The 122,740-nt window shown below is 37.2% G+C and overlaps 4 protein-coding genes and 1 long non-coding RNA gene across 8 annotated transcripts; 2 read left to right on the top strand and 3 right to left on the bottom strand.

Moving 5' to 3' along the window:
- Nucleotides 1-11,418: 11,418 nt before the first annotated feature.
- LOC115921850 lies at nucleotides 11,419-15,699 on the bottom strand. Its single transcript, XM_030980107.1, has 5 exons — nucleotides 15,484-15,699; nucleotides 14,538-14,658; nucleotides 13,565-13,725; nucleotides 12,118-12,328; nucleotides 11,419-11,756 (listed from the first exon to the last, which is right to left on the bottom strand). The coding sequence occupies exons 2-5, from the start codon at nucleotides 14,647-14,649 to the stop codon at nucleotides 11,419-11,421; spliced, it is 822 nt and encodes a 273-aa protein (XP_030835967.1). The 5' UTR covers nucleotides 14,650-14,658; nucleotides 15,484-15,699.
- Nucleotides 15,700-18,546: 2,847 nt separating this feature from the next.
- Nucleotides 18,547-23,024, top strand: LOC100893570 (cytochrome c oxidase assembly protein COX18, mitochondrial-like). The gene is made up of 5 exons (XM_030979529.1): nucleotides 18,547-19,154; nucleotides 20,323-20,473; nucleotides 21,201-21,322; nucleotides 21,730-21,837; nucleotides 22,673-23,024. Exons 1-5 carry the CDS (start codon nucleotides 18,627-18,629, stop codon nucleotides 22,847-22,849), a joined length of 1,086 nt encoding a protein of 361 aa, XP_030835389.1. The 5' UTR covers nucleotides 18,547-18,626; the 3' UTR covers nucleotides 22,850-23,024.
- A 5,904-nt stretch (nucleotides 23,025-28,928) lies between these two features.
- LOC105439192 lies at nucleotides 28,929-40,313 on the bottom strand. The gene is made up of 5 exons (XM_030979530.1): nucleotides 40,234-40,313; nucleotides 35,807-35,916; nucleotides 34,924-35,217; nucleotides 31,428-34,404; nucleotides 28,929-30,962 (listed from the first exon to the last, which is right to left on the bottom strand). Exons 2-5 carry the CDS (start codon nucleotides 35,823-35,825, stop codon nucleotides 30,875-30,877), a joined length of 3,378 nt encoding a protein of 1,125 aa, XP_030835390.1. The 5' UTR covers nucleotides 35,826-35,916; nucleotides 40,234-40,313; the 3' UTR covers nucleotides 28,929-30,874.
- Nucleotides 40,314-44,553: 4,240 nt separating this feature from the next.
- Nucleotides 44,554-121,504, bottom strand: LOC586629 (PH and SEC7 domain-containing protein 1). Of its 4 annotated transcripts, none has more exons than XM_030979532.1 (13): nucleotides 121,333-121,504; nucleotides 118,393-118,459; nucleotides 102,085-102,138; nucleotides 91,056-92,376; nucleotides 89,087-89,339; nucleotides 70,203-70,433; nucleotides 63,231-63,312; nucleotides 61,854-61,924; nucleotides 59,745-59,896; nucleotides 58,177-58,321; nucleotides 56,992-57,135; nucleotides 54,502-54,906; nucleotides 44,554-45,147 (listed from the first exon to the last, which is right to left on the bottom strand). In XM_030979532.1, exons 1-13 carry the CDS (start codon nucleotides 121,501-121,503, stop codon nucleotides 45,079-45,081), a joined length of 3,165 nt encoding a protein of 1,054 aa, XP_030835392.1. In that variant the 5' UTR covers nucleotide 121,504; the 3' UTR covers nucleotides 44,554-45,078. The 4 variants fall into 4 exon arrangements, with proteins under 4 accessions (XP_030835392.1, XP_030835393.1, XP_030835391.1 ...); XM_030979533.1 differs by lacking the exon at nucleotides 44,554-45,147 and adding an exon at nucleotides 51,637-52,644; XM_030979531.1 differs by lacking the exon at nucleotides 44,554-45,147 and having other exon boundaries at nucleotides 54,033-54,906.
- LOC115921678 lies at nucleotides 87,357-88,369 on the top strand. Its single transcript, XR_004063034.1, has 2 exons — nucleotides 87,357-87,578; nucleotides 88,319-88,369. It is a non-coding gene; the product is annotated as an uncharacterized LOC115921678 (long non-coding RNA).
- Nucleotides 121,505-122,740: the final 1,236 nt, after the last annotated feature.

Genomic DNA, 122,740 nt, shown 5'->3' on the forward strand with positions numbered 1-122,740 from the left:
CCTAGCGTGAAGATGTGTCAGTTGCATTATAGACAATAAAACCCGCGAGCCAACAGTTCGTATCTCCCTTCAGTGTACGCATATCCACTCACCTCAAGAAATTTGCGAACTCCCCCAACATACATCCATTCATTATGCATGGGACTTGAAAGCGACGCGCGTCAGCTAGAAGCCCGCCCCCATGAACAGGGCGTGTTCGTAACATTTTGGCGCACTTTTATTCTATCTATCTAGATTGTCTTGTCCCCCTCGCAGCTTAAAAGGCAGAAACTTAATCAGGAAGAGGGGTGATAACGTGCGACAATCGAATCAATTCGCTCAATTGGCTGCTTTTGCATCAAGTTGAGGAGGGATAGTTTGCATAAAACTTAACTTACCTCGTTGATTCTGGGGGATGATAAGCACACGGTAGGGACTCGGGGCTGGGTTGTCATACTTGTTTCGTCAAGTTAGAATCAAATTATCGACCCATAATTGGTTCCCCTAAGTACGCCTGACGCAACCCTTTAAAGGGAAAGTCCCGGATTGTCATTGATCTGACTGTCTCAACAACAACATGTAGGCAGCTTTATCATATCACTATAATTCGATTCTCAGAAGTTAAGTCGAATCATAAAACGTTTAAAAAGTTGACGATGCAGGGCGTCTTCACGTTGTCATTAACTTTAAATTAAGAAATTGTAGACAAGTATTACCATCTTTCGTAAAGGGTTGAAGCTCATTATTGTTATGACTTATACTCTTTTGTTATTATCTCTTGCATTTTCTCTTGCATCAATTATTTTTAGTCAAAAGCTTAGAACTTTTTGTTGTCCTTTTAATATTTAATCATGAACCCTTATAACATTATTTGTTTTATTTGAACTGGTCAGTCATTGTAGAATGACTGAGCTGGACTGAAATTTGTATTTGAGAATCCGATAGAAACTCGTCAGAATCGGTAATAATATGATTTAAAGCGATATGTCGAACAAACTCACGCTTCTGGTTTTGATGATGTTGTTCATTGCGCAAGCGCCTCACAAGCAGGCCACAACATAGATTATCATAATATGATGAATATTATTGTCATTTCATTTAATTTCATTTTATTGGAGGGGGGGGGGGCGGTCGATTGTGAAGAAACACTTGTTTTTGGAAAAAGATCAAAGCTCAAAGATAAACCTTGTTCATAATTATTTTTTAATTCTATAATTGTTCATTTTGATTTCCATAAACGAAAATTAAAAAATTGATTTACAAAATAAGCTGCTGTTTACGATTGATCCAAGGAAGAGACGGAAAATAAAAAAGTAACAAACAATTTGTATGTGACGTAACTAGATTATTACAGGAGTTCAAGCAGAATGGAGCATGGTTTAATGTGTATGACGTAGGTTTTATGGCTGTTTTAAAACAAGTTAATCAAACAGTCTTTGAAAGAATTATGATTTGTTGGTTGATCTCTATATCATCACCCTTTAATGCTTGCTCTCACCCCCTCTCCACACACACATAAACACTCCCTCTCTCTTTTTTTTTCTCTCTCTGTCTCTTTCTCTCTCTCTCTCTCTCTCTCTCTCTCTCATAATTATTTCAAAAATGCCTTCGTGTATTTTCAACAGGTTTTTTTAAAGGATTTTGTATAAACATCATGCACAGTCCACAGATAAATTGTTGGCAAAGTTAACACTTCTCCTCATCTCTTTAATTCTCCCCGGCAGTCGTTCCACTTTGCCGATATCCTTCATTCCAAACTTAATTCTTTTAAATGACATAACAACCTTTATTCAAAACGTCTCGAAACACTCACCCGTAATGAAATTACCAATGCGCTTGATGGGAGGCTAATGAGTCGGCTATAAAACGTAATAGCGTGTATGAATGTGATTAGCAAATCACTTTAGTCCAAAGTGACGCTGGAACGCCCGCGAAATGCGTCTAAATAATCAACTTACGCGGGCTCCATTACGGAATACTGCTTTCATTAACAATCATTGACAAGACGAGGACCAAAGTGACTAACTAGCTAGACTTGTAGCCTTCAAGTTTTTATATATTCTGCCAGCGGAATTAAGTGATTTAAAGTCATTAAAGGTATTTTCTCTTTCCCAGGGATTGCGATGGGGCGTGGACCCTGAATGCCGACGAATATTGAAGATAACTTGTTTTTATAGTTTCTTTCCTTTTTTTCTCTCCATGTAATCTCATTTAGTATATAGGAAACCAAATGTTGTCCAATTATGACAAACAACTCGCGTTAAAAAAAAGAAGAAACTTCGCTTGTACATTATATAAAATAAAAAGTAACAGTTAATGCTTGAGACTAATTTCCCCTTCAATATAATTATGCCTCCTTTAACTTATTCTGGCGTCATTCTCCATTTCATGTAAATAAAATTAAAAACATAGAGCACACACAATGTCGCAAAAGGATGGATATAGAAGGCTATTAAATACTCAGATAATACAGCGCGATCTCTGAGTTCAAACAACTTCTAAAAACTTTTAGCTTGAAATGTTGTTTACTGTGTGCGGAACAAATGAAAACGTAATAGTGTGATCGAACTATCGTCACTTAAAGCCTTCACTAAAGCGTAGGATTTTTACAAAATAACATATTTATATGATTGAAATTGGTGGGGGGGGGGGGGGGTTCATATACAAATCCCCCATTTTTTGTCTGATTATTTGGTATGCGGTGTATACTTCCATTCAATGTGCATGGTCTGTATTTGACACCCCTCCCCCGTCCTCAAAATAATAAATCGACGCCCGTCAAGCAGTTCAAAACGTTACCACCCCCCCCCCATTTCTCAAATCCAACAGGAGCCCTCTTAAATGCAGGTAGTAGTAGTAGTAGCTCTATACAGAGCGAATTTATTTTTCATTTCTTTTCACATAATATAAACAATAACAGACAATAATAAACGTAATGATATAACAGGAATGAGCATTGAAATATCTTTGACATTGTTTTTGGGTCATTGTAATACAAAATGATTTAATTACAGGAAATGAAAAAAACGAACCTACTTGAAAGCAAAGCTTGTTAGATGTAGGTTCGCACAATAATAATTACACTTTATACATTTATAACTTAATTTTGAAAAAAAAATTACGGAATAAAAAAGACATGACAAAGAATTAAACGAGACAAATACAAATCAGAAACATTAGCAGAATGACAAGATAATGATGATAAATGAAGAAAATGAGAGAGTAAAATCAGAAAAAAGGAGAAACATGCAGAAAGAGAAAAAGAAGACATAATTATAGAAGGTATAAACGTGGTTAATGAGAACATGTAATGCAGCTATTGATCAATTCCAAAATGGTTAGTACAATCTAATCATTGATGAATCATTCTCATTCGACAGATAAAATTAAGTGTTATGAGATCCGTTCATCCTGATGAATAACCTCGCTACCTAAGAGAGAGAGAGAGACAGAGAGAGAGAGAAGAGAAAAGAGAGGGAGAGACAGAGAGAAGAGAAAGAGAAGAGAGAAAGAGAAGGAGAAAGAGAAAGAGAGAGAGAGAGAGAGTGAGTGAGAGAGTGAGAGAGATGGGGAGAGGATGAATTTGATAGAAAAAGAGGAATATGAATGGAAAGAGAGAGAGAGAGAGAGAGACAGAGAGACAGAGAGAGAAAGAGAGACAGAGAAAGAAAGAGAAGGAGAGAGACAGAGAGAACAGAGAAAGAGAAGGAGAAATAGAGACAGAGACAGAGAGAGAGAGAGATGGAGGAGAGGATGAATTTGATAGAAAAAGAGGAATATGAATGGAAAGGGAGGAGAGAGAGAGAGGGGGGGGGGGGGCAAATATGCGTGTATTATGGGTGTGATAAAGAGGGAGAGAGATGGGGAAGTGACGAGAGAGAGAAAGAAAGATCGAGAGAGCGGTTTCGAGAAGAGAGAGAAAATAGGGGGGGGGGGGGGCTCCTTATCATCGCTTGGAGACGTTATAAACGTAAATAATACACAAAGATGTTTTCTTTAAACACCGGTATTGAGATCCAACAGAGCAATTTGAGGCGCGAAATAAACTTTAGCACTGTGTCTCGGGGTCGGTCCGATGAAATAACCTAGACACGAACACATGCAGTCATCTAATCTCTCGCCGAAATTGTTTTTTTAAAAGGTGATCTTATTTGTCCGCTCTTACTTATCACGTACCATCAGTGCATAGTCAATCGATTTCACCATGCCCGTAAATGCTTAAAGACAAATACACGTATAGTTATCCATTTTTTTTTGAGCGGAACCCTTTTCCTCCCTCTCGTCCTTTCGGTTCAGGTGAACATCATTCACGCGAAGAAGGAGTTGGGATGACAAATCTTGTCAGTCTCGAGTTCGTAATCCGTCTTAACACGCACAAAACAAGATCTGAAGTGATACCAAAACCGCGTCAAAATGAACCCCCGTTCACATCCGAAACGTAACTCGATCCAAACCCTCATCTCAAGGGCTTGGAGAAGGATGAAGGGAATTATTCAGGGCGACTGAGTCTTTAATCTTTACACGATGTTAGAATCTGCGCATCACTTTAATTAATGAGCTACTGATGTTTTTATTCTAGAAGAATACTGTAAGTTTGCTGGTATTATCATTTCTGAAAAAGCAATCGTTAAATCATAAATCAAAGTATTTTCACGATGCTATTAATTTGTTTGGGCCTCCTAACCATTAGGAGCCATAGCAAATAACACTGAGTTCCTATAGGAAATATATTTATTCAGATGGTCATATCTCTGCCAATACTTAACATAGGCTACTCAATTGGTTGGACATTTGGACATGATTTTTGATGCTTTTTCGGAAAATGAAGAAAAAATTGAGAAATTCTAAAAATACATTTTTTATGACGTCACACTTCACCACTCTATACCTGAAAGGAGAGTCAAAAAAATTAAAAGAAAGACAGACTGATTGTAAGAACAATTCGTTATTATCTAATCACGTGCTTAGAAGGCAAGTAATTGGGAAAGCGCGAAGAATTCTTGGTTGTATATCATTTACTTATTTATTTATTCATTCATTCATTTCTGTATGGTTTATCAAATCACAACAACCAATAGCAGTACATTTTAAAAAGGCAGTTACAGTTATAATACATTTATCGCATGGAGAAAATTTGGCAATGTAAGCCGGAGGATTGAAAAGTTGCCAAACCTATACCATTCAGTTTAACATATTTTTGTTCAAGTGATACATTAATCAAGTCAGTGCCATGAATGAAAGTCTCATTCAAGACATGTTATCACTAAGGCTGCGCTAGACCCCAGGCACGATTCTAATCACTATAGAACTATAGATTTGCATTTACCATTATCATTTATATAAAGAACACAACTAATAACAGAACTAAACAGTCTCCTCGTTTATTCAGAGGCGGGTAATTTGCATAATTTGCAACCTTCTTTATTAATCTACTTAGATAAAGAACTCGTTTCAAGATCAGGGTCATGAAAAAGAATATCTTCAACAATAGCCAAGGAAGGGTTAGTCTCATAATGACCCGATATCTTGCTTTGCTCAAAAGTACACATGCTAAACCTATAGCGATCCGGCAATTCGAATTTGAATTGGATATGTACTTTGATTTTCTCCGTGGGTGTTTGTAGTGTACACATATTTGTCAGGTTTTTATAAGCATGGTTAAGATGTGAAAGGGGCATAAGTAGCTTTCAGTGAAGCTAATCTAATTTGGTACTAAACCACTTAATGCCTCGCATAATTCAATATAGTGTACACATTTTCGCTTCGCCAACAAAAGAGGATTAAAAAGGCAAGGCCCCTTGAGGGGAACCGAGAAGAAGAAAAAAGTCCGACTCTTTTAGTTGTTATTGTTTTTGTTGATTTCTTTGGGTTTATTTTCTTCTATTGAGAAAGGGCATGAGATGAAAGTACAGGTAAGATAGAATATAAACAAATTGAGAAAGTAAAACAAGTGTTTATTTTCGGGAAAAGAAATTCTGGATTATTATAATTCTGCTGGGAAAATTAATCTTCAATAAATAAAACATATGAAAAGATCTAGGGTGATATTAACGTGAGTGATTAAAGGAAGTGAAAATTTGTGAAAAGTTATTTTGATGCGTTGATGGATAACATTTTTTGAACAGGATTACAACAAAAAATAAGACAAATAGAAAAAGGAAAGATTAGGAGAGGATGAAAGAGAGAAGGGCGAGGAAAATGTAAAAGTTATCACAAATCAAACGAAAATTTAAGGAAAAGGAAAAATGAAAACTAGAAGAAAGGGAATAGGAGGAAAACAACAAGAAGAAGGAAAAAGTAGAAGGAAAAAACGAGAAAAAGGAAGCAGAGAAAGAAGAAGGCGAAGAAGTAAAAGAAGTAGAAGAAGAAGAACAGGAAGAGGAAGAAGAAAAGAAGAAGGATGAGGGGAAGGAAAAAAGAAGGAGAAAAAAGAAAAAGGGGAAAAGAAGGAGAAGAAGGAGAAATGAGGGGAAGAAGGAGAAGAAGATAAAACAAATGAAATAATAACAAACAAAAGAATGGAGAGCTATGTGCATGTATGGAAGCTACAAATATGTTTTCGGCTTCGAGGACAGTCGATTCATAAATGGAATATTATTATTCTTGATGACAATAAGTTTGATGGCGATAAAATATATGTCTTTATAGTAATGATTATCAACTCACTCATCATTATCATTATCATCATCACCATCACCACCACCATCATTAACATCATCATTATAATCATCATCATCATCCGCATCATCATCATTAATAACTTGAATTTAATAGAGATGAATATGGCAACATATGTTTATTATCATGAAGTATTCATGAACAACAATTATTGCCAAGTAAAGTTTGTTTCAGGTAAGCAAACATTTTTCTAGTAGAAGAGAAATCAGCAACCTAAATCCCATTTATATAATCCAGTGTATTCTAAAATCCAATATATAGTTTATGTATATATTTAGAGAGAGAGAGAGAGAGAGAGAGAGAGAGAGAGAGAGAGAGAGAGAGAGAGAGAGAGAGAGAGAGAGAGTTATGTATGGTTACGATAACTATTGCAATATAACGTTTTTCGTAACGCGAAAGAGAACAAAACAAGGGAAGGAGAGAGAGAGAGAGATGGGAGGGAGGGAGAGAAAGAAAGACAAACAAATTGGCAGCAGAAAAAGAGAGAGAAACAGAGACAGAGAGAGAGAGAGAGAGAGAGAGAGAGAGAGAGAGAGAAGGCGAAAAGGAAAGAGAAATACGGACGGGACTGAGACTCACATATTCTGACAAAGAATGGCTGTGATCGATAACCCAAAAGAAAATGGGAGGTTTGAGAAATCAAATAAATCAATACCAAAAGAAAAACAAAAAAAGCAAACATTCCCAGCAAACATCGCTTTGTTTTAAAGCTTATCTGCCATAGTTTACAGGAGGGATTAGACCGCCCTACAAGGTCACTGGACATGTGGTTATCTCATCAACTCAGCTCTCAGTAAACATAAGAAAAAGAGGATCATGGGGGACCAATGGTCACCGATTAAGCATTGTTTGTTATATAGAGGGCGCAAGTAGCTACAAGTAGTGCAGTGGGCCTTTAAGTCCAGATATGGTGAAATCTCTCTCCAAGAATAAAAACAGGTAAGCAATGGTCAATTTCTATGAAGAAATTACAAATGCATAAAGCGGAAGACAGACATTATTTAGTAATTCTTTTATTAAATGTCATATAAAGCGGGGAATTTGGAAATTATGTAGGTTGGTATGGTATCCTTGAATGGAAATCTATTTTGGGGGGCTCAGTGGAAAATAAGTGAAACCGGGGTCGACCTGGAAAATGTATTTAATCTGACTTTGGTTCGCCCACTTAATGGCGTTATCATAAGCGCGTGCATTTAAACTCATTACCCACTCAGCAGCAATGCACGTCGAGTATTCGTTAATTGGTAGGCACCACAATGTTTCTTCCCCTATTTTCAGCATTTAGAAAGTCAATTATGAACAATGCAGTGATTCGATTTGCAGGTCCTCAAACCAGCTCGCGCTGATAATGGAATCTGTTCGTACAGTGCACGCGTTGCCTTTGCTTTTCCCTTCAATTCTTTTGCGCGGGGGAAAAAAATCTTCAAAAAAAAAAAGGGCGAACTGAATGCAACGACTCATCCGATAATAATGCTTTTATTCCCGACGTACATTTGAGGCTAAATTCAATTATTATTTCTCGTTCGAGTCGATGAGTAGATATAAAACCCGGATGAATGGAGAGTAATGGCGTTTTGTTCCTTTTCCTTTTTCCATTCCGCTTACTGGAATAATAATTAAAATCTCTACGCGTCACGCATTATTCCCAATTAGATCATCTGAGCGGAAAATTAGTCAGGGCGAGCCCATTATCTAATAAAAACAAGATTCTCGAGAATGGGAAAATGTAGGAGAGATACTAATTTGATTCTAACTGCTTTCAGCCATTCAATAAACACAGCATGTATGCCTATGATATCATTTAGGCGACGCTTGTGAACACCAGATCTGACAAAAATATATTAGCGATATACCAGTTGGGTTCTTAGAAAGATATTCGTTTTAAAATAAACCAGTAATTGGAGAGGTTGGACGTTATCATATTTGAGAAATTATGATTTGATACATGAGAATGATGACAGCGTACAGATTTGATAAAATTAGTACGCATTGTCATGGACATGGTATCAATTTCGGGCCTGAATTTTGTGGCTAACTATGCTTCTGTTGCTTCACTTTTAAAACTCATTTTCGGCTTTTTCACAAGGTGGTTTGTTCATAAGATTTTAGAAAGACACTGAACTACACTTCCAACGACCGATGGGGCCCATGAGAATTGGCTTTTGTTGCTTCATGTGTTTATCATGTAAATCTTCAATAGTACTATGATTTATTGTTGTATATTGCACAAAAATGCATAGTTATAATGACAAGAGTGTCAATAATTATGCTCACTATTTAAGGACAAACAAAATGTAAAAGCGTGGTTTTCTGATTTAAAACTGATCAATATGGACCTCGGTTAATACGGAAAATGTTAAAAAGATCATTTGTACCTGTCATAGGCCTACATGTTTCAACATGAATGGATGGGGGAGGGGGGAGGGGGGGGGGGTAGCTGAATTAGCATACAAGACAGTAGAAATATAAAAAAAACATATCTGGACGAATCAGTTTAATATACATGTATCATTACATCAAGTGATCAAACAATCTAACAAATTTCCTAAACACATATTCCGTCAGAAGTGAATGTTATTGAGAAATATTCAGTGTAATTCGTTGTAAAGGTCAAGATTTACCCTTGGTTTATTTTTCTCAGTACATTGAACATAAGACACTTTGCAGACGTGAAGGAAGCAATTAACTGTAAAAGGCTGGTATAATTAGAAGTCTAGGGCACCTACAATTATTATGCTGGAAGCACGATCTTTAAAAAACTAAAAAAACTAATCGTACTGTATAATGATAGTACATTGCTAAGTAAACGCATAATATTGACATGGTCTATAATTATGCCTGTTAGAACACAACTGTAATAATGGCACACACAAAGTTTTCTTCTTTGTCATTCTCCCTATTTATCTTTATCCATTCTAATATACACATTTATTTTATCATGGCAGTGCATAGTTAGATATCATTGATATTTTTAAAAGTAGCACACAAGTATGGATTTAGTTTAAGAATACATTTATACGATTCTCCTTTGCCTGTGTATTAGATGAGCAAATGGCGTATTTTGTTAATACGCCTGAAATGGGCTATCTCATTTATGTATGTAATTGTATGTTGTGATGATTTTATACGGAAATAAAAACAAACAAAACAAACATGGTTGGCGCTGTCTGCGATTATGGATGGTGGAGAAGGAAAGGGGGGAAAATCAGAGACAGAAAATAAAGAGAAAGAGGGGATGGATTAGAAGGGGAAGGAAAATAAAAGTTAGTGATAAAGAGAGAGAGAGAGAGAGAGAGAGAGAGAGAGAGAGAGAGAGAGAGAGAGAGAAGGCGTTGGGAGTGATGATGAGAGAGAAATAAGGGGTGGGGTGGGAGGAAGAGAGAGAGAGAGAGAGAGAGGGGAAGGTAGAGAGGAGAGAGTGGTGAGAGGATAGGGGAGGAGGGAGGGAGAGAGAGAGAGAGAGAGAGAGAGAGAGAGAGAGAGAGAGAGAGAGAGGATAGAGAGGAGAGAGTGGTGAGAGGAGGGGGAGGAGAAAGGGAGGGACAGATCTAGCGCGCGCGCGGAGGAAACGGTTTATCATTTATCTTTATCGGTGATTCTGGCTTCTGATGCATCTTGTATGGGGGCGCCCTTCCCGCCGAATGCCGAATGTTGTTTCTGAGTAGAATCTGTCGTTTTTACGCAGTGTGCCATGAAGCCTGTCAAATATCATCGTATTCACTCCAAAATTACAATGGAAGTACCTGCAAAGAAACAAAATATATAGATTCAGTTCAATGACCTAGCCTTGGAAAGAATCAATATCTTATTAAACGTATGTCAGCTACGCTACCTGGTAGATAAGGATTTTGAAAAATGGCTGAAAATATTACATAATAAAGAAAAAAAAAGAATCAATACCTATGGTGGTCGTCATGGAAGATGACACTTGGTTGCCATGGTAACATAGAGTGTATATCGATGCCAGAATGAGACAGGATGCCGTGATATACTCCATACACCAACCAGCAGAGATAAACACCTAGAAAAATAAAATAATGATAATGTAAATGATTATTTGAATAGTAACATTTATATGGCTTTAAAAATGTTTCTCAGCGCTGTACTATTATTACCCCGGCATTAGCCGAGCTACCCTAATAAGACACACTGGCATTCGATGAAATACTTCTTAGCGGGTACCCATTCACATCACCTGGGTGGAGAGTGGCCAATCTAGATTAATGCCTTCGTAAAGGACATTAATGTCGTGGCGGGACTCGAACCGTGAACCATGTGATCCACAGTCCGCTGACGTATCCACTAAACAACGACACCTCTATCAATTAATGAATAAACTATTATTATGTATTATTATACAACAAGATATACAACGAGAAATAAAACCAAAAAATAGAGCCTCTACAGCGACAGCAGTAGTCTATTTCCTGACAGTGGTGCAGCGCCAGTCTTCCCACTGAAGAGGCACCGTGGGTGGTCTTAGTCGCAAAAAAATGCAACTTCTTTTTTGTCCTTTACTCCTTCTCTATTTCCCCCCCCCCCTTTTTTCTTTCTTCCTTCACAGACCCCAAGAAAATAAGAAACATTCGATAGAAGGCATCGCAATTTGCAATACAATTAACTTTTTCTAAAGGAAGCCCCAACATAATTATAGCACACAGTTAGGACCAATCAAAAAGCTACACTGAATGGCACTCTCAAGAATTAGCCAATCAGATCAAGCTATCAATACTTGATCGCAAAATGGTGCATTCTGATTGGCTAATTCTGGAACGTCACGATCACGCAATAGAGTTGATTACCTGTGTGCAACGGGACCAGGAAGATGGGTATCTCGAGGAGAAACTGAAAGATCACAAATTCATACGGATGCATGGCAGCAGCTGACCACGGGGTTGGAGCCTTGAAGCGATGATGAAGCTTGTGATACCGACGATAAAAAATAGGATGGTGCATCATTCGATGTGTGTAATACGTCGAAGCTTCGTTGTACACATAAAAGCCAGGGACGGAGAGAAGAAAGTAAACCCACCCGTAGTCTTTGATGTTGTAATAAAGTTTGGTCTCCCCTCCGTTCATGATGTAGGTTACTAAAATTCCTGTTGAGAAAGAAGCATCAATTAATTTTTTTTTTTAAATCTGAATTTGGACAGAAAATTCCGTCTGCTTGATCAATGTCGGAGGAGTTTTTTTGGTGGTCAAACCCTTGTTTGTCTTTTGACATTTTCCTCCAAGAGAGGAGGAGAGTGGTTCGGGGAAGCCAGACGTAGTTTCAGCCATTTATAATTATCCCTGAACAAAATATACTGATTGTTTCACGGTCTACTCTGAAATCAGATATATGGATTCTTTTTTCATTGTCTTTTACAAAGTAAGAATATGCTAATTCAACTTATTTTCATAGAATTTTGTTATTCTTTCAGATTTTCTTGTTTTAAATGAAATGACTATCACCCTTACCCGATGAAAGTGCACCAATTGCCATGTTAAACGATCCCAACCAGAATTCTAGTCTATCATCAACAGGTCGTAAGAACCGATCCGGTTGGCATTTCCAGTCTGCTGCCCTCTCTCGACGTTGGATGTAGTAGTACCATTTCAAGTAGCCACCGACCCCGTAGAAGATGAGAAAAGCTCCAGCGAAAGATAGGGGAAGATAAGATTCTACATCCTGATTAAAAAAAAGACAAATAAAATATTAATGATATGAAGTATTACTGGGTTGCCTGCATTTCATAGTTCAAAATTAAGTGTAAGAGGAATATTAGAAACGTTTCTATTTGTAGCTTGAAAATTCAATTTCCCTTTCGGGAATATAGGCCCAATTAAACTTTATGAACGTGGAATAAAGATAATCGAATGAAAACAATTTTTCTTAAATTCGAAAAGTGCGTAGATTTAGTTAGCTCATCGTCAAATGCAAACAAAATGGATCGAACCATCATGACTAAGGGTACGTTTAATGCTCAGATTTTTCTGGCCAGAATGAGGCATTTGTTACGCGTTTAGTTCAAAGCACGGTTGCGTCCTCACTCATTTTTGTAGAATCACAGAAAAACGGCGATCATAAACTCACTAAAAGGTGCGTTTTGGATCGGCGATTCTGCAAATCAGCGATTCTGGGAAGCATAAACGCACAGTCATTATTTTGTAAACGCGTTTAAATGGGGTCAACGTAGCATGCGCAGTGCAGACTCTGCACTGCACTTCTCTGGCTCCTCCAGGCATGAGCCAGAGAAGTGAGCATAAACAGTACACCGTGGAGCTGCGATTACGATGAGCGTTTACGATGAGCGTTTACGATGAGCGTTTCAAATAGCTCATTCTGCCTTCAAAATTGAGCATAAACGTACCCTTAGAATACAAAGCTGTTCTGAGCCAAAAGGGCATTAACTCTGTGTTAAAGTATTTTAGTTAACGTTCTTCTAGCTCCAAAACAGACGCATTATTCAAGGAAATAAAGAAGACGAAGCCGAATAATTTACCATTCAGGGGCTCGTTACACAAAGGTTTGCAATCCATTGCCAAATGGTAATGGCCAATCAAGATCCCCGTTGCATGTTCATTATTCTTAACAAGGCTGAGTATTAACCAATCAGGATTGTTATTTCAAATTTGCAATTGATCGCAAACCATTGCGTTACGGGGCCTAAGCTGATTAGATAAACACCTGACAGTGACTAGATCACCCTGCGTGGTCACTGTCAGGTGTTTATCTAATCAAATCAGCTCTCAGTTAAAATAAGAAAAAGGGGATTATGGGGGACCAGTGGTCACCGATTAGGCACGGTGTGCTATATAGAGGGCGCAAGTAGCTACAAGTAGTGCAGTCCCGCGCTTAAGACTTGTAAATGACAAACAGACGAAAAAAGTGGAAGAAGTGCTAAACTAATGCTTGATTACATACTTTCATGTAATAACCAACGGATCTCACGGCAGAGCCATCATCCGTCAAATTAGTTTGATCGTCAAATACTCCGCTAGACGGGTTGTCCGTTTCGGGCGATTTCCATGTTGCATCTCCGTGCCATAGTCTCTTAACTTGGATGTAAATGAATAGCCAATCCCCTGAAAATAAATGGTCAGAATGTGTGTTATCCAACGAAGACAAGCATATTTTGAGTATCATTTACTAAGTAAAGGAAATGGTCATCACCAGGCCCGTACGCAGGAATTGTTTAAGGGGGGGGGGGGGGTTAACATTTTAAAATCGGGCCGAAAATTTCGCAACGACTCGGCCAGCCGCTGAATAAAAAAAAAAAAAAAAAAAAAAAAAAGAATTACCAAAGGGGGGGGGGGGGTGGGTTTTCCTCCAAAATACACACATAACAAATATCAAAGGGGGGGGGGGGGGGGTTCAACCCCCCCTCCCCTGCTGTGTCCAGGGCCGCCTGATCCACCGTTCAATATTACTTTGACAAATCTTTGATAAATCATCTTTACGCTCTCAAACCTCCGGATCTATTGTTCTTCCTATAAGGCGCAATACTATAAGTGGAAACGAAGAACCTATAAAGGGCCTTGGCTGTGGAATGCTCTCCCTCGAGAAATTTGTAATAGCAGATCAGTTGAAGTGCTTGAAATGAATTTCAAAACGTATCGGTTTAATTCGGTATACAATTAATTGTTCTGTCATTGTACGTTCTATCTTACTTCTGTTCCTTTGTTTATAATGCAGATGCTTTTATGTGATTTATATTTCTTTTGTTTTTGTTTAACAATTGCACCTTTACTGATGTTTTCAAATGAAGTCATACGCCTTACAAATCATATGATATTTTCAAACGAAATTTCTTGCATCACAAAGATTAATTGAACAGCTTAAGTGGTATTGAATTCATTACCCCCAAAATAACTGTTAGAAAATAATGAAATTTTACCTCTTAATCCAGTAGCTAGTATTGCTGTAAAGAGAGTACCCAGTCCTACGAGTATAGCTGTTCTGAGTCGGATCAACAACGGGACTAACTGAAATCTGGCGGATCCAGCCATCCCGTTTTCCTTTACCCCCCAAAAAAGAAGAAAAAAAGATGTTTATAACTAATTTAATAATAATAATAATAACAATAATAATAGTAGTAATAATAATCATAATAATAATAATAATAATAATAATAATAATAATAATAATAATAATAATGATAATTAGTATAATAATAATAATGATAATAATAGTAATAATAATAATAATAATAATAATGATAATTAGTATAATAATAATGATGAAAATTATAATAATATCAATAATAATAATGCTAATAACACCGATGATAATAATAATATTAATAATGACAATAATAATAAATTCATATTGCATTATTCCTAGACAAATATAATTAACTGCGAATAACAATAATATAACAAGAATAAAAGCTGAAACAATAGCAAAAATGACATTAAGTACATAAATACCACACAATTATGAAATAGGTTCAATTTGTATCAATCAAGCACTACATTCAGATCGGTCTAAAGGAGTAATGGGTGGCAACTAATAAGAACAAGTGTATGGAAAGGTTTTTTGAAACAGTTGATGAGTTTTCGAAGATTATTGCAGATGTATAGTGACGATGCATATTGAGGGAGGAAGGTTGTTCCAAAGTTTGGGCGCAGCATTTACAAAAGCACGATCTCCAAGAGTATTGTTTATACATGCATCAACAATATTGAAATTCGTACAGGTAGCCTATGCAAATACATTTCGATAATATAAAACAAGATTAACTTGAATGTGAAATTTACGCCGTATTTACGTGAATATCACCAATAACATCGTGATATTAATTATACGCAAACCACACGGAGGATTAGACTTTACATACGTACAGACCGTTTTTGTATTGTCTCTACTTCTCAACAGCAAAACCATCAATAAAGAGCATACATTCCGACACTCTGCTTGTTCCGTTGAATAATGAAACAGTTGTTTAAACCTGGACAATCCCTATAAAATCGAACCGAAAAGCCACTTCCAACTTCCAAAGATTTGGACAACGATCAATGGATCAATGAATATTGATTCTCCATTCTCGTCAATCGAGACTAAAACGAAAGAAACAAATAGCCTAGCTATGGCAGACAGCTACGTACTAATCCAGCCAACAAAAATATATGAAATACATGTAGATATATACAAGTATAGGCATACTCTTAAAATATAATGCCAAAGCTCTGTCATTCAAAGTGAATTGACTGTTTGAATATTACCATAACTTAATCATAAAATGCTGATACTAAATGATCGCAACCATTCACTGCAGTCACTGCAGTTACTGCCCCAACAGTTGCTGCTTTCCAGATGACCGCCCTCCTTGTCATCAGAGGGTTGAAACCTCCTGTAGGTTCTAGAATGCTGTAACCATATAGCAGCATGATTTTTTTTTTTACTTGCACGTCACTATTTTACTGTATAAAGCAATTGTACACCCTTTTGTTGTCTGCACCTTCACCTGCTGTCACAACACATCCCATCCCAGTATAGCTTGGAAAAGCTGCTTCAGGGATTACCTCATCAAGTATCAAGCAACATTCCAACAATTTGAAACGAGATAGTGATTTAAACAATGAAAGTGATTTTGATGATCATATTAACTAGCACCTGTATAATGTATTCACCAAATGTCTTGTTGAAATTGCTGCTATTGTTGTTTTGAACTTGTTGTTGTTGCAGTTCCTTTTTGGAAGGGTATTATTTTCCCTGTTGGTAGTAATCTGCCTAACAAATGAAAACAGTTGATATCTTCCCCGATACCTGCAGCTTACGATGTAAACACTAATAACATGCCAGCGCCAGTTAAAAATGTTACATGGACAATGTAGACATGCGCGCACCACAACATTTTACATGCGTGGGACTACCGTTGCCAGTGCTCGCCCAGAACTCATTATTTCGCTAAGTGATTTGCACAACTCATGATCAAGTGAGCACGGAAACTCGTGATATAGTTTTGAAAGCTTGCAGAAGGTGAGAAAATTAAAAACTATGTAGAATATAGTCCCCTAGGTGTCTTATACCCCATCGAGTGTGTCACTGTTTTAATTCACTGTTCAATCAAGCAGTTTTCTTACTTCAGTCCCGTGTGTAGGTTTTTATGTGGGATTATGAAGGCTCTCATGTAAATTGCACTCGAGCTCGTAGTAGTCGTAGACTCGTAGATGTACAAGATTATTATATTAGATTAGACGTCTATAGTTGTATACTTGAAGAAGAAGAAGGAGGAGGAGAAGAAGAAGAAGAAATATTCAAGGCTAGATATAAGAAAATACTTTTTTTAGCAATAGGTCTAGAGTGGTGGAACTGTGGAATGGTCTCCCAGAAAACGTTGTGGCAGTGCGCTGGGTCGGTAAACTCGTTTAAGAATAGACTTGATAGTCACATTCAAAGAATGTAAGCCTTTTGTATGAGCCGGTCTAGGTGTTGTCTATTGTCTCATGTTAATTACACAACCTCCTCCCTCCACAAATATCAGTGATCATGGATGAATCCTGGATCGATGAACGGGCTTAGACCTACAACGTCGTATATTAAAGTAAAGTAAGTAAGTAAAGAAGAAGAAGAAGAAGAAGAAGAAGAAGAAGAAGAAGAAGAAGAAGAAGAAGAAGAAGAAGAAGAAGAAGAAGAAGAAGAAGAAGAAGAAGAAGAAGAAGAAGAAGAAGAAGAAGAAGAAGAAGAAGAAGAAGAAGAAGAAGAAGAAGAAGAAGAAGAAGAAGAAGAAGAAGAAGAAGAAGAAGAAGAAGAAGAAGAAGAAGAAGAAGAAGGAGGAGGAGGAGGAGGAGGAGGAGGAGGAGGAGGAGGAGAAGGGAAATTCCCCTTCTTCTGGGGAATAAGAGAAGAGGAAGAAGAAGGTATAAGAAAGAGGGAATGAAGAAAGATGATCATGATTAGATGAATTGATGAAGGAGAAGGAGTAGGATGAAGTGGAGGAGGGTGATGGGGTGGAGAAAAAGTGGAGAAGATGAAAGAGAGTCTAAGCTAAGGAAGAGGAGAAAGGAGCTAGAGGAAAAAGGAGGAAGAGGAGGAGAAGAAGATTGATGGGTTTATTATTCTGCATAAGCTTGCCCATTTGTGTACAGTTGTGAGTGGAAGTAGAATGAAGATTCCTTAATCTTCAAGAATACATATATATATATATATATGTGACAAAATTTTATCTTGGTAATGTATAGAGTGAATAGGTGCTTTCCTTTTTCTTCATGATCATTAAACGAAAAAATTCCATGGTTTCTTATTGACACCTTTTTTCATGTTTAAATTACTCTTGTTTCAGAGCCCATCCTATGATTCATGAAGAAGACTTGAAATCATTTGACCATGTACCTAATATCACATCTAGGAATGAGATTACCTATGATCTCGGCCCAGGTAAGTCAATCAAATAGATACAAGTTAATATTAATTTCTTCATGGAGAATGAAATTAAGGAACAAGTCACTCGGTGTTAACAGGACCATATTTTTCATGGTAACTTGCTTTAAAACACCATAAATAAAGTCATACATGGGGAGATGTGAATTCATGGAATCTAAAACAAATTATCTGAAGCCTGAAGTAAGTACAAACTACTTATATTAACTTGAGTAGTCTCTTTGTAATATTAGCTTTCTTTGATCATGATAGACAACACAAAACACCAGATTGTCTGTATAATGTAATTTGATGAATTCAAGAGGGCGAGAACACTGGCTGATATTTATAGGGGATGGGCAAAGGAATTTGTTATAGGTAACCATCCATTCCATCTCCAGCCTGGCAATCAAATATTTGAAAAAGACTTTGGACAAAATTGACTAATGTCTTACTCTTATCATTACGGTAGGTGTATTTTCAACTCTGTTAACGTTGTATGTGAAAGTACTTAACAATTTTATGTTATTCCTCCATCTAGGCATCTCATTCAACACCTTTGGGTGGTGTTCTGTATGCGAGGTTAGTTCATCCATGTAGTCAATGTCATGTGAGAAGAAAGGAGATGTCTTTGAAGATTCCTAACAGGACAATGAGCCAATGCAGGGTAACAAGCAGAACTGTTCTGTCACCTACCCTACAAACTCACAGCGTAAACCTTCATCACGGACACGCCCCATTCTTTCGGGTGAATGCCAATCAAAGACTCGGAGGCATCGGGTCGCAGTCGCCCATGAACTTCTTTCCAACGCGAACATCGACCCGCTCGTTTGGTGGAATCTCAGTGTCGGGAACAGAGAACGACGCAGGCATCTTTATCCCCACCCCTACAGAAAAATGCTATGAGCTGCTGGAGTACATTCATGACAATGCAGGGCTGCCCTGGTGGTTGACTATACTGGCCACAACCATTCTCCTCAGAGGGGTGGTCGTCTTTCCGTTTGCCGTGTGGCAGCAGAAGATACTCGCAAGGATTGAGAATGCTCAACCGATGATCAATGCGTACGTGGAGCAGATCAAACAGAAGCTAGCTTTACATGCCAAGGAGGAAGGATGGTCACAGAGACACATGGCAAAGGTCTTCAGTAATGAGGTAAGTACGTTATATTCTCTGTCTCCTTTTGAAGCCCGTCTGCACTAGTTTGGCCAGGAGGGCTTAGACCACCCAGCGTGGTCACTGACAGGTGGCTATCTCATCAACTCAGCTCTCAATTAACATAAGAAAAAGAGGATCATGGGGGACCAACGTGCATTGCTTAGGCATTGTTTTCTACATTGAGGGAGCAGGTAGCTACAAGTAGTGCAGTGGGGCTTTAATTCTTTCTTTTATTCCAGGGGGGAGAGCATTTCAGAGGTAAAAATTCTCCATAGTTTTGATGCCTTGTAAGAATCTTTAGATGGGTCAATCAAAGCGTTGTGCTCATCAATGTGATGTGCCCTGTTGCCCTCCATATGCAAATTTGGGGCTTCATAGTCACAATGAATTAAGCAGTGAGCTACTTGTACGTTTTCTCTTTCTATAATATGGAAGAACACACAATGACTCTATGGATGGATGTGTGGCATTCAGAAATGTGATAAGGACTTAATCCTCAATAATCATCTCCATCATCCATATTGAGTGAAAGACCATCAACACTACTGGGCCAGAAGGGATTAGACCACACAGCGAGGTCACTGACAGGTGGCTATCTCATTAACTCAGCTCTCAACTAACATAAGAAAAAGAGGATCATGGGAGACCTACAGGCACCGATTGGGGAAGTTTTCTATATAGAGGGAGCAAGTAGCTACAAGTAGGACAGTGTGGCTTTAATGGTGCGTTTAAAAAAAGGTACAGTACACATTTATACATTAATAATAATAATAATAATATTCCGCTTTTATATAGCGCCCAATACATTGATACAACAATGTGCCTAAGCGCTTTACAGATATATCATCACCCCTGTCATCGGATTCAGGCTTACCCGCACATAATGTATGCACATTCTCTACTCTCTGGGGAGCATTCCGGCCAGTCGCCATTTTACAATCGCACACTTGCTCATCCAACACCACATTAACTTTCGCATCCTACCAGGTACCCATTTAACACCTGGGTGGAGAGTGGCATATGAAGATTAACGTCTTGCCAAAGGACATTGGTTCCGCGGCGGGACTCGAAGCCCTTACCTTGCGATCTGCAGTCGGGTGACTTATCCACTAGACCACAACACCTCTACAGGTTTTTTTTCCTTCATATCTTCTTCTGAACCCAGGTCCGGATGCTGGTCAGTAACGTCCACTTTCGCGAACACTGTAGTTCACACAAGCTATCTTACCTACCCTTCTGGCAGGCTGGTGTGTGGACGTGTATGACGACATCTATTGGTCAGATGACTGGGAAATATCCAGAACTCTTCTCAACGGGTAATCTAATAAATCTAATGAAATTTGCAACTGATATTTACAATCAATTGCAACTCAACTTTCTTGCCCCACTAGTCTCCTAAATTTCCTAGGATTTTGTTAGGATTAAGTTTTAACAATTAATTTGAGTGAAATAGATCTAGCTTTCATTCTCCCCCTCTCTCTCCCTCTTACTAATGGGGGGTTGTAAGAAAGTTGAGTTGCGATCAATTGCAAATTTGCAATTAATCACAAGACTTACGCTTGATTTTGGGGATTTGCAATTGATTGCAACTTTCTTGCAACGTCCCATTAGTTATGTTCTATTTTGTCATCTAGCAATATCGATGTTTAACAGTTGTACTTCATATGTCTGATAAAAGCCTGGAATGAGCTTCATATTTGATTCAATAGGTGAGAACCAGATCTCCCTTATTCAGTGCTCTTCCTTTTGCAGAAATCACATATGTTGTCTAATTCCATGTTGTTTTATACCCTTTACCAACCAAAGCAATACTTTGTTTTTCTGAATCGTTACAATTGGGTTTTATTGATTTATGACTTAGAGAACCATTTTAATCGACGAATCTGACTTCAGTGCTGCCTTTGCTGGCCTAATTTTACAGATTTTAATTTTGTTCTTTTATAAATTTTATTTATTCACTTGAATGGAAAATGAGATTGAATTCCACTTTAAAATTCTAATTCGTAATACATTTATTATGATTTTTAATATTTCAATTTCTAGAGCTGGACATTGATGTTCTACCAGCTTTAGCCAGTGAGGGTTTCCTGTGGTTCTCTGACCTAATGCAGACTGATCTAACTCTAGCAGTTCTTCTTGGAGTCATTAATGTCACATTAGTTGAGGTACCTGTTACACTGTGTTTCATACCATGAAATAATTCAGTTTTAAGCCTGCTGCACATTATACGATCTTACTACCATCTCATTGGGGGAGAATTTTCAATAGCATTTAATACAACGTTTTGTGCCAGTTTTAAATTGATTTTCAGATGCGATATCGTGACCTTAAAAAACATTACATTATTTGTTAGGTATTTCTTCTGCTTTTAATTTTCAAATTTCACCTACATTAGATATGTGGCATTTCACTTCCATAGCAGTAGATTTAAAACGTCCTCCTAGTGAAATTTTGTGTATAGAAATCCTTGGCACTCAATGATATGTTTTTTGGAAAAGATACCTACTGAATAGTATATGTCTTCTTCTTTTTATTTATTTGTTGTTGTTCTGGTTGTCTTGTAACCTGATAGCTTTGGTCTTTGAGGAGAGGCCCCTTAACGAGAACACAGCACTATCTTCAGAACACCTTCAGGATTGTAGCCATCTGTTCTGTACCCGCTGCTGCTATGCTGCCATCGGTAAGAACCTTCTATTCAATCTTAAAGCCCCACTGCATTACTTCATAGCTACTTGCGCCCTCTATAACAAACAATGCCTAATCGGTGCCTGTTGGTCCAACATGATCCTCTTTTTCTTATGTCAATTTAGAGCTGATTTGATGAGATAACCACCTGTCAGTTACCTTGCAGGGAGGTCTAATCCCTCCTGACCAAAATAGTGCAGATATGCTTCAAAAGGAATTGTCATATAAAACAAGTTTGGGTCATGTTGTGTATCTAAAGAAATATTTATTAAAGTATGTGGGCCTTATGGATCAAAGAAGGTCACTTGCTTGGTGGCCTTTATTGAAATAAGTATTTATTCGAGATGCATGGCCCTACGTGTTATCAGTGTCTGTGATATGGTGTAATATCGAAGCCCTAAAAACATTGCGCTTCAAAATAATCAAGTGCTTCAAAAAAGTAAAAATCTTGGAGTGACCGTACTCATTTCCCAATGGACTGTAGTGCTTAATATAAGAAAACAGTAGGAAAACGTTTTTGAAGATTTGAATTCCAATCATAAATATCTTGACAATACAATATGCGATTGGCTTGTAAAAGTCATGGGATTCATTTCTGACCTAAAGGTTTATAATTATGATTGCAGCATGAGCTAAATCCAGGATTTTGTTTAGAATCAGAAACAAAGTTACCCAATACCTTTTAAGCATGTGGGCATGATGAATCAAAGAAGGTCACTTGCTTGTGGCCCTTTATTGAAATATGTAACAATAATCATTATTTGTACATGCTAAAAATTATGTAAAATGTAATTATGATCATCCATAAATTGTCTTGTTTCTCTTTTTAGGCGGTGAGTTTCTATTGGTTAATGTCAAGTCTATGTGGTCTAGGTCAGCTAGCGCTCTTGAGAAGTCCTTCCGTCAGACGGATGTTGGGAATTCCTCACGCTCCTAGCGAGATGAAAAGACCAATGGAAGAAATGAAAACAGCTCTCCAAGCTAGATATGCCAAGAGAACCTTCTAAAAGCACTAAGGGTATCTTATTCTGGGTTTGAACCATCTGCTGCCGGGGGTTACTCGAGTGTGGGTAAAAAAAAAATCCGATACAATTCACAGAGTATTTGGTATACATGTAGCGCCTGTTTTGCTTGCAGACTTAAAGAGAAGGTTGAGTTCTGGGAAGAGGTGAAAAATAATTTGTGAGCGTTATCATTCTTATTATGCAAGTGTGGAAGAACATCAAATAAGACATGTTCCCTGAAAAGCATGGCTCTTCAAATGCCTTTATATTCTTAATATGTCATGTAACATCGTAAAAATCCAGGGTAGTCCCATATACATCTTTCTGTGTAGAGTGTTTGTAACTTTACCAACACTTGGCCAAATTTCTTATCATTTTGATGATTCCAGAACCTTGCAATACACGCAAATTCTTATATGCTAGATGATCAACCTTTTCTGATTGATTCCACACCGTTTCTTTCACAATGCAATCGCATGACCAGAACTCAACTTCATCTTTAACTCTGATTCATTGACGATCAGCCATGCAATGAATATGATCAAACATCAGTAATTCTCAAGTTCGTTTTTTTCGGGACGCACTGTATAAAAAATACCAGTATGTTGTATTTTTGTTTCCATCTTGGCTTGTGAATGATGAACGGTAGGTGAGGGGAACATCAGTGGCGGATCCAGGGGGGGGGGGCCCGGGGGCCCTGGCCCCCCCCCCCCCCCTTGAGAAAAAAATCATGTAAAATCACGTGATTTTGACCTTTTTGGGGGGTTGGCCCCCCCCCCCCCCCTGGCGCTCAAGGGGGGGGGGGGGTGCAAATTGAAATTTTTTTGAGGATCAAAAAAAAAAAAATGTGCTCACATGCATTTGTATCTCTCAACAGGCGAGAGATACACTAATTTACCAAATATATCAATTAGTAGGCGGTTTCCCATCAACATTTTTATCATCATGTATTATTCAAAACATATTCTTTCACATGATTGGTAATAAGTGCTTCCATTTCATTTTTTGAAATTGGGGCATTTCCAATACTGGTCTTTACCTTTAAACGAGATGTAAACTGGAGAGCATCAACACATATTAGTTGCTAGAGTTACAGATCAAATCAAAGAAAAAGTAGATGGAAAAACTTCTTTGTGGAAAGTCATGTGTTATAGTTCGCAGGCAATATGTTATATTTCTTTTTCATAGAAGTATTACGCTTTGGGTTTCAAGAGGTAAATAGTGGCCACACTGATTTTGCTTGATTTCATGTTTAAAGCCCCAAATAAGGTAAATAGGATTTTTCTTAAAGAGAGAGTCTACATTGTACAATATACATACACGTTTACGATGAGGGAGTGAAAATCTTTCGACTTTCAAAGCCAAGCAATATGTTGATTATTTTCATCAGAATTATGGTATATGTTTTTTTATGAGCTGCGAAATAGGATATATGACCATGCTTATAAATGAAGGCTACCAAGCCATTATCAGATACTGTTCTTATTGTATGATAAAATTAAAGAAATATAATGAATACATTGAAATGTGCAGAGTTATAATTGCTCTTTGTGTTTTATAGTTGCGGTTTCTTTTAAAGGGATCGTTTAACAATGTTAAATCTGAGATGCATGGCCCTACGTGCTATAAGTGTCTGTGATATGGTGTAATAGTGAAGCCCTACAAAATTGCGATTCAAAATAATCAAGAAGTGCCTCAAAAAAGTAAAAATCTTTGAGTGATCGGTTTTACCATACTCGCTTCCCCCAATAGACTGTAGTGTTATGAAAACCGTTTGGCAAACGCAAAATTTGATTTCAATTTCAATTTTCAATCATGAATATCTTGATAATCAGACAGGCGATCGGCTTGTAAAAGTCATGGGGTTCCTGACTTACCTAAAGGTTTATAATTACGATTGCAGCACGAGCTAAATCCAGGATTTTGTTTCAGAATCTGAGACAAAGTTACCGGATTACTTTAATGGCTCCATGTGATATTGAGTGTTACATAATACAAACGAATGTAAATTTGATATTGGTTAAATGATGACGGTAAAGGTTCGTTTAGATATGACCAGCAAAACCGTTGTGTTAAAAAAAAAGATGACGACGTAAAGTGTAGTATGCACCTTAGTATGTATCTTTTAACACAGGGCTCAGTGAATACGTGCAGGACCTGTGTTACATGCAGTTGCCATTCAATAACACATAAAAAAACAGCAGCTTTTTTGTGGCGGTTCAATCTCGTCATATCTGAACGGGCCTTAAAAATCATGATGGAGATGGAGAGAAACCATTGAATAGAGAAAGAGGGGTGGGGGGGGGGGGTAGAGAGAAAAGAGAAGAGTAGGGAGTGAGAGAGAGAGAGAGAGAGAGAGAGAGAGGGAGGGAGGGGGGGGGGGGTTGGAGAGAAAAAGAGATGAGTACATAGAGAGAGAAGGGAGAAAAGAGAAGAGTAGTGAGAGAGGGGGTGGGGGGGGGGGGGCGTTAGACAGACAATAGATGAGTACAGAGAGAGAGAGAGAGAGAGAGAGAGAAGGGTAGAGAGAAAAGAGAAGAGTAGTGAGAGAGAGAGAGAGGGGTAGAGAGAAAAGAGAAGAATAGAGAAAGAGAGAGAGAGAGAGAGAGAGGAAAGAGATGAGTAGAGAGAGAGAGAGAGAGAAAAGAGATGAGTAGAGAGAGAGAGAGAGAGAGAGAGAGAGAGAGGAGTCTAAGGAGAATGAGGGAAGAGAGAGGAATAACCCTAGGGATAGGAGGAGATTGGGAGGTTGAGAGTGGATTAAGAATAGAGGAGGACGTATGTCCCATTTGCAGGCCAAAAAAAAAAGAAAAGGTTAAATTCTGGTTAAATTCCGCCAACTGCATTTGAAAGAGTACTAATTTAGAACTTCCCTCAAAACGAAAGGGCTTTAAAAGGGATTTTAGTGGGAAGATAAAGACCATTAGTTGTCAAATCGATTGCAATCACACAAGTAATAACCTGATTTTCAGACCCTTTTACCGTACACGTTGTGCTGCACAAAGGTTCAATCAGTTTAATTTTGGCCAATACAAGTAGTGGGTTTATAGATGTAGACATATCCTCATGTATCTGTTACAGCTCATTTTATGTATATTATTACCAAAGTAAAGAGAGAGAGAGAGAATATATAAATATATATATATATATATTATATATATATATATATATATATATATATATCTTCTCTGTCTGTCTCTCTCTCTCTATATTCTCTCTCTTCCTCTCTCTATCTTCTCTTTCTTCCTCTCTCTCTCTCTCTCTCTCTCTATCCCCCTCTCTCTATCTCTCTTCCCCTCTCCCCTCCCCTTCTCCCCTCTCCTTATCCCCTCCTCTCTCTCTCTCTCTAATTTTTTTTCTCTCCATGCCTTCCCTTTCCTCTCCTATTCCCCTTTTCTTTATTACTCTATTAGGCTTATCACCCCTCTCACTACCACCAGCTTCTCCATGTATCCCTTTATTTTGTACAAAACTGTGGAACGACTTGCACTCCTATTTTATGGTTGACAAAATATTCTTTCTCTAAGAAAGGCTAAGAAGCCCCCCCCCCCCCAGGCTATGTAGTTTCAAAATAGCCCAGGCTATAACGTAAAAGCCAAAGAATACATGAAATATTGTAATATGGACAAACTAGATATTGCTCATTGTTAATTTACCCATTGTATACTGGAACCTGGTGGTCCCTGTGCATAGCCTATGGGAATGAGAGAATTCAGTAGTCAAAGGGTTAAGGTAGTATTCCAAGATTATTATTGTTGTTTATTTTTTGGTTCTCACTCGTGGGAAAAGAGTGTAACTAACCTTTTGTTAACTTATAAAGGCCTATATCATGTAAGGGTCTTACATTGCAGATTTATGATAGAGAGTAATTTCGGGGATTTCCAAATGCAATTGTAAAAGGTTAAAACCAAAAATTAAATGTGTCAAATGAACGCTGATGATTTTTAGGTAGATCTACAATCACAGTGGGTTTTTTAAATGTCCATGATTAAATACTTGCATTAAAAAATGAAAACAACATCGGTTACTCTTTAAATTGTTCTTCAATACAAAGCCGTGAACGTAGACATGCTGTGCTTTATCATATGTAGCATTCCGTGAATCTGTCAAATATAAACTAACTTCGATAAACCACATCATCATTTACAATGTTGCGTATATACATGTAATTGTAAAACAAAATGCATGATTCTGGAAAGCATTCAGGAAAGCCGTGTACTTGTAATTAATGTTGTTTTCAGACATGACATATTGAATTAGTCACAAGCTAAATAATTGATATAAAGTCAGTAATTCAATTATAAAGACCCACTTAAATAAAAATCACCTCTTTCACCACTTGCAATGACAGTGACAAATAAAATATATACATATTTCAGTTATTGAGAAAAAAAAACTTGATTAATATAGACACAATGTAAGAAATAAATGATCATTTTAGTATATTATTCAAATGCTTGTAAACTATTCATAGACATGCTATTTCCATATTTTTCAATAATTACGATAAAATTATATGCTGTTGAGGAAATGACTACATCTGCGCCAAACATTCTCAACTATGAAAGAATATGGCCCCCTCCAAAATAATGTGAATGTTCAGATTATGATTTAAAACACAGTCGTTTACAGTAGTCACTAGGTTATTTATTTCCTAATGATCAATTTGAAAGCAAGGCACAATAAATAAATTACCAAGAGATTGGGGGGGGGGGGCGTCTTTTGAAAAGATCTAGGGGTTATTCACGGGTTGTCTATGATATAGATATTTATAATCGCTTGCGCAAATTCGTAGCATTTACGGCCTCCCAGTATATATCGGTACCATATATAGTGCGGTATGGTATGTAATCCCGTAGGATTTTTGTGCCAAAGTTGACTTGTTTGCTGTTTTGGCTTCAAAAGGGTCCCAATTGGCCAAAAATGATGGGGTTCAAATTTCCAGACCCCTCCTTCATTTCCTGGGGGTCCTAGACCGGGAGCCAGTGGGGGTGAACCTAGCTGGGAAGGAAACCAATTTTAATGTGCACAGGTGTAAAGATCGCATAGCTCCACATAAAAAATGACCGTCTGGCATGTTCTAAGTGGTGGGTGTGGCCATGGGGCGCCCCCACCAAAAAAGTGTCCCTTTTGACGACAAAATAGTATTATGTAAATTATATTTTAAGGAAACCTTGAACCACCATGAGTTTGGTGTCATATGAAAGAGAGTTAAATTATCTACATTTTGATACCGATTTCGAAGAATTTGGGATTAATAAACATCGCAAATTTAAGTAAAAAACATGATTTTTGTGATTTTTTTCGAAAAATTTAATTTTTATCAAAAAACATCATTTTCCATATATCAAAATTGGAGAATTGCAATTTTTCATAACTTTCCAGGAATTCGCTTATGTACAACGACAATATCCTGTGCGAGGGAGAGGTTTATATATCGTTTCAATAAAAAGTTATAGCAATCCAAAGTTATTGATTTGATTTCCACAAAAACAACATTTTTGCCCACATGAGTAATAACTGTATGCATGCATATACGTGCATTAGTGTATTAAGGACCTATTTGGTGTGTTTACATCAAGTTTTAAAGATAACTTTGAACTAAAACCTCTAATTACCATGTATTTGGTGTCAAAAGATGGATAATTAAAATACCTTCATTCTGATATCAATTGCAATGAGTGATGTAGTGTGTGAAATAGAAATTTTGAGCCAAAAAGGTGCTTTATTGTAGATATTCCTCTGATTTTTTGCGAATTTGTGAATGGCCCAGCCGAAGATACACTACGTGCATGTTTTGTTATATTAACATGATTTATTCACGTAATAGCGACTGAATCAATATTTTCATATTGGCATTACAGTTGAACTAGGTTAATGATATATGTTTGTTTTGCAAACGAGTATTCGTTTGTGCCACGTTTCTAAATGTACTATGGAATTTTATTTAAACTGTTCTGTATAAACGTTATGCTTTTTTAATGTAAATATGTTCATGTTTATTCAGAGCCCCATGGAAGACCACTACTTATTGGTGAATGGGCTACCCTGACAAAAGATTAGAAATAAATAAATATATAAATAAATAAATCATGTGCCATTTAAATAATGATGATGTCCACCGGTGTCCGCCTATAGAGGGCGCTCATTGTGTTTGCTCTACAATGTCTCACAAATTCAACGTTCTTGCTCAGTGTTTGAAATTGAGATTATTTTCCGTCTTTGTCGTCATAATTATTTCTTTAAAATGATGTCGTAGCTGGGAGCAGGAAAGGCTTGAGGGATGATATGAATGTTGACAAAGATTCAGAGCTCCTGATATATAGATTGTGGAAGGCTATTCCACAGCTTAGGTCCAGCGAAGAAGTAGGCTCTGGAGCTCTGGGGTGTATGGGTCTTCACTATCAGTTCGTCGACCTGACAGCTGCCTACGACACTGCTGTGAATCACTGTATACGTCTCGACAAGCTCTATACCATGTCAAAGGACTCCCATCTGACTAAGCTTATCCAAATGCTCCTGAAAAATAGACGCTTTTATGTTGAGCTCAACGGGAAGCGCAGCAGATGGAGGAGACAAAGGAATGGTCTACCTCAGGGCTGGTTCTTGCTCCTGTACTCTTTAATGTCTACACCAACGACCAAGCCAGTGTACCCAGGGACAAGAAGCTTTATCTGCTAATGACCTTGGCATAGCAGCCCAGAGTTCCCACATAGACAAGATAGAAGCCACTCCTTCATCAGCCCTAGGCAACCTGGCAGTCTACTACAACAACAACCATCTGAAGGCTCACACTGTCAAGACCCAGGTTAGCTTGTTCCATCTCCACAACCACAATGCTGGGAGGCAGCTGTCCCTGAAATAGAACGGTGTCTCATTGAAACACTGCGATAACCCTGTATACCTTGGAATCACTGTTAACCGAACCCTTTCATACAAACAGCATGTTCAAAAGGTGAAGGGTAAAGTCGGGACAAGGAACAACCTCCTACGCAAACTGGCAAACTGGTCTTGGGGTGCAAATTCCTTCACGCTGAGGTCAACTGCTCTTGCGTTGTGCTACTCTACAGCAGAATATGCCTGCCCTGTATGAGAAAGATCATCCAATGCAAAGAAAGTTGATGCCTCAAGCCCACGAATGTGTAAAACAGCTTGCACATCCTGGCCGCCATTGCTCCGTCTGATGTCCGCAGAACAGTTGCAAGTAGGACTGAACGCAGCAGACAAGTTGAGGACACCCGCCATCCCCTTTACTCCCATCAACCTGCCCCTATACCCGCCTGAAGTCAAGGGAGAGCTTCCTTCATACAGTCCAGCCACTGTCCCTTCATACAGTCCAGCCACTGTCACCACATCCTCATTCAACCAGAGTGATATTGTGGGAAGAGAAACACTGTGAAAACCATCACCATGAAAAGCTACCAATCCCGACCAAGGAACAGCTGCCACCTATAGCCACATAATGTGACTGGAAGACGTGGAAGTCCCTTAATAGGATTCGCACAGGGGTAAGGCGATGCAAATACAACATGCATACATAGGGGATACACTGATGACACAGACACAGACACCAACATCGAGTGTGGAACATCCGTGCAATCTATATCACACGTATTAAGATGCCCACTCCTAGATGACCAATGCTGTGGCCTGGAAGATCTAGTGGCAGCAAATGAGAAGGCTTCTCCAGTGTGCAAAAGCCTGGCAGAACATTTGAGATCAGATGATGGACTCGAAAGAAGAAGAATCAAGTGTTTTGAACATTAAAACTTCAAGTTTGAAGAAGATCCTCTGAATTGACAGACAGCCAGTAAAGATCTGATAAAACTGCATTGATGTGCACTCTCTTCTTTTTTAAACACACGAGCCTTGCAGTCATAAATACATTGACTCTGCCGTGAAAGTGCCGTGATTGTGAAAACAAAAATTTGAAGCAAGTCATAGATTATTAAAAGGGGAAAAGGTGAAACATCCGCAATGAAATTTTACAAATTATCATTGACCATATCAAATGCTCTCAAAGATCACTCAAACCCAGATACGGAGAAATGTCTCCTCAGCCTTCCGTACGTGGCGACGAACTTCTTCTTCTTCTGGAATGCATGCCTTGGAAAACCTAGCGGTTGATGAGAAAGGGAGGTCGAGAAGAAAAAAAAAGAAACAAATGTTAAAGAAACGGGATTGAAGCTGGGAGTATAAACACTTAAAGTATGACAAATTTAAGAAAAAAGCCATCTGGTCTGACTACATGATAGTCTACTATTTTGAAAGTTGTCTTGAAGATTTACACAGGATAAAGGTCACTAGATGATGAACAAAGCAAATTAAAGTGTTGCTCGTATAAACACAAAAGGAAAAGGTTAAATCAGAACTTTGTACTTATAAACTTATGAGATCTTTCAAAAATTTGAAAGGGCCGAGATCGGTATACCACATTTATTTTAGAAGTTAAATGGCATCATTTGTTTCAATATTGGTTGCACGAATCTTAAGTAATGCATCAAGGTGTTACATTTTTGGTGCCAGTGGCTATAATAACGTATTCAAAATTAAGAAACTTTTGCATGTCTGTAACAATTACCTTAGCGTTTGCAGTCCTGCTTTGGTTGCTTCTGAACTCTTTTCCAACAGGTTGACAAAGCTGTCTGGTCCATAGGTGGTGTAGAGGATGCTCAGAAACCTCAAAGAAGGAGTCGCTAGGATAGCTGTCGAGAAGAGATCAGCAACTTCACACGAGACCCTTGCTGTGCCCTTGTTATGTGGCTTGGTCTTGTCTGGGGGTGTGCTTGATATCCTCAAATCTGCTAGATTGGGCATGACTGGAATGATTCCTGTAGCACACGCGATGACCTTCTCTGGGACTGGTGAATGGATGAGGTGAAGTTCCTTCAAACGAGCAAGGGTATCAACCTTCGTCTGGAGATGATTGAGGGCTTTCTCTGTGACGTGATGCAGAGATATCATAAGTCTAGTCAGTTGTGGACAATGCTGTACTCCGTCTAGTATGCTGATTATGGAGGTGTCATCAGAGCAGGGGCTGCACCCAATGTCCAGGGTAGAAAGTGAAGGGAAGTGCTTGAGAATGTATCCAAGTTGTTCAATGTTCTCTGAATCCATACCAGTCTCCTGTAGAGCAAGGAACTCAAGGTTCTCCATCATTGGACACTCTTCCAAGGCGTCTAGGAAGTCAGGTCCTACTTCATTTCCTGACAACTTCAGGTAAGTCAGGTTAGATTGACAGGAAAGACCAGGTATGAGCTTGGCAAAGCACTTATCGCTTATGCCATTCATGCAGAGAGTCAATCTTTTCAGGCACGTAAAAGATGGATTTTTGAACATCTTGAACAACCTTTCCCAGTCTGCAGGATTGGCTTTGACCCCATTCAGAATGAGCTCTTCGACAAGACAGCGCTCCAAACCGTCAATGACAGGTCCTAACTTCCATTCGCTCATCTGCATCTGATTGACCTGTTCCCAAAGGGGCAACACCGCAAGGAAAGTATCATCAGGACGTTGTAGGAGGTACTTTGGCATTACTCTTCCTTTGGTTACTCCTTCTCTTAACTTCGCTCTTCTCTTTTCTTCCGTCAGGGGTTCCTCACTCTGTTTCTTTCTCCTTCGCCACTTCCTCTTCATTGAATCCGACACCTCGTTCTCCAAGCCAGGGAACGTGTCGAGGAATTCTCGAAACTGTGAACTAGAGTTCAGGTGCAGACGAATGAGCTCGAGCGACTTGATGGAGATTCCCCTGCCGTGCTGGAGAAAATACCCGAGTGACTTTGTGACGTAGCCAGAGATTCCGACAAGTCGGAGACGACTGCAGCCAGACATGAATGGAGCTAGTACATCATTTAGTTCACCTTTGCTCTGGCTTTCAAAGTTAAGCTGTAGACAAAACTCGATGAGTTTCTGGACACGGTTACACTCTGAGTAGCGCAACTTTCCATTAATGAAGAGTTTGATGTTTTCCTCTTCGGATTTCATGAGACTTACAACTTGGTTGATGATGGTACGAGCTGCCTCCTCATTCGTACCGCTTGCAAACATCAGGACATTTCCAAGATCCGTGGCACGTTGAAGGGTTCTGATATCCTCAACACACTTCTGGAAGAAACATCGCTTCTCCTTATTCCCGGTAGAAAGATGAGCAAGGTAACTGCCAGCAAGTTTCTCTTGAATTATCTTGAGGACGAAGGTAATGTTGTGCGAGTCAACCACTCCGTCTTCATTGTTTATCTCTAGATCTTGGTAGAGTGTTGGCCTATACTCTGCTTCTTCGTCTCGGACCAGGATACCAACCTTACAACCCATGGCAACGACTTCTCTTGCACCTGACTTACAGTCTTTGAAGTCTTTCAGGCTGAAGATCAGTTCATCTTCAACGGATCTGACGAAGCCCTGTAATGCTACCTTTCCAAGCTGAAGAATCAGGTCGTCTTCATCAATTTGACATGCTTGAAAGACTTCATCTCCAGTTTCCTCTGTCGCATCTAATTCAGTAGTATCCAATCTCCGAAGTCCGGACATCTGTTCTTTGGATTTCGGATGATACTTCAGGAGACACTTAACGAGCTTGTCGAAGAGTGAGCTAATCGTGTTCATATCTTTGAAGTCCTTTCCATCGGTCAGTTTTGTCAACTGGCAGAAGGCGCAACACATCAGAGGTAGGAAAGCCAATTCTGTTTTCAGATGGTTCTCTTCGAGGTAGGCAAGTAGTTTCTCTCCAAGTTCTGGCCGACTGTTGAAAATCTTCTTGACATATGCATCGATGTCTTGTGATGAAAACCCTGTGATCTGTAAGTGTCTGTATTCGTTGGTGAAGTGGCCTTCCAGTTTAATGAAGTCTCCCACTCTGCCAGGGCGAGTCGTGATCAAGATCTGAACAAAGGGTAGGTATTCTTTCCTCAACATCTTCACGATGTTCCCACAGTTCTTCTGATCCAACCCTTTGCCTTTGAACTCGTCATAGCCATCTAGCAGAACCACAACACGTTTCTGGTTCTTTTCAGCGAACTCTTCAATGAACTGCGGCGTGAAGTCTTTCTTAGGCAGTAGCTGGTCGACTACAGCAGCTCCAAAATTGCTTGTGTGGTCTAGTTTTCTCAGCTGCAAGAGGAAAACAGCTACAGCATCTTTCACGGGGCTTGTCCTACCCTCTGCCCAGTCACTTGACAGCTTCAACAAGAAAGTTGTCTTTCCGCTGCCTGTTCTACCTCTGGCTACAACTCGAGTAGATGATGTTGCTAGTGTCTCCTCGCACCCATCGATTTCATTGTCGTTTCCATCCGATGCTTTTACATCCTTGAACAAGTCATCTAAATTGAGTCGGTAATGAATTGGAAGATCTGGACTATCGATGTCCAAAAGAAGTTCCAGATTGGTGTAGACCCTGCTTAGATCAACTGTCACGATGTTTCCATTCTCTCCAGCCCAAGGGACCATGGGAACTCTGTTTCGTGTCTTGTAGTGATGTTTGAAGTGTTCTACCATTCGCGTCTCTTTGGCATCAAGGGCCGTTGGTGAGGCGGCGTCCGACTCGATTTCACTGGGAAAGAGAGCTACGTAAAAAAAAGTAAATGGTAGGGAAAACACAAAGTTGATGAAAGCAGAATCTTTCATGTTTTACTCCATCACCAACTCTCTCTTATTCAAAATAACATTAATAAACAGAACAAGTTATGGCGAATTTTTTTGATAACCCAAAACTCTGTATTTTTACTCTATAATCTAATTTCCCCCCAAAAAATATAATTCGTAATATTCAATGTCATATGCCATGCGTTGGTAACGATGTGTACATCTTTACACCTATCTCAAAACAAAAAAACTTTGAATTTCATAAACCTTCGATCTCCACAAAGTTCGCAGGGTGACGTCAGGGCTTTTGTTTTCTTTTTCTTTTTTTTACAAATGCGTTAATGCATTTTGCATTAACATAATTATAAGAGTCATCTTTACCAAAAAAAAAAGGCGGTGCTATTATAATTATAACCATCTAAATGTCAATAAGAACCGCGAAAGTATATTCATATTAAAGAGGCATACATTTTTCATAAATTATTTGAGCTATATCCCACCTTCAAATCGAGGGCCATATTTATCAGCCAGGTCCAAGCGCTGAACGCTCTGTAATCCCTGGACAAGTGTCTTCACCAGATCCTTGTTTCGAGTCATCTGACGCCATTGAAGCAGCATCTGGTACCCTCTTTCTCTTTGTTTCGGATAGTCCGACTCGAAGTTTTGAAGATTTGCTTCCGGTATGGCGAGTCTGCGCCCGATGTCCTTCCAGCTATGGCCTAGCTCCGAGGACAAGTCTAGGAGAAGGTTGACTAGCGCTTGCCGTTCCTCGTCCGTCCCCATAATGAGTTCGCCTGTTTTCCCAAAACAAACAAATCACATGTTTAAAAGTTTAGTACAGGTATAAAGGTGAGTTCTGGTAATGCGATTGCATTGTGAAAGAAAAGGTGTGGAATGGATCAGAAACAATTGATCATGTAGCATGCAAGTATTGGTGTGCACTGCAAGGTTCTGGAGTCATCAAAATCATAATAAATTTGGCCGAGTCTTGGTAAAGTAACAAGCACTGTACACAGAAAGCTATATATGGGACAACACACATGGTGTCGGGGCTAGCACTAATTTGATGTCCTTGTCTTTCTATGCTCATTACTCAGCCAGTATACATTTTTTTTTCCAAAATTGTTTGGCACATGTCATTTATTTGTAATCTTGAACATTCAGTGTAAGTTTCGTTTGATTCTGTGAGAATTATTATTATTATTTTTTTTTTTTTTACCAGAACTGGAGTTTATCTTTAACTATGCTAATGAGATTGTACAATCATTCTCAATAGTTGATCATGCGATAAATTTTGTTTAACAAGTAAAATGTACTCAAAATTGTTAAAACCTGAATGAAAAAAAAAACACCCGAAAAACAAAGCGAAAATGATTAGCTCACCTGTGCCACCCTCTGCCATAGAGAAGAGCTTGCATGTCACGAGGTCAGAGACGTCAATATTACGCTGCTGTTGAAGTTATGAGATCAACCAATCATCGTCTCGATCTCATCTGAGAATGAAAAGAAGAGGCAAATGTTAGGATGTTATATAGCCTCAATTATGAATCAGAATAGAAAAAGGAAGAGAGAGAGAGAGAGAGAGATGAGGAATGGGGAGGGTGTTGTGTGTAACTGAACGGAGAGGGTATGGGTGTGTAATGAGATAGGTTGCGCTTATTCTAAATAATTATGGCGTCTTAACATTATCTCAGTACTTCCCTATTTTTTGTTTGTTTTTCTTTCCATGATTGCATGCAGATTTTACAGCGAAATGTTTATCAATATGCTCAACACGTATCTTGTAAACATCTCAAGTTTATTTTCGGTAGTTCATCTGATTTTAAACTTTCTTTCGAAACAGTTTTCAAGAAAATTCTCAAACATGACGACATTCTGAGAAACATAAAACATTAGCCCAGGGTTTTCTTCAAAAATGATGACTAATACAAAGCAATACAAAACAAATCAGAGTTCACGTCTAGCTGTGAATCAGGGTTACACAGTTATTCCGTTTTTTTAAGCCTGTCAAATTTTATGGTCAATCCAGGGACCTATTGACTGATGTAAAGAGGGTTCAGATCTTAAGGGTATACGATGATGACAGTGCCAATCCGAAAAAAATATCACTTTGTGCGCAGTTGCCACTCATTTACACCTTTCAGAAAAATATTATTATCTTTATCCCAATTTAACAGTAATATTCCCGTATCAAATATCCATTGATCAAACGGAATTTGAAGTGTTTTGAATTTGAAATATTGTTATTATTGTTGAATCTTGTTCGAATAATACTTTCTTGTTGATAATGAATGGACCTTTGCTTCTTTAAAGTACAAACTGATTTATGGACGAATTATTTCTTTGAAAATTTGAATAAGGACGGTTGTTTTATCTTGGCGCTTTATCGGTTGCTTGTGATTCATAGATTAAATATTTATGTAAATAAAGTGATATACGTTAATGTCTGCAGGGGGTGGAATAGGCCATTTTCGTAATGCAATCAAATTTAATGCACAAATCTGTGTTAAGTGCCTCGTTACAAAATTATTTCATTCACCGAATTCGGTTAATTGTATATTAATAGTCAGAATGTGAATTGCTTACCTTACGTCCTGTTAGGTAGGACAAGCCATCAAATATGTTTGTCCTACTTTCTGACTTTTGGAATGCAACTATTCATAACAGGTAAACGAAATTACTATTCCCGTCGCACACGAGGCGTCCGTTTACTTGCGTTATTAGGGACTTTAAGATTCTGCACGACGAGAACGTGGACTGCTCTTTTAAGGCAATGTGACGTCACTGCCAGTGCCTTAAAAGGACGTCACATTGCCTTAAAGGGCAGTCCACGTTCTCGTCGTGCAGAATCTAAAAGTTCCTACTGCTAAATAAGCCTGTAAATGAATACAAATACTACCATCAATAAAATAAATATACTCCAAGAGCAATTTTGAATTCTTGTCTTATCGTAGCTTGTCTAACATTATAGGGGATACTATTTCATAGCTCAGGGGCAACATGCTAAAAACTCGGTGTACCATAGGACTTTGTTTTGACCACAGGTACAACATATAGTGCGTATCAAAAAACCTTACTTTGGTAGCTTCAAATTAAAAAGTTTGAACCTATGTGAAATTGAATCAAATATAATTGTAAAGGGTAACTAATACTCGTGGTCGAGTGGATATGTCACCGGACTGTGGATCACAAGGTCCGCAGTTCAAGTCCCACCGCGGCACTAATGTCCTTTGGCAAGACATTGATCTACATTTGCCACTCTCCACCCAGGTGTTAAAATGGGTACCCGGTAGGATGCGAAAGTTAATGTGGTTGGATTAGCAAATGGTGCTTGTAAAATGGCGACCGGCTGGAATACTCCCCAGGGAGTGGAACATGTGCATAAATTGTGTTGCGGGTAAGCCTGAATCCGATGACCGGAGTAATAATATGTTCCGCGCCTAGAAACAAAGTATTAGGCGCATTATAAATGTGAGCTATTATTATATTCACAACGGTGCTGCTACGGATGTCTGAGCAGCGGGATTAAACAAAAAGTATTGTCAATATCCTCTTATACCAAGTTTGGGCTGGAGCAATGAATTTGGGTCAAAAGCCGTTATGTTAGTGTCGTCGCATTCCCAACAATTTTTTTTTTTACTATTAGGCAGTTGAAAAGAAAAGGTGTCAATATAAAAAATGCTTATTACAAGCAACAATTTTTTTTCTTTCTTTCTCTTCGTTATGATGATAACAAACTTGACTTCATTCGCATCCCTTGTTTAAGGGAACCTTTCTCTTTGAGTGATACAAAATGGATAAAGTTAATTTGAGAAGTTATCTTTATACAGTGCGTCCAAGGAAAAACGAAACCGAGAATTATCGATGTTTTATCATAACTTTAGCACAACTTTAATTAATAAATGACACATATTTGTAAAGCTGAGATCCTTCTCTTTCATTTGATGCAACTCATATGATGCATATTCCACGCATAAGTGATTGAAAATAAATTGAAAAAAGGGTACCTAATAGTCATTCCTTGCCGGACGGTATTCGAATTTCAAATGCTTGCATCTCCATAATTTTATTAAACGAATTCGTTTTCACTGGCTGGCCGCTGTACCCACTCTAACAACAAAGACGAAAGACTTCATGCATGGCTAATCGTCAACGAAACGGATTTGTTTTTTGTCTCTTCGGCATGCAGGCAGCCAGGGAAAAACGAATTCGTTTGATAAAATTATGGAAATGCAAGCATTACTTTATACAAACAGAACTTTGTTATTCCTGGCTCATTCTTCCTGATTGAGGTGACATATGAAAGGGCAGAAAATGAACCTTTTGGAAATGTGATTTTCTCTTTGAAATTCAGATACCGTCCGCCAAATGACTTTTTAGTACCCTTTCTTCAAATAGTTTTTAATCATAAATTGAATGTAGCTTGATATTTCATGGTAATTTTTAGGGAAAAGCAATCCAAACAGATGTCTGAATTTTAGCGAAAATCGTTCGCTATTCCTGCTCTTTCATACTACTATTTTAAGCAGAAGTAGTTAATTTCTTCGGCACTCATGATAAATTCGTTTTAACAGTTGATTCCCCTCGATTGATTCTTTTGTTCGGTTTATTTGGAGGGATAGATGGAAGTGAACGCTCTCTTGCTTAACGATGTTGTATTATTATTCTTATTTGTTCATTTTCTCTACAATGCCCTTCGAATAGAGAACAGGTTAAGGCTTCCTGAACATTATTGTTAAGATATTTTTGGTTGCACCCTGTAGATTATGATGGTGTGTTTGAATATGTGTTTTCAAAAACAAGATCAAACACATGATAATAAGCTATTGGGTGCAAGCGAATAAGTATATGTATTCTATACTATTTCCACACTCATTATTATCTGAGCGGTCCACAACTTACAAGCTCTGCTTTTCAGTGGACCTCTTCATTTCCTCAAAATATAAATACAGTTAAAATTCATAATTAAATTTTTGTCTTCCTCAAATGTATAACTGTTAAGACTTATTTATTACAAATCTAACTATGTTTTGTATCATGGGTGTCGATCCGTAACTGATACCTATTCATCAGGGGGGGATGATCTATTCATTCATCCCCCCTGATGAATAGGTATTACGTACATGTTTTGTATACATTTTACATTGTGTGCGTTATCATGTACTCGCGAAAGGGCAGCCGAATGTGTAAGCGGTATAAGGTGTTGAAAGGGCATGCTTGAGAGTTGACACAATGGTGGATTGGAAAAACAAAACAAAAGAAGTTGGTGAATGCTATCCTAAACAGAATTATAATGATAATAATATGTGCTTATATAGCGCCTAACACTTATTGGTGAAGTCTCTAAGCGCTCTACAATAATGCAGCATAATTACCCTACAAGGCCTGCATTGCTTTAGCAGAGCAGCTGTCACGCGCGCACTGCGTTTCAAGGAATAAATTCCTGCAGGTCCCCATTTACTTCACCTGGGTGGAGTGCAGCACAATGTGGATGAATTTCTTGCTGAAGGAAATCAACGTCCTGGAGTGGAATTCGAACTCATGACCTTATGATTGAAAGACGAGAGTCAGAACCACTATGGCGCTTCCAGATCGCGTGCACCTACATGTCCAATAATAAATACATATACATCTACATCTACACATATGCATTCCAGCCAGATTCCTACACAATGTACAAAATGAAAATGTCCATTTCAATACTAGCTCATTCTTTATGCTTGAGCTCTGCAAATCATATGCATTTCTCATACTTCTATCACACACAAATAAAACTACTGAATGTTCAATGTCAATTAAATAAAACTCACTTCCTAGGCAATAACCTGGCGCCACAAGTATATAATTCGTCTCACGAAAACTCCTCTGATGACTTCCTGTTGGTAGAGGGTAGTTCCTCAATCTTACCTTTCAATTTGACGTCATAGAAATGAATATGTATAAGCACGCGGAAGCAACACAGGTAGTCTTGGTTCAAGTAAAAATATTAACAGGTCAGTACAGATGGAGGAGTGCAGGGGCGCTCCGGTCTAATTAGAAGCTGGGTTCAAGCATGCGAGAGGGGGGGGGGGGGGGTGGAGGGGGAAGGGGTAACACGCACACGTGCCTAATTTCTGTCGGAAAGAGAAAGTAAGAAGAAGAAAGAGGAAAAGCCGGAAGAGAGAGGAAGAACTAAAGAGAAAGGGAATAGAAAAGGAAAGACAAAAATGGAAGAAAGAAAAGGGGGGGGGGATTACGACCCTCACCCCTACATACACATACACTCTCACGCCAAATTTCTGTCGGCAAATGCGCCATTTCTAAAGTACTAAGAAGAATTAAGAAAGAGGAAAAGCTGGAAGAGAGAGAAAGTGATTGAGAGCAACTTTTGCTTTAATTTCACCAAAAGCTCGCTCGCTACGCTCGCTCGTATTTAAAGTTGATATAATTATTTTTCTTGACCCTAAAAAGGCCGGGCTATTTGAGGTTTTAGTACGGCCGGGGGGGGGGGATTATGGCCCCCCTTAAGATCTCGGCCGCGAAGCGGCCGATCGCCGCAAAAATTTGCACGCATGTCAAGTGACGTGTATAGAATAATATGATAATTTCAATTTTTTGAAAAATTTACTCATTTGCATATTTTTTGGTAATTTATGCAAATAAAGTAAAAAAAAATTACATTTTTACCCGTAAATCATAAATTATTCACATTTAAGCATTCTATTTCACCACCTATATTCATTAGACCATTCTGAATAATAATACGACAAAAAAAATTGGAAGAGCCAGCTTATTCCTTATGTTATCCCTTGTTTTGATAATTTCTTATGTATTTCATTGTTTTTTAACTTTAACTTCGCTTTCAGGTTTCCCCTTTTTTCCCGGGAAGTGCCCTTTTTTGTTAGTGTCCCCGCCCCACTTTGAATTATGCTCCGCCGCCCCTGGCCTGTTAAAACACCTGAGCTTCCGAGGGCTCCGCCCCTGGACCCCAAGCCAATTTACGCTCCGCTCCCTTCCCTAGCTGCACTCGACCGTTCTGCGGGGCCTGCTTATGAAAAGGGAAAAGGGGATCTTTTTTTTTAATGGCACGTTTCATAAGGAAAATGAACCCTTAATAGAAAGGAAAAGGGGCACATGTGTTAATAAAAGGTACGTTTATCTGGGTTAAAAGGGGTAACTCTAAAAAGTAGAGGGGGCACTTATCAAAAATGAAAAGGGACACTTCTCGTATCTGAAAAGGGGCACTAATTAGAGATTAAAAAGTGTACTTATGAGAATGGAAAATTGACATTATTGCAAAGAAAAAAGGAATTTGTTCAAGGGAAAGGACTTGGAGTTCTTGTCAAAAGTAAAGGGGCACTTATCAGAGGTGAAAAGATGAAAGGACACTTTTACAAAAGGAACAGGGGCACTTTTCCTTTGAAACCATGCCCCTCCCCCGGGAGTGTACCTTCCTCACGTCATTAAGTGATCCCCTAGACTAACAACAGATCTACACCACTGATCATGATAATAGCAACAACTCTACCTGATTTTGTCAACCAACTATAATTATTATAGTTAAAGACAATGTTTATGCTCAAGGTGGTTTATAAACAAAGGCAATTCACGCTAGCGATCCAATATGTTTTCTTGTGCCTTATAGTTACCTTCCATGTTATTAAATGCTGGGTGGACTGATGGATATAAGTAGCGTCTGAGATTCGAACCACTGAAAGGCCGGTGACTCAACAACAAAACCACAGCAGCTTCATTCCAGAAAATCTTGCTATCAACGATAATTTCCTTTCTTTTATGGTGGCCCCAATATTGGAGGGTTTTTTTGTATGTAAATTAAATATGTTGGGGAAAGTGTGATACTTCCCATCCAAATGGTATAAGTTTCTCCCACCTCAAGTTATGTCATTTACTTAACTGCCTACAAGTGATTTTTATTATATTAAATTATGTATAACATAATTTATACACATGTATTACAAATTTCTAAAAAGGTGAAACGCAAAATAAAACAATGACAAGGAAAAGCACATTGCATTTAAATGGAAAGAACATTACGTACCACTTACATACCGAATCTGAATTTCAGCCTGATGATGTAACCAGAGAGTATATATAGTTTAATTCGGAGACATATTCTCTTGTAATTTTGAGGTCGAAGGTGGAGTAGACACTTCTAAACAAGTCCATTTTATTGAAATGCTATGTGTTTTTCTTATTAATAAGAATTCGTTACCTGTTTGATTTTTCGTTCTTTTATGATGTCCCCAGTCTCATTCCGTGAGTGTCGGAATTATATATTTTTGTTATTTACAGTGCGACGGTCCCAGAAAAAAAAAAGTTGAACCCTTAATCCAATATTGACTGTGAACGGAATGTGAGCTTTATAGAAAAGATTCCTTGCTTTTCACAAAGTAAAAGTGATATGCTTTCAAATAATGCATTGATGACATTAATCCATACACGCGTCTTAATTTGAAAATGACATGTCGAAACCCACTTGTGGCATTTTTGTAAAACTGTTAAAATTAAACTAAACAAAAAGTGAGGATATTGTTCTTATGTTTCTTTTTTAAAATTTTGTTATAGTTTGTTTGTTATTTTTAATAATGAAGGCAAAATTAATGTACCAGACGGTTAGGCCTAAAAAATGAGGAGATGTTGTATTGGGATTGTATTGCCCTTTAGGTGCCAAAACATGGGTCGGTCGGTTGGATTTTTTTCCTTTTGTTTTTTTCCTTCTCCTTCTTTGGGCTGATATTTCTCAGTTTTGAATGCTTTAATATCTTCTTTCTCTAAGAAACGGTAAAAAAAAAAAAAAAAAAAAAAAAAGACGACCGTAGATTTCAAGATTTTTGGGTCGGTCGCAAAGGGCAATACAGCATCTTTTCTTTATGGGCCTTACGGACAGGCAGACAATGTCAGACTTACTCTGTGGTTCAATATAAAGACAAATACACGGAGAGAACTGACGGAGAAACAGACAAACATACAGAGATATACTGAGACAGAAAGGAAGAAAGAAGGAAATACAGACCGACAGAGTAAGTGAAAGGGAGAGGGTGAAAATTGGACTGTGGATATATCAACACTCAGGTACGAGAACAGGGATATACACAGAGAGAGAGAGAGAGAGAGAGAGAGAGAGAGAGAGAGAGAGAGAGAGAGAGAGAGAGAGAGAGAATGCGGTAGGGAAAGGAGAGGCAGGGAGAGTAGGAGAGAGAGGGGGTGGGAGAGCGAGATACAGAGAGAGAGGCAAATAGTCAAATACTAAACAAATACTAAACTCACTCATGTCAAAAGAATTCATAATGCTCAATGTCACCAGCTTATGCGATAATTAATCTTTCCAAGATGCACACAAACTCTCATCAAAACATCTCATGAAACAAAGGCATCCAAAATCAAAGTTCGGTCAAACTTGAAGGTGTATAGCCATACACTGTAATTAGGATGAAGTTATTCAAAAGGTAAAGACATATCGCAGACTTTTACAAACATTTATTGTCCAACTTCCTGCCGCATAAGAAATGAGAGAAAAATTGAAAAAAGTAATATCACAATATAACATCTAACAATTTGTTCAGTGTACAATAAATATCGTTCAACTTATGAAAATAACCTGCAGTTTTTTGTCAATGCATAATATTTGTATGATTTTAAGTAAATATAGTATTTCTGCTTTTTTAAAAATTATTTGTCTGTAAAATGTTAAAGGTAATACAAAGTTTTGGGAAATTTTGATAATTGGGTGGATAGTGGTTTCTTTACAATTTAATATATTTGGATGCCCCTGTGGTTGTATTATAAGCACTAGAAAATTTAGCCCCTAAAACACTACTGCTTTCGAGAAAAATTGAATATAAAAATTTACCGGTGCTCCCTGTAAATTTTGATAAATTTCAAATAGCGCCTACGGTCGTACAATGGTAGCTGCGACCATGAAAATTTCAGAATATGTAGTTGTGATATATAATTTCCAAACGGGAATAGCTAATCGGTTGAGTTTAGTCAAGAAACATTGTTGTATAGCTTAATTAATATCGTGACCTTGAGAGGGAGCTATATAACATAAAGAGTTTATTATTTACAATTTCATAACTTTAGACCCGATTTCAACCGCGACAACGATCAATGAATATTGTAGGATCGCATATGCTTCCAATATATTCATTTGAACCAAATTCATGACCCCATACCAAAACTTTGTATTACCTTTAAGTATTAATCTGTCACTCTACAGACAGCAATTATTTTCTCTCCAACGGTACTTTCTATCCATTAAACAGTACACACAAAAATAAAAATGTATTTAAATAAGTTTGAATATTGGATATCCATCAAAAAGTGATTGATCATATATTTAACCATAAGTCATTGTTTCACGAGGTCAAATTTAAACATGGCCCCTGTTTCGATTTGACCCTTTCAATCATTAAAAATGGATTAGACCACCCAGCGAGATCACTGACAGGTGGATATCTCATCAACTCTCAATTGATATAAGAAAAAGAGGGTCATGGGGAACCGGTCAACAGGCACCGATTGGGGAAGTTTTCTATATAGAGGGGGCAAGTATATAGCCACAAGTAGTACAGTGGTGCTTTGAAGGAGGAAACCATACAGATAAAGTGATGACATTCCTTCAGCCTATACATTATTATAAGCCATTGGTGACGTTAAAGATCGGTTGAGAAGAAGTCTTCATTCATCAGAGATAGCCGAAAGACTGGTTCCAACTGCATCATCTAGAGAGAGAAAGAGAGAGAGAGAGAGAGAGAGAGAGGGACACATAAACACTGACAAATTACAACGACACATAGATACAAACTGTATAGCGACAGATTATACTGATAGGAAAAATGAGGGAGGGAGGGGGAGCGATAGAGAGGGGGTAGAGAGAGAGAGAGAGAAAGAGAAAGAGATAGATAGATAGGTAGATATTAAAGAGGTGGGAATGCGTTACAATACCATCAGCATATCAAAATTAATGTAGACCTGAATACCACCCCCCAAAAATGATATTTAAAAGATATCTTGACATATATCTTGCCATATTAGCCCCACAAAAATTGAATAAACAAACAAAACAATAACATAAAAACAACAACAGACACTTGCCCGACCTGGCTATAGTAATAGCTTTGTGCACTATATGAAATAGATACTCTAATCATCAAAAATATTAAATATTGCATCACTTGTCTTCATATCTTCAAGAACATAATACATAAATAATGTACCTTTTAATGTATAAATGCACATGCAAATGTAAGAATAGATATGCTGAATACTGTGATATATGAAGAATAAGTTTGATTCAAGGTGTTTATGCTCCATGCTAAAATGCCGTACAAACATGCACATTTATTTTCAAACAGGAAATTGGACTTATAAGCAAATATACATTTGAAGGAAGAAAAAAATGAAATGTAACTTTAAAGGGAAAAATGTGATGAATATATTTTGAGAGATAAAGCATGCAGGTAATGATAGTGATATCAAGCCCAGTCTCATTACGCAAAAAACCAGTGTTCCGTAATTTGGTGTCAGTGCATGCAAATAGCAACTGAAATTGTAACAAATGATGATTTGTTTGACCTGATTGCTAAGGAAGTATGTGTATACTTTTAGGTAAGCCACCAAGGGACTGATGGCTTTAAGTCCTCTCCAAGGGACTTGGTAATGAGAATTTGGTTTTGCCTTACCAAAGCGGACTAGCTCATCGACTTGGTTTTGAACCCAGGACCTCCCGGCTACAAGACCACTGCTCTACCACTGAGCAATGGCGTCTCCTCTCCTCAAATACAGTACTTATTGTTTTAAAGTTGTCACAGCTAGTCTAAATTACTTTAACAGCACTTACATGTAGGCATATTGAACATTCAATGAAGAGTTTGTTTCCAAATTAATTTTGCCTTTTATAACTGTTGAAATAGCTAACATTAAAGATAAAGTTGAGTTCTGGTCATGCGATTGCATTGTGAAAGAAAAGGTGTAGAATGGATCAGAAAAAGTTGATCATGTGTACTGCAAGGTTCTGGAGTCATCAAAATCATGATAAATTTGGCCCAGTCTTACCTTGATTTCCTTATCTTTCTATGCTCATTACTCAGCCAGTATACATTTTATACCTAAATTATTTGGCAAACGACATTTATTTGTAATCTTGAACATTCAGTGTAAGTTTCTTTTTTTTAACCAGAACTCAAGTTTATCTTTAATCCAAATTCAAGGTAGAATCTTTGAAAAAAATGTGGTTTTGTTTAAGAAGACTACTATCAAAACATTTTAAGATATTAATTATGACGCAGCATTTCTTCACAAATGTATATTAACATTACACTTCTTGATGGCAATACATCTTTCATGTCAATAATTGTAATGATGTTGTATGACACAAGACAGACAAAGCTCAGCATTGCATTTTCATGTGATTATTGTTGCAGAAAAGGTACGTTTGCATTTTGTGGATTTTGGAATAAAACCATCCAAAAAGAAGAAGTTGCATTGCGCAGTAAGGCTGTTGTCAAAATATTAGCATTATTTTGTTCCCAGATAAGCAAAGAAAGATGTGATGTTCAATGTTAAGTGTAAAAGATGAAGTTTGACAGGCAAGTTGGCTGCACACCTCAGGTAATGGTCATTAAAATGCAGTTTAAATAAAATCACCATTTTCAAGCCCTTTGAACCCTTCGCATAAAACAAGAAAGTAAATTTGAAAAATCTGAGCAATAAACATTAAATAAAGCGAAACAGACATAAAATCACCAATGTCAATCCCTCTAAATCCTTTGCATAAAATAAAAAGAGCATACATTTTTCTGAGCAATAAACAGCAAATAAAGCAAACAGACAACAATGATTAGTTTCTGACAAAGTTTATTCTAATATATCTGTTTTAATATTAAATATTACTTGACTAACATTTTGGAAGAATATAAATTTCATCTGAACCATACTGAATTCTCATTTCTGATTCGTTTTTCATGACAATATTCAAACATTCTATACTGACATTCATAGCAACTATTCTGCACAATAAAATAACACAAAAATATCTCTAGACTCATCAACGAAATTTGACATTTCATGACAAACAATATTCCATCATTTTTGTCTCCAACAGCTATATAAAAAAGATAAATAAAAGTAAAACAAATCCGTTATCTCCTTCTGATACATCTTCAAAACTTTTTTCATTTTTGACACAATGCATTTAAAACATCTAAATGTATTCAAACGTACTCTTTGAATAAGTTTCAGCATATCTATACCATCTCAGAATAATGTTAACTCAAATGAAGATTAAATGGCGAGAAATAACTTATTGTATACCAAGCTTGGGAGGATTCAATTTATGAAAATAAGACTTTAATAAAAGCCCCTTTCAGAAATATGCAAGCTCACAAAAACTTATCTCAAAATTTGTCTCTAGCACTAGATGGGTTTTATGAAAGTATCTGCAAATTTCATTGGATTTATAACATGTTGGACTTGAATACATTTAACTTTCTCCTATTCCCATGCTTGTTGATTTGTTGCATGGTGTTTCAAAGACTACAATTGTGCCTTTACACCTACATATGAATCAGACCATGAATATTTCAATCAATAGCCTGGCTGGAATGCTCCTCAGGGAGTGGAGAATGTGCATACACTGTGTGCGGGTAAGCCTGAATCCGATGACCGGGGTAATAATATGATTGCAGGGCCCTCAGGGAGAACAGTATGAATACTGATGAGGCTACCCTGGGTAAACAAGACATATTATTAATAGCATGCGACTTTCATTGCCAATATAATACAATTCTGATTTTTAAAAAAAACATACAAACTTTTTTCAGCAGAAAAAAACACTAAGGTCCAATTTATTCTACTACTTTGGCCATTTGAGAAGAAATAAAAAAGAACATTTCATACTGTTTAGCTACATTCCTGAATTGAAAAATCAGCATGCAGCATGAAATTCATTGAAAGCTGAGGCATCATTATATGGCACATTGCTCTAACATTGGCTTGTGGGTGAACACTGTCCATATGAAGAATACAGACTGATTAACGTACATGTACATCACAAGACAATCATTGTACTGACATCTATACAATATAACTTACGAGCTCATGATTGAAATAACTAGGGGAATCCCCTTTCTAAAGATCTCTGACACAATACAAGTTATCTACTTTTAAGTATTAAAATAAGACAACTTTTACCAAGCTTATGGATTACCGGTATCTCTCAATTCATTATTTTTAATTTGAAGAATAAAATGACATATAACAGTGCGTAGTTACATGCATCGTCTTTCATTGTTATGTACATGTAACTATTTTGTGCGATGTCCATTATGTGTGTTCTCTATTCCAACATCTCTTACAGGAGCTGAATTATTTATATCTTAAAACCCCATCCCCCATGATCCTCTTTTTCTTATGTTAATTGAGAGCCTATTTGATGAGATAACCATCTGTCAGTGACCATGCAGGGAGGTCTATTCCCTCCTGGCCAAACTAGTGCAGATAGGCTTTAATTCAACAGGGTAGCCCCGCCAGTATTTGAAATAATGTTATAATTGGGTCTTATTCAATATACTTCTCTTTCAAGAAGTTTGTGGCCGTTTGCCCAGAGTTATAAGCTTAGAGAATTGAATCATTTTAGAACAATATATATATATATATACATATACAGTCAAACCTGTCTATAGCGACCGCCCAAGGGAAACACAAAAAGTGGTCTTTGTAGACAGGTTCCTTTAGTACATGTTTCAATGAGAAACCATTTTCAAGGGAAACAAAAAATGTGGTCTTTGTAGACAGGTTTGACTGTATATGAAGCAATATATGAAGCAATCCTTCTGTAAACTGTGCCTACTGTTTTGTGCAAAATTGCATGTGTGGCTTAAGGAGCAGCGGTGCAAACAGGTGAAGAAAGCAACTGAAGTGTGACGTATCTTATTCGCAACTTTTTGTTCGCGGCTGTCAGATTATATCAGGTTATAATTGCTTTGTCCCATTTCATCCTAAATGCAAATGCACCAAGTACCGATGACAGAACCCATTGCACCAAAATTACCACTGATGGTAACTTTGCAATCAGTGGTAACTACCGTACCATGGAAACTTTGATTTTGATTGGCTGTTGAGCCCCGCTACCATGGTAGTTGCCATTGATGGCAAAGTTACCATCAATGGTAAGTTTTACGCAACGGGCCCAGCTCTCAACCCCTGGAGCTGGTGATCAGTTTCACAGCCCAGTGAATGCGTAGTGCTCATGGTTTTGAGGTGGTGCTGAGGAAGATAGTTGTGAAGGAACACCAGTCTTCTATTTCAGCATCACTAAAAAGCATGACATGTTGTCTAAAAAAAGCTATCCAGAATAGGGTGATACCCTTACAGTTATATCTATAATCAATAAAACTAATTGAATATTTTTTAAAGGGCAAATTTTGGGATATTTGTGATTGCCAGGTGTAATAGATGTCATCAGTATTTCTTTCAGATTATCTTGCTTGCTCTCTCGGTAAAGGTGTGATGAAAGCAGTCTGGAGTACAAAGACTATCAATTTTCCATCTACTCTCCTCCTTTACTCTGCAGGCACAAACTCTAATTTGACAATCTATTACAATTCCTAAAGCCTTGAGCAGAGCCTAGCTCTGTCGGTCTCTGTCTGTGACCGGAGCAGCTTTAAGTACAGAACCCATGTAGTATGCTGTCAGCCTAGTCTCATAGTGCAGACACTGTTACGCACAATGACTAACAAGGGTTTGTGCCTGCTATAAACTACTCCTCACTTTTAATATGAGAGTGGATAGTCTACAACAAAGGCTTACAAAATCCAGACTGTGTTTAACTGGTGTTTCTGGAGAATGAAACAAAATACTCAGCCTAGATATGAGGCTAACACAATGAATCGACAAAATGCTTCAAGTAATGTTGAGAACTAGGGTGCAACGTTGTGAAGGGGAATGGCAATACACAACTTGGAACGTTTGGAGTGGGACTGAGATTAAATACTTTGAAGATTTAATACAAAGATATAGAAAAATCAAAACACTGAGTACAAGTGTATTATATATCCACGTACTTAAGATGGCAACAGAAACAGAAACAAACTTCACTGTTGATAGCAAACTGAGGATCTGCATAACGAGTGTTAATTGCTGAAATTAAGTGATGTTAATGAGGTAGCTTAATAGCAAAATGGATTGGCACGAAAAGATGCATCCGGAACGCAAAAGGCATGATAGTTTGTTGTATAAAAGTACTTCACAACCAGAGTGTTGGCTCAGTCAGTAGAGCGTCCCCCTCACAACCAGGAGGTCGTGGCCGCGTCATACCAAAATACTTTAAAAGATGGGAGTTGTTGCTACCTTGTTTGGCGTTCAACAATAAGGGATAGAGCAACGTCGATCGGGCGCTGCTCAGTGGCTGCCGGGCTCACGATCAATCGGGCAAAAAGAATTTCCGTTTCGGTTTAATAAAATTTGGAGTGGACTATTAGGCTATTATTATTATTAGTATTATCATTATCCGAATGAAGTTTAGCTAATGGTAAGCCTCGAGATGGTATATGCATTTAAGACATCCATACCCCAACGATTTGGTTTTTAACAATTATGACAGCCTGCCGTCATTAAACGGCTGGATTTACGTCTACTTTCAAGCAGCCAATAAAGGTTCATTATTTTTCAAGTGCTTGTTCCTATAGCTTCCGCTTACATAGTCTGATTTCATCTTTCTGTTTATTCTTGTGATTTACCACGATGAGTGCAAGACGAAAAGCTTCAATTTGTCTCTTTTCGTTGCTATTCTCCAATTACGTAGTTTGCGTACCGGACGCATCTTTTCGCGCCGCTATGTTTCGCTGTGATGCTACCTTAAGAGTCACTCACGGAATACCATATGAAGGGAACTAAAGAGGAATGTTGAGATGTGAATATCACCTGATGAGAGCTAAAAGGGCATTAACTTAATGGGTGGTATTCTCGAAAGTGGACTAACTTTAGTCCATGGTTTAATCCACCGACTAAGTATGGAATGCCAAGTGTCCATATGAATATGTTTTTGAATAATTTAATATATCACTAAATTAAAACAATATGTAATAACATAATGAATAAACAACAACATAACTATGACATAATTATGTTAGCATGGTAATTTAAGGACATATCAAATTAATCAAAAATATATTCATATGGACACTTGGCATTCCATATTTAGTCGGTGGATTAAACCATGGATTAAAGTTAGTCCGCTTTCGAGAATACCACCCAAGGAGTTCAGGCCCTTCTGACTCCAACCAGACTAGATAAGAGTATGATCAAAGGCACAATGTTACATTGGTCAAACTTTCTTTGACAGCCTTCAAGATTGATTTTGGTTATCACTTAAATTGACCCAGAAGTCTGCCCAAAGAGAGATTTGCCAGTTAATACAAACACCAAAGAACAGAAAGGGAGTGTTTGAAAACAAAATATGGTTTAGAATATTTGTTTAAAGGAGCAATTGTTTTGTAATACCGTAATAAGGCCATATCATTATATCCTATAGAGTGTGTGGTTATGTAGTGATGTAGATAGTGTATATCTCCAATAATATCTACAAGCATTTCGGAAAATGATACTGAAGGAAATATACTTTTGGGAATTCTCTGACTTCCGCTAACCCCCTTTTCTTTCAATTGGAGTTGAAACAACGTGCCTTTAATCACACTATGAACACAATGGTGATGGTTGTCTCATTTTGTTTAAGATGTGAAATAATGATTTGTTTACACAGATTTAAAGATGAAGAAAAATAACATATAAAGAGCAACATATAATCATGAACAGCAACAATGTAACCTTCAGATAACTAGGTATAATTGCTCACAATTTCTCAAGTTTTCAGAAATACACTTACTGTTGATATGTCAGGCATGCCTAATATTGCAAAATAATAGATGTCTCTGAGGAACTTTTTAATGTATCTGTGAGCAAGTAGGCCTAGCTACCATGAGGTGCCTTTCTAAATCAAACATTAAAAATAGCATAACTGGAATGGGTTAGTACATGTAAATGTAGTGTCACTGCATGCATTAATAACAAATCTAGACTTCACATTTTTGCGTGGGAAGCTAAATGTACTTGGTGAGAAAACTGAAAATTACGGTTATTTGGCTTTTTTCTTTCTTCAATGATTATTGAGTTGTTCTGCTTTCATACATTACATAGCATCTGAAAGTTTAGGAAGATCATACCTAAAGGAAGGAATACAAAAAAAATAGTAAAAAAATTAGAAAACAATAATTTTTAAATGCATTTCTCAAGAAAATGTATTAGCAGAGAGCATAATTATTTTCTGCATCAAAAGTAACTCTTGCTAGAGAAACTTTCCAAAGTGAGTGTTTGAAGTTGGAAACAATTTGGAAAATTTAATTATGAATTTAAAAACAGACAACACTTTGAATTCAAATTATCACCTCATTCTTTAACTTGATAACTCTTATTTTTTCTGTAAAAAAAAATCATATGGTGCACTTTGTTAAAGCAAATTGATGCTGCAAGAAGCGATTAAATTAGTAGAATTCAGCACAAATGCGCAAATAAAATCTTTCGCTTTAATAGTCTCCTATTAAAAGCTGTCATCGGCAGGATATTACTTGATATATATTGTTCTAAAGATTTTTGAGAGCTGTGACCATAATATTGCAATTACATCAACATGTATACTTTATTTGGTAGATTTTTACCCTGTATAGAAGGAATAAACTTGATACATTTCTAAAAATATCTTACTATACCAGCCGTTTATTATTTAATTATTTGCTACCCGAAATAGAAAGAGGAGCAGAAAGCACTTTAAATGTTTAAATGTGAGTATCCCCCATGTAAAATAAAAAGAAATAAATAGTTTAAAGTCATGAAATGGTCATTCATCAATGATTTTCGGTCAGCCATCAAACCCCATATCATAACATAGTATCCATTCCTTTTATAAAAAAGGGAAAAATGTCATTCCGACTTAACCCATTTCGTACTGGAACCATGTGGTGCCTACACTAAGCCTATGGCTATGAATAAATCAGTAGGCAACAGGTTAACAGCCAATCATTTTTTGGGGAGCTGAGGAATGAATGATAAAATAATTTTATTTAAAAAAACAGGTAACTTCAAATTTGTCACAGTTCCCACTTATTAACGACAACAAACTATAATTGCACTGACTTTCTACGCAAACTTCACGGGTAGAATAAATACTAAAAATCAATGCACTGAAGACGAATATTGCTAATTTTTTTAGTCATGAAAAATACATGGACAATCAAAACAAAAAAAATAACTATCACAAGCCATACTCGATTTTTAATCAAAGTTGCGTGTAGTCTCCAACAGATTTTGAGCTCGTGGAAAACAAACAGTTCATCTTGTGTGAAGTATATTACAGAGATTAGTTAAAACACCTGATGATTATGTACAAAGTAATATTTGGCGTTTGTATTGCCGAGTAAAAAAAACATGAAACAAAACGTAATGATGGCATTCATGAATATGGTAATATAAATAGCTTGACGAGAGATATGTCATGCTCCTATTGCACTTGAAATAGAGCGTTTCCTTTAATAAGCTGGTGGAATTGATGTTTGCCATGTGGGGCAAGTATATGAAGAACACTTTCTGTAAATGCTCTGGGTACTTAAAATGTAGAGGTTCTGGTCAAGCTGCATTCTACCGCTTTCTAGACTTTATAGACTGTTTTCAGTCCGCAATATGGTAAATAGAGTTTACTTAATCGATATTACTTGAAACAAATAATGATTCATGGTATCGATACTGTTAATAGTCAAATAATACTCTTAGATGAATTCAAGAGAAGGCCCCTTTTGATAGTTGACAGTATGAAACTTGCTACAGATCCCTCACCCATAAACATTCTGCAATTCAATGCAAAAGATATTTTAAAAAAGGGAAATTGTATAGAGTTGATACCTAGCTGTCAAGCACAAGACAGTTCTCATTCAAGTTGGCCTTTCAGATTCAACGAATCATTCGTTCATTTTGACGCTGTTATGAATGGCCATACGGTAGCTATAGCGATCCGAAAAGCTTCGATGTACCTTGTTAGTGCTATCTCTGAGGAAAGATTGCGACTCCTCAGCCGCCGGATCCGAATGGCTACCCCCCGCGTTAGAGTTGGTTTTACGGAGGATCGGCTTGGAGGAGGAGGAGTTGCCCTCCGGAGATTTCCTCCCGTCGGACGACGACGGCGACTTCACCGACGATGACGACTTGGACAGCGATGAGGAGGACGATGAAGTGAACTTTGGCAGTGAATTTGGAGCTGATGCGGACCGTGATAAGGTAGATGAGGAGTGAGATGATGCAAATTTAGGAACGGGAGCAGGAGATGACCTCTGAGCGACCGACGATGAAGATGATGGAGCGGGCGGGGCCGAGCGGGGAGGTAAGGAGCTGAAGGGCTGGGAGCGGAGTAGGTAGATGTACGTCTTGAACCTTGAGATCTGTAGAGAACAAACAAACAAACAAAAATCAAAGTAAGGAAAAAAGATAACATTGTCTGATACTTGACAATACATACACTGTATATATAATATCTTCTTTTCCACTTAAAGCATATCTGTACTAGTTTATAGGAGGGATTAGACCACGCTGCAAGGTCACTGGACAGGTGGTTATCTCATCAACTCAGCTCTCAATTAACATAAAAAAAAGAGGATCATGGGGGACCAATGGTCATCGATTAGGCATTGTTTTCTATATAGCGGGAGCAAGTAGCTATAAGTAGGACAGTGTGGCTTTAACATTTTGGTTGCTTGCTTCACCTCTCTGCAAGGTCACTCATTTGCCACACTTTCAATTCTGGACAGAACAATAGGCACCAATTCACAGATGAATTGCTTTGTGCTAGACAATGAGTGATTTCAAGTTGGGTGTTAGTGTTAGTGTTTAGAGCAGTCACACTATGAATATGACGGACAAAGAAAGCGGACAAAATATACAGTTCCTCATTCTACCCTCAACAATTGCTATGGTAGACAAAGGAACATCCCTTCACTGCTTTCATGTAAAATGTGTAGAACAGGTGTCACATGCACATTCACCTGTTCTACACATTTCTACATGATAGCAGTGAAGGGATGTTGCTTTGTCTACCATAGCAATTGTTTAGGGTAGAATGACGAACTGTATAATTTGTCTGCTTTCTTTGTCCGTCATGTTCATAGTGTCAAGAGCTCTTAAATGGAGCTATAAATTTGCTGATGAAATTAAGAGCATGATACCGATATCAATATCGATAACACTATTAAACACCAAACTGGAAATCAACATTTGCCTAATCCCTAGGGGCTAGTATTAGTGAACGCCTTAACACCAGCCGATTTCCATTTGAGCTTTTAGGGCTGCTGTCAGTGTTTATTAAACATTAACACCAGCCCTAAACACCCAACTTGAAATCACTCAATGGCTTTGAAAAGTTATTGTTTCCGGTCTTGATTAGCTCCATGACAACCCTATTAACACCTGGGGGTGTTTCACAAAGATCCTAAGTCGAACTTAACTCTAAGTTAGACTTAAATATTATGGAGAGCTATTTGTAGCCTTAAAATAAAATATATTCAAAAGAAAAAATTTAAGTATTTTAGACTTCTCATTAATTCCACATCAAGAACATGTCATCTCCTTTATAATAGAACATATTAATGATTTGTATCAGCATTTTATGCCTTTTAAAATAACTTTTACAAAATATTTTCAAAGATGCTAATGGCTTTCCATAATTTTTAAGTCCAACTTAGAGATAAGTTCAACTTAGGATCTTTGTGAAACACCCCCCTGTACTGATTAATCTTGCACCGGAAACAGTTAAATAATCTTGAAACCTACCCGGTATCTCATGACAAATACAACATGATATTGATTGTCCTTGCAAATGTATTTATCTGCGGTGGGGAAGGTTGTTCTTGGCCCCACTGCTTAAATCTTTACCACTAATGGTAATGTTCCTCTAGAAGTTACCATTGATGGCAAAGTTACCATTAAAGATAAAGGCGAGTTATGGTCATGCGATTGCATTGTGAAAGAAACGTTGTGGAATTGATCAGAAAAGGTTGATCATCTAGCTGATAAGTATTGGTGTGTACTGCAAGGTTCTGGAATCATCAAAATGATAAGAAATTAGGCCCAGTCTTCGTAAAGTTACAAGCACTGTACACAGGAAGATGTATATGGGACTATGCGCACACGTGCGTGACACGTGCGTTTATCTCTCACAGACCATGTAGATAAACTAATTTACCAAATATATCAATTAGTAGGCGGTTTCCCGGCAAATTTGTTATCATCATGTATTAGTCAAAACATATTCTTTCACATGATTGGTAATAAGAGCTTCCATTTCATTTTTTGAAATGGGGCGTTTCCAATACTGGTCTTTACCTTTAAATCTTTACCACTGATGGTAATGTTCCCATAGAAGTTACCATTGATGGCAAAGTTAACATTAATGCTTAGTTTTATGTAACGGCTCCATGATAAGGTAAAATAAACACAAACCAGTCAAAGAATAAATGAAGGAATTTACAAACCTCATATTCCAGGTATTCATCCTTTGTCTTGTAATCTTTGATGATCTTTGCCTTAGCCTTCTTGTCTGGTGGATAGCTTCGATGGTCTTCTAACTCACGTTCTAATGCTTCAATCTTCTCATCATGACTCGCCAACTGTTGAGCCTTTGGAAAAAAGATTAAAAGAGAGCAACATGAAGAAATGCTTGGGAGGTGGGGGGGGGGGGACGAAAAGACAGATGGGAACTAGACCTTGACGACAATAGTAACTGTAAAAGGAACTAGTCTGAAAGTTTGTTTAAATAAGTTTTCTTTTCTTCTCAAGTTAGAAATCACAGGTTCAATCTTCAATAGAGACCAGTTTAAGAAACACAATTTTGTAATTGAAAATGACAAAATACGGCACTGTGTATATTTATTTCTTGTTTTTTAACACGTAAAGTCCATAGCCTTTTTCATGAGAGGGTAATATGGTCTTATATTTACTGATTCACTGCTCTATTTACTGATTAGCCCTTTTAGGATTACAACAAGTGTGATATAATTTTGTAAAAACACTGCTCAGATGTCTGATACGGTTAATAATTGATATTGTACACTTCTTTACACTTCATTGTTATGAATAATTCTGCTGTGACATGATCTTTGTTATTGTTCAACCAGTGGAGAAAGAATTTCTGTTGTTATTAAAGATGAATCAATAAATTCTCTAGATTCTCTAGTTGCTTTGGACAGACAGCACTAGCAACATTAAGTTTCAGCACATAATTTATTGCATTGGAGATTTAAAAAAATTCAGTGTCCTTCCAATCTAGCTCAATAAAATTATCTAACTGGATCTAGCTTGCATGATGTTTCACCATCAAACTTATTTTATTGGAAAAACAATCAAAGTCCTTCCAACCGGTGTGTTGGCTCTGTCAGTAGAGCGTCCGCCTCACAACCGGGAGGTCGTGGGTTCGAACCCTGGCCGCGTCATACCAAAAGACGTTAAAAGACGGGAGTTGCTGCTACCTTGTTTGGTGTTCAACAATAAGGGATAGAGCAACGTCGATCTGGGGCTGCTCAGTGGCTGCCGGGCTCACGATCAATTGGGCAAAAAGAATTTCCATTTTCGATTTAATAAAATTTGGAGTGGACTTTAAAAGATTATTATTATTATTATTATTATTATTGGAGCTCAATGTTTCACTAGTTTTATCTTACTGGATCTTGTTTGGATGCACCGCTTGGTAGTACGGGTCTCCTGAAGCCCATCTGTGAACCCACCGCTGCTGGGAGGGGTGGTGAAGAGTGGACCGATGATGCTAGGTTCACTGCTTGCATCCAAGACTGCATGTCTCTCACATCACTGGCATAAAACAAGATAACAACGGATATTACATAACAGAAGTGGTGGTGGTTATTTTACCTGACTGCTAAGAAAGCCTAAATGCTTGTTAGTAAGCGGCCAGAGGACCGACGGCTTTAGGTCCTCTCTGAGGGCCTGATAATGAGGATTAATGCCTTACCAATTAAGGGCACTAGCTCATCGACTTGGTTTTGAACCCGGGTCGCCTAATTACGAGACCACTGCTCTATCAACTGAGCTATCGCAATGAAAGGGTAATTAACAACAAATGTAGATGAAAAATGGGAGAGAGAGAGAGAGAAGGAAAATGACAATAAGAAAGAGAAAAGAGGAAAAGTGGGGAGAAAAGAGGATGAGAGAGAAAGGGAGGAAGAAATGTCGGAAGAGAGAAGAGAGGGTTGCCATATTACGAGACCCTTGCTCTATCAACTGAGCTATCACAATGAAAGGGTCATTAACAACAAGTGCAGATGAAAAATGGGAGAGAGAGAGAGAAAGAGAGAGAGAGAGAGAGAAAGAGAGAGAGAGAGAGAGAGAGAGAGAGAGAGAGAGAGAGAGAGAAGGAAAATGACGATAAGAAAGAGAAAGGAGGGAAAGTGGGGAGAAAAGAGGATGAGAGAGAAAGGGAGGAAGAAATGTCAGAAGAGAGAGAGAGAGAGGGTCTCCGGATTATGGGACCACTGCTCTACCAACTGAGCTATTGCATTGAAAGGGTAATTAACAACAAATGTAGATGAAAAATGGAAAAGAGAGAGAGAGAGAGAGAGAGAGAGAGAGAGAGAGAGAGAGAGAAGGAAAATGACAATAAGAAAGAGAAAGGAGGGGAAGTGGGGAGAAAAGAGGATGAGAGAGAAAGGAAGGAAGAAATAAAGAAAGAAAGAGAGAGAGAGAGAGAGAGAGAGAGAGAGAGTGTGGAAGAAGAACCCAATAGTTGTAAATTTTTGAGTGTAAACTTTAATATAAATAATAATGATAGCTCAGCAACAGTTCTCTTTGATACAAGTAAAGTAATCAATTTTGCAATATTCATTTATATAACCAATTTCAATCCTCAGCTCTGCCTGGTGAGGCCCGGTGCCCTCCAGCTGCTCAGTTCACTGACAATTTAAGGGACTAGCCCAGTCAGCACATTATTCACATGAGCTCTAGCATCTGAGGCCAACAGACCCCAGACTGGCAGCTAATGAGACTAAAGGGTGATACTAATTAATTTCAGGTGAATATACAAATAACATATCAATTATGGATTTAGTAAAATAAACTTATACAACTGTATTAAGTAAATACTGGGTTACAGATGGAAAATATATACATACCAAGTATTTTCTCACTGAAATAAGATATTAAAAATCGATACTTCAATTGGAGAATGGAATCTTGTGGGAAGTTAGATAGGAAAGCTAAATGGGTGAAGAGTACTTACAGACACTGCATGAGGTATTCACTCCAGTTGGCCAGTCGAAGTAAGAAGACGTTGGGTTTCTTATCATATTGACCAGACCGGCTGGCTAATGCATGCTGGATCCTCATCACCTCCTTGGGGTTGTTGAAAGCCAAGTCCTTGGCAACCTCCGACTTCAGATAAGAAAGAAAAAAGAAATCAATGAAAATAAGTTCACACAGGATGTTACAGTTTTAAAACTTAAAGTCTGCAAAAACCTCCAAATTATAAACAACAATCCAATAACACTGACCACGGTTCATGTTTACACAGGACTTTTTAGTTTTAAACTTAAAATTTGCAAGCCTCAAAATTATAAACAACAATCCACTAACACTGACCAGGATTCATGTTCACACAAGACATTGTAGTTTCAAACTTAAAGTTTGTGAAACCTTAAAAATTATAAACAACAATCCACTAGCACTGACCAGGATTCATGTTCACACGAGACGTTGTAGAGTTAATCTTAAAGTTTGCGAAACCTCAAAATTATCAAAAAAACAATCCACTAACAGTGACCATTAATGTAGTAGTCAAAATTGCAATGGACTACCAATAATCAGTATACAATTAAATTCTCTTTTAAAAGGGCCAACCTTTGCGTCTCTCCCTCTCTGTGTGTATGTGTCTGTCTCTCTGTATCTGTCTGTCTGTCTGTCTGTATCTCTTTTTATCTGTATGTATCTGTCTGTCCCGCTCTCTCTCTGTCTATGTCTCTCTTTCTTTCTCTGTCTATCTCTCTGTCCCCCTATTTCTCTCTCTTTCTCTCTCTTCCTGTCTCTCTGTCTCTCTCTGTCTCTCTCTCTGCATTCAAAAATCCCTTTCTCCCTCAGTTGCAATATGTCTATGTTTACAAGATTTTGACTGTGAGATCTAGAAATACCCCTTACTGCTATTCCAACTGTTTCTTTTATTGCATTGGGGATGCACAGCTGTACAGGTGAACAAGCAGACAAGGCATGACATAAAACACAATGAATGGGTCGAAGACACCCTAGGTTTGAGAATTTTCAATGAAGGAACAGCAATTCGATTAAAAAAAAAAAATGGTTGGACCCATAGGCAAATCCAGGTTGGGCTCACAAGTGCCTATATTAGAGCCACCCCTTATTTGTATCATTGAATTCGGAGTAAAATGGCACCTTTAAAATCAGAATGACCCCCATTTCTTTTAATGGCGTCAAAGTTTGTCATCTCTGTGCCCCCCCCCCCCATTGCAAATTTGTGGGAATAGTATTTCATTACCTGGTATTATCAAAAAAAGGAATGAATTGTAGCATATGATTCAATTAGTCTTTTTATATTACATTTCCAGTCTAAATCTGCATCAATTAATTTTCTCTTTTAAGTTTTTCCAACTTTATATTTCAGTCACTTTGTAGAAGGGTTTACATAAAATGTAGACATTATCTAGATTTAAATCACAATTTAGAAGTTGACATTAGACATATTACATTAAATGCTATAGATACAGTGAAAAAGAAGGAGGCTATAGATGCAAGCTTAACATGCAAATATTCTTCTGTTTTAACTGAAAATATGTAAAGATGTAAAGATAATCTGAAAGTTTGAGTGAAAACAGACCATTATTAATGATAACAATTGGGGAAAACTGATCTGATTGATTCCTTAATTCTCCCAACTATATTATTACAATTTAACTACATTTAAGGTGAATGTAAATCGTCACAAAGCAATGAATTGTCTCTTTATGTCATTCCAGACATTTAAATGTAGAAAGATTTTAAAAAGCCTGTCTTATGTCTTATTTTCATGGCAAAACAATTGGGAAAATTTAAAAATGGTTGGGAGAATTAACTGTTTAATAGAGGGTTTCGCACAGTGACACCTTCAAAGAAAACCATAAATATCTTTCAGGTTTGAGAATTTTTTCAGGATTTTTTTGCATTTTAGAGAGTTAGTACAGTAGAAGGAATATAAAAAGTAACATTTCATACAAAAATTACGCAGTTTTTCCATCAACCTTCAACAATGTAACTGAGTCACTTAATCCTAGAAATCTCAATTCACATGTTTTCTTTTCTCTCCTTGCATCGAGCCCTTATGAATAAAGTTTACTTTACTTACCTTGTGTAGATAAATGCAGAGACCTTTCACCGTGCCAAAATACATTTTCCATCCTCTTTTCCCTTTGGGAGCTATTTAAATAAAAGAAGCAATAGAAAAACCATGGCATTTTATTAAATTTCAAATGTCAACCAGCAAAAGGGAAAATAACTGGAAAGGGGATCTTCATGAAAAGTTGAAACCTGAAGTTGAAATTATATCCATCTCATTGGCATTTCACGAGAAAGCTTTTCAGTGTGACTTCACTAGTATAACCTTTGTATTCAATCCTTCTTTTCGTTAAATATGATGTAATATTAGAATCGAGGTTAAACATTCCATCACTGGCACACGAATCAAAGCCCAACAATTGAGAAGCAAAAAACCCAAAAAATGCACAATTTATAAAGATTGTAATACAAAAATCAAACATGATAAAGATAAACAATTAAAACAGATTTCTCAATTAGACTAAAACTTTTGGCACTGTAATTTGAAGGAAGCTTGATTCATGGGGGAGGGGTCATTTAAATGAGAACAGACCCAGGGCGCCTTTTTTCAATGACAAATGACAAAATTCAGTGACGAATATGCTGATTACCAATCAGAAGCAAGGAGTTCAGTAGTTTATAACAAAAAATGTCATTAGTCACTGATGACAAGTTTTGTGAAACGCCCCCCTCCCCCCAGTGTATGACAACATGTAAGTGATGCTGATTCAAACTTACAATAATACAATTATCAATCTCACTTCAGGATTATTTACTTGCAAAGTATTAAACACAAACAGCTCTTATCATGGGCAGTTAATTAGTACATGGGGCTATTTAGTATTTTTTATTAATAAACATAATCTTTTATTCTATTTGCAGATTTTTTTGTTTATTTTTAAAGCATGCACACTCAGAGGATGGTTCTTGGTTGACAATCTATCTGATAGATAAAGCCTATTCACGCTTGAATATAATCCAATACTTTCTTTCAAGTACGCAGAGTGTCCTTGAAGTATAATATTAGTTGTTAAAAGCAGTTGGCATGAGGCCACATTATCCTGTGTCCTGTTTAATAGTTATTGATGGGTAACTCAAATAGGGAGTCATATAGCTGCATTTACAATGCAAGCAAAACTTGTTGATTTTTCTCACATTCTGGTGTTACGTCTGCAGTTGTTAAGCAACCACCGGCAAACACAACAAAAAACGAAATTGAAAAATCCACCTCCGAAATGTGCTTTTTTTTTAAATGCCGACAGATATTTCGCTGATTTTTTTTCAGTATAAATGCCTGCTCTCAAAATATCTGTAAATGATTCTGGTTTTTGGTCACGCGACTCTCCTCACACCCTTGCGTTGCATATACTTTTGCTTTAAGTGTTTTTTTTTAAATTTGAGTACTCACTCTTTTTTCCCTCTGCATCGGTCACTAATTTCCTCATGACATAGGTTTGGATGTAGACAGGTGCGTTGGGATCATCGTCAATCTAAAAATAGAATTCAAAAATAAAATAAAGAATAAAGATGTAAAGAGCACTGAAAGAATTTTTTTTTTCCACATGTAATAGCTCATCTCCAACTATGTATTAGTAAAAAATATGCCATTTTCATTATGTATTCTGTGTTGAATGAATGTATGCAATTTGCATTCAGACTATTGGAATAAAATTATTTGTAACATGGCACTTAACAAAGGTTTATGCATTAAATTGTATTATATTACAAAAATTGTCTATTCAAATGACTTTAAAAAGTTTCAATTTACAGAGAGCAGTGCCTTATGATTAGTTTTGCATGAATGATACTAGAAATCTAATAAATACATGTTTAAAAAAAAATTTCATCATCCCATATTAAAATTAATTATCATGGCAATGACAATTTGGCACTGTATATACAGTTGTACATGTATGAAATGATTTCATGAATATGTTTAATTGTTAAAAATAGCACATGGAAGTATAGTATCTTTTAGTAGGGGTTTTCCTGCATACAAAAAAGGGCTGAAATAATAAGACATTCATTAGACTCTGAGAAATAAAATTTACTTTCTCAATCAATTATATTGTATTATATCAAGTGTTTATTTGCCAACACACAATGTCTATTGTGTCTGTGATATGGTGTCATATTGAATGAAGCCATAAAAAAATTGTGCTTCAAAATTATCATGAAGTGCCTCAAAAGTGTAAAAATCTTTGAGTGACCGGTTTTACCATACTCATTTCCCCAATAGACTGTAGTGATATAAAAAAAGTTGGGGGAAACGTTTTTTGAAATTTCGAATTCCAATCATAAATGTCTTGATAATCAGACGGGCGATCAGCTGGTAAAAGCCATGGTATTCCTGACTGACCTAAAGGCTTATAATTATGATTGCAGCATGAGCTAAATCCAGGATTTTTTTTAAAGAATCTGAGGCAGATACCCTGTCCCTTTAAGTAAGGCAGACATACCAATACATTGTATCTTAGACATTTCCAGGCTCTTTCAATTGACATTTGAATGATTGCTCCAAGATTGCAAGCTTTGAAAGGCATTAAGGTCTGCCCATGTGCAATATGTGCAATGTCGACATTCTATTTCTTTATGTCTACATTATGTGAAGATGGGGATTTACATGGCATGCTTTATGAACACAGACATGTATTAAGTTTGACCTATGTATCATACTGGTTTTGAAGAAAAAAGGGTTTTCATTGAGAGAGAAAATATGTAAAAGTAAATCCATATTGCTGATCTTGAAATAAACAGAAAGAGGTATCTTCCTATGGATTGTTCACAAATTAACACAAGACAAAACATCTTGAAAATAATAGTAATATAGAGGTCCAAAGCTGAATGTAAACATTAACTCTTGGATTAATACCAAACGCAAAAAAAAAAAAGAATGAAAGAGAAAAAGCATAGGGGTAGTTCAAACTTCAAAGATAGATACATCAAAATTATAGAGAGGATTGTAGTTGAGACCTTCATGATTAATGTCGTGCTTTAAAGGTCATTTCCTTGGAAGTTATTTATGTGTTTTTAGAGGAAATATAATATTCCATTGTACGGAATGCAATAAAACATGAAAGAGATTCCAAGATATAATGCACATTTTATATGACAGTGCAGCAACTTAAGGGAATTACTGTAGGTATTTTATCTCAGATTCTGAAACAAAATCCTGGATTTAGCTCATGCTGCAATGACAATTATTCCCCTTTTGGTCAGTCAGGAACCCCATGACTTTTACAAGCCGATCGCCCGTCTGATTATCAAGATATTTAAGATTGGAATTCAAAATTTCAAAGACCGTTTTCCCCACGTTTTTTATAACACTACAGTCTATTGGGGAAAATGAGTATGGTAAAACCGGTCACTCCAAAACTTTTGTGAAGCCCTTCATGATCATTATGAAGCGCAATTTTTTAAGGATTTCAATATTATACCATATCACAGACGCTGCTATCACGTAAGGGCCATGCAACTCAGATGTAACATTGTTAACCGATGCCTTTAATGCACGAGTCACGTACACCAGAGGAAATTACTAAAACGAGAAAGTTCGCCATGTTTGAATGATTATCCCTCCCCGCCCACACTAGCACAAAAATACTCCAAAGCACTAGTAATATGCTATTTTTGTAACGTTTAATACCAAATTAAATGCATACGTCTTTGTGATTATTTCATTCACATGTTACAAATAATTGTATCTTAATAGCCAGAATTCAAATTGCATAAAATATTTGTTGCTAGGTAGGACGAACATAATGCCTTTTCCTACCTAACATCACATAATATATGCAGTTTGCATTCTGCCTATTGAATTACAGGTGAATAAAATAAATTATATTGAAGCACTTCACAAAGAAGTATGTATTAAATTTGGTTCCATTACAAAAATGGCCTATTATGAAATTATGTTTTCCCCATGACTGTGGTGCTTTCTCTTATTCGCCAACTCATCATGAATGTGCATGCACAATGTACATTTACATACAGATAATTATGAATATGCCTTGTTAAGATTTGTATCAATATGCAGATCCTGTGTCTTTAATATTAGTACACATTTCTGCCATGTGAATATACATCCTCACAATACAAATGTCTTTTTTAGGGGGGGGGGGGCATTACATGTTTATCTCAATTCCATAAACAGTTAAGCGCAGAAAAGAGTCTGTGTGAAAACTATACAAAATAGACCGTTGATAGAGATTCCTAACTTTTACTATGAAAGGTTGGCAGGTACATGTATATGATTATATATATGATCCTGCATGCCATTTGCTTTTCCCCACACCTTTTAAAAATGCATCAAATTCAGTCCAATTGAATCAAATCCGATTCAATGCCATTCCGGAGCAGCTCTCAATAAACTTCCTCTGCATCTCAGACAATTGCACTACCTACCTCCATCTGACCCATTTCAATTTTCCCCCGTCTCGGCTCTCAATCTTCAAATTATATTTACTCACTCAGCGCCCATCGGGCAAACCAATGTGATTCCCTGTAAGACTTGGGGGAAAGAAAGATCTACACATCACCCGGTTACCATGACAATGGCTGCTCCCCTTAAAGATGTTGGGAATTTGCTCTTTGAGTTTGGTGCTTGGCATTTTCTTATTAGATAACGAGATTGCGATCTAGATCTTATCGGCTTGGGATCATCTTGTTACCGTATCAATGGCTGCTCCAATGAATGCATTAATTGCCGATAAAAACAATATTTTTGTTTCAATCTCCAAAAAGATTTACATTTTTCAAAGCAAAGGGAAAGATCTTCTATACCACAGCACATTATATATCATGTTATTTGGTCATGAATAGGTATACTTTTACCTCTACATATTCAATTTACAAATGTATGGAATCTTGAGTAATATTAATAAGAGTTTTTTTTTGAATTTTTTGTTTTTGTTGAAGCCATGTAATTGTGCAGTAATCTGTAATATAATTTCACTCCAAGTTGCAATCTGATAATTTTTTCATCTACACTGCTATTCATAATTCTTACTGTTTCTAACAATAAAGCCCTGTATAATAATAATAATAATAATAATAGTTTGTCCTTATATAGCGCATTTCAGGACAGCAGGCCCTCTCAATGCGCTTTACAGATATATATCATTACCCCGGTCATCGCATTCAGGCTTACCCTCACACAAGGTATGCACATTCTCCACTCCCTGGGGAGCATTCCAACCAGTCGCCATTGCTAATCAAACCACATTAGGTTTCGCATCCTACCGGGTACCCATTTAACACCTGGGTGGAGAGTGGCAAATGTAGGCCTACATCATATTAAACTGCAATTTTGTACCCAAAGGTATTCCTTTAATCATCCCGATATCCGCCAATTATCCAATTAGTAAATGAAGGTCCACGTGATCATTCTGGAACGTCTCTTGGCGGAGACTACCACTCCCTCTTTAGTCATCGTTCTGACAGGGTTCTTCTTTGGCAGGGAAGTCAGGAGAGATCATATAGCCTAGATGGGGGTGCACTTCATTCAATTAAGCTCCACAAATATTTAGAGGAATTTGTTTGCACAGACATGTCAGTCTCCTTAATGTCTAGATCAATCAAACCGGCCCTGGAATCTTGATTGACTGTCCTGCATGTCCCCCATCTTTTCTAATTTGGTCTGGATTGTGGACTTTGGAGAAGAAGCTGGTCATAAAATCTACTTTAAAGGTAAAGACCAGTTTTGGAAACGCCCCCCTCTCAAAAAATGAAATGGAAGCTCTTATTACCAATCATGTGAAAGAATATGTTTTGACACGTGATCAAACAAATTTTGCTGAGAAACCGCCTACTAATTGATATATTTGGTACATTATTATATCTATTTGGACCTGATAGATATAACGCACGTGTTGCGCACGTGTCGTGTAGTCCCATAGACATCTTTCTGTGTACAGTGCTTGTAACTTTACCAAAACTGGGCCAAATTTCTTATCATTTTGATGATTCCAGAACCTTGCAGTACACACAAATACTTATATGCTAGATGATCAACCTTTTCTGCTCGATTCCACAACGTTTCTTTCACAATTCAATCGCATGACCATAACTGGTCTTTATCTTTAATAGAAAATGTGTGTGGTGGGTAAAATGGGCACTTCTAGATATAATCACATCAATTCTTTGAAGTAAACATAAGCGCAAATATTCCTCTTTTGGAACAAGGAAAAAAAAGGATTCTAGAAAGCATTCTCTTTTGCATGCCTTATATAGCTGCACACACAAACTTGAAGTATTCAAGGAGATGTACTTTTGCAAGGAAAAATTCATATCTTGATTAGTCTAGGTGTCTAGACTGCTTATATTACAGCTCTCTGCTAGAACAGGGCCTAGAGGTAGAGCAAACACCAACTTTAGGCCAATAAAAAAATATACATGTTTAGCGTCCCTGCCCCCTTCATTTTGGGGGGCCCCCTCCTTTTTTTTTTTCCAAATTTTTTTCATTTTAAAAAAAACAAACATGAAAAACACTGCTAAAATGGATCTATTTCTAATTTTTAAAAAAATAAAAAAAATAACCGGCGGCCATCTTGAAAAATAGCCGGACTGTCAGGGAAAATTTACTGAGCGGCCATTTTGAAAAAAAAGGGCCTCCTCCTTCCTATTTTTCAAAAAGTAGGTTGCTAAACAAGTTTTTTTTTATTTGGCCTTTACATACTTCTAACATGTTTTTTTTCTTCTCCTTTAGGGGGGGGGGGGGGCATTGCTTGCATGGGAAATGCAGTTAAAAGTATCTCTATATTTAATACAAAAGAGTTATTTATGTGAAGAATGAGATTAATAAATCTAAAAAGATATTTCCATTCGAACAAATCTAGACTGATATTCAGTCTAATAATAATAATAATAATATCAAGTATTTAGGAGTTCTAAAACCAATAAAGTACCAAAGCACTCACAGAACTACAGAATGTGAAGAAAAAATATAAAATACATTGATTATTAAAAAAAAAAGGTAAATCACATTGTGTCACTCGGAGTAGAAGTCTCTCTTCTGACGTAAAATATTTTGTTCATACAACATCATTTTGTGTTTCTACAGTGTCGTCTTTATAACGGGCACTAAGCAAATGCCAATCATATAAATATCAAATTGAGCAAATACCAGCAAATATCAGCTTGACAAACATCAAGTGGATCGAGGTGCTTCTATTTGTAAATGCAATTTGATCCAATATACCAGCAACTTTAAGTTCATAAAAAATGCAGTGATTGCATCGACAGGAGCTATTATTAAAATGATATTTCTAGAGGACACAGAATCATCATTTATATCACTTTTTCATACCCCTACATTCCTATTTGATTACAAATAAAGGTTGTCATTTGATCCTGATATTGTGTTAATTCAGCTGCTAAGTACATAAATACAGATTGCTACAAGCACAAACCTGTCCATACAACTGACAGTGTACACATACACATATGTAGATATGTTTTCTGGGGAGGGAGAGGTGCATGGGACGGGCAGGGTAACGGAAGCTCCTGAAACATTTGCGTCTGCAAGATTCCCTCACAATCATTTTTAAATATATATTTTTTTGAATTTTTTATTACTTGACTCCCTGTTTATACAATTTTCACTGAAAACTGGTAAAGCAATGCATGCATGGAGCACTTCATTTTAGCTTATCAAATTTCACAATTCTCTCTACAATCTAAAGAAACTACAGGTAGACAGCGAGGTAAACCCAGGTGCCTTGGAATCCATACCTGTGCCCAGAATTCCTTCGGTACACCCGCCACGCGTCAATTAAGGTTTGTTCACATATTACTCGGTAAACCATGGTTAAGCGAATCCATAGAATGTGCCCTGTACAACATATTGTCTGTTCGGAGCCAGAAGGTGTTTACTCTACGTCACAGCTACCATTTATTTCATTCAAAACTGAAAAATGTGTCTGATATTACCATTGATTAATGGTCTCTTTCGATGTCGCTACCATTACTCTATTGTCACATAACAAAATGTTTCATTTTTGAATGAAATCAATGGAAAAAGGACATAAGTTGTGCAGGGCATGTTTGATACAAAGAATTCCCCCGTGGCTTTTTGTATTGACAAACAGTCAGCACAACGAGGCTTCACTTTTCTGTATCTTATTGCATACAGATACGGTAGCGAGTACACGTAGGACCTTTGATGAGTGCTCCTACTATTGTTCAACTCCATTTGCCATTCATTTAATCCATAGCAGTAGGAAAGTAGGAAATAACATTAATTGTTGTCAATTTGAGGAGGGAATACTGATTAATCTAGAAAACAAAAATACTCTGAGCTGCTAGGGGTGAAGCATAAAAAAGACAACGCTGCAACAACATATGTGAACAGGTCTACTACTGCATGAAGACAAATGTTTACCTGTACTAATGGGTTTCCACTCGGTGTTCCGTTCCGAGGAAGCTTCTTAGATCCTTTGCCGGTGCTTGAGACATCACTCCTAGCGTCGTCGTCATCCATGATCCATTCGAGCGGCTGCGCCTTGATGGCGTTGTACAGCGCCTTGAGAGTGCTGCGGGGGAAGCTCATACCGTCATTCATCCCTTCCAGGTTCGTCACAAAGGCATTCAGAGACATCTTCTTACCAATGTTCTGTATTTAAATGTAAAGAGAAAATAAAATATTATCAGTATATAAGAGAGAATATTCATAGATATTTGACCCTGACCCATTCAGAGACATCTTCTTTCAAATGTTCTGTATCCCAAAAAATAAATGTAAAGAGAATATAAAATATTATCAGGATAAGAAAGAATATTCATAGATATTTGACAATGCGTAATGGAATAAACCAGAGGCAAGCTTTATATTAAAGTTGCCAAAAAAAAAAAATTCTAAGGTGTAACATCTGGCATTTGACAAAGACATTGCTCTAGAATTAAAAATTTAAATCCTTGTACAGTTTACTCAAAATTGCGCAAGTTGATTTTTCCTATTTAAAAAAACCCACCAAACTTTGCAAAACATACATGTATGTTATTTACACTTTGTGACTCAAATTTTGAAGATTAAAGTTGAACTACTCTTGCGGTCCAAATAGATTCCACTTACGCAGAGTCAACTGTAGTTTGGCTGTTAAAATGCAGGTCAAACTATGGGTAATGCAATCTGTTTTAGTTTTATCATGTAGCTTGTAAATATATTTGAAGAATGGCGTTTGTCAGTTTTGACAAACAAAGTATTCATAGGATTGTCTCAATGTTTGGCTGACTAGTGACAAAGCTATAAAGCTGGCACTTTGCCTGTTAACATGTTTTCAAAAACTAGTTTAGTTATGAGATTACTGTCCTTGACCAATTCTTGCCATTGTCATCTTGAACTTAAAGTGTAAATTGTTAGTCATGTTGTTTATTCATGATATCCCATGTGGGTGACTGAGTCAATAAAAACATAAACATAAACGTAAACTAAACATAAAAATGAACATAAGCACAAACACAAATATAAACATAACCATGAACATAAACATAAACATAAACATTCAAACATAAACATAAACACAAACATTACCATGACCATGAACATACACATAAACACAAACATAAACATAAACACAAACGTAAACATAAACACAAACGTATATTAACGTAAACATAAACACAAACACAAACATAAACATAAACCAAATCCGATGTACCAAGGTGCTCCCATTAAAATGTTCAATGTTTACAATCGAATGATGGACCAGTTCATGTAGGAAGTGATATTGAAGAATGAATTCCATCCTAGCTGTCTTTCACGAGAAACGATGAAACCTCACTGAACTTTCACATAAGGAATAGCTATCGCGCCATTATAAATTGACTTAAACTGAAGGGCACTCTGTACAATGGCCTAGCTTCACACCCCAAATGGAGATACCGGCCATTCAAAGGATGCATTCCCAGGCTCGAGTTTGCAGACACAAACCCTTGCCAGTCGCTAATAGTGTCTGCACTGTGAGACTACGCTGATGGCATACTCCATAGGCTCTGTACTTTAAGCCCACCACACACTATAAGATCTTGAAAGAATAATAATAATAATAATAACAATAATGATAATTAAACTGTGCTTATTAAAGTGCTTTCCTGTTTCCACCAAAGGCTCTTAGCGCTTTAACAAACAAAATATAATGAAAAACAATTATATTAAACAAAAAATTATAAATAAACCTACAAAATACAAATTACAATAAATATGAAATATATATCAATGTGAACATGGTACAGGTTGTAATTCAATCATCAAAAGTAATTGTGTCTTAGGAGAATTTTTGAATTGGTTGACAGTCTGACAGTTTTTAATACGTAAAGGTAGTTTGTTCCAAAGAAGTTACAATAGTATTTTGAGATGAACATTTAAATGTTAAACTTCTGAAATCTTAATGATTTATTAATATAAATAGGCATATAATATAATTTATAAAATTTAAATGGATTTCATGCTTCCTTGGAGGAGCAAAAGCTAGATTGGTTGAGAATCGTAGTGACGTCATACCAATAGTATGATTGATTGTCTACGCTCTGAATCCGATTTGGTTTTCATTCTGACAAGAAGGCTTACACTGAAACTCAGGTTGTTAATATTCTTATCATTATTCAGAACCTAAATCAGGAAGATGATGTTTGTATAGATTTCTGTATCGAACATAAGTGCCATTTCTTTGAAAATCGGATCGCAGGAAGATCGTACAGTGTGCGGTGGGCTTTGGCTTCCCTCCAGACACACACAAAAGGCCTGTCCTCATCAGCTCGAGATTGCAAAATAGCCCGCTATTTCTGATTTGGGAAATAATCCCGAAGTTACAAATCGCGTCTTCACCAGCTCGAGACTAGATCTCGAAACATAAAACTCGAGTTTGAGAAATTAGCTCGGGATATTTTTGCTCAGCGTTCGCGCACAGTACGAGTCTTTGGGCTGGTGAAAACGCACCGGACAAAAAGTGGGATATTTTGCAAACTAGCACAAGATATCTTGGGATGATTTTATCTCGACCAAATATCCCGCTAATTACAACTTTGGGCTGATGAAGGCGCAAAATTAACTGGATAATGTGCTCTTACATGGACTCCATCATTTCATCTAGGTCCAATGACGGCAAAACAAGCCCACTAAAGGGACAAACCCACTAAAGGGACAAACCCTACCTTCTGTACTAGTTCAGCCAGAAGCGATTAGACCACCCAGCCAGGTCACTAGACAGGTGGCTATCTCATCAACTCAGCTCTCAATTAACATAAGAAAAAGAGGATCATGGGGGACCGACGTACAGGCACCGATTGGGGAAGTTTTCTACATAGAGGGAGCAAGTAGCTACAAGTAGTAGAGCGGGGCTTTAAATCATGCCAAGCAAGGGCCCAATATTACATGTCATATTTACATGATCATAAAGACTTTCACAGGGGCAATTTTTAAGTCCTCTTTCACATGTATACCCCACAGAAATCATGTTCAGATTATTTTCAAGTTTAAACGCAATTAAATTGTTCACAAATGTAAACACACGTACAGATATTGCTGTGGGTTGATATCGTGATCATGTTTAATTTTTAATGGAGTGCAGGTGTAAATTTGAGTAATTGTGGGTCATGGTAATTAATCTGGACAATTATCTATATTTGATTTATTACTGTAATACAGGATAAATTTGTCAATGGAAAAGAAAATGTGATAATATGATCATGTTTTCTTTACAAGAATTTAATATAGAATCTAATTTAACCATGAACGAGAATAAAGCTAAACTCAAAATATTGGCTAAACTCCACTTATTAATGTATGACTATGAGATCATTGTTTAGGCAAAGAATACATCTCTCTATACTTGGGAGCTAGTGTGTCTATTTGGGGGCAGGTAATTGCTTGTTTTGGCACAATTTCAGCTCTTATGATATGATTGGATACATGCAATAAAGAGGTGTTTGAAGCCCCAAGTGTTTGAAGTAGGAGGTAACAACATATTCCTGCTTTCCTCTGTTAACACATGTCAGATTACTATCTCCGTAATTCCTCTAGACTTAGCCTCGCCTTAAAGCCCCACTGTCCTACTTGTAGCTACTTGCTCCCTCTATATAGAAAACTTCCCCAATCGGTGCCTGTTGGTCCCCCATGATCCTCTTTTCTTATGTTAATTGAGAGCTGAGTTAATGAGATAGACACCTGTCAGTGACCTCGCTGTGTGGTCTAATTCCTTCTGGCCCAGTAGTATTGATGGTCTTTAAGGCACTATCAATATTGAAATGTGAACTTTAATGCTATGTTCCTCATATAATCCTTTTAGGAATATTGTATATGGGTAATTCTATAAATTAGGGACCCACTTTGTGAAATTGTTGGTGTCCCTGTTACATATAAGGAACCCACACATATTTACGGCTCTTTGTAAAGACTTAAATAGTGGAATGAGATTGTAAAGTGATTTCCAAGCATAATATTGCATCCTCATACCTAGAATGACTGTAACACTCATACTCCACTATGTAGTATGGGTTCCTTATGTAACAGGGACACCAACAATGTCACAAAGTGGGTCTCTAATGTATAGAATTACCCATATACAATGTGATGGGTCACTAATTTATGAAATTACTCATATTATTATGAATTTCTCAACAATTTATTCCTTTGACTAACAATGTGAATGAATTTGCTCTGTTGTTTTTCTTTTGTCCAAATAAACCTTCTAAACCAAACTTCTAGACCATTTCAAATAATATCACAACAATAAAAAACTAAGATAAAGTATAACCAAGATAAAGCAGATAAAAATGTAAACATGTCTCTTCTCACTGCCTGAGGTAGCACAAATAGTTAGTCAAAGGGGTATTAGTATCATAATTCAAGACACAATTAAACTTAATTTGAGTGAGAAAAGAGCATAACTTGAGAGACATGGGGACGGGGCAATTAAATCAAAAAGAAAAATCACAAATCCAACACCTTCACTTTGTAAACATCTTCTGGAGACTAGAACATTTCATCGATCAGAAGGATGCTACTCACTTCCTTAAACCGGTCATAATAAGATCTTTAAAAAAATAATCATATCCTTTAAAAACAAGGGCATCTGCACCCTCCCTTGAAATGGTGAGTCAGGATTACATATATTTCCTTGTCGAATAGAAAACAGAGATGAGGTTGGTCTATTTTGAGCTTGGTAAACAGTAATTTCAAATTTGGCTCTATTCCATTCAGAAATCTGCTTTGATTTTGAATAGTTTTACAGTAAGTGTTTTTTATCCATTGTGTTGCATCAAGGACTTATGGTTGGCTGTAATAAGTGATTTTAATGACATGAAGAGGTTGTCAACTTGTCTAAAAAGTAAAATCTAACCTTGATACAAAAGTACATGTACTTTAAAAGGCAGATAAATCAAGAAATGAAAGTTTAATATATTTTGAGCAGTGCCTCAAGGGAGGAGGCGCTTAGGAGAAAAAAATAAATTAATAATATTTTTGTACACAACAAATTGCCAATTTGATATTTACAATAGTGATTAGTGATCTCATATTTCAAACAACTATAACTCCCTATTATTGGCCGATTTATTTCAAACCTCCACCTTTCTATTTTTCTATGTAGTTTTCCAGCCTGTACGCTCCTGTCGCTGTATACAATGATTCTTAATATAACGTTTCTATATACAACGGTTTATATACATTTAGTACAGTCTGAACAGGCTATCAATCTGCATTCATGCTCAATCAAAACAAAAATAGAATTACCGATGGGAATGACACAGCCTTGATATGCGTTAGCTATTGCCGCACCATGCTTTGTGACATTTCAAATATCAACAAATAAACCATTCTATCGAAGTGGAGGTCTTTCACACTGCAATGCCATTGTCAAGGTGATTCTAAGTCAAGTGTCATCGTACAATTCTTTTCAGTTTGAAGCCATTTATAATTTAAAAACCACTTGACACCTAGACTGAAATGCGGTGATCTCGTGGCTTCCATGATTAGAGATAGAGGTATATAGATGGAGAGAGAATGAGACGAAGAGAGAGAGAGGGGGGAGAGAGAGGGGGAAGAGAGGGGGAAGAGAGAGAGAGAGAGAGAGAGAGAGAGAGAGAGAGAGAGAGAGAGAGAGAGAGAGAGAGAGGGAGGGGAGGGGGAGCCCCCTATCAACTTCAGCAATTTTGTTACCAATCATTTTTTGTAAATGGTGCATTATTACAAGAGGATGAAAGTACAGTTATCCCTGGATAGGATAATTGAATACATGTGCTCACTTAAGGCTATGCCTAGCGATCACAAAATTAAAAACATTGGATTAACAAAAAAATCATTCAATTATAAGTTGGGTGTAACAATGTCATATTCATACATTTCCCTATTCCTTTGAGGCTGAGGCTGCCATGTGAAACAAACGTCATATAAATGCAGATGGTTGGTTTCAAATTTTGCTTTCGGTCTGGGGCAATTAAAATATTAATTTATTAAAGGGAAATGGAATATATCTATTTGTAATTTCCTTCAATTGAGAGATAAGACGTTTCCCTGTATATTTTATGTTATTATTATTCAGTGTAATCAAATCAAATCAAATGAAGAATTGAAAAAGAATCATATTCATCTTTCTATTAATAACAGATAAATGAATACTGCAGTGTAAATAATCACAACAGAACTTCTTCACTTTACAGTCTTTAATGTGTGATATTATTAAGAATTCCTTCCTAAAATGCTACTTAATTCCAAACAACAAAAACAATCATATTTAAAATTCCAGGCAAAATGACAGTATTTTTACTTCTTCTAGTTTCATATTCTTCCACACGTCTCTATTATCAAAACATGCAAAATTGAAAACATTTGATGTGGTCTTGTGATTTTTGTCCCAAGAATATATTATTGTTTTTTATGTGTTTCACTGAAGCTTGAAATGAAACCCGTTATGAATTATGACCACCTACATTTTTTGTTACAAGAGAAACACTTCCATTCACCTTATTATGCTACTCATAACACTTTGAATGGTTTTGCATCATATCATTTATTGAATCTCACACAGCACATTAAAATCAAGTTTCAATGACTCCTGGCACTCCTTCAGAGCCTGTCCTTTTAACTTCTTTCAGAATGAGTACATATTGATGTATTTCAACTACAAGTGACTTTCGATAGTGTATACTTGTATTGTCTATCAAAAAGATATTTGTGTGGGGGTGTTATGACAGTATACTTCTTTCATTTGCAACTCAAACTGATGGACATTCATTTCCCGCTATTTGGCTTTTCTTTTGGTTTAAATTGTGGATATACTTGCACTTTTTAGCCTATCTTTATGCCATATATCATTTCAAGAGCCATAATTCATATGATACTTTATTAACTTTCATTTTCTCAGTTATTGATGACAAAATAGATTTGTTTCATACATAGGATGTATTAAAACATATTTTCAATGATTAAATTACGGACGGATGTATGATTACAAATTGTAGGGAAACTATGAATTTTAAAAGTTTTTTTTAGTAGTACAGGGCAAATACGTCACAGAGTTGCCAATTTGTGTTTGATTGATTCCACCTTCGAAAATTCATAACTTTCTTATTTTTAATAGGTTTTTGATTAAACATTCTATGACCTGCTCCTCTCAATTTCTGCTTCTATTAAAACAATCTAACGTAAACAAAAGGGTGGACTTGGCCTTTAAAGAAGTGCAAGAATCATTAAAAAAAGTTTGATGATCATTGTGCTTTGTTTGAGAGTGTCCTTTAACTTCTTCCACAATTAATGCAACCTGATTTATTTCAACTTCAAGTGGCATCATTCAAGCCTGACTTTCGATAGCGTTTACATGTGTTGTTTATCAATAATACATTTTTTGTGGGGGTGTAATCGTGGTTTCATTTGCGATTCAAATGAATGGATATTCATTTTCTGCTAGTTTACTGTTCTTTCGGTTTGGTTTGTGGATCGAAATGCACTTTCTGACCCATACCATAACAAGAGCCATAATTCATAATTCTCTCCTGAACTGTGACAATATAGTCTTTTAAGTGACCCTGTAACATTGCCTCAGATTCTGAAACAAAATCCTGGATTTAGCTCATGTTGTATTATAAACCTTTAGGTCATACATGAATCCCATATGGCTTTTACAAGTCAATCACCTGTCTGATTATCAAGATATCTATGATTGGAATAGGACATTTCAGAATTTGTTTTCCAATGGTTTTTATAACACTACAGTCTATTGAGAAAAATGAGAATGGTAAAACCGGTCCCTCAAAGATATTTTTTTTTGAGGCACTTCATGATCATTTTGAAGGGCACTTTTTGTAGGCTTCTTACACCATATCACAAACACTGATAACATGCAGGGCCATGCATCTCAGATTTGGCTTTGTCAAATAATGCCTTTAAACATGTATAAAGAGAGCAAAGTGCGTTGACTTTGAATTAAATAGTTCATCTGGCCATGGACATGATCTGAATATGCTTTTTGCCATTGCTAGAATGGTTTTCAAGGGTGCGTTCAAGCGACACTTTTCACCCTAGAATCACGGTTTTCAAAGACGTTTAGTTTAAAACACGGTTGCGTTTAAGCGATTTCATGTGAAAAATAAACGTGTTTCACAACTCAAACATGAAACGCTGAAAAAGATGTGTTTTATATCGTGATTCTGCAGAATCACGGTTGCTAAAAATTACTTGAACGCAACTGAGATCTCAATCATGATTCTATGACGTCGTTATCTATTATATATATATATATATATATATATATATCTATTCTTCCCGGGTGGGCTTGAAATGAGCGAGAATCAGTGTTGATGGAAAATCGGTTGAATGATCTCCCGCTGTAACTGTGTTTTGTAACAGCGATTTGATTTGTGATTCATGTTTGTGATTCTAGTTTTAAAAAAAAGTCGCTTGAACGCACCCAAACTCATGACAAAAGAGTAAGTCCCTTTCTGGCTCTAAGTAGATCATGAAATACAAGAAAACTTCCATGATTTTTATGGATTCAAATATCTTTGAGAACAGTCAATAATTTCACTTTACTTGGATATATAAATATTTAAAAACAAAGACATGATGACTAAACAGGTTTGATACCCATTCTCTCTTGATCTACATTTTTGTCTGACTATTTTTTTCTTTCTCCCCTCCCCCTCCTCTCTCCTCTCTCCTCTCTCCTCCCCCCCTCTCTCTCTCTCTCTCTCTCTCTCTCTCTCCTCTCTCCCCTCCAGTGAAAAAAATACAAGGGGGCTCGGGGCGAAATAGCCCCCGAAATGCCTAAAAGAGCCCCGAAAATCAGAAAAGAGCCCCTGTAAATTTGCATGGAGTTCAATGCAAAACAAATTTTAGTGTTATTTTCATGCAGGCAAGCTTGAAAAGTAGCCCCCGAAACCTGCTCCCCTCTCTTTCTTTCTCTATATTTTACATTTTTTTAATGAAGGGGTTTCAAAATGTTTTTAGGCTATCTAAATGGGCCTTCTGTATCAGAATGACTACATCACACTTTGATGAGAATCATTCATTCATGTGAAAGATCAAATTAACGAAACACCCTGAGGGAGAAGATACCCAAACAAACAATATTCCCCCACTAGCAAATGGGTTATCATCATGGAAGTAGAGCATTAATGTAGCGAAATGGATTTATAGTCTAACCGATGCCACCTTGCGAGAAGGTTAAGTTCTGGTCATGCGATTGCATTGTGAAAGAAACAGAGTGGAATCTATCAGAATAGGTTGATCATCTAGCATATAAGTATTGGTGTGTACTGCAAGGTTCTGGAATCATCAAAATGATAAGAAATTTGGCCCAGTCTTTGTAAAGTTACAACCACTGTACACAGAAAGATGTATATGGGACTACGCACACGTGCATGACACGTGCGTTTATCTCTCACACACAAATAGATAAACTAATTTAACAAATATATCAATAAGTAGGCGGTTTCCCGGCAAAATTGTTATCATCATGTATTAGTCAAAACATATTCTTTCACATGATTGGTAATAAGAGCTTCCATTTCATTTTTTGAAATTGGGGCGTTTCCAATACTGGTCTTTACCTTTAAGTACCATCCCTGCTTTTCGCTGATTCCTACATAATATTAACGATCAGGTGTGCTAATTAGCCACTCTTGAAACAGACCACCATCAAACCCAATCAGCCAGACGTACGCAATATAGCTTGGCACATGCTTCAATGACAGCGCAATGTGACTAAAGGCCTGTCCTCATCAGCTCAAGTTTGCCAGATAACCCGCTATTTTCAGCCTCGGGATATTATCCAGAAGCTCCAAAATTGCACAATACGCTCTTCACAAACTAGCTTGGCAAGGTGCAAATTAGCCTGCTGTTTCCCATATACAGTGTGTCTCTAAAAAAAGTAAACCCAACTTCAACGGCAAATTTTCAGAAAACTATAAAATATTTACACATTATTTTTTCATGGTTAGATAGTCCAATAAGTCCTCTGTCCAATTATATTACTTAGGTTATCTGACGCTCATGCATGACTGAGCATGATTCAACTTAGTGAACTGGTGTCAAATCATCACTGTGGCAAGTTATTTCTTGCTATTGTCATGCATTCAGGGCCTATTTGAAGTTAAATCTTTGTCACATGTTAGGCCTATGATTACATAACAACTTCAGCAAAGGTTGTTCCTAACACAGGCACACTTCACATGCTTTCCAAACATGGTACAGTTGACAATTGAGCAGAGAGTATTCCTGGTAACTCGATACCAGGAAACAAGAAGTTTCGTGGAAGTTCAAGATGCTTTTCGGGTGCAGTTCCCCGAGAGGCAGCCTCCAACAAAAAGAGCCATCTGGTACAATGTGAGAAAGTATGCTGATCACGGAACCAGTTTGAACAGGAATAAAGGACACTCTGGCCACAGACGAACTGGGAGGTCTGCTGAAAACATCCAAGTGGTAAGAGAGGCCATCCAAGCCAACCCACGCATAAGCACCAGGAGAAATGATACTGGAATACCACGCGCAACTTTTAACAGAATAGCAAGACTGGATTTGCATCTCCATCCATATCATGTTCATGTTCAGCACCAACTTCTACCAGCTGATTTTCCCAGACGACTTCAATTTTCACAATGGTTTGTGAACCGGTGCAACCGAGATCGACAGTTCCTCCAGTTTTTTACCATCGGGGATGAAGCAACGTTTTCCATGGATGGAATGGTAAGCACCCACAATGAGCACGAGTATGCTGAACTCCATCATCCACCGGGATATGCTTTTAATAAGAACATGAGCAGGGAAAAAGTGAGTGTCTGGATTGGTCTTTGTGGCAATGGTTCATTGGTGGGACCTTACTTTTTTGAAGGCAACATCAATGGCAGGGCGTACCTTGACATGCTGAACAATTTTATTGTGCCTGAGATGGAACAGATCTTCCCCCGACAACGACGTGGAGCATTCCGCAGGGCCTGGTGGGCTCAGGATGGGGCCCCAGCCCACAGACTTATTGCTGTGAGGAATCGTTTGACTGAACTCTTTGGCAATCGCATCATTGCTCTTCATTTCCCAGTTGAGTGGCCTGCACGTTCACCAGATCTGACACCATGCGATTTCTTTCTTTGGGGGTATCTTAAAGGAAAAGTGTTCCAAACCCCACCGGCCACAATTCAGGAGCTGAGGCAACAGATAACAGGTGAAGTGAACCGATTACGACAAGATCAGGGAATGATCAGGCGTGCTGTCAGGGACATGAGGAGGCGTTGCGAGCTTTGCATGGAAAGGAATGGCGGTCATGTCGAGGGTACACATCCCTAAGCTATGCTTGTAAGAAATCAGACATTTCCTATGTCATTTGATTGATGAACTTCCAGTGCAATTCTAACTTGCCACAGTGATGATTTCATACCCATTCACTAAGTTGAATCATGCTCAGTCATGCATGAGAGTTACATAACCTACGTGGTATCATTGGACAGAGGACTCATTGGACTATCTAACCATAAAAAATAATGTGTAAATATTTTATAGTTTTCTGAAAATTTGCCGTTGAAGTTGGGTTTACTTTTTTTAGAGACACACTGTAGAGGGATATTTTCGAAAAAAGACCCAAGATTTGTTGGGATATTTTCTCGACCAAATATCCTGCTAATTGCGACAGCAGGCTGATGAAGACGCAAATTAACAGCTTATTTGAGATCAGGATAGTTAAAATAGCGGGTTATTTGGCAAACTCAAGCTGATGAAGACAGGCCTAAAGCTTGTCTGCCGAGGAAGTATTCTCCCTTGGAATAAGGGAATTTCATTAGATTAGACAGACAAATTAAACTATATTTAGCTGCCTATTACCAAACAAACATTGGGTACCGGGTAACAGGAAAAGGGTCCACTAAATGAGGGAACCATGCTGCATCTGGTCGCCTTTGTCAATTGTACAACATTCCATTTCTGTAAACGATGAACAAAAACATACAAAATAGTGATGTTTTCTTGAAATAGAGAATATAGCAATTAGAACTGATAACTGTGTTCTGGAACCATACATGGGGAGGGGGGGGGGGGGGTGGAACAATTATAAATAGACATTTCAAAGCAGTAAATCCAATTAAATTGGTCTTTGGTAATTTTCCTTTGGAGAAAAAAAATACTTCACTTCCTCGGTTTGGAGCCAGAAGGGCATTAAATATTCTTTAAAACAGAGTTAGTGCCCTCCTTGCGCTGATCAGACAATTCACTGTTTTTCTTTGTGTAATACCATTGATAATTTGGAATGGTTTTTTTTCCTCCTTGACATAGCTTCCAAGATGTAAAAGCTCCCTTTAAGATAGAGGTATTTCGTGGTTTGACTTTGTGTGCTGTTTTGTGTGTCACCAGTATATCTATGCCTGATGTGGACTCACTGCATTCTTTAACATAGAATTAGAAAGCTCATTCTTATTACGCGAAGTAATTAAAAAAAAAAAATCATGTTTAGCGTCCCCGCCTGCTTCCCTTTTTGAGGCTGCCTGTTTTTGTTTTATTTAATAACAAAACAAAAAAATTAAAAATATACTGCTGAAATAATCTTTTTTGGAACAAAAAATAAAAAAATAAAAAATAAAATAAAAATAAAACATGAAACCTGGTGGTCATTCTGAGAAAAGAAAGAAAGAAAGAAAAAGGGCCTCCTTCCTTTATTTCAAAACGGCAGGATGCTAAAAGACTGTTAAACATGTTCTTGTTTTTATTTTTGCCTTACAAAGAGATCAATGAGGAATGAAAGTCTTATTCCCTCTCCTAAATGTATTGATAATACCCTACCTTATTGAATTATTTTGTTTTGAATGATTTATAAAGCAGTCTTGCCTTGAAACTAAATGCACAATATTGGTTTTACATGTACATAAATGTACAAAGAAATGAGAAATTACATCAATTTTTATTTAACATACTGTCGGGATTAATTCTGTGATGGCACAATCAGCAAAAAAGAGCAACATTCGTTTCCGTGTATACATGCGTTTATTACCCTACAAGTAACATCAATTACCTAATAAAAGAGGCCTACATGGTTTCATGTTTAATGGCAAGTAATTTGATTGCCAATCAACTCATCTGCATCATAAACCATAAATCATTATCAAGGAAGAATTGCCTCTGACAAACTTGAATCACTAAAAATAAGCTGCTGCAGTAGCACATACGTGTACAAAGAAATCTAAATGCATACAACATGTACATCATAGTGTCCATTAAATTAAAATTTAATTGAATGTTCAATGAAACTTATTAATTATTATACCTTCATCAATTCTGGTTGTCTCAACAAACTTAATCCTCATGGTTTTTTATGGCCACCCAATTCCAATAATGCTCTATCTTGAGTTGTTATCTGATGTATTGCTTTATTGTTTCATCATTTTACCTTATTTTGTACTCTTGATGGATTTATACTCTTATTCTGTCATGATTGTATTCTGTTTTGTATATTTTATCAGAATTGAATAAACTGAATTGAATTGAATTAAAAATTAAGGGTTGGAAGAAGTACTGGTATAAAGTGAATTTAAGGTACTTGTGCTCGCTAGGTTTTTTGGTCTAAGATGCAAGATTAATAAAAAGAAGTAAAGACAGAAAGTTAAAAAATACATATATCTCAAAGAAAGCATATTTCCTTATGAAAAATAAGTAAATTGTATTCATCAAGGGTATACTTTTTGTCAATGTTTGTTTTTGAAAGGTCTGATAAATATTCTGACTCCCCATTCAGTTCAACAATGTTTGCATGGACCCCTTCTCTTGTTTGCGAAGCTTGATAGGATAGGGGACAGTTTATTGACCGTACTAGACATTACTCCAGAAAAGTAATTAAACAGCCATGTTCCAAAAATGCACATCAAAGCAATTATAGCATCGTCCAGTGTATAGACCTATGATATAAACTTGTTCATTGTATAGTGTTTTGCATGAGAAATAAAAAAAATCATTTGAAATCAAACGCAGGAGAAGAGCTAAAAGATATAACAGAATGAAGGGAATAGATATACATGTACCAATCAAGCAATTGGGCCAATGATAATTAAATGTTCTACGTTTGGCTGTCACCAATGCAATGCCAATGCACCTGTGTACCTCTATCAAGTCAACTATACACAATCAGATTTGCTTTGTCTGGTTTAGCCTGGCCTCAAGGCACTAAATATGCGTTTTCATGAAGTGTGTGCATTATTATTACATGCAGTTTGACTGCTTCTGAGAATGTTGACAGAGTCTGGAAATTGAAGACTATCTTCCTTCTCCTTGAAAGGGGTAATCTACCTCTAGTCTGCAAGCACAAACCCTGGTCAGTCGTAAAAGTGAGTCTGCACTATAAGACTACCATAGGCCATGTACTGTAGCTGCTCCTGACACCAGTAGGTAGCTGGGCTAGGCTTCTCTCAAGACACAACAATTTTTTGATAAAGTGTCAAATTAGGGTCTGTGCTTGCAGACTAATCTACCTCCAGCCAGAGCAGATCACGAATGACTTTTCCTCAACTTACACATATATATTGAGGGGTCAGTAACACAAAGACGTAACTCCATTTTGGCAATTTTGGGCACTTGTGCCTTAAGGAGTTAAGTCTATGTTTCACTAGTCATTGACTTCAACGGGGTGTTGGGTGGAGGTAAGTCTTTGTGTTTCCTGAAAAGCCCACATTTTCTGAACATTTTGATATCAAATACTCATTTTGGCCAAATATGGAGTTACATGTACGTCTTTGTGTCACTGAACCCTCCACGTAATGTTTTCCTTCAAACTGAAGAACTTGAAACTGCCTGGATGCCAGGCTTATTCTTGGAAAATGAGTAGCAGTTGTGTACACATCACTGCTTGTCACCTTATACTTTGCATAAATGCTGCATGTGTGAACCTTGTCAAGTCCCATAAAACTCAAAAAAATTGGAAGAATATGAATTCAATTTGTTGTCAATAATTGATTTTTTGAATTGTGTCCATGAATTACGTATTGTTATGCTTAAATTCAACTTTGTAGTACAATCTCACAAAACAAAGCACTGTAAAGTTCCCTGTGTACTGACTCAATTTCGGAAGAACCTTTGGATGTGAGCTAACTTCATACATCGATCATGCTCATGCTCTAAATATTCTTTTCTGCCACAAAATAATCCCTTTTCTTCCATGGCTAGTAAGCAAATAATTACCGTTGGTGAAGGTGATGGGACAAACTATCACTTCCGAGGGTATCTGGATATACATTCTGATCGACGAGGAAGTGATAGTTTGCCATCGCCTGAAACCAAAAGGTGATTATTTGCTTTATATTCCACATCTGAAACAATTTAACTACAGAAAGAAAAGGACGTGTGTGTATCTACATAAAAGACACCTAGGCCCAAATTCACACCCCCGAAAAAGGTTTAAGTTTAACCCAACCCCTTGTGTGTACGGTGCGCGCATGTGTTTGTTTTAATTGCGCTCATTGGTAATGCACGTTTATTTACGCCGGTTTTAGTGCGCTTTTGGATAATCTTCAGTGAAAGTGCGTTGCACTGTGTATATAGTAGTACTATCTACACAGTGTAATGAACTTTTCTTCTCCCATCAATGATGGGCGAACTATCTTATATCACGTGATTTACTTTTGACCAATCGTAGAGCAAGATTCTTAGTATGTGGAATATAAATATTTTAGAAGAAACGAAGCTCTTGTAAAATACACTACCCATTCCAACCAGAATGACTATTTAAATGCAATCTACTTTTCACCACTCTCACGATCTAGTTTTCTTACAACCTAACCATATACCTTAATTTAAAGTAAACTAGGCAAAACATTATGTCCTCTTTTAAGAAAAATACATGAAGGTGAGATTTAGATTGCCGACACCTGAGCCTTTTAATATTTGGATGAACAACAAAATAGCAGGAGAAAGGAAGTAACAAGCTATTTTTCCATGAAAAATCCTTGCTTTTGTGTTCATCTTCACGCTCCTGCAGTGGTCAGTCATTAACTGAAGGTTCGAGAACTTCAAGTTAATGGGGAGGATGCGAGAAGAGACACACTACAAATGCTACTCACACCTTGAGGGTATCTGGACATCAAAGATGACACTACACAAACAAGGGTACAAGGGACTAGGGTTTATATTTATGTGATAGTTATGATTTTTCAGGGAGTACTACAGGTATATTATCGTCTAAGGCAAAGATGGTGCCACAGTTAAAGGGATCCGGTAACTTTGTCTCAGATTCTGAAACAAAATCCTGGATTTAGCTTGTGCTGCAATTATAAACCTTAGGTCAGTCAGGAACCCCATGACTTTTACAAGCCGATCGCCTGTCATATTATCAAGATATTTATGATTGGAATTACAAATTTTGAAAACCGTTTGCCAAACGGTTTTCATTACACTACAGTCTTTTGGGGAAAACGAGTATGGTAAAACCGGTCACTCAAAGATTTTTACTTTTTTGAAGCACTTCATGATCATTTTGAAGTGCAATTTGTTGGGGCTTCAATATTACACCATATCATGTAGGGCCAGGCATCTCAGATTTGTAAAACTGGAAACAAATTGTTAAAACAATGCCATTAATGGGAAGGATGCGAGAAGAGACTGGAGTAGCATTTGCAAGGTTTAATGTATATTTACAAATCATCCATTGCAAACAAGAATTTTTGTTGAAGGGAGGTCTTATTATCATCTGTCACAATACAAAATATGATTTTCATAATCATTTTCATTTTGCCTTTTGGTTTAAGCCTTTAGTCAGGAGCTATTTCAAACTTAGGGTAAAATAGGACAAAAAATTCAATTGAATACCAGATTTAGTTCAAGTGTTTCATCTTAGCCTAAAACTGAGTAAAATACTCATATTTCTGACATAAGTATCAAATTGAATATCAGCCCAGGAGAAAAGATAGTTGAAACCATGAAAATAGTTCGTTTCAAAGATGTTTTTTATATCCTTGACACAGTAAGAGCCCTTGAGACAAGTACTTCTCTTCCGTAGTGTTTTTGAAGTTGATTCATAGATGCCTCTTGAACCTCTCACAAAAATCATGACTTTCTGTTTCACTGCTCTTTATCAAGTCTGTTTCAGCGAAACATGAAAGTTATTTGTTTTTTCCAAGATTTTTGCAAGATACCGTATTGACCCTGACCTACTTCTAGGGTCAAGTAAGTGTATACGTTGCAGAGCACATTTTTCCACGGATGTGGTCTGACATATCATTTCAGATGCTTATTTAGAGGCCAGAATTCCAGGTTTAGGAAAATGGCAACGGTATTTCAGAGTCGCTAGCAATTTCCGCAAAACAAGTGAGTAAAGCTTGGATAAGATATTATAAAGTGTATGATAATGAATTGGTGGAAATTAATGATTATTTGGTGTCACATTCGAGTACGAAGATGTGTTAGTAATGTGCATGTTAATGTGTATAGAAGTGTGCAGCGTAATGTGTACGTTTACATTGAAAGTATGTGCGGTATTTAGTTAGTGTTTAATTCACATTTATAAAGAGGGATTTTGTGCTTTTTAAATCACCGACTTATAATGACATTAGTCAGAGGTTGATTTAAGGTTGTTTTAGTTGACAAATTATAAATATTGGTATTGACATATGAAATAAGTGTCGGATAAATCAGAGTTATGAAAGAAAAAGACTGAATTACAGTCAGGTTTTTGGGAATTTATTATGAAAGTTCAATGAGTCTAAATAAGAAAGACAAGTTTGACATACTTTGAGTAAGATGGGATTTATTTATTAAGCATATATTTAAAGGTAGTCTTGACTAGGAATTTATCTAGGCTGGGGACCTTGGTTACTCGGGTTTTAATGAAAGCAGTATTTCTGTCAAGATATGTTATTTTGACATAGAGATTAATGGGGGTTTAGGCCTTTTAGAGAGTTTTTGGATATAGAGTCAAGACTTTTAATGAATGCTATTTAAGGCTTTTGATTATACATTACCGGATAAATGCATACTGATTTAGTTCAGTACATTTTATGTGATATAGACATGTATACTGAGGATGCTTATTTTTATTCTACTTTCAGGTTGAATAAAATAGCTCAACTGGCATATCGTTGAGTTCATATACAACCAAGCGGAAACCTAGACCTGTCTTCATTTTTTGAGCGTACCAAAGTCCATTGGCAAGACCAAGGCATTAATTATCAACTGCCACTCTCCATCTAGGTGTAGTAAATGGGTACCTGGTAGGAATTTATTCTTTTCAAATGCTTTTAGTAGCTTATTGCAAGTGGGCTATTAAAGCCAAGGTAATAATACTAATTTTTGAGGTGCCTTGAGCATCCCCTGAGATGGATACGTTGCAAAATAAATTTGGGCAGATGCCTACGAGTAACATTTTTTTTTGTTTTAACGCCATGGTTTACCACTTCATATCCGATCAAGCCCTTAGTGTAGAACTGATGATAAGGCTAAAGGGATTGGGTATCTTTGTCTCAGATTCTAAACAAAATCCTGGATTTAGCTCATGCTGAAATTATTAATTGTGAACCTTTAGGTCAGTCAGGAACCCCATGACTTATACAAGCCGATCGCCTGTCTGATTATCAAGATATTTATGATTGGAAATCAAAATTTCAACAGTTTTTATAACACTACAGTCTATTGGGGAAAATGAGTATGGTAAAACCGGTCACTCAAAGATTTTTACCTTTTTGAGGCGCTTCATGATCATTTTGAAGCGCAATTTTTTTAGGGCTTCAATATTACACCACATCACAGACACTGATAACACGTAGGGCCGTGCATCTCAGATTGAACATTGTTAAACGATGCCTTTAAAGATGACTTACCTGCCCATGTAGGTCGGTGTTAAGCAGCATGACGGCACATATAAGGGTATGAGCCGCATCAGAGGACTCCACAACTCCTGGATTACAGTCAAAGTAACGATGAGAGAAATGCGCCAGCACCCTCTCTCTCTCCTGCGATTCTCCGATGACCGTGACGCACCTCAGGAACTCCCTCAGCGCCTCGTCCAGCCTGTCCCCCGTGAAGTCAAAGTAGCTCAGGTACTCCCTTGCCACGAGTTTGCAGAATTCATTCCTAAAATGGATAGATTTTCAAGGATTGGATGTCTAAATCAGCACTCGGCATTTCATCTATGAAATGAATGAAGTGTAACAACAACTTGTATACATCTTAGGGTGCGTTTATTGACCAATTTCTTGCCTAGAATCAGGTTTCTCAAACGTTTTTCAGTCAAATTTTAAAGGTGATAAACGCAAAGCCTTTTTCAAACATCTTTAGATATGGGCATATTGTAATGAAAAAGGTGCATTTTGAATGTGACATACAGCCAGAATCACGTTTCTGAGATATGATAAACGCAAAGCTGTTTTGAACCCAACATACAAATCGGACCTTCCCAGGTTAATATCCGGTTCGGAGGCTAGCGCGCGCCATGTGATGTGTCATGTTGTTGTACAAGCATGTGTGTGTAGTTGACCTTCAAGAAACTGTTTGCTTCCTGGGTCAAACGACGCAAAGCAGCTGCGCAGAGACAAGGCCTTTATTTTGAATCGTAAAGAGACGATAAACGCGACATCCCGCAAATCACGTTCGTATAGTGGGGTTCGATATGTACATGTACATACATGTATCTAGTGGCAAGACATGATAAATGCACCCTTATACATCTTAAAGCTATTTCCAAAGCTGTTGCATTTTTGCAGAAGTTACAAATATAGCTCCTCTTCAAAATGCAGCGATTTGTATATAGGAAAAATGTAGGCCTATGTGAGAAAACTGAATAGGAGAGAGGTACATGTACCGTAATTAACGGTGTATAAGCCGCACCCCTCTTTTTTGCCCTGAAAAAAAAAAAAAAAAAAAAAACTCTGTCGGCAGCAAGCCAGGTCCATGTTAAAAACCCCATGCGGGAAGGCCTTTTCATTTAACTGCAAGGTGCAGCTGAATGTGTAAGATCATTAATGGAAATTAAAAAACAGTAGTGGACCTAGGATAGAACCTTGTGGTACGCCATGTAATGTAATTATTATTATAAACTACATATTGAGATCTATCAGAAAGATTATTTTCAAAACAAGATGACAGACAAATTTGAGTGTTGTTCTAGTTTACGAGTGGTGAGTCAAAACACTGATTACTGAGCTGGGAGACATTGGCAGGCATAGCGCCAGGTGGAGGGGCATAAATTGAAACTTCAATTTTTTTTGTTTTTTTTGTGTGTACCGTGTATAAGACGCACCCCCGACTTCGAATTTTTCGGCGGCAAAAAAGTGTGGTTAATTACGGTACTACAGTATTTGATCTTGTTTTGAGAGGTGATGATACATAAGGTCATACAGAACGTCCTAGAAAAAATGGAGTAGAGGAAAGTCTAAACATGAGGCTCAAAGACTAGGACCTGCCCTCAGATATTAAAAACAGCCAAGAAGTTTGTTAAATGACAATCTTTCCAAACAAACATGAAATAATGATAATAATAATATTTAATTTTTATATAGCGCTTAATGCAAATGTCTCTAAGCGCTTTACAAATATACTATTACCCCGGTCATTGGATTCAGTGCTTGCCCGCACACATTGTGTGCACAATCTCCACTCCCTGGGGAGCATTCCAGCCAGGCGTTACTTGAGGCTCACAAGCTGTTTGACCAACAATGACGGCCGCATCCTACCGGGTACCCATTTGACACCTGGGTGGAGAGTAGCAAGTGCAGGTTAATATCTGGCCAATGTCCTACTGCACGAATACAAAATACATTATTCATACAATCCATGTTCGCCTTTACTTACCTCTTACTTAAATGAATGGATACATCTTCTCTCTTAAAACCATCAAGTTCATAGAGTCTCTTTGCCAGTCTTTTGGCTGATGGCAAATCCAAGTTCTTGGGGTTTTCATGGAGAGCACTCTCCAAGGTGTTCATGTCCGGGAACTCGTAATCATCACTACCTGAACTTGAAGTTGATTCCCTGTCCCTTGGTGTTAAACTCGGCAAATCCACAGACCCAATATTTCCACCGTTACCAAGCATTGTCTGACCTGCTGTAGGTGCAGCCATCGCTGCTGAGAGTTCACACTTCCCTTTCAAGCCTCCGTTTTCTATCCTAGGTTCTAAGTCAGAAGGGTTCGTCTGAATTCCTATTGCATTTGTGGAGAGTTTCGGCCTTGAGGATTCCATTGGTTGCTGGACACTCTTTACTTGTACCTCCGAGGGTGTGTTCCTACCCAGACTAACGGTCGTTGCAGTGGTCTTCACTTTCACGATGGGAGACGACGTTACAAAGGCACTGTCAACCGGGGACGACATGGTGTCGTTGTTGTAGGACACATTGGTCCCATTTTCTATTCGAGTCCGTACATCTTGACTGTGGCTGAATGTTGTCGGTAGCTGGTGACTGGTGATCCGCACCAGCTCAGCTGTAGAATGTCCATTGTTCATCGTGGTATCAGTTTCTGCACTGCTCACAGTAAGGTCAGTCTCCCGGACTACTTCCGGGTCGGCAAGGACAGTGTTGGACTGTACACAGCCATCTAAAACATCTTTCCTTCCTTCCTCTACAGTATCTAGACGTTTCGCTGGTGAAAGACCTCCCTCTTTGAGTGAATCCTCACGGTGTATCAGAGCGGTCGTTGTGAGTATCTGACCAACAAACTCTTCAGTTGCATCTGCATCTGAATTACAGGAATGTGAGTTTACCAAGCTATCTGTAGGTTGAGAGGCATCTAAGCCGTTGCTCTTGGGAGTCACTAAATGGTCTTTGATCTCTCCTACACCATTCTCCCTTAACTCATTATCAAAGCCTGTCCTGTTAGGAAGGACTGGTGACTGAAGACCCCGGAGTTCTTCTGTCTCTCCGTTCGATGCTCCTGCGCAACGTAACCTCTCACTTAAATCAGGTGAAGAGTCACTCTCTCCTACACCTGCCTCCAACCCATTCAAATCACCAGATGTGCACACCACGCGGTCACTGTTGACTTTTGTAAAGTCCCGCTTTTCAATTTTTGGCTTTGGACTGATGATTGACGTTGTTTTGAATGCACGGTGCTGGGAACTCGGAGACTTGTCCAGTGGTGCCAGGAACTTCAGAACGCGGTCTCTTGTTGCAAGATCTGTATTAGATGGGATAAAAAGCAAAATATTATAGACATTTTGTCATCAAATACTGACAAGTTTGGGTTTGACAAAGTCAGAAAAATCCTCAAATGTTTGTATCTGAATATAAATGTAAATATCACTTCATGAATCATATAATGTACCGGCCTAATGAGTTTATAAAATGTGACATTTTCTACATTAAATATATATTTCATGTGGTTGTAAAACTGTGTGACCAGCACAACTGCTTCTGATTCTGTACAAGGAAATTACTTGATGTGTAAACTGACGTAGTCAATACATACCCAGTGCCATCATTTATGTTACTGTCTGTAGTACTTGATGACTTCAATAGAAAAATAACTGTAACCTCATTCTCCATTGCATTTTACAAATCAACCAACTGCTGTCAATCAAATTAATGCAGGTACATATTTAACCGCACAGAATCCTAGTGAATGAATTACCCATAACAGTACAAATATAATATGATGACATCATCTGATTGGAGTGAGAAGGGCACTTGCTCTATGTAAAAGTACTTGATTAACATCCTTCTGGCTCCAACAGACATGTACAAAATTAAATCTTTCTTCTCAGCAACAGCCAGCACATGACATAGATTGCGTACATCAGTACATGTACAATATGTACAAGGTAATTCTCCAGGTGCCCCCTTTACAAAAAAAAGAACTGTCCAGGTAACTTCTAATTGCTACTTCATCATGAATAATGCATGCCATATAAAGCCGACAAGGCAAAAGAGAGTAACAAAACCTTATCGAGTAAAGAAAGGCCACACAAAAAAAAGTACATGTCCTGAATATGTCACACCAATGTTAGTCAGATTTGGAGTATGTGTCCCAGTTCTTGAGAACACTCACGGCTGGAGGGAAGAAAATGTTTGCTTTCACAGAACTCCAAATTGGCATGATCTACATCTGTAGGCTAAGGGTCCGTTCACACATGACATGTTAAAACCATTGGGGTTTTTTTAATGTCAAATGTGAAATGCTTCACATTTCTGTATCTTAAAGGTAAAGACCAGTTTTGGAAACATCCCCCCCCCCTCTCAAAAAATGAAATGGAAGCTCTTATTAATACCAATCATGTGAAAGAATATGTTTTGAATAATATGTGATGATACAAATTTGGCCGAGAAACTGCCTACTAATTGATATATTTGGAAAATTATTATATCTATTTGGACCTGATAGATATAACGCACGTGTTGCGTAGTCCTGTATACATCTTTCTGTGTACAGTGCTTGTACCTTTACCAAGACTGGGCCATTTTTTATCATTTTGATGATTCCAGAACCTTGCAGTACACACCAATACTTATATGCTAGAGGATCAACCTTTTCTGATTGATTCCACAACGTTCCTTTCACAATGCAATCGCATGACCATAACTGGTCTTTATCTTTAAACATAGCGCTCAGTTGATTCTTGCAAGTCCTTTGTTGTGCGTGGTTTCATTCCCTTACACGTTTTAAAAAACGCAGCAGCTTTTTGCGGCAGTTTTACCACGCCATATCTGAACAAGCCTTTTATATATACTCAAGAGTGGAATCCACAGAAAGAGTTCATATGCTATCCAATTCAAGTACTCTGCTAAGAGCACAATTCTTGTTTTCTTTGAAATTTGATCCTCCTTGTTTATTTTCCACACTCTCCTCCCCCAATAGGCCTGTCCTCACTATCTCGAGATTGCCAAATATCCAGCTATTTGAACTATCCTGATCGCAAACTATCCAGCTAATTTGCGCTTCATCAGACCGATGTAGCAATTAGCGAGATATTTGGTCAGGATTGTCATCCCAATATCCCACTATTTGGCATAATATCCAGCTATTTGTCCGGTGCGTCTTCACCAGACCAAAGACTCACACTATGTGCCAACGCTGAGCAAAATATCTCGAGCTAATTTCTCAAGGTCAAGTTTCAAGTTTCGAGGTCGAATCTCGAGCTGATGAAGACGCGATTTGTAACTTCAGGATTATTTCCCAAATCAGAAATAGCGGGCTATTTGGCTATCTCGAGATGATGAAGACGCGCCTATTGTTTCTTGTTCCTCTTGTTTATTCTTGCTCTACTTTCTCCTTCTTCTCCTGCCACTTATTTTGCTTATCTAAGTTTTCTTTTTCTTCTTCTCTTTTCTTCTTTCTCTCTGTCAATCCTCATCAGGAATAATTTAAAGTCCAAATGTTCATTGCGTTTAGACAAGTTGTCAACTTTTGAATATTTTAAATAAAATCTTTCCTACTGAATGTATGCACGGACAGAATTGTGATGTTTTACATGTACATGTACGTGTAGCCCTTTTCCAATGTGATAGTCTATTATATGTTAAAGGTAATACAAAGTTTTGGGAAATTTGAAAAATGGGTGGATAGTGATTCTTTACAATTTTGATATATTTGGATGCCCCTGTGGATGTATTATAAGCACCAGAAAATTTAGCCCCTAAAACACTTCTGCTTAAAAGAAAATTTGAATTAAAAAATTTACCGGTGCTCCCGGTAAATTTTGATAAATTTCAAATAGCGCCTCCGGCCAAACAATGGTAGCTGCGACCATGAAAATCTCAGAATATGCAGTTGTGATATATAATTTCCAAACGGGAATAGCCAATCGGTCGATTCTAGTCAAGAAACATTATTTTATAGCTAAATTGATATCTTGACCTTGAGAGGGAGCTATACAACATGAACAGCTTTACAATTTCATCATTTTAGACTCGAGTACTGAGTATTGTAGGATCACATATGCTTCCATTATGTTAATTTGAACCAAATTCATGACCCCATACCAAAACTTTGTATTACCTTTAAGATCTTGATTGATCTAATTCACATAAAAGAAATGCCTTTTATTAGAAGTACAGACTGTTTCCATGTTACACATAAAATCAAACTGTAGATACGCCGATTGAATCATGTAAAAAGAACTGACAACTGTGATGCATATGAGCAAAAGATTCAATTACCGGGCAATCGGTGTTTAAACAAATGACAGTAAAAGTAAATAACGGATTTGATTAGAATCTAATTACTTATAAAATTAAATTAAATTTATGAACAATGAACTTGCTCAAGACCAAAATCCATGTCCAAATTATTACACGAGACGTACTGCAGCTTGTGTCCACACTATTCCAATAGCAGTTCACAGTTCACAGTATTTCTACATGTACATGCATGGTCTTTGAAATTAATCACTTTTTTATCCTTGAAAATTGGCACCAATAATTCTCATTTTTCACTCCCAAGTACCAGTTAAAACATATAAAAATGTATATGAAATGAAGCAATGTGAATGATAATCACTAAATTCAACATACGGTAATAATTGCCAGTTTGTACAACAAAAAGTTATTAAAAATTTAGCACCGCATTGCCAATACGAGACTGTAATGGCACAAATAATTCTTATTTTCCACTCCTAAGTAATTCAAAAATATAAAAATGTATATAGCTGTATACATGTGAAATCAACCAATGTTGCCAATTTGTACAACAAAAAGTGATTATGAATATAGCACCGCATTGCCAATTAGAGACTGTCATGGTTACATGTACGTACATGTACAATGATATCGTTCATATATCCATGAACAGCACAATGAATGTACTGAATTAAAACAAATTCTGTGATATGCTCGTTCTGCTTGTGTAAATGCGTTATTCCAAGAATTCTGGATCAAAATATTAACAAAAGAAAAGGTCACTAAAAAGGAGACACGTTCTGAACCGCTATGGGTTGAACATTGGAATATCATTTGACACGTACTTACCCCTATCTAATACATGATTACATGGATCCTACACGTACTTCAAAACAGACATGAAAACCATACGAAAGGATTAGGGTCCTACACTCTATGAAATGGGAATAAATCGACGAGCTAGTAAGATCATTTTTAAACACTGCATGAAGCTCTAGTAGCTCACGTGGCAATAGTCTATACCCCTACTCGTCCTCTCTCAGTGAGTAACTCGTGATTTTACGGATGCATCATTGAATATCCTGTGGCAAATTTCTGGCTATTGAGGAAATATTCCCCCCCCCCCCCCCTCCTCCTATCTCCTCTGAAGGCTGAAGGCCTGTCTTCATCAGCTCGAGATTGCCAAACAGCCCGCTATTTCTAATTTGGGAAATAAGCCTGAAGTTACAAATCGCAGCTTCATCAGCTCGAGACTCGACCTCAAAACTTGAAACTCGAGCTCAAGAAATTAGCTCGAGATATTTTGCTAAGCGTTTGCGCATACAGGTAGTGCGAGTCTTCGGGCTGGTGAAAACGTATACATGCACTGGACAAATAGCAGGATATTTTGCAAACTAGCCAAAGATATCTTGGGATGATTTCCCAAGCAAAGAGCCAGCTATTTACGCCTTCACCAAATAGCCCCCTACAGTATTTCACGATCAGGCTAATATCCAGGATCAGAAGTAGCGGGCTATTTGGCAATCTCGAGCAGATGAAGACATACCTACTGAGTGTATAAATACCGAGGGGTGAACGAATAGAAAGGCTTGGGATAGATGACTAAACCAGAGTGCCTGATATAAACCTCGTTCTGTACGTGTCCTCAAATTCTAACCTTAATACAGACATGGAAGGTGACATACTTCAATCATTAGGATGTACATTAAAGGGAAACTGGAAGCACAAATACATCTGTGACCCTAAATCTCTCCGAAGTAAACAGATTTTTTACATCGGCCTTCATGTTTACATGTGAATTGTAGGTAAACATTACAAACATGTATCCCTGTGTACACACGCAACAATTCATTGTATAACTATCCCGAAACAGTATAGTTATACAATGAAATTGTGTGTGTGTACGCTTTAATACCAACGATACGTTGTATAATAAACGTGGGTCTGCATGGGCATCGTTTCGAACTAGAACTCGATAAAGAAGCACGGAATGTGTTGTGTGTGGACGTAACTAGTATAACTGGTCGAACTAGAACGGTATAACTGGGCAGGGCTTAACGTGACCGCACGCGGAAGAAGAACTGACCTCTCATTTCCGCTTCCGTTTCATGACCACAGTAGCAAACTGCGCAGCAACATGTACATGTATAGGACGTTTCGCTGTAGAGTTTCGGGATTACTTTCTTGTGTGTGTGGACGCCTTGGAATTTATACGATGATTCTTTATACGACGTTTCTTGTGTGTGGACGCCCTGGAATTTATACAATGATTCTTTATACGACGTTCTTTATAGAGTTTCGGGATAAAAAAAATTGTGTGGAGACACGCTATATGACTTTGTGTACTATTAAGGCCTTTAAATTGAAAAAAAATACACTGAATTCTATTGAATTAAGAATCTTCTGATAACTCACATGTTTTAAAGTTCATGTGCCCCTCCTACAATAATTTCATGGCATATAAATGTCATCTTGGTGCGCATATTTTAAATGGATAAAATACTGTAATCGTACAAATTCATGAATTGTAATCAGGTTCACATACAATGTAATATGTGCATATGCATGTACATATGTTCTATCCACAAAAATCAGTATATTTACAAAATTTTCATCCAGCATAGCAAGTAGATTACAATTTATTTAAAGATAAACTTTAGTACTGGTAATGCGATTGCATTGTGAAAGAAAAGGTGTGGAAAGGATCAGAAACAGTTGATCATGTAGCATGTAAGTATTGGTGTGCACTGCAAGGTTCTGGAGTCATCAAAATCATAATAAATTTGACCGAGTCTTCGTAAAGTAACAAGCACTGCACACAGAAAGCTATATATGGGACAACACACATGGTGTCGGGGCTAGTACTACCTTGACTTCCTTGTCTTTCTATGCTCATTACTCAGCCAGTATACATTTTCTTCCAAAATCGTTTGGCACATGTAATTTATTTGAAATCTTGAACATTCATTGTAAGTTTTGTTTGATTCTGTGAGAATTAATTTTCTTTTTTTTACCAGAACTGGAGTTTATCTATAAAGTGTGAGTGATGATGTGTACACTACAGAGGAAGGACATGGATGGGTATGCTCAATGAGGGGTAGCCCGAATTGGAGTGACATGTTAGAAAGGTCATCAAATTCATATCAACCCCATTAAAACTAGTGACCAGCTAGAAGGTACAGCTGTACGTGTAAAATTAACACTGCATCGTCAACCGTGTCCATACATCTACCGAGTACTGTACAGCCTTTCCAAAGAGTCTTTGTCCAATTTATGGTTATGAAATAAGAATTATATTCAATACATCTACTGATAATACTCATAATAATAATAGTCACATTGGTATAGCGAATAAGCATCTAAGCACTTTACAATGTAATTATTATTACTCTAGTCATTGGATTCCACTGATATTCCAAACATAACAGTGCACATGCTCCACTACCTGGGGAATATTCCGCCACGCAGTCACTATTGTAAAAGTGCACAAGTACCGAAATCAAATAAAACAATATACATCTGCAACTTAACAACATGTATTACAAATTCAGACCATTTTTTTCTTAATTACAGAGATACAGGCTAGCCCCCGTTTGCAGCTTTTTTACCCCCAAATCAAGCTCTGTATTAAATGTTGATCTAGACATTGTTATTTTGTGAATGTTGCATTTTTGATTTATCGTTCTATAAATGTCAAATTGTAATGATAAAAAAAAACATGAATAAGAAACGGATTGAATGAGATTTCAATTACTTGAAAATTTAAAGGGTACACATTATGAGACATCTTTTATGTATTTTTAAGTCTACATGTATACAGGACTTTGCATCAATGTTTAATATCAAAATTAATTACTGGTAGCAAGATGAAATGACATAGGTAATGCAGTTTAATTGTGATTAATTAATGCAATTAGCAGCTGTTTTTTCACTGCACATTAAATTCTAATATCCTTGCTGGAGGCAGTCTGCCTGTAATTGAAGGAATATCATTTGACACCCCTCAGCAAATTTCCAAATCAACCTATTCAGAAATATTTCATTCAGTTCTATTAAATAAATCCCCCCCCCCCAAAAAAAATACATTTAAAATATTTCATTTGGAAAATTAGAGCTACAAAACCGAGCTAAACATATAAACAAATCTGATTGTGCCATACTTTTTGCATACAATTCACTTTGTGTTCATGACAACAATGAGAAAAATACTTCAAGTCATAAAACACGAATAACAAAACAAATTGCACAACATTCTGAGATGTGACATTAACAAAAGGGTCATAATCATGCTGCTCGAGTCTGACAGATGAAAAAATATGTTATTGATTTATTTCCCGATCAGACTGACGAAGGATGCTTGTAGTTTTGCCAGAGGGGAAGTGCGATAATGAACTTGATTCCAAATGACAGGTTCGACATACACTCTAGTCTAGAGAGCATTCCTATTATACAGTGCGTCCCAGAAAAAACAAGACCGAGAATTATCAATGTTTTATCATAACTTAAACACAATTATAATTGATAAATGACACATATTTGGAAAGCTTAGATCCTCCTCTTTCATTTGATGCAACCCATATGATTCATATCTCACGCATGAGTGATTAAAAGCAATTTGAAAAGAGGAAACCAAAAAGTCATTTGGCAGGCGATATCTGAATTTCAAGGAGAAAATTACATTTCTAGAAAGTTCAATTTCTTCTCTTTCATATGACACCTCAATCAGGTAAAATGAGCCAGGAATAACAAAGTTCTGTTTGTTTAAAGTAATGTGCGCATTTCCATGAATTGATCAAACGAGTTTGTTTTCACTGGCTGCCTGCAATAGCAACTAACAGAGTTGACAAAATACTTAACTCCGTTTCGTTGAAGATCAGCCATGCATCAGGTCTTTCGTCTTCCTTGTGCATCATATGAGTTGCATCAAATGAAAGAGGAGACTCTAAGCTTTCCAAATATATTAATCATAATTGTGATAAGTTATGATAAAACATCGATAGTTCTCGCTTTCGTTTTTTCTGGGACGCACTGTATAGAAGTTTATGGAATAAGAGAATGATATACAAGGGGGCTGATGACCGAGGGGTGATATGCCCCTAATAAGCCCCCCTGTAAATGAAAAAAGGGCCCCCTCACAAAGAATGCTGTCAACAAGTTTGTAATGCAATATCTCTCAACTGGTCATGTCCAGTTTAGCTGGGGGAAAAATGGACCTTAACAACAACAAAATCATCTTTTTTTATACCCTGTCACACAGTGAAAAAAATACACTGGGGCTCGGGGCAAATTAACCCCCGAAATGCCCAAAAGAGCCCCCGAAAGTCATAACAGAGCCCCCCAAAATTTGCAAAACAAATTAAAGAGTGTTATTTTCATGCAAGCAAGCTTGAAAAGTAGCCCCCAAAATTGTTAAAGTATTTTTTTCCCTGCTGTCACATACGTCTCATAGAAATACAGGTGGAGTAGAGAGTTGAAACACGATAGTTCACACTTCATAATGATAACATGAGTTTCAAGTCTGATAAATTTGAAGCTCTTCTTTCCATGTCTTGCAAACACTCTTATGAAATTGGAAACTCTTTTAAATTTGCTTAGATAAAAGCAATCATCTTTACGTGTAGTTATGAAAATGAATGTACAAAGAATAAATTTTGCTTTCATTTAGAATTCATGTCGTGTAAAGTTCTGGTATTGCAATATTCAATTCCCGGTGTTGTCAAGACTCACATGAATGATGATCATCACCATGTAAACCTCATACATGTAATTGATTGCAATATAGTACATGTATGCTCACGTACGCTATAGTGATTCATCAATACTACATGTACATGTACATGTATTTAGCATCAGCAATTTTGGTAATCCCTGGGGGGGGGGGGTACTCACATATTGCTATTGCTAGCACTGGCTATTCATTAACCCCCCCCCCAAAAAAAAAAAAAAAAAAAAAAAAAAATGGTGGTGATTTACGGTGCCATATTTGAACAATGTGAACAAGCCTTAAACGTCAAGACAGTTTTGGAAACGCCCCCCTCTAAAAAAATGAAATGGAAGCTCTTATTACCAATCATGTGAAAGAATATGTTTTGACTGATACGTGATCATACAAATTTTGCTGAGAAACCACCTACTAATTGATATATTTGGCAATTATCTATTTGGACCTTATAGATATAACTTCCCAAATACATGTACATCTTTCTGTGTTCAGTGCTTGTAACTTTACCAAGACTGGGCCAAATTTCTTATCATTTTGATGATTCCAGAACCTTGCAGTACACACCAATACTTTAATATATATGCTAGATGATCAACCTTTTCTGATAGTTCCACAACGCTTCTTTTACAATGTAATGGCATGACCATAACTGGTGTTTATCTTTAAAACCAAATGAATGCACATTAGGGCTGCGACGAGTAGTCAAATGCTCGAGTACCCGCACTGTTGACAACTACTCAAGTACGATTTCTCGTATTTGGATATTCGGCCGAAAAAAAGAAAGAAAAAAAAGAAAAAATTAAAAAAAAAAATTAATTAAAAAAAAAAAAAAAATTAAATAAAAAAAAACATAGTGTCCGAATATTCAAGTATTCGCTTGTAAGCCTGGGAGTGTACTCGGGTACCTCATTACACGGTTGTGCACCGCCTTAATGCACATTGCTCACAAATCTAATTGAGTTCTGTCTTGATGAATGAACCATGTCTGAATGGAAATCCCAATCAATTAAACTTGATAAGACTAGAAGGATTAACGATCGTCATACAAACCTTCTCTCACTTTCAGTATCAGATCATCCGGTGATTTCATCAACGCTGTAACCACTGAAAGATACAGAGGGGAAAAGATAGAGAGAATGAATTAATTGATGGCTGACTACTACAATCCATTGTGAGTCATGACTGTGATCCCCTATTTAAAGGCATTGAAATCAATTCTACTTTTGCAGTACAATATATTTTTTCTTCATTGATGCTTTGTTTATCTGATATTAAATCAATATTACTACTCAGTGTAAGAAACTGATGGAAACACTCTGCGTGGCAATTTTGAGAAAAAAAATACATGAAAGAATTAAATGGAAGTACTAATATACACAAGAATTGTATTACTACCAGTATAAGGAAATTAATATAAAATAAGCCTGAAAATATCACAATGTCAAAAGAGTAAAACTCCATATCTTATATCCTAACAGTATAACACATGAGACAAAAAAGCAGAGGAAAATATACACGGGGGCTCGGGGCAAATTAGCCCCCGAAATGCCCAAAAGAGCCCCCAAAATGTTTAAAGTATTTTTTTCCCTGCAAAAAAGAAAGTTTATCCACTGACCGTATAAAAAATAAAAACAGAGTGTATGGACATATGTACATGTAGGTATAAAATAAATGTAACAGATAGTTGGCAATGACAAAATATTGCCAATCTGCATGACACATGTTTTTGCAGAGTAAAAGCAAACTTCTCTTTACATTTCCGATGGCAAATCCCAAAACCCTGACCCACAATAATGATAATAATAACCATCACCATCATCATCATCATCATCATAATAATATAGCCCTTGTGAACATAATTAAGTAATATTTTAACACAGATTATACCTTCAATTTCATGCATTCAATGAGTATACGGTAAAAGCTTTTAAACAGTTATCCTAGCTATATTTTCAAAAGCCAAATGTTGAGTTTTCACTAGTCGTCATTGCATATGAAAAAAATATCCAATTCATATAATCAATACAGGTTTCTGTTCTATTTCAAGAGGGAAATAGAATATTATTCTAGACTGTAGTGAAAAGATACAGTACAGTCATACATGTAGTCTAGTCACTGTCCACTACATAATCAATGGAAGTTCCTGTTTCTGTTTTAATAAGGAAAACAATATTATATTTGACTTAATTATATTGCAAAAGCACACATGTACAGTACATACAGTACATGTACAATATTCCAATAAACATGGGAGTTGTATTGGCTACCTACATTGTATTTAGCCATTCTAGTTACTTAACAAGTCAAGTATAATGGATTCAACTGTCATTTCCTTTATTGCAAGTGAAAAATCTTGGTACACATGAACTAATGATACTAAATTCCATCATAAATTTAAAAGAAAGAAAAAAAAAGAAGAAGAAATTAAATCCAACTTATAGAATGATAATCTTCTCTTGATGTGCATAGTTTGTGTAGGCATACACTGATACATGTAGAATTTACAAATACTAAGCATTGCATACTTTACATGCCCGATCTCACCTTGAAATTCTGAGTCAGTCCCATACAATGAATACAATGCTGGAACGCAAGCACATAAATGTACATCACCTTGCCAACAAGTTGAATTAAATCCAATTGAATAGATATCCAGAGCAAAATATGTATTCGTCTCCTCAATGATCATTTACTACATGTCTTTGAGAGGGAGCATGTGCGATTAGTAATAGCAGGAATGCTATAGTTGACAAGAGTGACATTTGTTTTACTCAGAAAAGAACTAAAAATATGCAGTAGTGAGTCAGACACAGCCGGAGCGGTCACACCCCTTCTCCGATACGCAGCGTTTCAGGCCTGGCCCAACTGTGTCAAAATCAATTTGATAATTACCGAAGGTCTCGTATTACATCACGCTAATTCCTGAAAACAATCAGCGGGTGTCAAATTATGGGAAAAACAGGCCAGACACACACATTGTGTGTTTATTTATGCTACATTGTATGCATTCATTGCATTGTGAGCACTTTCTATTCGTTACTACCCCCCCCCCCCCCCCTCCCCCACCCTCCACCATGTGTACAAGGTGATTGAATAGATTATATATCTTTCCAATTCAACATAACTGAAATATGCATTTCTGCAGGTATGAGAAAAATAAAGCAAATAAACACACAAATCAAAACAAAACCGATTAAAAAAGACAATACGACATTGGTGGGTAATTGATTTTTAAAAACTTCAATTCCAGAATGGATAAGTCCTTCAAATAAATAATCACTGTGGTTTACAGATCTATGATTAAAATTGTGAGGTTGAACCATATCGCTACAGTCCATGAGACCGAAAGCTCACAAGACCTGGGCTGCCGGTCTTGTTGACCGTTGGTCTACTACTGTGCATGTACATTAAGGCTGTGCAGGGTAGTCGAATGCTCGAGTACCCGCACGGTTGACAACTACTCGGGTACGATTTCTCGTACCCGAATATTCGGCCGCTAAAAAAAAATTTTTTTTTTTTTTTTTTTTTTTTTAAAATGTCCAGGCCGACGCTTACCCGTGCCTGGGTGAGCGGCGGCCGCTGGCATGGTGCCGTCGGTAAAAATGTTTCCCAACTCAAGCACTGTCAAACTCACCACTCAGAAACTGGGACCAAATGTCTGGATTTCTGCTTGGACTTGGAGGAAAATGGATTATTCTGCCATCTTTGGTTTTTAAAACAGCATTGTTCACTGTTATTATTATTATTAAATCGGCGCCTTCAACTGCAACTCAAAGTAAAATTGCATGCGTTTTCGGCGACAGAACTGGGATACTGCTCCAGTGGTATGTATGGTGGTGGCGAAAAAGAAAAAAAATCCAAAAAAAAAAAAAAATCAAAAAAACAAAAATCAAAAAAATTCAAAAAAAATAAAAAAAAAAAAAAAAAAAACATGGCGTCCGAATACTCGAGTATTCGCTTGTAAGCATGGGAGTGTACTCGGGTACCTCATTACACTGTTGTGCACAGCCTTAATGTACATGTGGGCTAGCGGTCTACTGGGATGTCCCTATTATATTTTTATAGTATTTTTCGTCAAAATCACAATTAAGACATACCTCAGGCAAGTCCAGATCTGGTATTAGGTCATATACATTGTATATTAACATCCATTTACAGAAAATATCAATTGAGGGAAATAGAATCTGTTTGAAGTTTGAAAGTCTGATTGTTACCACATATCTTAAAACAATACCCATAGTTACAACACATTTCAGATGATGTACAGTACTGTAATATTTTCTACCTGAGTACCGGTATAGCAAATACACATTGTTTTAATTTCCATCAATTATCAATAAATACAAACTTTGTAGAACTAGTACATGAACATGTACTTCAGAATTTCAGGGCCATAGGCAAGTGTACACAGAAACTTTTATTACCTCAGCATCAGGATTCCAATTTATTAATTTAGTTACTACACATTTCAGATATAATAAATGTACTGTACAGTGATATTTTCTACCTGAGTATATATCTACCGGTAATGCACATTGTTTTAATTTCCATCAGTTATCACTAAATACAACAAATCTGTATGTACTTCAGACTTTCAGGCAAGTGTACAAAAGAAACTTTACTTACAATTCATTACCTCAGCATCAGGATTCAAATTTAAATGCAAACATCATGTAACTCCATAAAACAGATACCTGTATAATTTGTAACAGTTTAATTTGCACCAGGAACTATACTTACCATACATTCACTTCTCAAACAGGATGAAATTTCAAACAGAAATTCATATAACTTCCTATGCAATAAGTGACAGACAGAGTTTCAGTATTGTTTGGCTGGAGAGGATGTACACGCTTAGTGCAAAAGTTAATTGGACCAGACCCTTAATCAGTATAGACTGTAGATTACACATGCAAACATACAGGGCTCTAGCTGCGATGGACCGTGATGACATGACATTTGAAAATCCTTGTAATGATTGAAGTAAGAGATAAGCAGATGGTTCAAAACATCCTTTCTATTTCAACTTCGTGTTTAGTCTTGACTTACAGAGTGATTTGTGCTTTAATACGTGTCAATGAGTAGTCCAGATTCTGTCTCTTTTTAAATTTTTTTTAAATTCTTCAATCATCTTTGTCCTCCCATTAAAGGTACTATGTCCCTTTTGCAGCCAACCTCAAATGCTGTAGAACTTTGCGGGAATTATGAATATGTCATGTATGTCCTATCTGTGAAATTTAAACGTTAGCAGTGTCCTCATATTCAAATTATGCAAGGAAACCCGTTTACTTGCTAGACTTCACTGTCAGACACTATTGAGTGACTGACTGGCTTTTTTTTCTTCTTTGGTAATAACATACATGAAAAGAGTTGTAAAGGGTACATGAGCATTTGTCTACATCAATAACCCACTTCTTGTGATGGCCAAGATTAAACTGATTGAATCTTTGCGCAGCATAAAACGTATGATCCTTCGGTACAATTGTCTGAAAATCAAGACTATTACTTTTGGGCTCTATAGCCCTAAAGTCGATTTGACATCTATTAGTCGTTATTTTCCCACTTGAAGACATTTTCAAGCCCCACCTTTTTTAGGAAAGTTCTAAATTAGTATTATCTTTCAAATGCAGTTGGAATTTAACTTTTTCATTTTTTTGGCCTGCAAATGGGACATAGTACCTTTAAAGGGGATGTAGTTTGGCCAATACTGATTAACGCCATCTATGTCTTCTTTTGGACAACTGCACGTAAAGGAATGGACTTGATTTACAGTAATCAGCGACTTTAATCTATACATTGTCAGCGTTTTCGAAACAGACCAAAAAAAAAAGTTCTCCTCACGCTTCGGTTTTGTGTATGTCACGTAGTCCGTAGTCGTATTATACCCAAGTCAGACCACAGGAAAAACATGTAGTCTCGTCATGCTACAGTCCCTTTAAATACACACATCCCACACAGATCGCACGACCCCAAAAAATACACCAGTTGAAGAATGAAAGGCAAGAACTGTCTCCGTTTAATAGCGTTGAGGGTGTGTCATTTTCTCAAGTGATGGGGCATGCGACACGGACAGTCCAGGTAGTGGTAGAGCATGACCTAAACAGAGTCTGCAGAATGTAGACTACCTCCTCTCATTCTCAAAACTAGTACACATCCTGACTTGGTTACAGTGTAATTACTCATTTTTATTGAAGAACCAATACAAAAATATAAAAATGCTTATTAGACTGTCTTGGAAGGTTTTATAGCACTGGGAAAAAAAAAATGATGATCCTTTTCTTTCTCTCTACATGTATGTGTTTTGTAATTAAGCTGCAGTCTTTTAATTCTACAACCGTCATAGAGTCATTTTCATGATTTGAGTTGCCTCAAATGAAAGAGGAGTATCTAAGCTTTACAAATATGTGTCACTTAATAATTATAATTGTGATTAAGTTAAATGATAAAACATTGATAATTCTCGTTTTCGATTTTTCTGGGGCGCACTGTATAATGGCTTTCTGAATCTTGTTTTCCTTTTTGTAAAAAAGCCCAAAAGATATCAAAGCTGCGTACCATTAGAAGGGTTGCATTCTCTTTAATGCATGAACATCTGTTTGGATACAAGCATGTGCATGGATATGCAGTATTGAGCATAGTGATTAAATCTAAGCTTCTATTTCCTGAATAAGAATCCATGGAAAGGAATTAAGAATCTTCAGAGTTACAAGATCAAATGACTTCAAGTTCATGCCCAAGACCACTGCAACATACACCAAGGAGTGAATACAAACTACAAAGCCCCTCTCAGCTTTCAGTATGAATATTTTTAATCTTTCAACATTACACCCAACCCCCTCCCCATAAAAAACAAAAAAGAATCGGGCATATATACTTAGATTACCAATCTCTGTAAAATTTACTGGGCTAATTCCCAAATATTCCACTACAAATGGAAGGGGGAAAAAAAATAATTAAAAAAAAAACAAAAAAACTTTAACATTCTAGTCCAAGGAACGGAGTGTTTCCCCCTGAACCTGAGCGGGAGGGGCACGCTTTACAACAGAGAGGGGAGGGGCACGCTATACAACAGAGAGGGGAGGGGCACGCTATACAACAGAGGGGAGGGGCATGCTATACAACACAATGCGGCGACAATCATTTTTGCATTATTGTCTGCTCAGCGCGGAACTCGAATCCAAGGCTAGCGCATGACGAAAGTCATGAGAGCAAGACGACGACAATCCAATTTCGCCACACCGCCTCCTTAGGTAGTTAGAAACAAGCAAACAACTTACATTTCAAGATAAAGACCATGCAGTTATGGTCATGCGATCGCATTGTGAAAGAAACCTTGTGGAATCAATCAGAAAAGGTTGATCATCTAGCATAAGTATTGTGTGTACTGCAAGGTTCTGGAATCATCAAAATGATAAGAAATTTGGTCCAGTCTTTTTTTCTTTTTTTTTCTCATGTTTATTCGCCTGTACTTGTACTGGGAACTGGTGGGGGAAAAAAACATACATTTGGCCCAGTCTTGGTAAAGTTACAAGCACTGCACACAGAAAGATGTATATGTGACTATGCGACACGTGCGTCATACAGTATCTATCAGGTCCAAATAGATATAATATTTTACCAAATATATTAATAAATAGGCTGTTTCTCAGCAAAATTTGTATCATTACGTATAATTAGTCAAGACATATTCTTTCACATGATTGGTAGTAAGAGCTTGCATTTCATTTTTTGAGAGGGGGCGTTTCCAAAATTGGTCTTTACCTTTAACCCATTAGAAACTAGAGATTTTACCTTTAACTTGAATCCAATCAGAGCAGAGTCTCTTCTCACAACAAGGACACAAAAAACTGACAATATCCTGACATAGTGTAGGCTAGGTACCGGTACTTGACTACCCTGGAAATACATGTAGGCCAATGCATCCAATACTGCACTTGTAATGTTCAGACAGATACATATAACTACCAACCACTCCAACCTGTGTTTTGGTATTTACTGAAACTTTTTTCACTGTTGCCCAACTTTTGAAGGATTACTTTGGTTCTCCACACAAACGTAATCCTCTGTCTGAAACCCAGTGGACAAAAGGTTGGGATATCCTCTTTCAAATGGCTGAGAAAGCAATGGAATTAATGCTTCCAAGCATCACTGCTTTTGTGCTGGACTGTTGAAAACATAAAATCACAGCAAAAAACTTATCTTCTCTCCCTTCGAGTCCCCAATAACAGTGTGGCCTCTACCCATGCCATTGTAATCTGTCATAAACATCACATAAATCGAATAAATCCATAATTACATATTGCATGCAATAAGCTTAATACATATTATTAACCCAATTTCCTTTTTGGACAGTCTGCACTACATTCAGTTGGACTAGTCATAGCCTATTCCGTTTCCAAGGAAACCAAATATTCAAATCTGTTGCTTGAAAAAAAAAATCAAACTTTAAAGGGCAAGTCCACCTTGATATTAAGTTTTTTTTAAACAAAAGCAGAAAAACAAGAGAAGTAAATTAGTGAAAGTTTGAGAAGCATCCGATTTCCGGTAAAAATAGAATAGTTAAGAATTGTTTGAGTTGTCATCAGTGAAAAACAAATTGGAAGGGGACCTTGCTAGATATGTCACAGAGTTGCCAATTTGTGTTTGATAGATTATAACTTTAAACAAACCATAACTTCATTATTTTTCATCAGTTCTCCTCAAACTATCACTCGCCTGTTTCTTCCATTTTTCGGCTACTATTAAAACCAACTTAATATCAGGGTTGATCCTCATTAAATAGACAGACAGCTCCTCTATTAAATAGAAAGCAGAAAATCACAGGTGAAAGTTTTGATGTGATTGGACAAAAAATAAGAAACTTATGAATTTTCGATGTGATTGGACAAAAAATAAGAAACTTATGAATTTTTGATGGTTGTAATCACTAAACGCATGAGCACTTTGAATTGACTTATTCAATTGGCAATGTCACTCTGACGTACATGTAGTGTCGGCCAACTTTTCCTTCTGTTTCAACATACAAAATTACTACAATGTCAATTTTTTTCTTCAAGATGTATAATTCAGGAGGGTCTTTTATTTTTAAAGGGAGTGTGCATGTACCATCTACGTCTTCTTTTTTTTTACAAATGCACATAAACGAATGGACTTGATTAACGGTAGTCAGCGACTTAATCTCTACACGGTCAGTGTTCACGAAACAGACTGAAGTTCTCCTCACGCTTTGGTTTCGCGTATGTTGCACGCACATGATTGATGCGGTCCCGTCGTACGTAGTCGTATCATACCCGATTGGCCCAGAGTCAGGCAAAAGGAAAGACATGTAGTCTCGTCAGGCTACACTCCCTATAAGATGCCATGAAATTATTTTCAGTATGATTTCACAATAAAGTATCCAATTGATACCCTGCTAATTGGTGAAAAATCAGAACAAATGAAGAAAAAAAAAATCAGAAAACAGTGCAATTAAACCAGGAACATAACATGTTCCCTGATTATACACTCAGGTTTAATTTAGTATATGAATATTTACACTACTAAAGAGTTGAAAGCTAAATTATATGCAGGACAAATAACAAAGTCCAACCCTGGGAATTCGACCCTGGGGGAAGAAAATCCTTCAAAACTTGTGACAATCAATCCGCTTTCCTTGCACATTATTTTTTTTTATTATTTCCATTCGCACGTATCATATCTCCCATTCACCCTCACACCAGCTGTCCCCTTTGAAAAATAAATAATCTCAACTTTCACACTCCCCATTCCACAGCACTGTCAAAGGGTTCATTCACACCTGTACTTGTACCGATCTCTGACATTTACAGCTTTGTGTGAACACTTCATATCTATTCTAGAAGCAGATTATAAATCGCCAAAATATTTAAAAGCCTGAATACATTTGAAGATGAACAGGGTCAAAAGAAAGGGTACAATAGTAGATGTAGATCTGCTTTCATTTCATGATCTGCTCTAATTTCAACCAGATTGTGTATTAAAATTCATTTAATACAGAGTAATTTTAATAATATCATTAAATTTTTGTTGGATATGAATGGCATTTTTATGTCTAATTTACGATACAAAAATATCCTATAAAGTATAAAGCAAGTGAAGTTTTGAACAATATTTATTTTCAGGGTACAGATAGTTTGAAGAAAATGTAATGTGTATAAGTTCCTGCTGAAAAAGATTTAAAGAGTGACACATTTTGCGTTATGAGAACATAATGTGAAAGTTCCTACTGAAAAAAGAAATACAAAAGCAACACATTTCTGTAGGAAGTCGCACATTCATAAACTGGTACAGGTGCATGCCTGGACAACATCCCCTTGGGTGCAAACAGTTTATTTCAATAGGCGCGTCTTCATCATCTCGAGATTGCCAGCTAGCCCGCAATTTCTGATTTGGGAAATAATCCCGAAGTTACAAGTCGCGTCTTCATCAGCTAGAGATTCGACCTCGAAACTTGAAACTCGACCTTGGGAAATTAGCTCAAGATATTTTGCTCAGCGTTAGCGCATAGTGCGAGTCTTCGGTCTGGTGAAGACGCACAGGACAAATCGCTGAATATTTTGCCAAATAGTGGGATATTTTGCAAACTATCCCAAGATATCTTGGGATGACAATCCCGACCAAATATCTCGCTAATTGCTACTTCGGTCTGATGAAGACGCAAATTAGCTGGATAGTTTGCGATCGGGATAGTTCAAATAGCTGGATATTTGGCAATCTCAAGATAGTGAGGACAGGCCTTATTCTACCTGTGCACACCTAGCCCCCACTGACAACGACAAGAGATGATCATCTTGGTTACCATAGCAGCAATGAATGATATATTTTTGGGAGGGCTCAGTAAGTGCTGCCATTTCATTTTTTCTTGCCGATCAAGATACTGAGTAAAGGTCACATGATATCATGTGTCATCACTCTTTTGTGTGATGGAATACGAGGAGCTAGAAAGAAAAATGATTTCCCCCAAAAGCCTCGCCAGACAATTTCATATTTACATTTTATATTTAGTGTATGTACTGAAGATATCACCTTGAGAATACATTTTTCTTTCCATTGTACGTTTGAGGGCCCCATCTTACAAAGAGTCACGATTGATCCAAATTAATTGTAAAGTCCTCCAACCAATCGCAAGTTTGCAGTCTCCTATCTCTTATGTACATACATGTAGTTGCGATTGATATCAACTTTTTAAAGGTAAAGACCAGTATTGGAAACGCCCCAATTTCAAAAAATGAAATGGAAGCTCTTATTACCAATCATGTGAAAGAATATGTTTTGACTAATACATGATGATAAAATTTTTGACGGGAAACCGCCTACTAATTGATATATTTGGTAAATTATTTTATCTATTGGTATGTGAGAGATATAACGCACGTGCCGCGCATGTGTGAGTAGTCCCATATACATCTTTCTGTGTACAGTGCTTGTAACTTTACGGAGACTGGGCAAAATTTCCTATCACTTTGATGATTCCAGAACCTTGCAGTACACACCAATACTTATATGCTAGATGATCAACCTTTTCTGATCGATTCCACAACGTTTCTTTCACAATACAATCGCATGACCATAACTGGTTTTTATCTTTAAAGACAGAGCCCAGGATAGTACTTTTATTTTCTAGTCTGGCTTGGGCCCTGCCATTGCACTCTCATGCTGTAGACATTTTATCTACTTTGCTTCTCCTTACCCGGGTGCACAAATGGTATTTTATGCATTATACCTGAGGGTGGAAACATTATACAGTTTCGTCTGTATCTATGAAAGCATGTCAGCTTGGACCCAGGGCCCGTATTCAATTCAATACTTAAGTACAAAATTTAAGCTTTTTACTTAGTATTTGGCTTACATAAAATACTTAGCCAATTTTGGTATTCAATTCACACTTTTGTGTAAGTATTTTACTTTCAATCTAAGCCAACTGCATACCAGACTTAAGCCAATTATTTGGTGGCCTTGATTGGCAGGCATATGGTTTTCTTACGCAGTATTATATCCCGCGCACAATTATATCAGCGCGCATTTATTGCAATGCATCAATTGCGCTTTACTTTTGGTTGACCGTGTGACGTCACAATGCTTATCAGTAAGTATTTTACTTAAATTTTTGACTTACCTAAGTATATGTCTATAATGCGATTTGAATACGAGATAAGTAAATTACTTAACTTAGCCATTTACTTAGTAAATTTCTTACTTATGCTAAGTATTGAATTGAATACCGGCCCAGAAGAGCATTATCTCTGTATTAACATACCGTATTTGCCGGCGTAAAGGCCACAGTATTTTTGGAAGAGAAAATATCAAAAAGTCGGGGTGCGGCCTATGCGACGAAAGAGTAAAAAAAAATAAAAAATAAAAAAGTAAGTCAAAACCAGCACGAATTTGCACATATGGGACTAGATCTACGAATGCTACAATAACTACACATTTCCACACATCTTACCGATAATTTTATCTTGCATTGTTGACATGAAGACGAAATTAAACTTCCAAAAACAACATCTGCCGATAGATCTTGATCTAAGTTTGTGCCAATGCATTGCAAAAGTAAAAGAAGGGCTCGTTTAATGGAGCTGCCGCGAAGTATCAAGCACGCGAAGTCGCTATTTTGAATCCATTTCAATACACAAGAGAGAGGCGCAATGTATACATCACAAAAAACTACATATGCTAGCATCAGTGCATGATGGCCGAGCGGTGTAAGGCGGTGATTTTAGTCAAATCAACATTTGTACGCAAGAGATCAAATCCCGACTTTGACATTTAAAAAACAAAAATTTAAATGTCAAAATCGGAGGTGCGGCATATACGGCGCTGCGGCCTTATCGCCGGCAAATACGGTACACTAATTAACGTCCTTCTATAGCTCCGAACAGACGATATATGTCTTAGATACTCAATAGGCCTGTCTCCATCAAACCGAAGTTGCAAAATAACCCGCTATTTTAACTAGCATGATCTCAAATTAGCCAGCCCATTTGCGTCTTCAACAGCCCGCAGTTGCAATTAGCGGGATATTTGGTCAAGAAACTATCCAGAGAAATGTTGGTCTTGTTTCCAAAATAGCCCGCTATTTGCGAAATCGCAGGCTAGTCTGCGCTAGTTTGTGATGAGTTTGTGTTTACAATGTATATGTCTGGTGAAGACGCAATTTCGAGCTACAGGGAAAAAAAATCAGAAGTCTGAAAATACCGGGTTATTTTGCATTTGTCTGATGAAGGCATGCCTGATGTGGATAGGAGATTGTACATTATGTGCAGATATTATGCAACTTAAATAACAACCAGGCCAAGGTAATGGAAATTGTAAAGTTACTTTGATCAGTTAATAGGTGAGTACCTACAGTGTAAGGAGAAAAAGAAAAATACAATACAAATAGTAGAGACAAGTAGCTTCTCAGTCAATAGTATGCTCTCCAACATACCCTATGTTCTAATTCAGACTAAACCTGAGTACAACAAGAATATTTTATCTGAGAAACTGAAATTAGAGCATTGAGGACACAAGGACTTTTCCGGCAAGCATGCATCTCTCTGAGAAAGGAGGGCACAGTCTGGCCGGATAATTACTCCTGAAGATGAATGAGTTCTGGAGTGCAGGAAGATCCGAGATGCCATTAGCATTCAGACCGGTACAAATCGTCATCCCTAGCCTACATTCCAGGCTGAATATATACACACCTATATCGTTGATATTTTACCTATCTTGTGTCTTCTCGATTAAAATTTATTCAAATAAGTCTGGAGTGTGTAACTTTGATATCCCCTGTCACATCAAAGACCCTTCAACAAAAGGGGGCCTATTTAACAGTGTAAGGGGGTGGAACAGTCTACAGAATCCATACACAGTTTAAAAAACAATTCAATTACATATCATTCAGCCTGGAATGGAGGCTACTACATCCTATTCCACTCCTGCACTTTCTACCAGGGTCATCAAGTGATGTAGCATTAGGCTGTCATCATTTCATATTGATCGAGTGCCATATGCTCTACAACTTCAATGTACATTCTCTATTAAAGGTACCGGTAATACACAGTTTTGGTATTGGGTCAAGAATTTGGTTCAAATGAACATATTGGAAATTTGGAATCATATGCGATCCTACAATATTCAGTGATCGTTGTCGCGGTTGAAATCGAGTCTAAAGTTATGAAATTGTAAACAATAAACTCTTCATGTTGTATAGCTCCCTCTCAAGGTCAAGATATTAATCAAGATATTAATTAAGATATAAACCAATATTTCTTGGCTAAAATCGACCGATTAGCTATTCCCGTTCGGAAGTTATATATCACAAATCTATATATCCTGAGATTTTCATGATCGCAGCTACATGTACAGGTGTACCATTTTTCGACGTAGGCGCTATTTGGAATTTATCAAAATTTACCGGGAGCACCAGTAAATTTTTCTCGAAAGCAAAAGTGTTTTAGGGGCTAAATTTTCTAGTGCTTATGATACATCCACAGGGGCATCCAAATTTATATCAAAATTGTAAAGAATCACTATCCACCTAATTTTCAAAATTTCCCAAAACTTTGTATTACCTTTAAGCTGGGTTGAAGAATGAAGAGACAATACGTCCACCTTGCAGCTTGATTATTTGTTTGTTTATTTTACACGTCTGTTCAAAAAGCATGTGTATGCTTGTTAAAGTAAGCAGCCAGGGGACTGACGGCTGTAAGTCCTCACAAGGGGACTTGGTAATGAGAGTTGATGCCTTACCAAAGGGCACTAGCGCTTCAACTTGGTTTCGAAACCGGGACCTCCCAGTTATGATGCTATACTGCTCTATCACTGAGCCTTCGTGCCTTACTCCATTGTCTATAAAAACAGAGCCTTCATGTACAAGCAAGTGGCATTGCCAAGATCAAACTGGTTTGCTCACTTGTGAATCATCCTGAATTATGTCTATATTGTCATTAGACAACTGCTTTAAAAGAAAGCAAAACAATCAGAGAAGCAGAGTGGTGAAAGTTTAAATGAAAACTGAGCTCAAAATGGAAAGTCATGAAATTTTGAAAGTTTAATCACTTTATATGGGCAATGCAAAGTGGCAGCGAATCAGTAATGCCATTGTGACGTAGTGTTCTAACTTTCCTATTTGTTTCAACACACAAAGTGACTAGAATGTCAACTTTTTTTCAAATGAAAGACTCAATCAGAAGGGCTATTATTGTCTATAGAGGAACAATATATGCCATCCATAATATATTTTGAGTACCGTAGTGCCCCAACAGAGAAGACATTGTTTGACTCCTTTTTTCTCTCAAAAGTCAAAACTAATATTGGTCACTCTACTCACTTTTCTCACAAATTATCCTTCCAATAGTGCTACATATGAACAAAATGATTAATAAGTCACCCGGCCTCCAATTCTCTTCTATAACCATTTTGAAATGTTAAACTTTAAGAATCCTCCAGATATAACACGACTAAAACATGGCGTTTTATTTTATGATGACATAAAGTATAATATTTCTGAATCTTCACTGAGGTCAGTGAATGTATATATGCAAAAGTCCTTCTTTGAGCTCTGTTGCCATTCATTTTACACATTAAAAAAAATGTGATTTTTTTTTTTTTTTTTTTTTTTACCAGCAGTTTTCCGCACATTATCTGAACGCGCCTTTGATGTGCCATCATCAATGAACTCCATTCCCACATTGAGGGGATCATGTAGAATCGCTAGATTCACACCTCAGCCTGGAATAAATCCAATTTGTATGCTGCGTTACTTCTCTCGAACCTGTTGAAAATTACACTAGGCTCCTAAGCCATGTTAGCAGCATGCAGCTGAATTCCCAGGAGCTTGAATCAGGAAAAGAAAGCTCCTCAGAAAAGGTAAAGGGCAGCACCTCCAGAACAGAAAATCAGTAATCACAAGGCTCAAAATCAGTAATTTGTGGTATAAATTAGTAATTTCCTATGCGGCGCTATGAATCTATACAAAATCTGAAATTTTTGGTGATTTTACTCACACAAAGTTGTTAAATATTGAGTTTCTGGTCATCACAACACAGTTTTCCATGAAAAATGGCTTCTATTAAATACTTGATACTTTTCCATCTTTCTCAGCAAGTGTTGGATGGCTGCCATACTGCACAGCACTCGCTACGATAATCATATTACAAATTATAAAAAAATATTAACCCAAAAAATAAAAAATAAATAAATAAATAAATAAATGAATAAATTAAAAAATAAAAAATAATACAAAATCCGTAATTTGAGACAACATTCCGTAATGGTTGTTAATTTCCGTACCAATTATGGGAAATCCGTACTAGTTGGCAGCTCTGAAAGGGTGTTCTAGGCCGGTATTCAATCCAATGCTTTATGTCAGATGATACAAGTATTTTACTCGGCTTTAGGCTTTGGTAAATAAATAATAGATGAAGTTCTATGAGGGACGACTCATTTTAATGAAACAAGGACAAGGACCTGAATTCACAAAAGAGTTTTAATTCAAACCATGTTCCGAACCATGTTCTAAACCCATGGACTATATATAAACATCACATTTCTATAAAAATCAATTTCAAATACCCATCTGTTATCTGTTTCCCATATTTTGATGATGATCCCGATGACCCAGTCATGGCAACCTTTACAGACAGGATTCATTGACACAGTGAATCAGCAGCACTAATATTGTCTCACTGCATCATGTTTCTCATTGAAAATACATACATGATAGGGCTGCGACGAGTAGTCGAATACTCGAGTACTCGCATTGTTGACACCTACTCGAGTACGATTTCTCGTACTCGAATATTCAGCCGCAAAAAAAATAAAAAAATAAGGAGTCCAAATATCAGGAGTCCGCTTGTAAGCCTGGGAGTGCACTCGGGTACCTAATTTCACGGTTGTGCACAGCCTTAATATACATACATGTATATGACTAACGACTTTTACAGTGTCTAGATCGAAAAAAGATGCCAATTCTTGCCAACAAAGACTTTGTACATACAGTATGCAATGATGTGGAAATTTTAAACAAATGTTAAACTTGTTTCCCTTTGCAAAGTTCAAGGGTCAAATATACATGAATGACAAAAATAGAGTCAATATGCACTGAGGTTATTGGTGTTCAGCTCAAACATGTGTTTACAATACATGTATTTAGGACAGAATAAAAAATCAATGTTCCAAACCAGAAAATATGGTGGATAATTGTCCTTGATGTATGTAAGTAACAAAATGAATGCATACACGTACAGGTGTTTCATACATTTAAATGTTCACAACTTCACATACAGTAAAGGAGACTCAAGTGAGTGGGCATTCTTTATTACTGTTATTTAGTTTCATTTGGGGAGGTGTACTACTAACCTTCTTTTGTTGATTTGTTTTCCATTGTTTCATTGTTTATCTCCAGAATGATATCTCCTACTTGCATCTATGCGATAGAGAGAGAGAGAGAAAGAAAAAAAGAGAAAGGGAGAGAGAGAGAGAGGAGAGAGAGGGGAGAGGAAAAAAAAGAGAGACAGAGAGGATAGAAAGATAGAAAGAGAGAGAAAGAGAGAGAAAGAGAGAGAAAGAGAGAGAAAGAGAGAGAGAGAGAGAGAGAGAGAAAGATAAAGGGGGAGGGAGGGAGACAGAGAGAGAGAAACATTAATGTAAGTTATTGTGCAATAATTATTTTTAATTGCTTATCACATAATATTCTCAAGAACATAATATGTTCAACATAAATCCCTGCATAACTGCTCTCTTTCATATTGCAAAGCTGCAAACAGGTCATCATCTTTTTTTCTTCTTTCAAACAGGGTCACCCTTTTAAATAAAACTCTAGATACTGTATGTAACTTGCAAGCATGCCTGATGTTAGTGTTAGTGCTAGTGTTAGTGAATAGGACAGTTGTACATAAAATATTAATACCAGCCACAAAGGTCCGTTCAGCAGACAACAATTTTGCAAAATTGATAACACTAGCTACTGGAAGTTGACGATATAGGTCAAAGCCTTAACACCAGCTGATTTGCATTTTGGTGTTTAGGACTGGAGTGTTTTCTTAAACACTAACACAAACCCTTCAAACCCGACTTGAAATTACTCGCTGTAGGCCCTCAAATTTCAGTCTGGACCTCCAACATAAACAAATTGAGACCAAATTGATTTAAAAGTACACACAACTGTAATGGTCAATTTTCAATTGACCCGTGACTACTTAAATTTTCAAACATATTTTAAGACTATTATTTTTTGAATAATTTTGGTTGAGAACGAATATCAACCTGCTGCTGATTTTCAAACCTGTTTCTTTTACATATTTTTAAAGCCCCTGTGGACCACACTAAAAAATGCAACTTTGAGACATATTCTTTGAAACATCCTGTGGCGATGTATCAGATACATGTACTGTACTTGGGACGACAATGATTATCCTGCTAAAACCAAGGAAATCTGACAAATCAAATATTAGGGATTGATAATACATGGGCATACATGCATGTTTACAGTACCCAAATAATGAACACGTGTAAGTCTTTCTTGTACTTTGGACTCGGTACAGGCCATCCATCAAGGTTGAATATGGATTGTATTGTAATAGCGCCCTTGACCACACATTTTAAATACATTTCTTCCTCTTAAAAACTAAAATTTGTAGAAGGAGAGCCACAACTTCCTTCCAGGATAAGTTTATATGACAACCACTAAACAGTTAAATACAAGCAGATTGTACTTTGGTAGTGAAGGATGGGGGGGGGGGGGGGGGGGGGGGGGGGAGGGGGTGGTACTTTACAAAATAAAACTTGATTAAAGTGTATATGTGTTCATTATAGAATATTAAATCACCTTATGGGCAAAGAAAGCTTTTTGAAATACACCTCTGGAATTTCAGAGATGGTCAAATGTTGTGATTTAAAGGCAGGAAGTCCCTTTTGAAGACCTCCATGTTACGTGGCGAGTGCTCAAAATATATCCTACAGACATCGCTTGTGAAATGGTACAGTCATAGGTTCTGAAACTTCTTGAAAATCCTAAAAAATTATTTCTTTCCATACTATAATATATTGAGTTATGTACATGTACAAATATTTTCTGAGTCTAGGAAATAAATATCTGGGATTAAACATTCCAAATTTATTAGTTAAAAGCTACTTTTTCTGTTTGTTTTCATTTGGTGGGAGGTTCCTAATAAAGAGACCTTATATACCTCTGGATTCATGGAACTTGAACAGGTTTTTAGGTCTGCAAAAGGGAGAAACCATCTTTAATGCCAAATTAAAAAAAAACATGTTTTAATAGAATCCTGCCTTTTTGAAAAATAGGAAGGAGGAGGCCCTTTTTTTTTTCTTCTTTCAAAATGGCCGCTCAAAATGGCCACTCGGTACATTTTCATTGACAGTCGGGCTATTTTTTAAATCAGAAATAGATCCAATTTAGCAGTGTTATTCATGTTATTTTTGGAGTATTTTTCAGATAAACGTTGATATTATACACTTTTTGACAGGTTTCACAGCAAACCGCTACACAATACAAGTACATACCGATGGTGGGTTGCGGGCGGGCGCGTGCCTGTGTGAAGTTATCTACTGTATCATCTGAGACATTAAGGTAGATAACTTCAGACAGGCGTGCGCGCGCCCGCCTGCAACCCACCATAGGTTTTGTGCAGCGGTTTGCTGTGAAACCTGTGAAAAAGTGTATACTAGTAATATCTAAGGCCTTAGTCTAAGCTAATATCAACGTTTATCTGAAAAATACTCCAAAAATAACAAGAAAATTGATACGAAACAGGTAATAAACATAACGACTTTTAACTCATGATCTTTATTAGGACATTTAATTAATATTTACTTCATTTTGGGCATGTTTTAGTAGGGTATCTCCACGCCCGGGTTATGGGTCAAGTTTTGGATAGGTTTCTGAACAAGCCCCAGACATTTTGGATAGGTTTCTGAACAAGCGCCAATTTTTCAGGTCTTCGTGATCGTAGGTTAACATTTAAGTTTAGACTAGATCTATAGTCTAGAGTAGATTCTAATCTAAACTTGATTTATTGTGTCCTTTAGTTAATGCTTCCCGGCTGTTGCAATACAATGTCCCTGTGGCTGTAGGCTGTACGGCCTAATGCAATAGTACGCCCACACGCGGTAACTTACGGGCTACATGTACGCGACGGTACGGCTACGTACCCTATTGTAAACCCGGTAGTCGGTATACGATCGAGATGATGCTACAGTTTCATTCATCTATGTACCAACGGCAACGGCAACGCTATACAGCACATGAAATCATGTCCGGGCATTGTGATTCATACTTACCCCTTCGCATTCTGAAGCAGGAGAGTCGCTTAAAATGTCACATATAACCGGGGGGAATCCAGTACCCCTACCTCCCATCAAGGAGAAGCCAAATCCACCCGACAGGGCCCGCTGGAGGTGCAGAATTTTCGGGGTAACCCCTCCGCTGCATCCTCCTCCTTCCATATCCATCGCGAAATAGCCCGAGGTTGATAATTCGCTGGTGCAACCGGAGATTGCAGTGATAGACGATGTTAACCGCCAAGATAAAGGTGGTGCAGCGAAATTGTACCTGTGTTTACATTCTGTGATACTCAGCAGATTTTTTGTTCAAGTTCCAGAAAAGAATTGTTGATCACTTCAATTCACTTGTAATCGCATTGTTGCCAATGAATGATGGGAATACACAGAGGCGGTGCTCCCAGGGGAGGGGGGGGGGGCACTGCTTTTTAAGTATCCCAAAAGTGCCCCTTTTTGATGTAGGAAAAGTGCCCCTTTAACTTTGAAAGAAGTGCCCCTTTTTACATAGGAAAAGTGCCCCTTTTACTTTGACAAGTGCCCCTTCCCCTTTCCACCTCTGATAAGTGCCCCTTTCATTTTGACATGAACCCTTTTTCCTTTAACAAGTTCACATTTTCCTCTGCAATAAGTGTCCATTTTCCATTCTCATAAGTGCCTTTTTTAATCTCTACTATAAGTTCCCTTTTTCAGGTACAAGAAGCGCCCCCTTCCACTTGTTGATAAGCACCCCTTCACCTCTGATAATTGCCCTATTCAAATTTGAGAGGTTCCCCTTTTGCCCCTTTCCTTTGTAAAAAGCGCCCCTTCCCCTTTTAATAACTACCCCTTTTTAACTCGGATAAGCGCACCTTATATTTTCACATGTGCCCCCTTTCCTTTTTAATAAGTGCCCCTTTTCCTTATGATAAATGCCCCCATTTAAAAAAGAGCCCCTTTCCCTTCTCATAAATGCACCCTTTCATCTATGAAAATAGTTCATTTTCATTCTCATAAGTGCCCCATTTCATTTCTTGTAAATGACCCATTCAATTTTGAGATATACTCGTTTTACTTCTCATAATTACCCCTTTTAACATGTGCCTCTTTTTTTTTTTAATAAGAGCCACTTCGATTTCCCTGCTCATAAAAGCCCACTTTCACCTCCGATAAATGACCCTATTAAAATCTGATCGGTGCCCCTTTTCTTTCAACCAATGCACATTTCCCTTTATCATTAGTGCCCCTTTTCACCTCTGATAATTACTCTTTTAAACATGATATATGCCCCTTTTTCCTTTCTAATAAGGAACCTAGGCCTATCCCTTTTTCATAAATGCCCCTTTTTACTTCTTATAAATCCCCCTATCAAAATCTGATGGGTTCCTCTTTTCCGTCGACAAATGCCCATTTCCCATTCGTATAAAATCCC

This window comes from Strongylocentrotus purpuratus, unplaced genomic scaffold (assembly GCF_000002235.5).
Source record: "Strongylocentrotus purpuratus isolate Spur 01 unplaced genomic scaffold, Spur_5.0 spur5_scaffold_10, whole genome shotgun sequence".
In the NCBI taxonomy this organism is placed as follows: domain Eukaryota; kingdom Metazoa; phylum Echinodermata; class Echinoidea; order Camarodonta; family Strongylocentrotidae; genus Strongylocentrotus; species Strongylocentrotus purpuratus.

Excerpts from the sequence above, each read along its gene's own strand:
- LOC115921850 (XM_030980107.1), bottom strand. The coding sequence starts at position 14,649 with ATGGCTGGATCCGCCAGATTTCAGTTAGTCCCGTTGTTGATCCGACTC. Across the intron at positions 13,726-14,537 it reads ACTAGCTACTGGATTAAGAG|GGGATTGGCTATTCATTTAC; the intron begins GTAAAATTTCAT and ends ATTTATTTTCAG. Across the intron at positions 11,757-12,117 it reads AATTGGTGCACTTTCATCGG|GAATTTTAGTAACCTACATC; the intron begins GTAAGGGTGATA and ends CTTTCTCAACAG.
- LOC100893570 (XM_030979529.1), top strand. The coding sequence starts at position 18,627 with ATGTCTTTGAAGATTCCTAACAGGACAATGAGCCAATGCAGGGTAACA. Across the intron at positions 19,155-20,322 it reads CAAAGGTCTTCAGTAATGAG|GTCCGGATGCTGGTCAGTAA; the intron begins GTAAGTACGTTA and ends TTCTGAACCCAG. Across the intron at positions 21,323-21,729 it reads TTAATGTCACATTAGTTGAG|CTTTGGTCTTTGAGGAGAGG; the intron begins GTACCTGTTACA and ends GTAACCTGATAG.
- LOC105439192 (XM_030979530.1), bottom strand. Across the intron at positions 34,405-34,923 it reads ATATGGCCCTCGATTTGAAG|CTCTCTTTCCCAGTGAAATC; the intron begins GTGGGATATAGC and ends TTTTTTACGTAG. Across the intron at positions 30,963-31,427 it reads GCAGGACTGCAAACGCTAAG|GTTTTCCAAGGCATGCATTC; the intron begins GTAATTGTTACA and ends ATCAACCGCTAG.
- LOC586629 (XM_030979531.1), bottom strand. The coding sequence starts at position 121,503 with ATGGATATGGAAGGAGGAGGATGCAGCGGAGGGGTTACCCCGAAAATT. Across the intron at positions 89,340-91,055 it reads TCCATTCATTTAAGTAAGAG|GAATGAATTCTGCAAACTCG; the intron begins GTAAGTAAAGGC and ends TATCCATTTTAG. Across the intron at positions 70,434-89,086 it reads ACACCGACCTACATGGGCAG|AACATTGGTAAGAAGATGTC; the intron begins GTAAGTCATCTT and ends ATTTAAATACAG.